Source organism: Natator depressus, chromosome 1 (assembly GCF_965152275.1).
Source record: "Natator depressus isolate rNatDep1 chromosome 1, rNatDep2.hap1, whole genome shotgun sequence".
Classification (NCBI taxonomy): Eukaryota; Metazoa; Chordata; order Testudines; family Cheloniidae; genus Natator; species Natator depressus.
Genome location: NC_134234.1, coordinates 306,853,666 through 306,997,844, shown reverse-complemented (window position 1 = coordinate 306,997,844; position 144,179 = coordinate 306,853,666). Strand labels below are relative to the sequence as shown.

General features: G+C 43.3%; 1 protein-coding gene across 2 annotated transcripts; it reads right to left on the bottom strand.

The window, feature by feature from the left end:
• Positions 1-74,560: 74,560 nt before the first annotated feature.
• Positions 74,561-124,493, bottom strand: LOC141987137 (ADP-ribosylation factor-like protein 8B). Of its 2 annotated transcripts, XM_074952201.1 has the most exons (7): positions 124,167-124,493; positions 116,275-116,355; positions 90,219-90,292; positions 82,487-82,580; positions 79,959-80,026; positions 77,531-77,601; positions 74,561-76,488 (listed from the first exon to the last, which is right to left on the bottom strand). In XM_074952201.1, exons 1-7 carry the CDS (start codon positions 124,287-124,289, stop codon positions 76,439-76,441), a joined length of 561 nt encoding a protein of 186 aa, XP_074808302.1. In that variant the 5' UTR covers positions 124,290-124,493; the 3' UTR covers positions 74,561-76,438. The 2 variants fall into 2 exon arrangements, with proteins under 2 accessions (XP_074808302.1, XP_074808311.1); XM_074952210.1 differs by lacking the exon at positions 77,531-77,601.
• Positions 124,494-144,179: the final 19,686 nt, after the last annotated feature.

Here is a 144,179-nt window from a genome sequence, read left to right as displayed (position 1 = left end):
TGCTGTTGTGGCAGGACCGGGGAACTCTTCTACTACCCCAGTTCCACTCAGCACTCCTCTTTAGGAGAAGCAGGCAAGCCTTCTTAACTTTCCTTGTGGGTCCTGATTGGCTATTGCCTCCTTCCTGGCCCTTCTAGTTGCTGGAGAATCAAGTTTTGTTGGTTCTTCCAGTACAAGAACCTGAGTAGCCTCTCTAGGTTATGTTTGGAGGTCTAAACTCACTGTCCCTCTTCCCCAGGTGACACTTTTCCTTTAGGCAGGATATCAATATCTCCAACAGGGGACAGAGAAGGTCTGATACAACCTGTCACACACTGGTTCAGTTATTGGTATCTAAACACTTTATCCAGTATAGCCCAACTTAAATGTAAGGACAGTCTTGCCTATACTAAATCTATTCTAATTCAAAGTAGTGAGGTCCAGGGGATAGTGCACTGGATTAGTAGTCAGGAAATCTTGGTTCTGTTCCCAGCTCTGCCGCTGATTTGTTGTGTGACTTTGGAGAAGTTGCTCCATGTCTCCTCTTTCCCTCACCCTTTTTCTGTCTTTTCTAGGGGAAATCAAGTGTTATTTCCAAGGTTATGCCAAAACTCATGGAATTCAGCTACCCAATAATTGGCAATCGACAAGAAGGGAGGAGTCACTGGAATAGATCTGTCCTTGGGCAATCTCCTTCAACTGGAGAAAACATCAAGCTGCCAAAGCCCCTCTTTAATTTTCAACAACCCCTTGACTGTTCCATCTGTTGTACCTAAACAAAACAATTTCATATACTAAAAGCAATCAAACTAAATATCTCTTTTTGTTTTGAGATGGAGCCTCCACAGTCACAAATTCCTACATGGGGAATAAACCGCTCTCTAATATTTTGTAAGTTAGAACAGAGCTCTAGCTTCTGCTGCAAGAAGTTATGATAAATGCAATCAAGAAATAGAGTGCAATAATTGGTCATGCATCCTGCTGAAGAGCACCACTGGTATAATAAAGAAAAGGGAAAGGAGGCATAACCTAATGTATCCTCTGTTTTCCTTTTGCTACTCACATCTATTATTATGAAGAATCAGCAGTGTGAAAGGTAAACATGTTGAGATAAAACCCCTATGGATTAACTGTTTTTGCTTTCTTGTGTCCCTTTCAGTGCCAGCCTTCCCCAAAGCTATCCCAAGGTTGGTCATCTCTGACTAAGTGCCTCTTCTCTGCATAGCCAGTAGTTTCACAATTAATTCCCTTTTTCTCTATTTTCTTCTTCCATGACTGAACACTAATAAGTAATATTGTCAAAACGTTTAATTAGCAGTATTTCTCAAAATAGAAGAATTAGGATCAATCCAGAAATAAAGGCATCTTTGTTTTAAAAGTACTACAAAGTAATAATAGTTTTTCCAAACATTAGCCTCTTTAGTTAAGTTCCTAGCTAAACGGTCCAAGAAACATTAATGAATTATAAATAAATAAAAACAATGAGTAATTTAATGTAGTGCAATATAAGAAGTGCTTGCATTCTGGCTCAGCCAGTTTTGGAAAACAGCAATCTTCAAGGTTATTATTTCAATGGGTTTGTGACCATTAATGATGGGGTGTCCACCCCACACAGGAACTGAAGGGGTTAAGGTAGCTAGGTGGGCCAATAAACTGCCCAGACTGCACCTGGAGGAACAGCCAGGGTGCAGGGATTAATTCGATGATGCTCAGCTGGACAGGAACAGGAGGAGCCTGTATATAACTCAAGAGCTGAAATCAGCTGGGGGCTATAAGGCAGTAGTCTGCAGTCACTTTCTGGGAGAAGGAAGGTGTGTTTAGAGCTATAGAGGCAAGTACCATACTTGGAAGAGGAAGTTTGGGCTGGCAAACCGAGAGAATAGGGAGAGCTGGAAAGGCTCATGGGGAAAACAATAAGGTATATAGGATAATGTAGACCTTGACTACTGAAGATAGGCCCCTGAGCTGGAATCTGGTGTAAAGGGTGGGCCTGTGTTCCGCTACCAGACACTGAGAAAGTAGCACAGACCAAGCTGAGGGGAGTGTGGACTGACTGACACAGTTTGCCTGAAAAGACTTTGATAGTCTGGAAATGGAGAACCATAGTGACCTGGCTGGAGGGCCAAGCCATGAAGAGGAAGCTGCAGCTTCTGAAGAAATAGATCCTGCAAGGGGAGAGTGGAATGATGGATGGAGACACCACCAGAGGAGGGTATTGCACCAGGAAGGAGGTAATCCCCAGACTAGCCCTGATGAGGCACCCTGTGATACTGTTAAGCATATCTATGTTGCTGCATTTTCCAAACTTCAAAGACTCAAGTTTATTCATCCTTGGCTCTCAGAAAGACAGGTTATAATATTGTAAAATAAATTACAGACAACTTATTTCACGGAGAACACTTCCTGTCCAGCATCAACCTACAATGCAAGAAGCATTCTTAATGGGGCTGGGTGGGAAATGGTTTTCCCATCCTGTGAAATTTGTCCAGATGCCCAATCCTGATGAAACTGACACTTTTGATTTTTCTCCTGTTGGGAGAAAGGTAGAACCCAGATGCACAAAATTACTTCAGTGGTCTACTCCCATTTTAGGCACCTAAGTCTAAAATTTAGGCACCACCTTGATCCTCAAAACCCCTGATCAGTTGCTGCCTATGTCTGGAGATGCCTAAAATCCCTTAAAAGCCTACATTTTCACTGTAAAAGTCCCCTGAGTGTGCACAATGCCTCAGTCTAGGCAGCTATCTCACACTTAAGCCCCAGAAAGAAAAGGAGTACTTGTAGCACCTTCAAGACTAACAAATTTGTGCCACAAGTACTCCTTTTCTTTTTGCGAATACAGACTAACACGGCTGCTACTCTGAAACCTGCCATTAAGCCCCAGAGGTATCCTCAAACCAGGTGAAGTTAGTTAATTCCCCATCTATCTCACTGGCTGTACATGATCTGATAGGTGTTCTTTGAGAACACTTAACTCCATACAAAACAACCAGAGGGAGAAGAGAAGAGGAGGGTAGCAGTGACACACAACTTTTAGCCCAGCGGTTAGCGAATTTACCCAGGATGTAGGAGATTTCAATTCCCCTATCTGAATGTGTAATAAATGAAGTAGGGGGAGGGTAGCTCCCTTTGATGGATACCCAGCCAGCCAGTTAACTGTAAAATCCCTCTTGGTAGTTGTTCTCTACTTGCTTTACCTGTAAAGGGTTAAAAGTCTCCCAGTAAAGAAAAGGAAGTGGGCACTTGACCAAAAGAGCCAATGGGAAGGTAGAACTTTTTAAAATTGGGAAATAAACTTTCCCTTTGTCTGTTCTCCGGAGAAGGAGACATGGTGCAGCAATGCTATGTAAGGCTTGAACCAGGTATGAAAATTAATTTCTTCTAGGTATGGAAGATGATTTGGATAGGGAATGTTTAGTTAGATACAATCAGATTTATTTTGGCTTGTGGATCTCCTCTGTGCTAACCCCTTTAAGCTGAACCCCCAAGAAAGCTAGTTTGGGTGCTTAATTTTTGGAATTGATCTTTTAAAATCTAGCAAAAGCCTAAGTTCCAGATGTATTTTTTTTCTTTGTTTTTAATAAAATTTACCTTTTTTAGGAACAGGATTGGATTTTTGGTGTCCTAAGAGGTTTGTGCGTATGCTGTTTGATTAGCTAGTGGCAACAGCTAATTCCCTTTATTTTCTTTCTCAGCTCTTTCCCAGAGTGGGTGGTGAAAGGGCTTGAGGGTACCCCACAGGGAAGAATTCCCAAATGTTCCTTCCTGGTTCCAAGGGTTGGTTTTTTGGGTTGTTTTGCATTTGGGTGGTGCCAGTGTTTACCAAGCCAAGGTCAGAGAAAAGCTGTAACCTTGGGAGTTTAATACAAGCCTGGAGTGGCAAGTATTAATTTTGAGAATCCTTGCGGGCCCTCACCTTCTGCACTCGGAGTGACAGAGTGGGGGATCAGCCTTGAGAGCCTGAGAAGAAGGGATTTGAACAGGGATCTCCAACCTCTCAGGTGAGGAGTGCTCTAGCCATTGGACTATTCAAAATATGCATTGGGGCAAGAGAGATTCTATGGTCATTTTTACCTTTTCTGCTTTTCAGCATATTCACATTTATGCACTTATAAAATACTGCGATTCACCTGAAAATGGGACTACGTTGTTTAGGGTGGAAAGTGTTCTCATAGTATCAAAGAGAACTTTTTACGATTCTGTGAATGTTTGTTTTAATTTTTTCATTTTTTTTTTTAAAACAACAAAACAACAACTCGGCAGATTGCTATATGCTAAAACGATTGGCACTCTAAGGAGTTTAAAGTAGCAGGTTGAGCAAAACATTTTTAGATCATTTATTAGAAGCGTACATTAAAAATGTATTTTGTTAGTGCATCAAACCAGCATTTAGCCCAGCTCTTCCAAAAATTATAAAAACAGTCTGGACTGACTCTTTTCTTGGACTCTTTTCTGCTGCATAATCAGACCTTGAGACTTGGCCAAACTCCACACACAGTCTTCAGTGACTGATCGTATTAAGGTCCAATATTTCTTACCCATTACAAATATTGCTATTCAATTGCATTGCAGGATGAGATCCAAAAATATAAATCAGAATATATTGTATGATAAATATTAAAATATTTCTGGATCCAGTCCTGCAATCTTTACTCATTTAAAACTCACCAAAGTAATAGATACAAATTCTGTTCTCATTTACATTAGAGTACATCAGGAGTACGTTTCTGGAAGTGAATGGGCCTGATTTGCCCAGGTTGGTGAGGGAAGGATTCAACATAGAGGAAAGTAGGTAGTGGTACTGATGGAATTTTCCATCGAGTGCAGGTAGTTTTAGTTCATGGCAAGGATGTCATAGGAAGGGATGAACAGATTCAGCAGTTAGCATTGCCACTTTTCCCATTCCCTGGCCAAAGCTGGACTTCCTTGGAAAGGTGCTGTGGCTTCTTATCCTGGCAAACATTTTGGCTCATGGACCCTTGAAAATTTACATTGGCTGAAACTGGTGAAAACTAGCTCCAGTGGAATTATTCCAGACAGATACCAATGTAACAGAACAGAGGGCCCAATTCCCTTTTCACATGCGCCACTTTAAATGAAGAGTCTGTGGAAATACACTGATGTAATGTCTGTTAGCAAGGTCGGAATTAGCCCCTCTGCTGCCAGAAGTGCTTGATAAACTTTAGCCACTGGAAAGTGGGAGGAAAGTGTTAGTATCACAGGGTACTACAGCTTTCTGAGAACTGTTAGAGGTTAAGTGGAGTAACCTGTTGATTGAGGGAAAATCTGAGAGGCTCCAAAGTAGATGCCAAAGCCATCTTGTCCAAAGGTGATCTCAAAATTGTAGGCCTGTGCAAGCTTTGTGTTCAGTCCATATTACTCATAGCATACGGTAATGTTTTATTCCCAGCAAATTTGTAACTTTGTTTACTGAAATAAGTTTCTAAAATAACTTCACCATTTTCAAATGCGCTTTTCTGCTGTTCATTATTTTCCCCCTGGGTACAAGCAGTGACTGTCTCATTATGCACATGAAGGGTATATAAGTCAAAACAGGGGCAAAATCAGCATAAACAAGTTCTCCCTCTTCAGTGCCTAACGTTGATGCTTATTCTGTAAACACTGAAAATTGGCAGCTTCTAAGAAGTATGATGCATAAAGTAAGCTGCCTATAAAAGAGACTCTCATTACAGGGTTTTCTTTGTTTGCAATGGTGGCTCCACAAAAGTACAAGAAATAAACTTGCCATGGCAACCACAACACCACCAGATAGAGCACGTATATTACCTCAGTCAGATACTTATCACATCATTGTTATGCGGAGATTTTCATAGGCTCTCCTCTAACCTCAAATACCCCTTGGCTCACCATTTTCACCCAGTAGGTTTTGATCTGGGGATGTCTATCAGAACAATTCCTCTCTCCTGAGAGCAGGTCTCAGTTGCTCCAAAACAGGAGTATTCTGCTTCCTCATCAGAGGATACAAACTCCTGCCCATAGTGACCAGGTGACTTGCTTCCTATCACTCTCCACCAATGTTACAAGTGGGTCCCACAAGGATGCAGCAATCTTTCCAATGGTCCCACTGAACTCTAATTAAAAATGCAAAAGCCCTCTTATTTGCCCACAATCTGCTCTCAAAAGTGTATGACAAGATTGTAGAGTCCCAGAGGAAGAGCCTTCCTCTTGTCAGTTTATCTAAACTCCCATGGGAAGGAATCTTAGACAGTCTGGGATTTTACAGTCTTTTAAAGCCATACATTGTGGAGAAACCACAGTGCATCCTTAAATCTACATAAGAAACAATGTTCTTAAAAAGTTGCTGGTTACCAGTAACATCAATCTGATGCCTGGGAGGCTAAGTAGAGCCATTCTCCGTACATGAGCAAACCACCTGTCATACCTTCCAAAGGGTGGCGGTGGGGGCACCTCCTTGACCAAAGATATTCCATCCTTTCTACTCTTTTGCAGCATGCTGGGCACCTAAAAATGTCAATTTTTTTAATTGAAATATTTTGACTAGGATTATACATAAGAAGTGGTGGACTCTCCACTTGAAACTGGATGTCTCTATGGAAGATATGCTTTAGTCAAACACATTTATGAGCACAATGCAGGGGTTAGTGAGTGAAATTCCAGTGGCACATGTTATACAAAAGGTTAGACCAGATCTAATAATCTCTTGTGGCCTTAAAATCTACTAATTTATGAATGAACATCCAAGTACCAATTAGCTGATCCATCCAGCCTCTATATTTCAGTTTGTGAGGTTGCTTTGTTTACAAGGAGAAGTCTTGTGCCCCTCCCCTTAATATTTTGTTTGGTAATACATCCATTCCCATTCTAATCAAGATTACCCAAAATGGGATTTCCCCCTGTCTCCAGCTGCTACTGGCAGACTTCCCACAGGTGTAGAGCAGTGACAACATCATCACCTCATGCTCAAACAACTCCATTGGTTTCCCATTCATTTCAGGGTCCATTTTAGAATTCCCTTCCATAGACCTCCTTCAGCTGACCTTGCAGATTTGATTCCTCTTTTACCCTCTCCACTCACTCAAATGCTTCAGTCTTTCATGCAACCTTACCAGTTTTACAAGGAAAGCCTTCTACAGCTAGAACAACCTTCCTGCAACTCTCTACATCACCTCACCTCAAATTCTTAGCCAAAACAATACTTTCCTATATTCCTTAAATGTTCACTCTTCAAATTATTTTTCACTGTTATTACACTCAACTCAAGTGCCTTAGGATGCAATTCACATCCAAGGTTATACGTAATATAAAATTGCACTGTATTATCCTGAACACTTCCAGTGCTTTCCTTAGTGCAACAACCAGGATGAACAGAGGAAATTTAATACAACATTGTTGTGCTGCAGATAGACAAAAAGGTTAGTGACAGTGAGTCAGCAGGGGCCTAAATTTTGCAGTCTGTCTAGGGCAAGACTGGAAAAGCTGAGCTAGCTGTGAGCACAACCATTAGCAGTAGGGCTGCCACCACATTACCTGTCCTCCCAGACACAGAAAGTAAGTGTATACTTCCTACTTCCAGGGCAGTGATCAAAAGAGTCTTTGTAGAAAATGAAAACCTTCATGATCTGGAGAGGCAATTTAACTGGGAACAATCAAAGGGAATGAAAAGCACAAAAAATTTACTCTGAGAGGTGGAAATAGAGCTATCTAGGCAATGACCCCCTTTCATGCAGGGAAACTGCTGTATAAAAAGTTTATTAGAAATATTCAAAGAAATATATACACACACACTACACTAAACACAAACTATGTTAAAAGAACCTTATTAAGGTTGCCAAGTCATGCACTCAGATTGCTTGTGAAACCTTAATTCATCCCATTGTGCTTATGCATTGTGATAGGGTCTTTAATTACGTGATCACATACTTTTTTAAAAATTATTACAAAGGACCCCAGCCTGATTTACTGCATAGGATAGGTTTGCTCTGGGGATCAATCAGGGCTGTGTAGTCAAGGAGGCTGTTTGTAGGACCCTGCCTCATTTGTTGCAGAAGTTGGAAGGCGTGTAGTGAATAAGGCCGTGGATTGCAGTGTGGGGAAAGGACAGTCTTGCGCAATTGAATGTGGTCCTGGAAAATAGGGTTCTATCCTTTCTTCTGCTTCAGAATTCCTATGTGATTCTGGACAAATCAATGAAACCAAACTTTTCACACTAATTGTGTGTTTCTCATTTTCTGGTGCCAACTTGAGACCCTGGGTTCTGATATGAAGAAGTGCTAAGCACTCACAGCTGCAACTGAAGTTAGTGGGAGCTGTGGTTTGAAGATATAACAAGCTATATAATGCTAAGTACTCTTAAAAAAAAAATCAGTCCCTCGGTGTCTCAAATTGAGTGCCCAAATTTAGTGGATACTATTGACCTTACTAAGACTGTGCCTCAGCTCCCCATCTGTAAAATGGGAATAATAACATCCCTCTGAGGTGAGGGGTGGTATGTAGATTAGTATCTGAGTGCTTCACAAACATTATAGTGATGAGAACCATAGAAAAGACTATGAAGAAAACGAGAAGTCTTTTTTTTTCTGAGACAGGGTTTCTATAGTGTGCAATAGTTAAGGGAAGAAGCCACAAATTGTTCAATGAGGATAAAACAGATTATTGAATAGCTGCTCGCTATGTGAGCACCGTCCATCCTGTGCACAAATAAGGCAGGGCTGCTGTGGAAAAAATAGAATGTAACCATATAATAAAAGACTAGATCATAATATATATGCACAATGAAGCCAAGTTAAGGTTGCACAAGGTATCCTTAATTCTGACATTTCCTAACTTTTGAGTGCTTGATTTTTCAACCTTAAGGTTCTTTTAACATAGTTTGTGTTTGTGTTTTTTGCTAACAGATTCCATCCTGTTACATGATACTGAGACCCACATGGTTCATAAGCAGGTTTGAACCCTTTAGATCCATTGCACAGACCTCTGCTACTTCCTCTAACGAAGTAACTGATAGCAGTAGTAGGTTGTCATCCTCTATGAGAGCCGGGAATAGACCCACATTTTGCCAATGGGTTTCAAATATTTGCTGACAGCAGAGGAATGGTGAGGATCAAGAACCATGGTTCCATTCCAGGCTCTGTAGAGGGAGTTTGCTGTAGTGGGCACAGACCATTCTGCCGGTACCTCCCAAGCATGACCTCTTCTGTCCAGTACCTTACAACCTGTCCCCATCCCGGTCCTGTTTCTACCCCACCCAGCTCCTCATCCTAGTCGGATTCTCAGTCTCCAGACTCTCCACTCCTCTGACTCCTCATTCCAGTCCTAGTCTCCTTGTTCAACCAATCAAAATGAGCCCTTGGGGCTCCCTCTCCAAAGCCCAGTCTCACCACCACCACTACCAGTCCCAGTCCTCTTGCCCAGCTAGTCCCAGTACTTCCCCACCCAATTCCTTGCCCTCAGTCTCCTTGCACCCCAGCACCTTGACACATCTGTCTCCTCTCTCCCCTCCACCCCCATCATCCCCCCCACCCTGGTTTCCAGTCTATTTGTCCAGCTAGTCACAGTTTCCCCACTCTGCCAGCTCCTCGTCCAATTTCTGTTTCTACCCCCCAAAAAACTGGCTGTCAGATCCTCAAAACTCATGGTGATTGGGGGAAGTCCCGGACAACTGGAAAAAGGCTAATGGAGTGCCCATCTTTAAAAAAGGGAAGAAGGATCCTGGGAACTACAGGCCAGTCAGCCTCACCTCAGTCCCTGGAAAAATCATGGAGCAGGTCCTCAAGAAATCAATTCTGAAGCACTTAGAGGAGAGGAAAGAGATCAGGAACAGTCAGCATGGATTCACCAAGGACAAGTCATGCCTGACTAACCTAATTGCCTTCTATGATGAGATAACTGGCTCTGTGGATGAGGGGAAAGCTGTGGACGTGTTGTTCCTTGACTTTAGCAAAGCTTTTGACACGGTCTCCCACACTATTCTTGCCAGCAAGTTAAAGAAGTATGGGCTGGATGAATGGACTATAAGGTGGATAGAAAGTTGGCTAGATTGTCGGGCTCAATGGGTAGTGATCAACGGCTTCATGTTTAGTTGGCAGCCGGTATCAAGTGGAGTGCCCCAAGGGTCGGTCCGGGGGCCGGTTTTGTTCAATATCTTCATAAATGATCTGGAGGATGGTGTGGATTGCACCCTCAGCAAGTTTTCAGATGACACTAAACTGGGAGGAGAGGTAATACGCTGGAGGGTAGGGATAGGATACAGAGGGCCCTAGACAAATTAGAGGATTGGGCCAAAAGAAATCTGATGAGGTTCAACAAGGACAAGTGCAGAGTCCTGCACTTAGGACGGAAGAATCCCATGCACCGCTACAGACTAGGGATCGAATGGCTCGGCAGCAGTTCTGCAGAAAAGGACCTAGGGGTTACAATGGATGAGAAGCTGGATATGAGTCAACAGTGTGCCCTTGTTGCCAAGAAGGCCAATGGCATTTTGGGATGTATATGTAGGGGTATTGCCAGCAGATCGAGGACATAATCATTCCCCTCTATTCGACATTGGTGAGGCCTCATCTGGAGTACTATGTCCAGTTTTGGGCCCCACACTACAAGAAGGATGTGGAAAAACTGGAAAGAGTCCAGTGGAGGGCAACAAAAAGGATTAGGGGACTGGAACACGTGACTTATGAGGAGAGGCTGAGGGAACTGGGGATGTTTAGTCTTCAGAAGAGAAGAATGAGGGGGGATTTGATAGCTTTCAACTACCTGAAAGGGGGTTCCAAAGAGGATGGATCTAGACTGTTCTCAGTGGTAGCAGATGACAGAACAAGGAGTAATGGTCTCAAGTTGCAGTGGGGGAGGTTTAGGCTGGATAGTAGGAAAAACTTTTTCACTATGAGGGTGGTGAAACACTGGAATGTGTTACCTAGGGAGGTGGTGGAATCTCCCTCCTTAGAAGTTTTTAAGGTCAGGCTTGACAAAGCCCTGGCTGGGATGATTTAGTTGCGGATTGGTCCTGCTTTGAGCAGGGGGTTGGACTAGATGACCTCCTGACGTCCCTTCCAACCCTGATGTTCTATGATTCTATGATTCTTCCCCCATTTCCCTCACTGGATCCCAGTCTCATCCCTCCCCTCCCATAACTCAGTCACAGTCTCTCTTCCTACCATCCCCTCCGATTACAGTCTGATCAGACTCCTTGTCCCAATCTACTCCTTTCCCCTGGTCTGGTTTTTATCCTCTTTGTATTCAGTTAAGGGGGCTTCCCCCTGTGTACTCCCTGGGTGCCAGCAAGGGAGGCATTAATAGAACACAAGAGACAAGTTGCTGGCCCTCAGTTCCGGTGTGTGGCCTGGCCTGGCCCAGAACAGACAGTAGCAGTAATTACAGCAAAAGCCTGACTCCACCTCATAGCCCTGGACTGGAGCACATTCAATTATTCTGTGGGAATGGTTCATTATACACACACAATTCATTCAGTATAATGCACAAACTAACAATTTACAAACATCAAGTTCCAGAAAGGGTAAACACAACATTTCTTCTTGGGGAGGGGGGGGGATTCATTTTTTTTATTTGAGGTTTGAAGGAGTTGATGTTTGAGTTTTGAATTCCCAGTGCTATCATGTTAGGTGAGCTGCCCTTCCTAGTTAGAGTGACCAGACAGCAAGGGTGAAAAATCGGGCCGGGGGAGGGATAATAGGCGCGTATATAAGACACAGCCCCAAATATCGGGACTGTCCCTACAAAATCGGAACATCTGGTTACCCTATTCCTATTACATGCATTTTAGGGTAAAAAGATTCTAAGCACACACAGGTATTGTCCAAACACTTTAGAAATAGGGTGATCAAACATCCCATTTTGGCTGGGACAGTCCCCTTTTTAAAGCCCTGATGATCAGCTGGCAAGAGCAAACAGGACAAATGTCCAGTTTTGCCAAAAAAGTGGGGTGTGCCCCCCAAGAGTGGCGTGGAGGGAATGTTCAGAGGGGCGAGTGGTGATGGCAGGTGCTGGGGCTAGCCCAATCAGCGCCAGGTGACTCGGGGGACCCCGTGCGGGAGGCAGGGGGGCTCAGGCAAGCGACAATGCTAGGCAGCTTCGGCCAGCCCTGCACAGTGTCTCATTTTCCCCATTTATAAGGTTTTTATTGTGTAGTTGGTAAAGTCTCAATAATTATATTGGTGGTGACTGAATGGTTATTACGTGATTTTAATCACCGAGCGGGCAATCAATCACTGTTCCCCTGGAGCTATTATTGTGCATAGTGGTTTTTTAGTGCTCATTTTTCTTAATTTTCTTTTTTTGAGGAAGAGAAATGGATTGGATTGAGTTTTTCCACTAGTGATATAAACTGATTCCCCCCCTTCCCCCCAGTTTTATGTTTTGCTTTAGGGTTAAATTCTCAATTGCTCTACTCTGTTGTGAAAGACCACTAGATCAGCAAGACTTCCAATATGAGTAAGGTGAATAGGACTTGACCATAGTTTTGTATGTGTTTTGATATAAGCTTGTTTTTTCATGAGCAGTTTTTTTACCCCTGACTGTTTTGTGTGGGACAGAGCATCAGCGCTAGGTTTGCTGTGGAAGGGAGGGCTGGAAATAGCTTCAAATTTCATATTCAAACTAGTGTCCATTGCCCATTAGGCCCTCATCCCGTTTAGCAAGGGGGCTGTGTCCCAAGAGAAGAGACAGACTTTGTGGGCCCCCATGGAGCGCCGACTGCCCAAGAAGGCAGGAGGGAAGACTATGAACATCCCTGCTTTCCCTCCACACTGTGAAGATAGGCAGGGGTGCAGAAAAGAGAGAACGTCTCCCAACAACTTGCCCACACAGCACTTTTAGGCCCTGAACCTGGCCTTACTGCTGCACTTCCAGGTCCGTCTTTCCTTTCAGCCTGCCAAATAGCCTTAGGAGGGGACAAGCTGTTTCTCCTGCAACCTGCCTGCTAGCAAGAGGAGGAGACAACCCATTTCTCCTGACACTACCTGCAACCTGCTTTCCTTGCAGCCAGCCTACACCGGATTCTGGACTTTGCATCCAGAGACCAGACCTGCTTGCATCTGAACCCATCGGCTTCAATCTTTAAAGACTGCAGAACCATTTCAGAAGGGAGTGGACGGTTTAGTCCCCATCCGGCAATCACCAAGGAAGACCTGCTTACCGGTGTCAGGCTCCAGACTGATCAGCCAGAAAAGGAACCTGAGTCAGTACCCTGTATTATAGGTAAGCAGTTAGGGTTAATGTTGCATTATTAAGGCACACTGTATCTGCACAAGGACTTTCATCTGCCTGGATCATTAAGACCTGCACTGCCAGTTCCAGTTATAATAAAGTGTGTTTCTAACAGCATCTCCTTACAATCCTGCAACGTGTCTCCATGGGCACCATCTGGGTACTCAGGATGTGGGGGACAGGCAGAACTGAAGGGGGAGACACTTTTGGTTAGGAATATTGGGGAGTATGTAGTCACGTGACCTAGTGTGCTTTGTCAGCATAGCTTTTAGTAATAGAAAAGGATTGTTTATATCTCCATCATTTTAAACTTTTAATATTTTTGTTTTTTATTTAACCAAATGTTTCTATAAAGTTCATGGTTATCGTTTTTACACTGTTTGTTTGTGTGAGTCTGAATTATTTTTGAGTTCATGTATGGTAGCCATGGCCTTAGTGGAGTTAACCCTTTGTCTCACTGAAGGCACTGCCAAGTAGCTTTATCCTTTAGCAGACCAGGAGGAGCGGGGCACCTACCAGCAGCACTGCGAAAGGAACACAGGCAACAGACACTTGGTAACCATCCAAAGACTGTGAGGTGTCCCTCTCCTACTGGCACATCATACAGGTACTAAGCCAGCACTGAAAGGCAGGTTACACCCAATTACTCATGTGCATGTAATGGTACCATGAGTAGAAAGATTAGAAGACTGAACTTCACTGGGCAAGCATATGCAGACCCTTTTGAAGCAGTTCTCGGTGTGAAATCATAGGCCTGATTCTGCTCTCAGTCACACTGATACAACTCAGGAGTACCTCCATAGAAGTCAATGAAGTTATCCTGGTGTAAGTCTGGTGTAAACAAGAGAACAGTCTGGCCCAACTAGCTCTCTCTAGTGCAGTTACCTGTGTAGAAGTTGATTTTGTTGCCACATACTTTCTAAAGCCCTAGTCCTGCAAAGACTTACACATGTGCTTAACTTTAAGCCTCAGTTCAATGGGCCCAGTCAGAAACTTGAAATTTTGTATTTGCATAAGCCTTTCCAGGATCAGGGACTAAGATTTTCAGTCCATGAGGTCATTCAGATTTATGTGACTCACCATTGCAGTATTGCATGGCTTGCAATACACAGCCAAGCCATGTGGTCTGTACTGATCACTACTATAGTTAAGTATTTCAGATATTCACTTTTGTTTGTGTGTAGTGTGTGCATTAGCAACCTGGTATGGAAAAAAATCCATTAAACTCAAATGATCTGCTACATATGACTGAATCAGAATAGAGCTCTGTAGGTCTACGATGCAACAATCTATTAACTGGGCGATTGCTACATATTTAGGCATGATGTTTGCATTAATTAAATCTATTCAAACTCACCATAAGGTCTTTTTTTAAAAAAAGCTTCATTATCCAGCCATTTTCATGCATTTCATCCATCAGAATTCCTAGTGTGGCAAGGAAGCAAGTAATCATATGCCATCTGCAACTCCACAGAACATGTGACAATACTAGAAAAGCTATTCTAAATGTCATAAAATACTCTTTATATATTTGATGGCTCACACCTAGTATGAAGATATGAGCTACTGAATTCTGTTTACGTAAGTGAATCCCCTCTTTGTCATCGTTTAAATGGCATGCAATTAAGTCAGTTCTTTATAAGAAACCAAATCTGCCTTGAGACTGAAATAGATCAAAGGTCAATTTGGATTAGGCATCTTACTGACATATTTTAATTTCCTCTCACCATAGAGAATACTTTGACAGAGAGGCCACTGAAAAGGCCTAGTAAAGATTTTGTAGATCTTTGAAGTATTAAAGTCAGTGTGGGCATGAACCAAGATTCAGTCTTTGTCAGTACTACTCTTCCTTTGTATATGATATTTGCTTTAAAACCTACCTACAGCAAAAGTTAGTTATTGTGGTTCATTTCTCATGGCTACTAGAATAGAAAAAATTATAAAGAAGGGATAAATGTGCAGAAAAACATTATGTATGCTTTTCTTTCTGAATTAACAAAACATTCCTTTGTTGAGGCTATCGCATATACCAGGGGTGGGCAAACTTTTTGGCCCGAGGGCCACATCTGGGCATGGAAATTGTATGGTGGGCCATGAATGAAATTGGGGGTTGGGGTGCAGGAGGGGGTGAGGGCTCCAGCTGGGGATGCGGGTTCTTGGGTGGGGCCAGAAATGAGAAGTTCATGGTGCAGGAGGGGGCTCTGGGCTGGGGCAGGAGGTTGAGGTGTGGGTGGAGGTGAGAGCTCTGGCTGGGGATGAGGGGTGAGGGGTGCAGGAGGGTGCTTCGGGATGGGACCAAGGATTTGGAGGGTGGGGGGGATCCGGGCAGCGGTGCAGGATCCGGGCAGCGCTTACCTCAAGTAGTTCCCAGAAGCAGCAGCGTGTCCCCCTTCTGGCTCCTCCTACACAGAGGTGCAGCCAGGCAACTCTGCGTGCTGCCCTGTCTGCAGGCACTGCCCCCGCAGCTCCAACTGGCTGCTGTTCCCGGCCAATGAAAGCTGCAGGGGCGGTGCTTGGGGTGGTGACAGTGTGTGGAGCCCCTTGGCTCCAGGAGCCAGAATGGGGACATGCCACTGCTTTCGGGAGCTGCGCGGACTGGGGCAAGCCCCCGATTCTGTTCCCCAGCTGGAGAGCCAGAGTGAAGCAAGCCCTGGACCCCGCTCCCCAACGGGAGCTCGAGGGCTGGATTAAAACGTCTGGAGGGCCGGATGCGGGCCCCTGACCATAGTTTGCCCACCCGTAACATACTGTGCTGGCATATAGTTTTTCATTTATACCTTTCTCAGCTGTAACTTCAGAGTTCTTCCTGTAACTTCTCATGGATTCTTGGCACTCAGCTGTCCTAATTCTCCTAGAGAGAGGCAGGGAGGCTCAGAAAGAAATAGCATGAGAGAAAATGCAGCAACTTAACCTGTAGAAAATTATTGCTTTTCAATGCAAATCTGAATCGGTTCAAACTGTCGTCATGATTAATATTTTCATCCTTCTCCTCTTGTTCTCCTAAAGTTTCCCTCTTCTCCTGTTGTCTTAGAACCAGCATTCATTTTTCTTAATATGGCCTCAGATCTAGGTTTATTTTTACCCTTTTTACTATCTCTACATTTCACCTTTGTTTTTTCCAGTCATTCTCTCTCCTCTCTTTTTCTTTTCTTACATCTCCTCTCACCTCACCCTCCTGCTCTCTGATCCCCTCTCATCTACTTTTATGATTTATCTTTTCTATCTTACTCTCCACAATATCTTCTCAGGACTTTCAGTCCCTTTGTTTCCCACCACCATCCATCATTTAGATTTAAAAAAGTACAAAACAAGTGAATAAACGCAGACATACTCGAGACTAGAAATGAGCCAGAACAAGAACCCTTTATGTAAAAGACCCCCTCTGACAAATTTTGATGATAGAGATAAAATAATATGAAATCTGGAAGCCCAGATCCTGACTTTTAGTTTTGAAAAATTAAACACAGTGTTTCTATCATTGTAGCTAAGGCTCAAAACTAAAGTATTTTTCTGAAGCTGTTCTTCAAACAAGTTTTGGTGATTTGGTTAAACTGAACCACAGATCCAACCAAGGAGGTTTTGAAAAACCAAAACAAATATCAGGCCAGCCTCTCACACAGTGCAAGAATGTATTGCAATCTGAATTTACTAATGAAAAATTTCCTAATACTACTTTTTAATAATGACTGGTTATAATATTTATATCAAGATGTATCACAGTTTTGGATATAGCTGCAGTGCTTAATTTGTATTGAAAGAGGTGCTGGGGCTCAAGCAAGTAGGAGCTAGGGGTCGAGCAATTTTTTTACATTCATGATTGCTACAGCAAGTCCAGCGGTGCCGGGGCTATGAACTACCAAGCCTAGAGGTGCTGGGGCTCAGCCCTGGCAATCCCTGACACAAATTAAGCACTTTTAGGGTGTACTTTTTTAATGTACTACTCTTCTTTTTCTTAAACATCTGAATATTTAAAACAAGAAATTTAGTAGTTTGCCAATTTCTCCTCAGTCTTTAAATCCATCAGTTATTTCGCCATAATGAAAAATGTGCAAGCATACTACAGTAAATCTAAAATTCCTTATTTATATTTATTTTAAAAAAATACCTAGTTTTGTAATCTACATCTGCTTGGTACCCAAAATGTGTGACATGGGAAATCAGTTCTTGAAAACATTAATTTTGAAAAAGCCCTGCTGCTAGATAGAAATGTTTCATTAGAATTCAGCACAACTTCCAATCACCACAGCATACGAGAGAGAGAAAAACCCAAGAATAGCATAGGGAAGAAAGGGGGACAATAAAAAAACCAAACTTCTATCAGCGTGCTGTGCACTTTGTACTATTGATTTTCACATTGTCTCTATGGAATCCTCTTCCTGACACATCCTAAGTCACGCAAACAGCATGTGGTATGTTCTACAGCTGGATTGTCTATGGCACCCTTATGTGACAACTTTGCACATCTGGCAGACAGTTATGGAGCCTACTTGCTTGCTAGTTAGCTGGAAGACAGGTTTTAACTTGAAGGGATAATCTACAGATGTTTTAGCGTGAAGAGGGGTGTGGTACGCTTGCCATGAGCATGTTACTCTTGCTGCCTCCCACATCAATTTCATTCCCCAAAGTGGGGTAGATGTAAAGATTTACCTGAAAAATCTGACATGTTTAGCACTAGCTAATGAGGGTCCTTCTGACTGGAACCTCCTGGTCCTTCTGCCAGTTTCCTCCAACTGGATCATAGATGGAGGAAAAGGCAGGAAGTGAAATGTTTTTGCCAGAAGTCCAGCCAAAACCAGTTTCTTAGATCTCACAGTATTAAAGGGTTTTTCCTGACACTAGAACAAAAAATCCTTGGACTATTTCCATGATGAAATAACTCCCCCTTGTTCAAGGAAGATATTCTGTTTTATGAAATCATCATGTAACCATTACAACCCCCACATCATGCATCAACAGAACATTTTGAACACAGAAACATTCAATGCTGCGGCATAAGTCTGCATAACTACTATTGAATTGGGAATCTGGGATAATTTGGAAGAGCCAGAACCAGCAGAAGATGATGATATTGCCTCTGATTCCTTTTTAAATCATCATAGAGATTAGAGGATGAATATTCGGTCTTTAGTCCGTGCCCTTCCAATGCAGAATGGTCCCCCATAGTGTATTTTTTTATGCTTTTACCAACTTAATTATGAATTACTTCAATGATGAAGCCTCTGCCATTGTCTTTGCCATGCTCTTAGGCCTCACGATTAGGAAACATATCCAGACAAGTTTTCCCTTGCTCCATTTCATCCCCCATGCTCTTAGTTTCTAACAAAGTGGCTGTTCATGTGCATTTCCTACCAATATAGTCACTTAAACCCTTGGAAAATCCCAAGTTAATGACTAGGGAGAGCCAGAAGTTAAGAATTTTGTTTCACAAAGTCCCTGCTTGGCCTGATTCACAGCAAAGACTTAAACATGGGTCTCCTGCATCCTAACTCACGAGGCTATAGACTAGGTATCTTGCGCTCTCCCATTGGAGCAGTTCCATTTTGTATAAAAAAATTAAATATTCATCAGGCCAGAGAGAGACTGACTTCCCTAGGATATGAGAAACCCAGGTTCGAGTGTCTACTCTGCCTGATTCAGATTAGGTGAGTGCCTCATCACGTGAGTTAATGGCTATTCTGGGCCCTCTCACAACACCATCCTGGGATCTGAGTAACCTTTCCAATAAAAGTTTTGTCAAACCTGATACATTTCTGTGACCCAGTGACCTCTTGGTGCCCAGGGGCAGAAGGCACAGGGGTGCATAAGGGTTACAGGGAACTCCTGGGTCTGGCATCTATGTACTAGTTTACCAAAGTGTGTCGTGTAAGGACTCTACTGAGAATTTGTGTCACACAAGTCCTCATAATCATTGCAAAACATACGTACGGATAATACATAAGGAGTTACGTGTATGTATGCTGAAAATTATGTTCTTAAGGTCTGTGACTCGGGGCTCGCCACCAGAAGGTAAACATGTTTATTTTAGGCAGGAGACTTTTTTTTCTTTGTCTGCTAATCAAGTGATAGCAAAGTCTCCAGGGGAGATTCTCGGTAGGAAAAAACAAGCAGCATGGTTGCCCTTTTTGCAAGTGAAGACAATGGATCATGCGAATGATATGTGGGGGTGGAGAGGTACACCCAGTTATCCCTCACTGTGGGACAAGCTGGCTTGTCTTATGAATGATGGATTACAGCCAGCCTGGCTGTTTGACTCTGGAGAGGAATTTATGAGACTGAAATGTCTCATTAGTTAAGGTTAGGCTCGAGACAGCAAGTTACGATATTATTTTGTATGCAACCTTTTGTTTCCATTGATTCTACTTGCTGCTTCTCAAATCTCTGTTCTTCGTTAAATAAACTTCTTGTTTTTACTAAAACATATATAGAATCATAGAACCATTGGGTTAGAAGGGACTGCAAGGGTCATCTAGTCTAACCCCTGCCAAGATGTAAAATTTGTTGCGTCTAAACCATCCAAGACGGATAACTACCAAGCCTCTTTTTGAAAACCTCTAGTGAAGGAGCTAAGTGCTGTGTGTTGGACCGGGTGGTGAATAAGATAGTGTGTACAATTCCTTTCGGAGTAGTCGATCTGTGAATTCTGTGAGTGTCCTGTGGAAAATGGGCTGGACGCTCCAGGGTGATGCTCAGATGTTAGTGTGCCTGTCATTAACTGAAACCGAGGGAGCGGAGCCTGCAGAGTCCTGGAAGGCAGTGCTTGTGTTGCCAGAGGCTGGTGGTGGTGGGGAACTGGCCCATGGCAGGCACAGACAAGGCTTCCTCGTGCTAAGGGCAGGCAGCAGTGAGGTGCCCCACAACCCTGGGTGCCCCACAATCTTGGGTGCCTCAGGAAGCATCAGATTCCACTTTAATGCAGACTCCTTGAATCTATTTTCTGGTGGAAAAACATTTCACTGAAAAATTCCCAACCCACTCTAGTAAGAACATCATGAACATCCAGACCAAACTCAATTCATGTGCCTTAGCACCCAGACTTCATAGTGCCCAAAATGTACATGTCTGAAACACACTTTTCAGTTCCAGCATAGTCGCTAACAATCAACACATCCAGATTCTTCTGAAATCACAACAGTCTCCCCATTCACTCTGACCTCAGATTGTTAGTTAAGATATTTAATAAAACACTACAGATTTTTAATCTGTGAGGTAGGAATTAGGGTTGTTTTTTATGGTGCAATGGGACATAGAGGTTTGACCAAGGGTATGGAACTCTAGTGGAACATATTGAGAGGAGTACAGGATTCTGTTGGGAGACATACTGCTTAGCCACCACTGCACCAGGCCAGGTTGCAACAGACTCACTAAGAGACCAAACCAGTGGCATTCAACCTGTGGTCCGTGGACCCCTGGGGTTCTGCAGGCTATGTCTAAGGTTTCCGAAGGGATCTGCACCTGCATTAAAAAATTTAGTGGTTTGCAAAGGGAAAAAAAAGGTTGAAGACAACTGGACTACACTGTTAAATGCCTGAGACTGTGGGAGTCATGCTACTCTTGGGGACAGAAGTCATTAACAGTGGAGAAGCACAGGTAAAGCTCTGGGAGGGGCAAGCTGGAAGATCCAGGAGGAATCAGGGCTACCCAGTTTCAAATATCAGGATGTCTGTGTACAGCTGGGGAGCAGAGACTAACTGGGAAGGTGATCTTAGGAAGTGGGCTCAGCTCTACCCTCAGCCAGCCTCTCTTCCCCTATACAGCTCCCGCAGGCAGCCTCCACTTCCCAGCTGTATTCCCCAGCAGATCTAGCTGAAGCTGCTGGCTGGAGTAGCTGAGCTGAGGAGAAAGTCCACGTAGAGGGTTGGAGAAAGAACCTTGAGCTGGTGAAAGCTACTCCGAACAGAAGGCTCAGTGGGGTCTGCAAGAAGGGGACAGAGACAGTTATGGGATCTCAGGAGCAGCTTGTAGCTGCAGGGAGGAAAAGCCAATGTATATGGCTCTCTACAAGAGCGGGCTAGTACTACAAGCTGCAGCAGGCACTTGCCTGCAGCTCTTACTAGGTCTCTTGCCCTTCACACAGAAACCAGGACACAGGGCTGCATTTTAGTTCTGGATATGTGGAACAGACAGGTCATGGTTTCTTAGAATTTTCCACTCCAGATTTATCAGCTAGTTATTTGTGCACAATACCTTATTTGGCTAATATTGTGGCTCTATATCAAAGCTTGCTATGGCACCTGGAAGCCTTTGGAGCTTAAAGAAAGGAAAATAGTTATTCTAGCATTTGACAGTTTCTGGATAAATAATAATTCATGAGTAGCTAAACTTGTCAGCCTTTAGACTGGAGATGTAAAAGTATCTGCTACCCTAAATGGAGTATTAAAAACAAATTTTGTGACAATGGATTTCAGTTTTGTGTCTCAACATTTAATAGCTGGAATTATCACCCACACAGCTTTCCTGATGGAAATCAAATGAAGCTCTGCTCCAATAAATAATATTTACTCCTGATATTTTTACTACTCAGCTGTTCCCCATGAAAATGCCAAGGGAGTCCCAGATCAAAGTCCCTTGGTCCTGGAGCCAGCAGACAACTAAAGACAGAAAAATTATTAACAAGGATGGAAAAAGGGAGTCAAGTAGGCTGAAAATTAACCACTCCCTGTCTTCTTAAGTTGCACCTTCCCATCAGTGGTCTTTTCTCCAGGGTGACAAATGGCTTAGCATCTTATTTTCCAAATTATTTTATTGTCATTATGCTGTAAGCGTTCTCAGTGCTGTACAAAATCCACTTAAAGAAGGTCATTGTTCTTAAGCACATTCAATCTAACTCTGGCAAATACTATTAAATGAGATGATAGTTCCAGTACAACAGGGCTTTACAGGAGGAAAAAAAAGTAAGGACAGTGTAACAAGGTGTATATGGCTTTCTTCAGAGACCCATTTTTCAGGCATGGGCCCCAGTCCAGTGCTGTCCAAAACAAAGGCATACTGGGGGATGTAGTCTAGCTGGACATGTGGGACAGTAGTGCAGGGAATATATAATCAGGTAATTGCAGGACTACATAAACTCTTTTATGCTCAGTTTGAGAGTGACCAAGAACAAGCCAAGATCTGAAGTAGGGGTGTGTTGTCAAAGAACTATAGATGTAGACTGAGCCCTGCCTGACCTATAGATTCTCTTAAAGGGCCAATGTAACACCCCCACCCTGTTGCAGAGGTTTATTTTTATTGCTTTCCCGAGCTCACCCTATTTTGGTTTTTTTGATGTGCGAGGCCCCAGAGCGGTGATACTCAAACTGAGGCTTACAAGCCACAAGAGGCTCTTTAATGTGTCTCCTGCGGCTCTTTGCAGCACATGTTATTAAAACACCATGTGATTTAATTATTAACCAGTCAGGATGCTTTTACTATGTTATTATCCAATTAAGTTGTCAACTTGCACTAAGTTATTAACTTATTTGCTGTGAGAATTACGTTAAAATGATATAGTACTCTAGTAAATGAAACAATGAATTCACACTACTGTGGCTCTTTTGGGTAATGTTGATCGCTAATTTGGCTCCTGAATGGCTGAGGTCTGAGTATCACTGTCCCACAGTGAATACAGTTCTTCAGCTGAGGCCCCAAATAGAGTGGGATTATTACCTTTGTTGTTTTACACATAGTACTGTTATCTGCTATATAACCCAACAGGCCATTTGCTTTTTTCTGGAACAGCACCACATTGATGACTCATTCAATTTATCATCTGTTATAAACAGCGAGGTCTTTCCCTGCTGTGCCACTACCTCACGACTTATCCCCTATTCTGTATCTGTTGATCAGCTCTGATGGCACTCCCATGTGTGATTTCCGCCCCCCCGGGATACTGCTAACTATTTGTCCATTGCAATTTGGAGAAATGGATGATCTTCGTGTCTTGAGAGGTGGAAGAAAATAATTATCTCAGTTCATCTTGGCTCTCTGAATACGGTGCCTTTTCCAGAGTGTTTTCTGGTCTCATTTTGTTCCTCTGCCTTATCTGAAACTGGAACACTTGAGTGGGATGATTGTGTATACATTAACCCGCTCATTAAAGTCTCCATCAAGTGCTCACTGAAGTCAACAGCAGCCCATCCACTGATTTTAATGGGTATTGGATCAAGCCAGACACTGTCAGCATAAAAAGCCTGGGGAAGGGGGAGATGGAGAAAAGGGACCCTTTTTCATGTATGCCTCCTAGCACATAAGCTGCCAAAAAAAATGGTGAAGAATAGCACTTAGAGGCTAAAGTTTCAGCACAGGAAATTAAATGCTCACCTCTAATTATTGCTAGCAGGAGTTGTGCATCTAATCCATCACACATGCCACTGATGTACCCCTACAGTATTCTATGTCTTCAATAGGTTTTGTTTTTAATTCTAGATTTTTCAAAAATGTTGTCTGTATATTTTTCCCCTTCCCAAAGTGGTTGCACTCAGGTCCCACTCTAAAAATGTAATATGAAATGAATGAGGTAAGTAATGCTGCTGAAAAGGTTCTAAGGCTGACTGGATGGATTTACTGTCATATTTGTGTCTAAGACAATAACTCCAGACTTAGGCTACATACACCAAGTGTATCTATTTCTTTCATTTTAAAACATTATTTCTTATTCATATTACAGTTGTACCTAGACACCGCAGATGAAATCAGAACCCCTTGTGCTAGGCACTGTACAATCCTTGCCCCCCCCCCGAACAGACAAGCTAGACTAAGGGTGGGAGATAAAACAGAAATGTAAAACAACTTGCCCAAAATCACACAAAGTCAGTGGCAAACCAGAGACTAGAATCCACGTTGCCAAACTCCCACTCCAGCATCCTATCCACTAAACCGGGGGTGGGCAAACTACAGTCCTCCAGACATTTTACTCTGGCCCTTGAGCTCCCACCGGGGAGCAGAGTCCGGGGCTTGCCCACTCCAGCCAGGGGAGCGGGTCAGGGGTTTGCCCTGCTCCACGCAGCTCCTGGAAACAGCAGCATATCCCTTCTCTGGCTTCTATGCATAGGGACAGCCAGGAGGCTCCGCACACTGCCCCCACCCCAAGGGCTGCCCCTGCAGCTCCCATGGGCAGGAACCGTGGCCAATGGGAGCTGCAGGGGTGGCACCTGCAGCCAGGGCAGTGCACAGAACTGCCTGGCCGCGCCTCCACATAGGAGCCAGAGGGGGAACATGCTACTGCTTCTGGGTGCTGCTTGAAGTAAGCGCAGTCCGGAGCACCTCTGACCCCCTTCCATGCCCCAACCCCCTGCCCCAGCCCTGATCCCCCTCCTGCCTTCTGAACCCCTCAGTCCCAGCCCGGAGCATTCTACTGCACCCGCAATCCCTCATCCCAGCTAGCGCCCACACCCTCAGACAGAGCCCTCACCCCCGCCCCCCACGCCCCAAGCCCTAATTTCATAAGCATTCATGGCCCGCCATACAATTTCCATACCCAGATGTGGCCCTTGGGCTAAAATATTTGCCCACCTCTGCACTAAACTATGTTGCTTCTCACCTTTGTTTCAAAATTCTCATTTACTTTTAAAAGTAATTTCCTTTGTTAAACACATTATATACCAAGTACAAGCAGTACACTCTCTAGTGCCTTTACACACACCTCCCTCTAGTGTTAAAAGGGAGCAACTGACAGCCCTGTAGATAATACTACAAGTATAATATTAAAATGTTAGAGTCCCATCAGTTACTTCCCTATCTGAACTATTTCAGGTCCTGAGGAGAAAAAAGCCTGCCCAAGTTAGAAGATTCAGCAATATAATATATTCATTAAACATTGCTAGGGATTTGTGCTATGTATCTATGTATTAATGTTGAACCCCACTTTAAATAATCAATAGCTAACACAGCACTGCTGACATGAAGAGATTCCTACTATAGAATATTTTAATGTCTGGATATCTACTAAGGATGTAGCTGCAAGACAAAATCTCCGATCATCATAATGTTGTGAGCCAAATTTTAGATGACAAATTTTGTAAATATCTTGTCTCTACCTATGACCAATTAGGTTATTGAGTTGTGTTAAATCTTGATTTCAGTTAAAGGCTGAAATTGTCCAGGGTGAGTAAGAAGTGTCAAGTATGTCACTGGAACTGTAAACATGATATGTAAAATTGTAAAAGAAAGCACACAACAGAGTCAAACAAATTATGTCAACGGAGTTTGTTTGAGCTAAAAGAATGGTGGTTTAGGAGCTTTCAAGGCTTCTGATGAGTTTGCAAAGTTGTTATAGTAACAAGACCAGACTCTTCTTCATATGAAACAACATGTCCACATTTGAGCCACTGAATATTTGATTTGATTGGACACAGCTGTCATTCCTTTTGGCCATTTCTACTTAGGAAATGAGGTAATTTACTAGCACTGCAGGAGCTATCACCATTGCTACCCTGATGAACATCATTGCACACTGGGAACTTATTGCCTGTTGGGTCTTTTTGGTTAATCCCAAAAATGTTCTAACCCAACTAGTTAAAAAATATAAATTAAACCACCATCTCCACAGGTGCATGCTAAGCAACTCCTGAAATGTGACCCTAATGTTCCTGCTATTCTCCATTCTGTTTCAATTTCCACCCTACATTATTCATCCTACCTCTTTTCTGTTTATTTTTTCAGCTTCTCCTAATTCTCCATGGTTTTACAGCTCACATAGCCATTTGCCCCTGTGCAAAGTGAGTGGAACTGCTACCATTCTGCCTGACTAGGTTCCCCCCACCCACTTTACATAGGTTAGGTGACTACACCAGGTCCACGTCAGTAGAGATTAAGGTCCACTATGTCTTGCACTTTACTGCAGCAAGTTTAATGAGCTAAACACAATGCTTAAGTTGCTCAATTTCAGTGAAAGTTTGCCAGGATCCAGGGTAGCTAATAAGGCCAAGACCATGCAGCTCACTGTGCACAGGTTGCATCGCTGAGGGCTTAAGAAATCAGTTATGCTAATCCACAAGTACAGGGTTGAACCCATGCAGTGAAGCTTGAAAGGGGAGGGCATTACTTTAAGTGACTTGCCCAAAGTCACACAGAAAAATATGGGGCAGAGCCAGGAATTCAATCTAGGTCTCCTGAGTCCCAGTCCAGTGCCTTAACCATACAATTCCTCATCCTCCCTATGGACTTTCCCTTAAAGATTTCCTAAAGACTTCATGGGCTTTGGATCCACAATTGGCATCTCCAGCAGTCCTTGCTCTGATGAATTGGGAAATTCTCTTGACTACTACAGCTCTAGAAAGGAATCAATATTTTAATGGGAATATGAAACGGGACCGGCTATCTCAGACAAATGGTAATTATCAGGGCATGGAGCTGGTCAGCTGTTTGAATCCTTCCCATATCAATAGCAAATGAAAGCTGTTATCACTCAGATTTATACTGTTCCTCAAGTTGGGTAGTACCTTACTCTATGAGTAATCCTTTTAAAATCAATGAGATTACTCAGAGAAAGGTGCTTCTCAGCATGACCAAAGGTTTCAAAATCTAGTCCTAAATGTCCTGCAGTCAAGTAAGAGAGTGTTACTGTTCTGCATGGGAATTAGTACCATGGAAAGGAAAATTCCCTTGCTGGTAATCCCTCTTCAGTGTAAGACGGCCTGATTTGCAGAAGTTAAGTGGTTAAATAGCAAACTTAGACCCCAGTGGCAGTCAGCCCATGTTGTTTTGTGTTTTGACGGGGAGCTAGAGGGTTGATTTTTGGAGGAGATTGTTGGGGCTTTGTGGGGAGGGGTTGTTTTGTGTGGACTTTTTTAAAATAAACATGACTTCACTAAAAAGAAATGTAAAAAGGAAGGAAGGTAGACGAGCTTTCCACAACACTGCTCAGTGCTTTGGTTAGGAAAGTGAACAGAATATAGATAATGTCTTTCCTGTTCATCCAAAATGAGGGGAAGAAAAAGCTGCACTTCTGTGCATAAATGATTACCACTCAGGTTTCATTGCAAACCTCCTTTTCCAGTTAACCATGAAAGTTTTGGCCTTCACTGCCACTACAGGATGTTCTTTGAATTACTAATTTGTGTCCTCTGTGAAATATAGTAATCACTGCAACTGAACACGAGTACATTTAGTGAGATATTTCTTTTCTTTTATTACTTCCAGGAGAAGGCTATCAGTCCACAGAAGTTGAGAAGCTAGCTTTGGGTGTGTGTTTATCGAATTTGTTCAGCTACGTATGCAGTGGAATTTAGTTTAAATTATTAGTATGCTAAAAGTAAGTGAAGCTTGTGGGTAACGGGATGTAAAAGTAGGTCAATATATAAAGAAATTCTCTCCATGACAGTTTTATGACTTAAAGCAATAGCACATCCTTGACTGCTTGTGTTCTGAATTCTAATACACAATTTATCAGGTTAATATGGGAGATTAATATGTGAGCTTTCAGCATCCAGATGCAGCAAGTTCTCCCATTGAAACCCATCCGTGGTGACTAGGACACAATTTAAATATTTTGAGAAAGATAATACAGTTGGAATTAAAGTTAGAGAAGTCACTCAGCTGTCTAATTCCTCCTTTCCTGGCAAGGCAATTACTCGCACCTTTGTCATTTAACAGAAAGATAACATCAATACAATATAATACTGAATGTTCTGAAATGACTATTTTAATCATTTGCAAAGACTGTCAAAAACACACCTGTTGGGCAATTGATAATAAGTCTACATACAGATGCTGGAAGAAGAAAACACAGTATTCACAGTTGTCATCCCTATTAGGGCCCTGATTCAGGAAGGTACTTAAGCATGTGCTGACTTCAGTGGGACTACAAACATGTTTAAAGTAATGCATGTGCTTATGTACCATACAGCACTGGGGACCTGAACTGCTTGAATTACTCACTGAATAATATTAATTATGAATTCATCTCCCATTATCTCTTTGCAAACTCATCCTGTTTTCAGCCTCTGTGTTTGTTATTTGTAAGCGTTTACTGAACGGTTTGGATTTTCAGCCTATTGAACTGTTCATTTTAACTATGTATTGTGCCTAGGGTTCCCAACCCTCCCAGACTGGCCAGGAGTCTCCTGGAATCGGGACTGATCTCCTGGTGGCTACTCCAACCAATCTGGGAGATTTTAATAGGCCACTAAAAGTCCAGTCAGCGGCACAGCGGGGCTGGCAAGCTCCTTACCTGCCGTGGCTTCACGCAGCTTCTGAAAGCGACTGGCATGTCCCTCTGGCTCCTAGGTGCAGGGGCAGCCAGGGGGTCCCTGCATGCTGCCACCTCCCTGAGCGCTGACTCCACAACTCCCATTGGCCAGGCACCATGGCCAATGGGAGCTTCAGGGACAATGCCTGCAGGCAGGGGCAGTGCACAGAGCCCCCTGGCCATCTCTGAGCCTAGGAGTAGACATGCCAGTCGCTTCTGGGATCCGCCTGAGGTAAGCACCGCCCGGCCAGAGCACGCACCCCTCACCCTCACCCACACCCCAGCTCCCTGCCCCAGCCTCTCCCAAACCCAAACTCTCTCCCAGAGCCTGCACCCCTCACCCCTTCCCACACCCAACCCGCTGGCCTAGCCCTGAGATCCCACCCACAACCAAACTCCCTCCCAGAGCCCACACCCTGCACCCCTCCTGCACCGCAACCAGCTGCCCCAGGCTCAGCCCAAAGCCCCCTCCCACACTCCGAACCCTCTGGCCCCACCCCCCAGCCCAGAGCCCATACCCCTTCCCGCACCCCAACCCTTTGCCCCAGTCAGGTGAAAGTGAGTGAGGGGTGGGGGAGAGCAAGTGTGGAAGGAGGGGGGATGGTGTGAGTAGGGGCAAGGCCTCAGAGAAGGGGTGGGAGCAGGGGTGTTTGGGTTTATGCAATTAGAGAGTTGGCAACCCTAATTGTGCCACTCAAGTCTCCTGGTGTTGTGTCTGTGTAATGCCGACAGACCCCCTGGTCTTGGTGTCACTAGATGGGACAGAACACCACACCCAGAAGGTGTGTGGGTTACATCTGCTCCCCAGCTATGACACAAACTTTTTGATGAATGGGAGGCTTCCAATCCAAGATTTTTATGGATGAATAATCATTTGTGGAAAAGTATAACAAAACCTTTGGGATTCACAGAGATTTGGATACAATAACCAGTGGTCACTGGAACATTTTTGAATAATGAATAACATGACTCCACAAACAGCAACATAAGGTCACAGACAAAACACTGGGGAAGTACTTGCTGCCTCGGCTTGCTGCATGGGCGGAAAGACATGTTTCCTGATGTGTCTAATGAGCTCTACTGTGCCTAGCTAACTCAGCAGTTTCTAGTCTCCTCTAGACAATGGATACTGTGTATGGAAATATTGTTAGTAGCTACTGAATATCTACCTGCAAAGCCCTCACTTAAAAGGTTCTCTCCTGAAGCAGAACAAAATTAAGGACTTGGGAAAGAAATGTAATGTTATTTAAGATATTTTCTTACAGTCCATTTGACATCCTCTCCTATAACTTCAGTGACCTCTTATGATCATGTGTTATCTGTATTCTGGTAGCATCTCAGGGTATGTCTTCACAAAACCTAGACACCTGCAGCTGGCCCACGCTCACCAGCTAAGGTTCATGGGTTTGTTTTTCCCTTCCCTCCCTCAATTCAGAATTTTTACAGTTTTGAATGTAAAAACTAAAGTCACTGGACATGCAGCAAAATAATTCTTTAAAGTGCAGTCAAAAAAATAAAATTAACAAAATGGCAATCTTACAGATTAAGCAGAATGAGTTTCAGTTCTGATATCAATTAGTGTAGAAAATCTTTTTTAACTCCATTTAAGTTCTAGCTAATAAAAAGTATAAAGTTCTTGGGTCAAATGCTGGGCTCTCATTTACACCAGTGGAAAATCCAGAATAACTCAGAATAATGCTGGTGAAACAGAGCAGAAACGGGCCTCATATTTTGAGGAATTTTGTTTCAAAAAACATATTTCCAATTCTTGCCATAATTACATTCCTGGAGATATGGAATATGTTGCCTTATGAGAAGGTATGGTGTATAAAATGGAAAAAATAGAGATTAAGCATGTTTCTAAGAAGATCACCTTGGATAGGTTTAACTGAAACCTGCCATCCAATTCTCAGCAGCTGCTAGCAGCATCTCTGTTTCCACACTAAGTGATAGACCCTGTCTCTTTGTTCCATCATCACACAAAGAGAACATTGTGACCTACATAATATGCATAATTACTTGTGAAACAAGGTATCAAGGTCATCATTTAGTAGGATTCAAACAAAATTATTTGGATTCTGAAAACATTAATATGGCATTTTATGGCTACCGAGACCCCATCACAGTTATATTAAGTGGGATATTTAAAAATTAGAAGGGATATAAACTCTCATGCTACAGGGCATGAGCCAAATACTGACTAATTGCAGCTATGGGCAGTTTACTCCATTGTGTTCACTACAGGGTTTCCTGCACAGTCCTCTGAGGTACCCAGCACTGGTAACTGTCAGAGTCAAGATACTGTTATGAGCTGTGTTAACCCTTGTTGTTGGCTGAGCTAAAACCTCATTGAAACTGATGTGTGAATGCACCCTTCACTTAAGATAGTTGTAAACGAAAGTTCAGGGGCCACTCCTAAAACAAGGCCTAATAGATTCTGCCCAGAAACTAGCACCGTGTGGGTGGAGAGTTCCACTGGGTATTGTTCTGACCAAGTTGGGGCGGAGGGAGGGGTTGTGTCTATGGAGGTATACAAAAGACAAGCTGGGGCACAGACAAGAAACGGAGACTGTGGAGAGCTAGACAGCCAAGCAGCAGCCTGGAAGCATGATGTGATTCGGGGAGAAGCCTAGAGAAAGTTTCAGGGTCAGGGGTGGTGGCTAAGAGAAGCCTGAGCCTCTAACCTAAAACTGCTGCTTTGTTTTTGGTTCTTCCTGTGTTCGGAGAAGCCAGACTTTGTATATGCCTTGTGAACAAGCCAGCCTGCACCAAAACAGTGACAGGCTTCATCAACAATTTCTACATCTCCAGGGCCCTAAATTCTAACTAGTCACTTGGGCTGAAAAAGGGGCAACAATCCTGATTTAGATGAACCACCAGTCTCAGCTGAACCATCATGTGATATTTCTATAGGTCTATATTTATGTATAGTGATCACAAATTTTTTTTTTAAAAGTCTGCATTTACCCGTTACCACTCTGGTATGTGAGAAACAGCACCACTACCCTTTGCAGAGTATAATTAAATACTAAATAACTAGTATCTCAGCTGCTGTAGTGTGGTAATTGCTGGCAAAGGCTGACTTCTTTTAAAAAATGAAATTAACGGTGATTATCACATAATGTCAATGTACCAAGAGAAGAAATCCATGCCAAACAAGAAACAAAGTAAATGAATTTAAAGGAATGGTGCTATAGGAGAGTATATTAATGTTATGTACCTAGTCCATAATGTGACAGGCTATGTTTCATTCTAAGTAGGAAAGTAAATACAAAATATGAGCAGCTCGTGAACAAAGAAAACAGAGTTCTAACTGGTTATAGCTGTGTGGACATTTTGTTTTCCCTGTGACAATCTCTGGGGCAGCAGGATACAGTAGATTCCCTGCACAGCACTTTGCACAAGACACTTTAACAGTTGCCACACACCAGTTCTGGATGGAGTCTGTCCAAGGGCCAAATCTTTGATGGTTGTCTTATTCAACAAGTAACCCACCTGCTTTCAAAGGTTTAGCTCCAAATGTGCCTTTGGTTGAAGACAACAAATACCTGCAAGGGGAGTCCCTTTGCAACATATAAGCAAACTAATGTATAATATCCACATCACGTGACAGCATACCCAAACTGAGAAATAAATGGAAAGATTGGATGAATGGAAAATAAGGGGCAGGTCTCAAATAACCCACTCAATACTGCCACTTCACTTTGGCCCTTTAAAATCTGCAGTTGCCTCCACACTCTTTCTTCCATTGCTGCCAATACATGCTCTTGTTTGGTGGAGGGGGGGGTCAGGGGGAGGTGAGGTGGCAAAGTTGAGAGACAGCAGGGAAGTAGGATAGCTAAACAAAGAGCAAGGGAGAGGGGCCAAAAGGGGAAGGGTAGGAGAGGGAGTGGAGACAGAGAGGACATGGGGAAAAGGTAGATTTAATTCCAGTCCTGATGCACTATGTGAAGGTGGAAGGAAGACGTTGGGATGAGAATTACAGAAAAAGGGAAAGCTGCAAAGACAGAGTTGGGGGAATAGAGACTAAAGAGTGAACATTTATCTGGTGACCATAAGCAGTTCATGAACAAACTAACGAAGAGGTGGAACAGAGGGGAAAAGGGCAGAAAGAAGTAGAGAAGAGAAATCTCACTGGACAAGGAGAGGGCAGCCAGGAGCAGAGCCTGAGTATTCAGCTAAACAAACAACCGCCGTTCTTGGCTTTGGAGGGAAATGATGTTGCTTGCAGGGTAGGCAAGCAGAGGAGGTAAAAAACCCAAAGCCGTTCCTTGTTTGGTTGCTTTTACCCAACAGAAAGATGAGAAGCCAGTTGTCTGAGAGTATGTTTCTAGTATCTAGATGAGTAGAGTGGAATGGTGTATTTCTATCTTCAGTTAACACACATCTATTTTTACACTTGGAGAAATAACATTTGCTGAAATTATTTGCATTCCAGAACAGAAGAAGCATCTTTTAGCAAAGGATAAAAGATGAAAACCAGTCAGAAGAGGGGCTTCAACACAGTAAGAGCAGAAAGAGAGACAGACTAAGGGAGCATTTTCTAAAATAGCAGCAAGAAAATCCTGAATACTACTGAAAAAACAGATATGCATTTTCTCTTGGGTAAGACAGCTAAAGGAAAGTAAGACAATAAAAGGGAATAAGAGAAGAAAACTAGCACAATAGGAAAGAAAATAAAAAAAGCTAGCACAAGTGAAGGGGGACATTTTTTTCCAATAGGACAAAGAACCATGCAGAGCATTAGTTCTTGAAATCCTGGTGGACTTAGTTTCTCTCACTAAGGAATGCAAGAGCAGGATCAGAACATATAAGAAATCACCATAAAAATGCATTGAACTGTTATGCGGTAGGATTGGAAAAACAAAAACAAAAAACTCTTGAGACACAAAGGCCAAAAAAAAAAAATTGGCTTTTCCTCTAAATTGTCCATTGACTAAAGCATTATCTGGTGAACAGTCAGTCTGTGAGCTCTAAATGTTTCTTACATGAAGGCTTATGCACCGTGTGCTGAATCAATATTAATTAATTAATAAACAAATTAAAATTTAGCAATTATTCCAATTTAAAAAAATACAGCATCAACTAATCTGTATAGTTAGGAAAAAGTATCAATTATATGGTGGTTCTAGATAAACAAGATGTGTCAGTGATGTGCTTTTGGAAAGTGTAGAAGAGGATCAACGTATACTTTAGTGTAAGGAATTCTTGCATTTGAACTGGCGCACGGTCGCTTGCCGCAGGAACATCCTTTGCCTGCAATTTTTCGGTTGAAGATACTCATGGTTGAGGAGAGATGAATTTCTTAATACAGCTCATTATAAAAAATTCTATTGCATCTATAATGTGCTTGGGTTTTGCAGCTGCATAAAAGGATGGAGGCTAAAAGTCGCTCTTACCTATTAATCAAAATGGAAATTTAGGGAGCATTGTCCTCACTAAAGAGCTCTTGGGAATGAGCAGCTGACCCCAGAGGCATATGAACAGATCACTACTGCTGTCTCTAGTGTGCCACATGCTCTTCAGGGTAAAAGCTATCTTAAAAGCTTTAAAATAAGCAATGATTTTGAAAAAAAATCTTTGCATTTGGCATTTATTTGAGTTCTAAACTTGGAGGGGGAACAGATCAGCCATTTTGAAAATATTTGCCATGACCTGAAAATTAGGGATCAGTAAACCATTTTGAATAAAATGAGAACTAGCCTGAGTCTTCCTCTAAACATGGACCCGTACCCAGCTCTGTTGAAGAGCTGAATTGAACTCCATAGAAACAGTTCCATTTTTCTAACATTTTCCCCTATGCCTTTGCATTATTGTTTTTGGATGGACACAGAAATGGAACATTCATCACAATGCCATAGGACAGGCCATTTTCATAGGGCCAAATCTTGCTGTCCTTTTTCAGAATGTACTCAGAGACCATGTCTACATTACAAACTTTGGTTGATGCCAGTTACATTGGCATACAGTGACCCAAGTAAGTGTATAGATCATACACATGCATACTTGGCTGCTTGTGTCAGTGCTGCATGTACTCGCCACGAGTGCTTGTGTCAATGCAAAGTGGAATGCACCATGGGTAGGTATCCCAGTGTGCCACATGCCACCATCCAGCTGGGTGGGGTGTAAAGGACTCACGCACCGATTTCTGGGAGCTAGGGGTCAAATTTCCAACACACAACATTCTAAATTACATAATGCCAACCATATCCCATAATTTTTTACACCTTTTTCTTTTAAAATCCCGCAAACCCACACTGCAGTTTTTGGTGTCCACCATCTCTGATAGAAGCATGGAGCCCGTAGAGCTCTGCATTATTCTCATGAATGCTACAAATACAGGACGCATGAGTATGTGGTATTTACAGACCCGCAGGAAGAACTTCAACAGCAGGGCACATGATGATTTCTTCAAGGACAGATTGCTGATGGACAAATAATTCAAGATTATTGTTGGCATTCATGGAGCAACTGCAGATCGTGAAGCACTGGGCCCAAGAAATGAGCAGTGACTGGTGGAATTGCATCGTAATGTAGGTTTGAGATGATGACTAGTGGCTTCAGAATGTTAGGATATGAAAAGCCACATTCCTGTGTGCTGTGTGGTGCTGAGTGCACCACAGCCCTCCGGTGCAGGGACACCAGAATGAGAACTGCACTGACAGTGGAAAAGTGAGTGGTGATTGCACTCTGAAAGCTAGCAATGCTGGACTGGTAATGGTCAATGGGAAATCATTTTGGAGTTGGAAAAATCCATAGAGGGGGCCATTGTTGTGAAAGTGTGTAGGGCCATTAATTGTCTCTTGCTACACAGGACTGTGATTGTCAGCAATGTACAGGAGATAGTGGATGGATCTGCTGCAGTTCAGGAACTCCATTGCAAAGGGGTATGCCTACCCCTATTTTGGCACGAGCCCACCTTCCCACAGAGTACTTCAATAGAAAGGGCTATTTTCTATTGTTAAACACCAAGGATGCTTCACCAATATCAGCATGGGCTAGTCAGATAGGTGAAGGAAGCTCACATCTTTAAGAACATCTTTAAAAACACAGGACTGTTCAGAAAGGTGCAAGCGGGGGCATTCTTTCCCAGCCAGCAGATTACCATTGGCAATACTGAAGTGCCGATAGTGATTCTGGTGGATTAAACCTACCCCTTGCTCATGAAGCCATACACTGGCCACCTCGACAGCACCAAGGAAAGATTCAACTACCAGCTCAGTAGGTGCAAAATGAGAGTTGAATGTGCTTTTGGTAGATTAAAGGGAAGTGCTTACTCACAAGATTGGCTCTCAATGAGAAAAATACCCCAATGGCTATAGCTGGATGTTGTGTCCTGCCTAATATCTGTGAGACAAAGGTGGAAAAGTTGCCACTGGGGTGGAGGTGGACGGCTGTCGGCTGAGTCTGAACAGCCAGACACAAGGGCCATTAGAGGAGCTCAATGTGAAGCTATACATTTGAGGCAGGCTTTCAAAAAGCATTTTAGAGTCCGCCACAATTGTGTTCTGTGTTGGACTGTTCTCTCGCCCTGTAACTTTGGGTGCCGATAGGAATTGAATAATACTGGCTGTACATTTATAAATATTACACTGTGTGCTTTACTGAACCTATGATTTATGCGGTGCTTGCTGCACATGTATAAATAGTACACTGTGTACTGTACTGGCCCGATGAATTATGCAGTGCCTGCTGTACATTTACACGTGTGACTGGTTGTTTTCTTGAACCTGTGAGTTCTGTGGTGCTGTACCCTTGCAAGTACTCAGTGCTTTGGATGCCACTGAGTACTCTGCAAGCTGTTTGTGAACTAAAATATTTTATTTTCAAAAAATAGAAATTTGAGTGGCAAAAATGTGCAAATAGAAAACCCTAATACAATACAAATGTCTAACAAGGTAACAGAATAGAACTTTAAAGTGGGAAAGGCAGGAAATATCTGTCCATTTCAGTGCAGAAATGTAGTGCATTTTGCCTACACATACACTAACCGTGGCTCTCACAGGTCAGTGTATGTGAAGATGTGGTTGTCCTTACTATCCCCTGGTGTGCAGTGGTAAGACGGGGGTACGGATGTGGCCCATGAGGCCCCAGAATGTTGTTGGAGGTAGGGAGCTGCTTCCATGGAGTTCTCCAAGAACTGCACAGGGTGGCGAGTCCAGGATTGTTGGACCTATAGATCTACCAGAGTCTGCAGCATTTGTGTTTGCTTCCTGAGAAGCCCCATTATGTCCTAATGCATCTCCCTCTCCTTTTCCTGCTGGGATTCCTGGGCCTTTCTCCATTTTCTCCTGTTGTCTCTGTCCATCTCCATGTTGTCTTTAAAAAAAAATCCAGCAGGCTATTTGTTCACAGTGTAATGCAACAGTGGCTTGCATGATCTTGCTGAACATGTCCTCTTCTTTCTCCTCAGGCTCAGGTATTCCACAGGTGTAGAGGGGGCATCCCTAAGGCTGCAAGATCAGCAGCTACAGATAAGACAGATAGATGTATCACTGGATTTACAGTCACCATGAAAAGGGAAAGATAAGTTTCAAAACTGTCTTCCCTTTTTCCCCATACAAACTTTTAATAAGACTTGCTTATTGATATTTTGGCTTTGTAGTACTTCTGCACAGCACCACTCTCCAGTCCCAGCCATGGTGACTACAGCCCACCTGTAATTTGGATGAAACAATAAAATTGTGATCTCTATTTCCATGGTTATGAGTATCAGGCAACGGCACTGAGTATTGGCACTGCTTTTCACAGGCGGTGGCGATTTTAACTGATCTCTCACTCCTGAGGGTAACAAAGGCACAGAGAGCTCAGCTGCTGGGGGTGGTGGTGTCCTGAAGCTGCTTGGGCCCATATGCCAGTAGGCAGTTTACTGTAATGGAGCCCAGCAATCACATTGTGCAGTGGTGTGGGAAAGTGTCCTACTGCAGAGAAAGAAATAAGGCTGCCATCCATAGAAGCCTACAGGAGAGCATTGCAGAGTATCTCCATGGAAGTTTTATCAAGATCTCTCAAGATGATACAAGGGACATCCCTACATACACAAACAAACAGTTCTGCATAGCCTTAATGCTGTAAAGGGTTAAGAAGCTAAGATAACCTCGCTGGCACCTGACCAAAATGACCAATGAGGAGACAAGATACTTTCAAAGCTGGAGGGGAGAGAAACAAAGGTTCTCTCTGTCTGTGTGATGCTTTTGCCGGGACCAGAGCAGGAATGCAGATCAGAACTCCTGTAAAAAGTCAGTAAGCAATCTAGTTAGATATGCGTTAGACTCTGTTTTGTTTAAATGGCTGATAAAATAAGTTATGCTGAATGGAATGTATATTCCTGTTTTTGTATCTTTTTGTAACTTAAGGTTTTGCCTAGAGGGATTCTCTATGTTTTGAATCTGATTACCCTGTAAGGTATTTACCATCCTGATTTTACAGAGGTGATTCTTTTACTTTTTCTTCAATTAAAATTCTTTTAAGAACCTGATTGCTTTTTCATTGTTCTTAAGATCCAAGGGTTTGGGTCTGTGTTCACCTATGCAAATTGGTGAGGATTTTTATCAAGCCTTCCCCAGGAAAGGGGGTGTAGTGCTTGGGGGGATTTTTTTGGGGGGGGGGAGACATTTCCAAGTGGGCACTTCCCCTGTTCTTTGTATAACACTTTGGTGGTGGCAGCGTTTAACCTAAGCTGGTAAGAATAAGCTTAGGAGGTCTTTCATGCAGGTCCCCACATCTGTACCCTAGAGTTCAGAGTGGGGAAGGAACCTTGACAGGACATGATAACAGTTTTCAGGTACATAAAAGGTTGTTACAAGGAGGAGGGAGAAAAACTGTTCTCCTTAACCTCTGAGGATAGGACAAGAAGCAGTGGGCTTAAGTTGCAGCAAGGTGGTTTAGATTGGACATTAGGAAAACTTCCTAACTGTCAGAGTGGTTAAGCACTGGAATAAATTGCCTAGGGAGGTTATAGAATCTCCATCATTGGGGATTTTTAAGAGCAGGTTGGACAAACACCTGTCAGGGATGGTCTAGATAATACTTAGTCCCCTGTACTCAAGGCAGGACTGAACTAGATGACCTCTTGAGGTCCCTTCCAGTTCTTTGATTCTCAAACAAGTAAAACGATGAAAAGTTGATGTCTTTGCCTTGTTATCTTGGGGATGGGCTGAGCACCATCTTTACATTTGAACATTGTAAGGGAAAATGGATGCATACACGCTTACCCAAGGTCCCTCCTCTTTCATCTGTGCTCAGCTGGTGAGACTGGCTAGACAGCGATGAAATCTCAAACAGATCCTGGTTTGTAGCATAGCTGGACTCCCCCCTCCCCACCAACATCTATCCCACCTCTCCTCCTCACTGTTCATGTTAGGGGTCTCTGTCTTAGGCTCCTCCAAGGTATCCCCAGTGTCTGTGGGTGCTAGTAGGGTCTCCACACAGTATGACATGCAGCTCTTTATAAAAGCAGCAGGTCTGTGGTTCAGTACTAGATTGACTGCTGGCCTCCCTGGCCTTGTGGTATGCCTGTCACAGCTCCTTGGCTTTCATGCGGCACAGCTGCTGATCTCTGTCAAAACCCTGCATCCCCTGGGCAATCTTTTCTTAAATCTCCATGTTTCCGTGGCTGGTCCATAGCTGTGCCTGTACAGCCTCTTCTCCCCACGGGCCCAGGAGATCCAAACCTCCTGCTGGTCCAGGCAGACACACGTCTATCACATGGATAAAGTACAGAGAAAGGCAACAAAAATGCTTAGGGTTCTGGAACAATTTCCATATGGAGTAGAGATTAAAAAGACCAGGGCTGTTCATCTTAGAAAAGAGACAACTAAGGGGGGGGGCGGGATAGATAGAGGTCTATAAAGCGATGAATGATGTGGAGAAAGTTAATAAGGAACTGTTATTTACCCCTTCACATACCATAAGAACCAGAGGTTGCCCAATGAAATTAATAGGCAGCAGGCTTTAAACAAACAAAAGGAAGTACTTTTTCATAAAGCACACAGTCAACCTGTGGAACTTACCGCCAAGGGAGGTTGTGAAGGCCAAAAGTATAACTGAGTTCAAAAAAGTATTAGATAAGTTCATGGAGGATACATCCATAAATGGCTGTTAGCCTCAGTAGTCAGGGACACTATTCCCCTACCCTAGTGTCCCTAAACCTCTGACTGGACAACAGGGGATCACAGAATCATAGAATATCAGGGTTGGAAGGGACCTTAGGAGGTCATCTAGTCCAACCCCCTGCTCAAAGCAGGACCAATCCCCAACTAATGGATGGATCAGTCGATACATTGCTCTGTTCTGTTAATTTTCATTGAAGCATTTGGCTCCAGCCACTGTAGGAAGACAGGATAATGGACTAGATAGACCATTGGTCTCACCCAGTATGGCTGTTCTTATGGGCATGGTTAGTTAGGCAGCTGCACACAGCAATGGAGATCTGCTAGGTGTGCTTGGCAAGCTGCGCAAATCAGGGAAATTTCAAAGTTGTATTAAGTCAACGTTCAGTTTTAAACTTTTGAAAGAACAGCCATAATGTTTTGTTCAGAGTTACACACATTTCAGAGTTACAAACCTCCATTCCCAAGATGTTCATAACTCTGAGGTTCTACTGTATTTACTACTAACAGTCTCAGATGGGCCACATATTATAGGCAACCTCATCATACAATCCCCTCCATAAACCTATCAAGCTCAGACTTGAAGCCAGTTAGGTTTTTTGCCCCCATTGCTCCCCTTGGAAGGCTGTTCTAGAACTTCACTCCTCTGATGGTTAGAAACATTCATCTAATTTCAAGCCTAAACGTGTTGATTGCCAATTTATATCCATTTGTTCTTGTGTCAACATTGTGTTTAACTTAAATAACTCCTTCCCCTCCCTCGTATTTATTTCTGTGATGTATTTACAGAGAGCAATCCTATCTCCCCTCAGCCTTTGTTTGGTTAAGATAAACAAGCCAAGCTCTTTGAGTCTTCTCTCATAAGGTAGGTTTTCCATTTCTCTGATCATCCTAGTAGCCCTTATCTGCATCGGCGAACGGGGGAAGTCCCGGATGACTGGAAAAAGGCTAATGTAGTGCCAATCTTTAAAAAAGGGAAGAAGGAGGATCCTGGGAACTACAGGCCAGTCAGCCTCACCTCAGTCCCTGGAAAAATCATGGAGCAGGTCCTCAAAGAATCAATCCTGAAGCACTTACATGAGAGGAAAGTGATCAGGAACAGTCAGCATGGATTCACCAAGGGAAGGTCATGCCTGACTAATCTAATCGCCTTTTATGATGAGATTACTGGTTCTGTGGATGAAGGGAAAGCAGTGGATGTATTGTTTCTTGACTTTAGCAAAGCTTTTGACACGGTCTCCCACAGTATTCTTGTCAGCAAGTTAAGGAAGTATGGGCTAGATGAATGCACTATAAGGTGGGTAGAAAGCTGGCTAGATTGTCGGGCTCAACGGGTAGTGATCAATGGCTCCATGTCTAGTTGGGAGCCGGTGTCAAGTGGAGTGCCCCAGGGGTCGGTCTTGGGGCCGGTTTTGTTCAATATCTTCATAAATGATCTGGAGGATGGTGTGGATTGCACTCTCAGCAAATTTGCGGATGATACTAAACTGGGAGGAGTGGTAGATACGCTGGAGGGGAGGGATAGGATACAGAAGGACCTAGACAAATTGGAGGATTGGGCCAAAAGAAATCGGATGAGGTTCAATAAGGATAAGTGCAGGGTCCTGCACTTAGGATGGAAGAATCCAATGCACCGCTACAGACTAGGGACCGAATGGCTAGGCAGCAGTTCTGCGGAAAAGGACCTAGGGGTGACAGTGGACGAGAAGCTGGATATGAGTCAACAGTGTGCCCTTGTTGCCAAGAAGGCCAATGGCATTTTGGGATGTATAAGTAGGGGCATAGCGAGCAGATCGAGGGACGTGATCATTCCCCTCTATTCGACACTGGTGAGGCCTCATCTGGAGTACTGTGTCCAGTTTTGGGCCCCACACTACAAGAAGGATGTGGATAAATTGGAGAGAGTCCAGCGAAGGGCAACAAAAATGATTAGGGGTCTAGAGCACATGACTTATGAGGAGAGGCTGAGGGAGCTGGGATTGTTTAGTCTGCAGAAGAGAAGAATGAGGGGGGATTTGATAGCTGCTTTCAACTACCTGAAAGGGGGTTCCAAAGAGGATGGCTCTAGACTGTTCTCAATGGTAGCAGATGACAGAACGAGGAGTAATGGTCTCAAGTTGCAATGGGGGAGGTTTAGATTGGATATTAGGAAAAACTTTTTCACTAAGAGGGTGGTGAAACACTGGAATGCGTTACCTAGGGAGGTGGTAGAATCTCCTTCCTTAGAGGTTTTTAAGGTCAGGCTTGACAAAGCCCTGGCTGGGATGATTTAACTGGGAATTGGTCCTGCTTCGAGCAGGGGGTTGGACTAGATGACCTTCTGGGGTCCCTTCCAACCCTGATATTCTATGATTCTATGATTCTATGATCTGTTCCAGTTTGAATTCATCTTTCCCAAACATGGAAGACCAATTGCACACAGTATTCCAGATGAGGCCTCACCAGTGCTTTGTATAATGGTAATAACACTTCCCTGTCTCAACTGGAAATACCTTGCCTGATGCATCCTAGGACTGCATTCGCCTTTTTCACAGTTGCATCAGATTGGTGGTTCATAGCCATCCTGTGACTGACCAATAGACCCAGGTCTTTCTCCTCCTCTGTCACTTCCAACTGATAAGTCCACAGTTTGTAGCAAAAATTCTTATTGTTAGTCCCTAAATGCATGACCTTGTACTTTACACTATTGAATTTCATCCCATTTCTATTATTCCAGTTTTCAAGGTCATCCAGATCTTCTTGTGTGATATTCCAGTGATACTCCATTCCATGTGATACTCCATATTGGCAATACCTACCAACTTTGTGTCCTCCACAAATTTTATTAGTGCACACCCACTTTTTGTGCCAAAGTCATTAATAATAATGTTAAATAAGATTGGCCTCAAGACCAATACCTGAAGAACTCCATTAGTAACCTCCCTCCAGCCTGACAGCTCACCTTTCAGTATGACTCATAGTCTCCCCTTTAAAAGTTTCTTATCACCTTTCAATTCTCATATTAATTCCCATCTTTTCCAATTTAACTAATAATCTATATGGATCTGCATCAAATGTCTTGCTGAAATCCAGGTAGATTAGATCTACTGCATTTCCTTTGTCTAAAAAAATCCATTATCTTCTCAAAAAGCAAAAACAATGAGGAATCCTTGTGGCACCTTAGAGACTAACAAATTTATTTGGGCATAAGCTTTTGTGGGCTAAAACCTACTTCATCAGATGCATGGAGTGGAAAATACAGTAGGCAGGTATAAATACACAGCACATGAAAAGATGGGAGTTGCCTTACCAAGTGGGGGGGGTCAATGCTAACGAGCCAATTCAATTAAGGTGGAAATGGCCTATTCTCAACAATTGGCAAGAAGGGGTGAATACCAAGAGAGGGGAAATCACTTTTGTAGTGCTAATGAGGCCAATGCAATCAAGGTGGCCCATTTCAAACAGTTGACAAGAAGGTGCTTCTTCTTGCTAGCTTTTCTCTTAACATCCATTCTCCAACCCACTAGCTTTTCTCTTAATGTCCAGTCTCCTACGCACTGCTGTTCCTTTCTCCATTGATGTATCCTCTCTTACTTGATTTTCCTCCTGCTCAATGTTAGAATCAGGAGTGGAGGTTACATGAGCATCTCCCAACTGTGTCCCCTGAGTTCCTAGTTTAAAGTTCTTTTAATCAGGTGTGCCAACATCCATTCCAGAAGCCTATTTCCCCTCCCTTACTGAGGTGGAGTCCATCCCATAAGAACAGTCCTCTGTCCATGAATGTCTCACAGTGGTCAAACATCCCAAAGCCCTCCGTACAGCACCACAGCCTGAGCCATCTGTTGATCATCATAATCTTGTCTTGCTTCTTTCTCTTCTTCTAGGGACAGGTAGAATCCCACTGAAGTTCACCTGAGCCTCTATTTCTTTAAGCATCTTCCCCAGCCTGACATAGTCTCCTTTCATGTGTTCCAGTGAGAGTCTAGCTATATCATTTGTTCCCACATGAAGGACAATCAGTGGATTCTTTCCTACTCCCATCAGGATTCTCTTCAGCCTCAGGTCCACATCCTGTATCTTTGCTTCCAGCAGACAGCACACCCTTCTGTTCTCTGGATCAGCTCTGGTGACAGGCCTGTCAGTTCTTCTTAGCAGGGTATCCCAGTCACCTAGTTCTGCCTCTTCCTGGTGTTGGTGTGATTCTCCAGCCTTCCTCCTGTTGTTTCTGTTTGCAAGTCTTATCTTTTGTTTTCTCTTGCATTCTTCTGCGAGTCAACCTATATCCTCCCGGGAATCCGAAATCTGGTCATCTTCCCCTCTTCTTATAGGACTAGCCGTTCTTCTCTCCTTCCTTGCCCTTCTACCATCAGTTACTGCCTTCTGTGCCGCTTGTTCATTTTCCAACTCAGCACATCCGTTCCTGAGCTCTATTTCTCCTTCACTAGCTGGTCTTTTCCTCTGCTTGGTTCTCATAGTCACAGGCTTCCACTGGACACTTTCCTCACCTAGCCATCTCCCCTCAGAGTTCTTCAGTCCAGATTGCACCTGCAAGTCTTGACTTTTCCTTTCAGCCTCCTCTTGCCTTCCCTCCATCATCTGCTTAAATTCTCTTTGAAAATTCAACCATAGCATCTCAAAACTTTGGATTTTCTCTTGCAGCATCTCTACCTGGCAACACTGCTTACAGACCAAGCTCTTTCCAGGTACCCACTCCAGGTTAATGTACATGCCACAGCTTCCCCATCCAGTCATCTTCATTGTCTCTTCCATTCCTTGGGTCATTACCACTGCTGCCTCTATCTGTCATAGCCTACCTATCTAAACTTCTGTCAAGGAAAAAACCAAACAAAAAAACCAAACACCACACACACACACCTCCCCCAAACTCCTCCAGCAGAACTTGCACTCAAACTCCCCTGTTTTCAGCTCTGTTTGCTGGCTCCTGTGCCAATGGCTGCCTTTATAGGCCCCCTAATCAGGGTTCTGCTTCTGTCACTGCATACTACTAGCCTCTGCAAACTGGGAGGGCAGGGAGCGGGGGAAAGGTGGGGAGTTCCATTGTTGTAGGTAATCCACCTCTCTGAGAGGCAGCAGCTAGGTTGATGAAAGAATTATTTTATTGACCTAGCCACATCTACAGCAAGGGTTAGGTCAACCTAGCTGCACCTACAGTGATGGTTAGGTCCACTTAACTGTCTCTCAGCATGCAATTTTTTTCACAGCCCTGAGCAAAGTAGTTAGGTCGAACTAAGCTTTAGGTGTAGACCAGGCCTACATAAATGAAAATGAAACTACCCAGCAGCAACAATGTCATCTTGTTACATCCTTCATTTTCCTTTCATTTGCCATCTCTCCCTCCACCACTTATGCTGGTTTTGCTCATCATTATATCTAAAATCAGAATGTAGTTTCCTTCAGGCAGGGTGGGCCCCAATCCTACAAGTGTCCCAGTACAGAGATCCATTGAAATCACAAGGCTCAGAGCAACTGCAGAGGTCTGCCCATAAGAGGCTAGTTACAGGATCAGGGTATTGGTATATAAACCACCTAGCATACTTTGTGCACTGCATAGGGGATGACCACTAGTTGATTTTCACATGCCTCATTGTACAATTGCCATACTTTAATGGGATTGGTTTGGTTCCAGGTGCCTTTCACTGTAAGAAATATTGATTGGAAAACAAAATGTACATATGAAGGATAACAGGTGAATAATATCAGTATAATTCACATAGCACCAATTAACATAAATGCAGCATCCACAGTGCACTGGGTTTCACTTTGCTGCAGACAGGGACACCTCTGGAAATGTATTGCTGATTTATATCTAGGTAATTCTGCTCCTTAATTACCAATATAAGCTACAATCAGACACATATGAAAGCACCTCTAGGGTCCAAATGGGTTCCTGGTGGCCAGATGAAGGTTAAAATTCCTGTTGGCAAATTGCCTCAATTTAATACGGTTAGAAGATGCTTTTATGGTTTTAAAACCCTTTTTATGATATGTAAGTAATTGCATCAATTTGGCAACCATCTACTTAATTTTAAAGAGATTTAAGAGAATGCCTAGAGTTGAAAACAATCTTTCTCAATGCTACAGTAAATTGACTCATTTTAAGTGCTATTCTGTTATGAAAAGGGGAAATTGAAACAGCTTTTGTCACTGCTAAACTGAGTCACTTGAACTGTTATTTACGTGTAGTGTAAAGTTTTATTTACTGTCAAAAGACTGTTCATGCAATTGCATTTACATTGTAAATCCTAGACTTTATTTAGAGTTAAACAGTTAATTTGTTGCTTTTTATTATGCACTCCTAGTTGGCAACAGAGTGATCAGAAATAGACAGGTTAAAAAAAATAGTTTCCATCACAAGTAGTGCTCATTTCCATCATTAGTTTCCAATAACAGAATACCTTTTGAAAGGTGAAAGAGCCCCTTACTGAGCATTTATCAACTCCTCTCTCAAAGACCAGCTTTATTCAGCATTTTGTAGCCACTGCCAACAGAGAATCCTTTTATCTGCTGCTTTTGACAGGTTTTTGTTATTGATTGAACTGCCACAGTAATGGTAGATTTAACCGTTAACCCCAGATGAGCAGCAAAATATCCACCACTCATTAATGACTTGCATCTAACCATTTAAAAAATCCACAGTATTGACATCACTATATTTTACATCTTCACACACAAATGTAATGCCTGTCAAAACCAATTTGACAGCCTTGCTTAGCATGAAATCCTGTCTCAGACTAAGAGATGTATGCTGTGGCTGGCTCTGCCATATTTCTCTATGCTGCCCTTCCAGCCTGCCTCCTCACTGACTCAGATGGTGGGTAGAGAATTCAGTCTACCTGCACCTTCAGCCTTTGACCTCTTACTAAGATTATCAGCACAGGGAGTCAATTAATGCCAGTCATGGTTGTGATGGGTGTACGAGAGATGGACATCTGTTTGCTGGCAAGTTAGTTTCACATTGTCCCAGTTTCAGTGACCCTGGGCTGGATTTGAACTGTTACTGCAAAAGGTAAAGATCTAATATAATGGTTATTTGACATTCAAAAAAATAGCATATGTACAGAAACTTAAAGCAATATGACTTCGTTCAATAAGGGGGTTGCACTTAATATGGATAGCTAAATACTTGTACTCTTCACAGATTCATGGCTATTCCTTACTTTCCTGCTATGAAATTCTAGAGAACGAGGGGAAGAGGGGCTTAACTGTTATAAGGCTGGTATAGCTCATCCTATATCCATGTTCCACAGCACGTTCTGTCTCTCACTCTCAAAATGTGTCTGCAGAGTGCTCAGCTGCCTTTGTATCGAACGTGCTAAGAATTTCATGTAGTTTATACCTGCTCCACTTCTTTATCTTTTTTGCTTGTTGGCCCACTGGGCCCAGACATTTCTTGTGAATCAAACATGACTAGGCTCCTGTGTAGGACACCCTTGCTGTTTCGTTGAATTTCTTATCACGAGCACATCATTTCCCTCATACTGAAGGTATATGTTGTGGAGCATATTTTCAAGAATCTATGCCCTAATCTTCTTCAAGCTGCCGTGTTTGTTTGTTTTATTTTTATTTTTTTTAGGAGACTCTTCCTTGGTCTTTGCACCTCTCGCAGTAGCATGGCCAAATGCTATTGCTTCCTTCTAATCTCGAGAACTAAAGCTCTTTTCCTGAAATGCATGCCATATGTTTGCTGTAGGTGCATTCTGATATAGAAGGGTATACTTGTGCTTGATTTTTACAAAATAACAATTTGCTTCATTGTCAAATGGAAACAGGTTTAGGAGTCTTGCAGGGGGTCACACAGACTCAAGGCTAACAGATTTATTTGGGCATAAGCTTTCATGGGTAAAAAAACCCCACTTCTTCAGAGGCATCCAAAGAAGTGGGGTTTTTTACCCATGAAAGCTTATGCCCAAATAAATCTGTTAGTCTTGAAGGTGCCACCAGACTCCTCCTTGTTTTTGTGGATACAGATTAACATGGCTACCCCTCTGACACAGACTCAAGGTATTTTCTTCTACTCAATTTTTACTCACAACACAAAGAATTTCTCCAAGACTATGCTATTTTACAGGCCAAGAGAACCTTCCTCTTAGTATCTGCTGAAGCCGACAAATCCAACCCTGAAGAACTATCCATGCTGGTAAACCAATTAATCAATCATAAGTGTCTACAGCCCATAAGAAAACCTCATACCATGTAAAGAGAACTATCATCCTATTTCATTGAAATGGTCATGCATATTTGGGAAGGCTTTTCACACAGCATGGACCACGTCCCCCTGTGCCAGCAAGCAAACAGCCTTTCTATGTTTCCAGGGTTCAGCAAATGCACTCCTCAAGAAGTATTGGCCATCCTAATGGAGTCTTGGCCAAAGACCTGTGCGAATGACCCAGGCTTTTCCTTGTTGGTGAAAGAGTCATAAGCAGAGCTGACCAGAGGGAGGATGATTCCGTTTCATAAAACTATTGAGGTTTTGACATTTGTTTTTGGTCTTCACTGGAACAAAAGCAAAACCTCTCAAACTTTTTTGCAAAAATGGAATGGTCTCAAAATGTCCAATTTTGGACCAAAAATGAGCTCTTCAATTTGGGGTGTGCACATGATTTTCTATGAAATGTGTTGGCTTTGACAAAACAGCGTATTTCAGCACAATTTAATTTAACCAAAAACGTTCCAACCAGCTCTGCTCGTGAGCAATTGGTGTTACTCATGACCAAAATAATCAACAGCTCGTTCAGGAAAGGAATCGTCCCTTCCTCTTTCAAACATGCAATAGTACGGCTGACACTGAAGAAACGCTCCCTGGGTAATCATTTTTAGCAACTATCAACCAGTATTAAACCTTCCATTCCTGAGCAAGCATATAGAGAAGCTAAACAAAAGCCAGCTAGAAGCTCATTTAATATTTTAGACCTAGCACAATCTGGATGCAGGCCAGGACATAAAACAGTTTTAGTGGCACTGATGGATGATCTCCAGCTATCAGTGGATGAAGGGAAGACATCAATTCTCATCCTCCTGTGCCTCCTGCAGAATTCAACACTATCAACCCTGAGATACTGCTGTCCTGCTTGAGAGATAACAGCATTTGATCAGGTAATCAGAGACTGTATCATAATGCATACACCAAGGTGGCAGATTAAGATTGTGCAGGCACTGGCAGTTGGAGGTTTAGGGACAGCTAGAGCATGGGGTTGCATCCCTGACCATCTTGGCTAATAGTCACTGATGGACCTATCCTCCATGAACTTATCTATTTCTTTTTTGGAACCTGTTATACATTTGGCCTTCACAACCACCTTGGCAACAAGTTCCACAAGTTGACTGTGTGCTGTGTGAAGAAGTACTTCCTTATGTTTGTTTAAAACCTGCTGCCTATTAATTTCATTGGGTATCCCCTGGTTCTTGTGTTTTGGGAACGGGTTAATAACAACACTTCACTATTCACTTTCTCCACACCATTCATAATTTTATAGACCTATATCATACCCCCCCTTAGTTGTCTCCTTTCTAAACTGAACAGTCCCAGTCTTTTTAATCTTTCCTCTTATGGAAGCTGTTCCATACCCTTATCATTTTTGTTGCTTTTTTCTGTGCTTTTTCCAGTTCTAATATATCTTTTTTGAGATGGGGCAACCAGAACTACATTATACTTAGTTTTCAAGGTGTGGGCGTACCATGGATTTATGTAGTGATGTAGTGATATAATATTTTCTGTTTTATTATCTATTCCTTTCCTAATAGCTCCTAGCATTGTGTTCGCTTTTTTGACTGCTGCTGCACATTGAGTGGATGTTTTCAGAAAACTATCCACAATGACTCCAAGATCACTTTCTTGAGTGGTAACAGCTAATTTAGAACCCATCATTTTGTACACATGGGAATATGTTTTCCAATGTACACTACTTTGCACTTATCAACATTAAATATCATCTGCTACTTTGTTGCCCAGTCAACCAGTCTTGTGAAATCCCTTTTAATTCTTCACACTTGGCTTTGGATTTAACTGTCTTGAGTAACTGTATTGCCTGCAAATTTTGCCACCTCACCTTTTACCCCTTTTTCCAGATCATTATGAATATGTTTTACAGCACAGTCCCAGTACAGATCCTTGGGGAACCCCACTATTTAACTCTCTCCATTGTGAAAGCTAAACATTTATTCCTACCCATTGTTTCCTATCTTCTAGTCAGTTACTGATCCATGAGCGGAGCGGACCTTTCTTCTTATCCCATGACTCCTTACTTTGTTTAAGAGCCTCTGGTGAGGGTTCTTATTAGAGGCTTTCTGAAAGTCCAACTCCACTTTAAATCAACTGGATGACCCTTGTCCACATGCTTGCTGACACACTCAAAGAATTCTTGTAGATTGGTGAAGCATGATTTCCCTTTACAAAAGCCATGTTGACTTTTTCCCAACATCATATGTTCATATACATGTCTGATAATTCTGTTCTTTGCTATTATTTCAATCAATTTGCCTGCTACTGAAGTGAGGCTTCCCAGCCTGTAATTGCCAGGATCTCCTCTGGACCCTTTTTTAAAAAATAGGCTTTACATTATCTACCCTCCAGTCATCTAGTACAGAGGTTGATTTAATGATACATTACATATTACATTTAGTAGCTCTGAAATTCCATATTTGAGTTTCTTCAGAACTCTTGGGTGAATACCATCTGCTCGTGGTGACTTCTTACTGTTAAATTTATCAATTTGTTCCAAAACCTCCCCTATTGATATTTCAGTCTGGGACCATTCCTCAGATTTATCACCTAAAAAGAATAGCTCAGGCTCCCACATATCCTCTGCAGTGAAGACTGATGCAAAGAATTTATTTAGCTTCTCTGCAATGGACTTAACTTCCTTAAGTGCTCCTTTAGCAACTTGATCATCCAGTGGCCCCAGTGATTGTTTGGCAGGCTTCCTGCTTCTGGTGCACTTAAAAAATTGTTTGCTATTAATTTTTGTGTGTTCAGTCAATTGCTCTTCAAATTCTTTTTTGGCCTGCATAATTTTACTTTTATACTTGATTTGCCAGAATTTATGTTCCTTTCTATTTTTCTCGGTAGGATTTGACTTCTGATTTTTAAAAGATGTCTTTTTCTCTCTAACCCCCTTATTTACTCTGTTGTGTGTGGCATTATTTGGTCCTTTTACATTTTTTTCTGATTTTAGGTATACATTTAGTTTGAGCCTCTACTGTCAAGTTTTTATGAAGTTTCCATGCAGCATGCAGGCATTTCATACTGTTCCTTTTAATCTCTATTTTAACTAGCCTCCTCATTTTCATCTAGTGACCTTTTTGGAAGTTAAATGCTAACGTGGTTGGTTTCTTTGGTATTTTCCCCCCTAAAATGATGTTAAATTTAGTTACACTCTGGTCACTATTACCAAGTGGTTCAGCTGTATTCACTTCTAGGACCAGGTCCTGTGTGTCACTTAGGACTAAATCAAGAATTGCCTCTCTCCTTGTGGGTTCCAAGACTAGGTGCTCTAAGAAACAGTCATTAATGGTGTCTAGAAATTTTATCTCTGTATGATATCTTGAGGTGACATGTTCCCAGTCAGTGTGGGGATAGTTTAAATCCCCCTCTAATCTCCCTAAGCATTTCACAATCATGGTCATCATCCTGGTCAGCAGTATATTCCTACTGCTATACTCTTATTATTCAAGCAAGGAATTTCTATCCATAGAGATTCTATGGTACTGTTTGATTCATGTAAGATCTTTACTATATTTGACTACATTTTCTTTCACATATAATGCCACTCCCTCTCCAGCATGACATAAACTGCCATTTCTATATTGTAATGGGGATCTACAAACCCCATACTGAGCAGAGGCAGAAGTGGGAGGTGAGCATCTTCTGCATACTGGCAAGCAGTTTGACCACACCCCCATGCAGCTGCCACAACTGCCAATCACGGAGGCTGGCACCCAGAGCTGCAACCAATAGGGGAAACAAGGCCTGCTATAAAAAGAGAGCTCAGAGAAGGTAGGAGGCAGAAAGGCCTGGGACAGTGAAGGGGTACCACTGCTACACCAGGCTGCCTCTAGAAACACAGCCAAAGAGACAGAAACAGACTTCTAGGCCTAACTAGAGGCCGGGGCCAAGAACTGTCCTGATCAGGGCCTAACCAAAGAAAGCCAGTCAGGATCAGTAGAGACCTCTCAAAAGACCATATCAAGGACAGGTGACATATATTTTGTACCCTTGTATTATTGTGTCCCATTGATTAGCATCATTGCACCAAGTTTCTGTCATGCCTATTATATCAATATCCTAATTTAGTATTAGGCACTCCAGTTCACCCATCTTAATATTTAGTCTTCTAGCATTTGTACATAAGCGCTTGTACATTTTGTCAATATTCGGTTGCTTGCCTTCATGCGTCTTATTTAAATGGGACTCTCTTATGTGTGACACAGTAACTCCTACCTGTACTTTTCCAACTTCTTCCCGATCCTCTTTACTGGGATAAAGAGTCCCCACTTTAATAAATTCATCCCTAAGGGATGTTTCCACCTGAACAGTGTGCTCCTATGTACCTGTCAGCTTTCCCCCAGCCCTTAACTTAAAAAAACCTCTACAAATGTTTTTATTTTACGTGCTAGCAGTCTGGTTCTGTTTTGGTGTAGGTGGAACCCATCCTTCCTGTATAGCCTCCTCCTTTCCCAAAAGGGTTCCTAGTTCCTAATAAACCTAAAACCCTTCATCCTATACCATTGTCTCATCCATGCCTTGAGACTCTGCAGTACTGCCTGTCTTTCAGAGACTGGAAGCATTTCAGAGAATGCTGCCATGGAGGTCCTGGACTTTAATCTCATATCTAGCAGCCTAAATTTGGCCTCCAGGACCTCTCTTCTACCTTTTCCTATGTCACTGGTATCTACCTGTACTATAGCCACCAGCTCATCCCCGGCACTGCACATAAGTCTGTCCAGATGTCTCATAAGATCTGCAACCTTCACACCCAGCAGGCAATTTACCATGTGTTTCTCAGGTCATCACAAACCCAACTATCTATATTTCTAATAATCGAATCCCCCATTACTATTACCTGGCTCTTGCTAGTAACTTCCCAGAAGGTGTATGCTCAGTGTGATAGGATACCATGACAGCATCTGCGTCTCTAAAAGCTACTAGCTGCTTGCACTATAAGAACACATATGCCACCTGCCTACAAAGCAGGTAATCGTATATTCAGCATCCAGTGCAATAAATCCCTGTAACAGAATACACTCCTGTGTTCACACCCCATACACTATTGTAATAATCTTTGTACAAGGTATGCCTGTTAAGGTATGATATGAAAACTCATGATTTGCTAGTCAGTTTTGTCCTGATAAAATGTGTGTGGCAACACTGCATGTGAAGTTATAAGAGTCCCCTGTGCAATGTTAAGAGTACATGTTCAAAATTCATATAGCACCAAGCTGGTCAAACAGGCCTGTGTTGAACAAAGGAGTGTATGTTTGCCTTAATTTGCATATAAGCAATAAACAGTCATCAAGCAGGAAGGGAAAACAGAAAGGAAGTTCAAACAGGTGAGAAAAACAGGAGGAAATATCCTTATGTACAGACTCAGTCTCCTAGTTCCTAGCTGGAAATGGTTTTCAACAGAGGAACTGAAACTATAAAAAGAAGGGGCAAATACTCCGAGACCCTTCTCTCTCTCTCACTGCCCAGTACATTCTCTGCACCTGATAAGACAAAGGGAAACAGCTATTGGGGGGGGCAGAGGAGGTCCTGACCTGAAGAGTTTGGTCAGTGACCTTGCTGGAAGCATGTGGTAAGAAATTTTGCTTGGATCTAATATAGTTTGTTAAGTTAGGCACTACTAAGTATTTTATCCTTATTTTTCTTGTAACCATTTCTGGTTTTTTATGTTTTATTACTTGTACTCCCTTAATCTTTTTGTAGTTAATAAACTTATTTTACTGTATTATCTAATCCAGTGTGTTTAAATTGAAGTGTCTTGGGAACTATTTACAATAATAAGATGGCACATTATTCCCTTAAAGGAATAATGGACTTAAAATATTTATAGAGTCAGGAGAAGGCTGAGTAATACAGGATATACGTTTCTGGGGTGGTGTTGGAGTCACCCTGCAGTATAACCAAAGCTGGTGAGAGCCAGGATGTAGCTGGCAGGCTGCAGTTACACCCAGACACTCAGGGTGCGGCCTGCATGCTGGGAGGCTGTTTGTGAGCAGCCCAGGTGGAGCTACATCAGCAAGGCATTGTAAGGCACCCAAGGTTGCAGTACATGAGTGACACAGACTGCCACTGGTCTGAATTGTACCCTAGTATGTCACCCACGCCCCCACTCTGCTGCTAGACTTCTCTTGGGGGGAGGGGGGGTTATTGGCTTAAGTTCAGAGTATGTTTGTTGGGTGTAACTGCCTCTAATGTATCCTGTGTAAACTCCCTTGCAAAACTCCCATTTGCTACTCCTGTTCACTAGCTTTTGTTTGTCAGTTTGTGGTTGTATGCTTGCTTGTGGCTTTACTGGGCAGAAGGGATACAGCAACAACAAGGGTCGAGTTCTATATCTAGGGGTTTTCAACAATACAACACAAAACTGGATCTAGCCCCCACCCAGTGACCTGGGATAATTACATACCAGCCCTCTAAGAGGCAATACTTTCCCTCTCACAAGCACAGAGTCTGAGTGTAGCAAAAACTTTTAATAAAAGGAGGGAATTCACTCAGCATTAATTTAGGAAAACACCGCAACTAGGGTTCATAAACCAAACCATGAGCCAAAGACCCACCCCCAAGTAAGCTGGGCAGTTTCCTTTTCCCCTCAGGGTCTTAAGTCCAGCAAGACAAAAGTCCCTTTAACGTGCCTGTCCCTTCTCTGTACCCCACTCACAGTTGCTGTCGTTGGCCAGTGCAGCCCCAGAGTTCAGAGGTTCATCCGCAGAGTTCACCTCCCACCCTGTGTGGAAGGCAGGGGGTGGGGATAAGGAAGCACCTTACATGCTGCACTGCTTGGGCACTCACTCATTGCCCCAATGGCCGATTGCTACACTTCCACAGGGCTCTGCTCTGGCCCTCTCCACCAACTTCTCTGCCAGCTGCCCTGCTGGCCGCTTCTCTCCACCAGCCTCCCTGCTGGCTGCTTGCTGAACCTCTCCGCCAGCTGCCCGGGCCACTTGCTAAGATGTCTTCAGGGCCCACCCCCCACAAACACACTTAACACCACTCTCAGTGATTTCAGCTGTTAGCGGGGGAGCCTTACTGCCAGTACACACTGGGCAGTCTCTTGCAATAGAGACACTGTCCTACAGTAGGTCTAATACTTTGACCTAGGTATCAGTGATTTCAGTTCTGTAGCATGTAACAAAATTCTCATTGAGTCTAAATTAGCTCTTTTATTATACTACAGAGAAAGGAAAGTTCAAATGTTGTCTGGTTCTCTTAAACAGGACCCACCAAGTACCTATTCCCACCCTCTCTTAACTCAATGGGCTTTGGAATCCATGTCCCCTGCCTAGCGAGTGCCATTCAGTTGAGGGTGAGTCCCTCAATTGGAGTATGCCAGGTACAGTTCTGCTGCCCTCGGTTCACACAACAAGGATAACAACCCTTTATTACTTCTGCCCCAATAACAAGGAGACTGGGGATCCAACACCAGCCACAGGTGATCATTTGGGCAAGCAATCCCATCATGCTGAGCACCTAGGCAGGGTGGGTGTGTCCATGCAAACAAGATCAGCTCCTGACGTCTTTTTCCACAGCTCACGACTAGATGACAAGGGAGAGCTCATTCAGCCTCTGCTTACACTTGCTTGAAGATTATAGCGTGGTCTGTTCTGGGGGCTGTGGTGCTAGGCTAGCTGAGAGCTAACTGATGGGGCTCTTCATGGGGAAGGAAAGATTATGTCAATATAGATCAACAACAAAAGATTTGGCACATATAGTGTTGGACAAGTTGATTTTTAATATCCAGTGTAGATAATATGGTCCTTTCAAATAACAAACAGGAGCAAATGGGGGTAGGGTGTCATAATAAAAAAAAATGCTATGTGTTAATAGTGCCACATTGTACAACAGATGAGCATATTTGCAGAATGATTTAAAACACCTAACTTTTAGATGTCTACTCACACAGTGGAATCCACAAACCCTGAGTTAGGTGCCCTATACAATGCATGGGAAGAATGCCTGCAAATGTGTGATGCTTCCTGGGGGTACCCAGCATTGGGATGCACCTCACTACCGTCTGCCCGTTGAGTGAGGAAGCCTTGTCTGTGCCTGCCATGGGTCAGCTCCCTGACACCACCAGCCACAGGCAGCACAAGCACTGACCTCTCAAGCTAGGCAGGCTTTGCTGTCCCTCTGGAGATTAGGGATATGCACACTCCAACCTCCAAGCATTCACCTGCAGTGCCCAGCCCCATAGCCCAAACTCTGACCTGTGCTTCAACAAATTGTTAAGCTGAGGTTCAAGAAGAAGGGGAGCATAAGAGTTATGCAGGATATTGCCCGATCACCCCCTCCTTTCCCTTCATTATGCAAATGAAATCAATGAGACTACACACATGCATAAAGTTAGGCACATGCTTAAGTCTTTGGAACATCAGAGTCTGCACCTGACTGGGTGTCCGTGGCAGGGCAGCGGCAGGAGAGTGCGTAGGAAATCCCTGGCAGTTGAGGAGATAGTCCAGCCCTGCCCTGCCTACAGCTTGCTGCTCTTCCCCCTTTGCCCCTTCCTGACCGCTGGGGGCTCCCTGTGTGCTCTCCCCACTGCTGCCCAAAGCCAGACACCTGGCCAGCCACAGTCTCATTTATTTTGAACCTTCCAGAGCCTGCAGGAGTGAAAGTCTCTGAGCAGGGGAGGGGGAGCAGAAGCTTTGGTTCACTCCATGTCATGTTACCATGCCATGTGTTCTTCCAGGGATGGAGCCAGTCAGTCCTGCCACTGTCCCTCAGTGAGTCACTTTCTGCTGCAACAGGTGGGAGCTGGAGGTGGGGGACGGACAGGGTGCAAAGACTGTTAGGTAACTCCATGGAGAAGGGAATACAGTAACACAAGTTTGGGAACCACTGTTCTAGGAAATCACTTCTGCTCTAGAGTTATTTACTGGGACAAATGGTCACATGTATGATACTTACCTGCCATCCGCAGCCTCCAATCTACTGTAGCTTTTTGTTTTCTACACACTGCCTCAGATAGTGAGGAACCCATCCCTTTTAGTGGAGGATGGTGGTTTCTTGTGGTGATGGTTTTTGTTTGTCATTGTTGCTATTGTTTTCCACTCCTGTACTGTGCTCTGTAAGCAGAACTCCACAGTTAGTGGAAGATGCAGTCTGCATGACCTGGAACTTTGAGAGCTTCCCTAATGAAAGGGGAATCATTTGACTTGGCTTTTAGGAGTTGTGCTGCTAAGGAAATTCAGAGAATCCTCACTGGTACAGCAGTCACTTCCTGATGATCACTGTGACTAGGCAGAGAAAACCAGCTGGGGCTAACTGATAGGTGCACAGGTGGATAATTAGCTGAAGTCACTCTAAAATTGCTAAAAACTGACTTTGCTGCATTCTCCAGAAAACTGGCCAGGTACTGGCCCTCAGGTTAAGGAATGTAGTAAAGTGTTCTCAGGCTTTAGGGGGATTGCAAAAGCGTACTTGAGAGCCTGTCAAGTTCTTTGCCTTTTATTGGTTAATAAAAGACCTGTCTGTGTGCATCTTACTGCCGGCTTGCCCAAGTCAGCAACCTTCGTAATATTCCTGTGGAAGTGAGAGGCTGCTCCACTGCTGACTAGCAGCCAGAAGTCTTGGAGCCATCAGTGGTGGACTGAGCAACCTCTATGGCCACGCAGGGGGCCTGGGTCCACTCCAAAACCCGGAGAGCTGTGGCGAATGGGATTCAAAGGGCAGGTGTGGGAGAGGGTTGGAATGAATGTAAATATCACGTACAGCTGGTGCAAAGTCCAATCCCTCCCGTCCACACATGCACATTTTTAAAAAAATTGAAAAACACACAGGAAAGACTGGCTAAGTTTTAGCAATATTTCACCACACTCTTCTCCATCCAGCTCCTTCTCTCCAGTTTTTTTTAACTATCTATAGAGCTGATGGACATGTTTTTCCCCTTAAAAATAATATGAAATTTCAAAATTCAAAACATCAAATGCTTTGCTTTCAGAAATGGCCTCACTTTTTGACTTGCTGTTATATCGTGGAGACGCCATGAAACATCAGCCTGACAGACTTTCAATAGCTGGGACCAATCTATATTTTCAAAGCTAGCCTTGTGAACAAAATGACTAAAACTTGATTTTAAATACAAGCTAAGATTGACTTGGATGTCTGTAAAGTCCCCAAATGAGAAGGATGAGAGGCTGCAAACATGGGCTTCATAGACCCCCAAATGCCATCTGAACGGATGGTTACTGCTTTTGGTCACAATTGGCTTGGGAGAGATTGGAACTGGTTACTTAGAAATGGAAGACTGTTTTGTTACCAGTCACTTGACTCAGGATGTTATTTAATACTTTAATATTTTTGGAAGAGTAATTTCACCCTTTTCATATTTTGGAGTTGGAAAAGGTTTGGTTAACTTTTTATTTTTGCCTGACTCTTCTCTCCCTGATTTCTGTTGCAGCAGACAATGGAAGAAATGAAAAGTTCACAGTAACAATACTAATATGCAATGCATGTTTGCTGAACTGGAGGTCAAGTCACGACAGAGCTCGGAATAGAATCCAGTCCTATCCATTAACCCTCACTGCCTTCAGCTTGTAAGATTTCCTGCCATTTTACTAAACCAAAGAGGTCTGGATGAATTCAGAAGCAATGAAACTTGTTCTGCTTAACTGAACCTCCAAACCTTTTCAGATTCCCCCTTCACTACTAAAGACTCCTTCACACACCAAGATAACACCACCATATTTTGAAAAATAAAAATAAATCAAAATGTCAGAAGTAGTTATGGCACTAATAGAAAAACCAGCCTTTGGTCATATTCTGCTCTCTGGATACAGACATTTAGGAGAATTTTGTCCTTGTTAATTAGTTGGAGCAAACAGAAAACATATTCTTTTATTCTCCAGATGGAATCTCTCCAGTTCTGTAATGTGCCTCAATTATTGGCAGTCTGTTCTGAAATGGAAAATAGACAATCTCATTATCTGCCCTCCAACAGCTAAGAACTGATCATACTTTGGCACAAATTATCAAAGACATGGTTGGTGAAATCCAACCAATTTGAAGTCAATGGGAGTTTTGCCATTGACTTAAGCGGAGCCAGGATTTCACCCCATCAACCTAGAATTTCAGTAGTATTTAAAGAGCTTAATTTCTCTCAGTAAAGAGAAATCTGTTACCTCATTCCAAAAATTAAATGTTTGGACAAGGCAGTAACATTTGAGGCAAAGTTCCCTGTAATGGGTATAGAGGTTTTTTAGAGATGTACAGGACTTTTGGGGTATCACACAATGCACCATTAGCTTGTGGAACTCATTGCCACAGGACTTCATTGTGTTCAAGAGCTTAGCAGCATTAAAAGAAGGATTGGACATTTATATGGATAATATGATTAAAAAGAGAAAGCATTTTGGAAGGTTATAAACCTTCAGGGGTCAGAGCACAAATCTGTCTCTAACGAACAGTGATGAAAAAGGAACTGTCCTTGGGTAGGTTATTCCATAATTGCCTATTGCTGGTTTTCATTGCACCTTCCTCTAAAACAATGTTTCTCAACTGGTGGGTCATGACCTCTGGGGGACTCATGAAGGGCAATCAAAGGGATCACAAGACACTGAAAAATTGATTACAATCTGAAGCAAACAAAATCTCCCTACCCCATACATCCTTACCCTTCAAGGTCAATTATTCTCAGTTAAGCTCTCAAAACACAAAAACAAATAAATGACATAGGCTTATCATTGTTATTGCTGAGACATTTTTTGCTCTTTTATAGAAACGAGGTTGAACATTTTTTCCTTCCAACCTGAAAAGACTGAGAAACATTGCTCTAACACATCTGGTACTGGGCATTGTGACTTACAAACAACAGGATTAGCTGGGTCATGGTTCTGATCCAGTATGGCAATTCCTATGTATCTGAGATAACACTTTGTCTCTTTTTCAGAATAACTACACTTAACATGGGGGGGGGGGGAGGGGGAATAGGAGGCCACTAGCATAGCTCCCTGTCCTCTGTTTCTCTAAGAAAAGGGCCTCTCCTCAGGAGAGGAATTTTAAAGGGAGAGACTAGTGTAAGGCTTCTGTGACTGGATGACTTTAAAATAGCTGGCTGAGTACAAATTATCTGTATTATTTTTATTCATTACTTGTATTACAGCAGCATCTATGTATTCCAGCCAGGGACTGGACTCCACCAAGTCCTGTGCCAAGTCCTGTACAGCCAAATAACAAAGACAGTCTCTGCCCTACTGATCTTACAGTCTTGGTGCCAGACAGGACACTACAGGGGGTCAAAACAGACAAATGGGGAGAAGGTGAGTGGGAGGCTGAGGTGAGAAAATTAACAGTTTAGCAGAAAAATGAAGCCTTTTCTCAGCTCTTGCCTAACCAAATAAAATTGAAAGGACTATCTCTCAGTCATTGAATATCACAAATCTTAGTTTTCAGAGTAACAGCTGTGTTAGTCTGTATTCGCAAAAAGAAAAGGAGTACTTGTGGCACCTTAGAGACTAACCAATTTATTTGAGCATAAGCTTTCATGAGCTACAGCTCACTTACAAATCTTAGTGGAAACCTTTTGCATGCTCTTAGTAAAGTAACAGCCTTTTGTCAAACAATGGGAGGTGATAGTGCTGAAGTTTGGAATTGGAGAGAGAGATTCCGTTGCTCTGAGAACAATTGACTTTGTTTGTAGTGTGACAGTGTTGCCCTAACATTTGGTTTGGTTTTTATCAGTGCCCAGACAGACTTCACAGAATGGATATCAGAGAGATGATGCAGATGCTTCAGCCCTAAGAGCTGATTTTATTTGGGAGCTGAATGATGTGATGTTAAATGTCCTTAGTAAGGACAAATAATTCACAAGGAATGTAGTTAAAGTTACACTTAATTTCAATAGGAGTTAGAAGCCTAAATATCTTTGAGGATCTGGGCCTAAGTTCTAACTTTAGCTATCAAAACTAATCTAACGCCCCCAAAAGAATTGTGAGTAGAAAATAAGTCCTTTTACCTTCATTATATTGATCACATCATTCATTATTAAGCAGGGAAGAGGACTGCCACTATCTGAACACAGGGAATTCACCTGGTCCTTAGTGTCTCTCAAATTATAATCACAGAAGAATTTAAGGGGTGGTGGTTTCTGACACTTACATCTGAGTGGGAGCATTCTGAGGAAGTTTAATGGCAGAAGCTGGTCTGTGCTATATCCACTGAATGACAATGGACTAAGTTTAACCTCCAAAAAATTACCAGAGTAATATAAAGTCCAGCAAGTCCTACAAAAGTAAGAAGAAAAGGAGTATTTGTGGCACCTTAGAGACTAACAAATTTATTTGAGCATAAGCTTTCGTGAGCTACAGCTCACTTCATCGGATGCGTTCAGTGGAAAATACTGAATCTCCTGCTGGTAATATCTCACCTTAAGTGATCACTCTCGTTACAGTGTGTATGGTAACACCCATTGTTTCATGTTCTCTATGTATATAAATCTCCCCACTGTATTTTCCACTGAATGCATCTGATGAAGTGAGCTGTAGCTCACGAAAGCTTATGCTCAAATAAATTTGTTAGTCTCTAAGGTGCCACAAGTACTCCTTTTCTTTTTGCGAATACAGACTAACATGGCTGCTACTCTGAAACCTACAAACGTAAGGAATCCCAGTGCTTATCGAAGATTTATGTTGTTTTAAATAAATTTATTTTGTTGCAATATCTTAAATTTGACTCAGGGTCTTTCAGCACAAAGGCAATGGCAAATCCCAGTATTAATCACAAGGAGGAGAAAGATGAAGGTAAATCAGTTGGTGGCATATAGAACAAGTGAATGATTCTGGCCAACCAGTTCATCTTTATTGCACTCAGCCTTTCTATCCTGGAAACATATCGATATAGCATCTGTCCTCAACTCCGATTTCACAATCCAGAGCAGGCTGCAGTTTGTTTTACATAACTAGTACAGTTTGGCTGTGAAGTATAATATAAATATCTTAGTTTATCTTTCTCCCTCTAAGGATCATAAGGCACATAACACATCACTCACCAGAGCTTGTATAGTATATTTAACAGGAGGACCATTGGTTTCTGCACATTAAATCATTCTTTAAAAAAATCCAATTTCTGCTACAAATTTGAAATAAAACTAACAGAGGCAAGAAAACCAGCAGCCTATTTGCTTACAAAACAAATTTCATTTAATTAGAGCAAGAGAATTTTCTTTGGCTGGTTGTAAATGACCCGAAAGCTAGAGCAAATGAGGACACCTCCGCCTTTGTAGCCCAAAGCAATTTAGAAGGTTCTGACTCAGCAATATCCAGTTCACCAGTTTAATAAACACTGCAAGGTCCAAACCTCTCCAGTTGCCAGCAAAACCCAGTGTCTCCAATTGAGTCAAGCAGAGCTCTCTTGTCTATCAGTTACAATGTTTGCATACATCAAAAGGAGCATTTCTTGTTGGCAAGTCAAGTGGATAATATCAAGTACAGTAACTCCTCACTTAAAGTCATCCCGGTTAATGTTGTTTCGTTATGTTGCTGATCGATTAGAGAACATGCTCATTTAAAATTGCACAATGATCCCTTATAACATCTTTTGGCAGCTGCCTGCTTTGTCCACTGCTTGCAGGAAGAGCAGCCCGTTGGAGCTAGCTGGTGGGGGCTTGGAACCAGGGTGGACTGGCAGCCCCCATATCAGCTCCCCGCTCCCCTAAGTTCCCTGTGCAGCAGCCGCCCAGCAGGCTATCAGTTGCCAGCAGTTCAGCTGTCCCTCCCCCCACTGCCGTGTGCTACTCCTGCCCTCTGCCTTGGAGCTGCTCTCCAGAGCCTCTTGCTTGCTGGGGAGGGGGGCTAATGTCAGGGTGTCCCCCTGCTCCTGCACCCCGCTTACCCCAATTCCATAGCACAGGGGGGACACACGACAGGGCTCGGGGCTCGGGACGGAGGGAGCTTCCTGGCAGCAGTCTCAGCTTGCTGATTACCTTAACAAGGCAGTGTACTTAAGAGTGGTATCAGTGCACTTAAAGGGGAAATGTGCATCTCTCTCTCACACACAGGGTGTGTGTCTCTGTCTCAGTCGGCCATGCTGTCTCCCCTCCTTCCATTCGTGCTGCCTTGTAGAGTGTGCAGGACCAGCTCTAGGCACCAGCAAAGCAAGCACGAGCTTGGGGCGGCACAATGCCAGGGGCGGCGTCCCGGCCACTCTTTTTTTTTTGCTTGGGCAATTACGCTCTAGGAGTTAGGGGGGCAAATTTTTTGCTTGGGGTGGCAAAAAACCTAGAGCCGGCCCTGAGAGTGTGAGGCACATTAACAACAATGAGTTAAGCCTTGAGGGCTCAGCCAATTGCTAGTTCATCATTTAGCAGTAAGACATTCCCTGGGAAATATCCCACTCTCTGACTCTCCCACCTCAACCAAGCTTCACAATCATCATCGCTGTGTACAGTATTAAATTGTTTGTTTAAAACTTATACTGTGTGTGTGTGTGTGTGTGGTCTTTTGCCTGGCAAAAAAAAATTTTCCCTGGAACCTAGCCCCCCCTATTTACATTAATTCTTATGAGGAAACTGGATTCACTTAACATCATTTTGCTTAAAGTCGCATTTTTCAGGAACATAACTACACCGATAAGTGAGGAGTTACTGTATATGACATTGCCTGATAGAAACCAAACATTTGTAAAAATGGTTTGATCTTGGTTGACGAAACCTATATAAATACCCTTTCAAAACCAGATGGTAACATGGTTACACTACATGAACAAAAAAGGCACATGCAATTCAAACTCATGTTTTGGTTTTCTATCTTAGAGCTTTATCTTGAAAACTTTAATGGGACTGCTTACGAGTAAGGTCTACAGGATCAAGCCCTTTTTAAAAAATCATCTGGCCCCATGCAAATAATAATTAATAATACCTAGCACTTGCATAGCACTTTTTATCTGTAGATCTCAAAGCACTTTACGAAGGGGGTCAATATCATGTACCCCTATTTTACAGATGGGGAAACTGAGGCACAGATAAGTGCAGTGATTTGTCCCAGGTCTTTCAGGAGTAGCAAATTGAACCCAGGTATCCTGAGTCCCACTCTAATGCCCTACCCATTAGGCATTAGTACTTCCCTAATGGATATTATTTCCATTCTTAGGAAAAATCATACAGCAGGCTTGGATAGTCAGATGCTTAAGGCCTCTTGGCTGTGGATTACTAGGCATTTTCAGGACTGCTCAGCTTTTATCAAAGCAATGTGTGTACTGGGCTGTGGAATGGCTTGTAGGTTCTTATCCTAGACAGGACAAAATATTCATACTGAACCTACTCAGACTGAACTTGAATGTCCACTTGAGCAGTGAGATGAAAGTTTGCACAGTGGTGGGTTTCACAAACCCTGTTGAACGTTCTTCCTTCATCTGATTGGATAGCCTCTTGCATTTTCCTCAGTTAGGGTCCCTCGTTCCCCCCCACCATCACCCTTTGTGCCCAAACAAACCCTGGGGCCCCTACTAACTGTTGTTTTCTTCAGAGATGCCTGATGTCTCCCTCTCACTTCCCTACGGGTCTTTGGAGTGGGTTGCCAGTTGCTGATGGCCCATTATGCTCAGGAAGCACCAGACACTGTTCAAGTGTTGTCAAATCTAGTAGTAGTATTTCAGGTCTCGGGGTGGGGGGGGGGATGGGTAAGCCTCAGCTTCCATAGTCAAAGGATTGTGTGATCATCTCAGTCTTTTCTTTTCTTTCTTTTCTAAAGTAAGCTTCTAGCTCTCTTGGTTGAAGAGAGAGGCTTAAAAATGTGACTCCCAAAGGTTCCAATGAAAAGAACCCCAAGGTACTACTTTTAAAGCTCTCCTGATTTTTAAGCCAATCTCCGGATCTTTGGTGATAATGGCGGATGACTCATGATGTTTGAATGCTTGGGTTGGCAATACTATGGTTCCCTCAGTACCAATGGTCTTGGGGGGAACTGGTGAGCAGGAAGTGACCTGATCCCAGCCCTCTCGGGGCAGCAGGACAGAGAAGCACTGTGCTGCACTGTGTGTTGCTTCTGGTCCCTGACTGGATGACTCTAAAAGCCAAATAGCTTTCAGAAATAAGTATGTGTGACATGTCCTGTAGGAGTATAGGACCATATTAGACGTGGGTGAACTATAGTTTTAAACTGAGTTTGGATCTTAGCATGAATGATAGGCCCAAAGCATGTGATCAAAAAAAACGAATTCATGAGAAAGAAGGATTGTTTGTGTTAAAACATGTAGTGAGCCTGGAAACACCAGTGATATCTTATTTAAGGTTTGGACTGACCAATAGAAATAAAGAAAACATGGCTAACTGGGCATCAGGTGCAGTAAATAATTTGGTTAGAAATGCTTAGTCCAGTAGTGAGGCAAAAATATGGCAAAGTGAGATAAGGAGAAAAACCATGAAGAGAGCAGAGTGCAGCCCTAAACTTCTTCAGCTGACTTTAGCTAAGATCCAATAACCAGCAATGACATTGTTTGTATGTTATTGTGTCTGAAAAACAAAAGGCTTTCTAGGGATTCTTTGTCAAAGCTTTTCCTTGCCCCTCTAGACTCATGCCATGATGGGAAGGTGTCTTCCAGGCCTGAGCCAGCGGTGAGTATTTGGCCAATGCTTCTAGCTCTAGTGTTGCTAGGATATAGAATATTGGGGTGTATACGCATATGTTGATATTTTGGATATAATCAATACCAAGTGGCCTTTGAACTAATAAAGGAATACTTGTTTGGAAACTAAGTCATCGTAAACCTTAATAAACTCATTAAGAAAATAATTTCCAATATGTCCTCTTTCCTTAGTTATGCTTGTGTTCTTGCTGTCACAAATGTTAGTAAAAGCCAACAAAAGGGGTCACAAAAACCTGCTGAAACGAAGTCTCAGCATCTGTTTCAATAACATTTTGCAAATCCTTTCCCAGTATTTCCCCATGTCTCCTCTGCATAGTTTTCTGTAGGATGCATACTAATGTCACAAAGCCTTCCTTGAATATGTGTCAATGGAGGCAAAAAGATCTTTATCAGGTATAATTCTTCTAAAATTAAAAGCAGAAATCCATATTTGCTGGATGCTATTTATTACTTCCCAGCATCCAAACAAATGCTAAAGCTTTATGCTACAAATAAGAAGACAGGGGCCCTTGTTCCAAAGAGTTTACAATCTTATTTCAGACATGTTGGGATGAAGAAAGTATCAAGATAGCAGGAAGGGATTGTGGGAGGATGGACAGAAGATACTGCAAAGAGATCGCATGGTTACTCAACAAAGCTTGGAGTGTAATATGGTAGAACAGAAAATTTTGTTTTCCTTTGTTTTTGTTTAAATAAATGTCTTTACTGAGTCATTTCTTATAAGCATTGTTGTAGAAGTGGGTCTTTAAAGATACCAAACCCTGGGGCCTGATCTAGCCCAAAATCTTTATTGCATTATGTATGGCAATTCTTTAAACCTCCTCAAGAAAAGTCTTCCACTGTAATACTCTAAGTACAACTCCCTAAATATAATTAAAACTAAGCAAAATAAATATCAATACACTGCTTTGTGCAGTAAGAAAATTACTCCTGCTGAGCACTAATCTTTAATCCATTGTATAAAGAAATCGATTTGTTAATTTACAGTTTCAGTGAAACTGATATTCCAGAAAAAGCCTTATGCTCAGTCTTTCATTAGATCTGGTTTCTGACTCTTTGTTTCTTTGTACTTTGAGTCTTTCTTTTACAGTAGCCTTAATTGGAAATCCTTTTCTAAAAGTTCCAGTATTATTTTATTAGTGCTTCCCTCTTTTATGGTAAATTTAAGATGAACTGAACTGCAGCTTTTAAACTTTATTTTTGATCCAGTTAGGCCAGTGTAACAATTCCGGATTTATGAAAACCCATCTATGAAAACCCAATAATATACATCAGTAAGAAAAGCCTTAGGCAAACAAAGCTCTTTTGAAGTATATTTCCCCAGGAAGAAAGGACTCCTAATTCTCAGAATTCTTTATCTTTTCCCTGAATTTTCAGGGATGTGTGACCCCACTTGGGATATATTTTCTGATGATTACACACACACACACACACACACACACTCAGGCAAAAAAGGGCATGACGATTCTGCTGCATTTTTTGCTGGAAAAAATTATTACAAGGAGCAGTGTAACAGCAAATAAAGTGTAAATGGGGGTTAGATTAACTCTTGGATTTCTTTAGAGATGTCTTGATGGTGCAGGAAAAGGCAAAAGCATGTTGCAATTTATTTTGCCATTAGTGTGCCAACAGGTCCTCAAAAGAATGGATCTGGTTCCAGTACCAGATACTCTGCTGTCTACTGTTGGTTAAGTGCTGCTTTCTTGCAACATTAAGAAAACTATTCTGCCTGCATTTATGAGCCAGTCATCTCTAATTTTTGCATAATTGATACAAGTGAGGCATGCAGTGTGGCTTTATCCAGGGTGTGAAAAATGGCTGTATATTACGTGTGACTTGGAGACCTTTCCAGTTACATGGGAAAGAGGAGCACGAGGGATAGAGCACATCATGGAAAGTTTGAGGAACTGGTTAAAAGGATTGGAACAGGTCACATAATTTCACTCTTCCATAATGTGAGCACACTGAAGATGGGCATGTTAACTTTTGTCTATTTGATCACAGGGTCATTTTAAACAGTAGATAGACTAATGGCAACTGCACAGGTGTGTTAGAGGGTGACATTATACACTGGTATTTGCTTGTAGGAAACACAAGGAAGACTCACAAATTGTAGATTAATAATTTCACCTTCTCCATATTAACTGAAAAGTATCATTCCATGCCCAAATATGGATGTTTGCGTAAATGGTGGCTCCATTTATTCTTTCCTGTATTCAGAGAACTAAAGAACTAAACCCCATAGTCCAAGCTCCTGATTTCTGAGGCTTCAGAAACCCAAATACTCTGGGCCATAAACACTAAGGAAGCCTCGGCATATAGGGGAAAATCAAATGCTTTCTTATTATTTGTGTTCTCATAGAGCCCTGTATATGGGCAAGGACCCCATTGTGCTAGACACTATACAAACACAGAATAAAAAGACAATACCTGCTCCAAACAGCTTACAAGCTAAGACAAGCTACCGCAGATGGATACATAAAGATGGAAGAGTACAAAGAAACACTGAGATCATACTGGTCAGCATGATAGGCTACGGTCTTAGCATATATTGTCAAGTGTGCTAACATCGTCTAGCCACTGTTGAGTTTTCTGTAGGTATCACAGCAAAGGAAAATTTTAAGGATGGATTTTAAGTAGAATAATGAGTTAGTTTTTCATGTGTTTACAGGGAGCTTTCCCCAAGTGTGAGGGGCAACATGGGAGAAAGCTTGAAAATTTAACAAGAGGACAATGGAGGCTGACATCCTGGGCAGATCAGATATGGGAGTCAACCTTTCTATACTGAATGAACGATGAAACGTAGGGTGGGGATAGGTTGTGAAAGGCTTTGAAAGTGATGATAGAGAAGAGGGAGCCAGTGAAGGGACTCGGAGAGATGGGCGACATAGTCAAAGAAATAGGTATGGGTATGAGCAGGGCAAGACTGCATTTGTGAAGACCAGAAAAAAAACACCGCAGTAATTGAGATGCAAGGTGATGATGCTGCACAAGAGCTTCAGCTGTATAAATGGCTAGAAAAGACTATCTTAGAGAGAGAGAATCTGCAAGACTTAGATGTAGCCTGGATGTGAAGACCTCGAGGGAATTCCAAGTCAAAGATGACCTCCAGTTAATAGGCCTGAGTGACAGATGGGATGATGAAGTTCGCCATTGTGGTTGAGAAAGAAGTACAATAATGATTATTAGTAATAAAATAAAACAATAAAAGGGTTTTTAAAAAAAAGGGGGGGGAGCTACGGGGGCCCATTGTCTACATATTACGTTGGTGTCTGACCTCTGCTGCAAAAAAAAATCTTAGCAGGATGTTAGCCTCTGTTAGTAATTATTAACCCTTTTAATCCTTCACTTTCTGTATATTTTATTCATTTACATATTAACTATTCTTTAGAATCTTTAGGAGATTAACAAAGAATATGTTGAATTCTAAGGCCCATAAATTACCCTATTCAGGAATTCTATGTGCTAGACGGTACTAATAATCCTGGATGCCTGTATGTCCATAGAAGTACAGATAGTCTGGGAAACCATATATATATCCAGACAATACCATGCTGGTGGTTCTTTTCATGATCTCAGATCCAGCCGTATGTCAGGGAAAAGAGAGGAATAGCCTACACCTGCTCTTCAGCTGTGTATATATGCCAGATATCTTCTGTTGGGGAATCAAGAGGCAAGAATAATTATGGGGTAAGAAAGACGCACTGAAATACATTACACACTTGTTAGTCCTCTCAGTTGTAAATAATCATGCCTTCACACAAATAAGGTAAACTGAGAATCAGACCATATTTTCTTTCTTTGAAAACCCTATATAATGATACTGGTATTGGAACGTAGTTGGGGAATGAATATGCTATGTCCCTCCAGGTACAATGAAGAAGAGACACAGAGCCAGTTCTTTATCATATTATCACATAAAGGGGGTAATGTATCTATACCTTCTGTATTCTGCATAGTGCTGTATTAATCTCTGATAATCTTTGATTAAATAATTCCAATTGAGCCTGTTATTTGACCGTTGTGAGTTGTCATTAACTCAGACATGGAACAAGGCAGACAGGACATTTATCCCCCAAACCAAGAAAGGAAGCTGGTCTCCCATTCATTCATTCTTCATCACTGAGGCAGCCCTGCACTGGGGTATCTGTGTACAGTGTAATGCATCTTTCCCAATCCTTAAAGGTAGTTTGGTGGGGATGGGCAAAGCCATTTCCTGTTTTGGCCAAGCCATTTCCCCATTCCTTAGGTGGAACTGCAGCATCTTGGGGCCTGTCTGTAAATGCTGTGTAAGACATGTTCTACACCCACTTTTCTGCTCGGACGTGGCTCCCAGTCTGTCTCTTGATTGTAGTAGCTTGTTGTATGGCACAACCTAGGAAACACTTCACAGCTGAAGAGCAGGTGTAGGCTATTCCTCTCTTTTCCCTGACATACGGCTGGATCTGAGATCATGTAAAGAACCACTAGCATGGTATTGTCTGAATGCTCCTTGGCTTTGGAACTCATTCCCATCTTTGAGGTGGCAGAGTCTGGATTCGTTAGCCTTCCTCACACACTGCACACCACAACCTTTGTTCACAAGTATTTGGGAGGGGACAGAGGAGTGGTTTTTGTGGTGGCGTTTGAAGGTTAAAGGAGTGAGATTTTGTTTTGAGATGGAGTATGGTGAAGGCAACAACATGTCAGTAGTGTAGGGGCAATTTAGTTGAGCTGACTATTGGATTTTGTGGCCTTGTGCATACTATGGTAAATGCACCCAGAGAATGTTGATGGTGCTTATTTTCATGGATTGGCAATAAATTAAAATAAATACTTATAGTAGCAAATAATTTATGTAGCATTGTAAATCTACATTAATTTTTACGGAGAAGACATGCTGGGTTCTTCTGCACATGGGACCGTATTTCCAAAAAGGTGGCCTCAAGCCTACCCTTACACAGCTTATCTAAACAGCTAGTCAGGTACTCAACTATCTATTCACATGTTATTACCGTATTTGTACTCAGTCACAGTAACTGCACATGCAGTTAAGGGTGCACTTTTGTATGTGGACCCAAGCCTCTAACTTTGGCCCATAGTATTGAAAATAAATGTAAAGGATAAATTATCAAAACCCCGCTTGCTGAAATTGTACACTATGCCAGCTGAACATTAATCTGTATCTCTGTTTATTCGTGACCTTAAAAACAAATTAACAAACTCATGTCTCATATCTTATTCTTGCTAAGTGGTGTTTAGTTTATCAGTTTGTTCTTAAGAGTTAAGTCTTAGTATAACCCACACACCTCCTGGGTGTGGTGTTCTATCCCATCTAGTGGCACCAAGACCACTTAGAGAGAGATTAGTAAGTCTACTACAGACTTAACTAAAGTCTATGTGGGTTTTAGCTCATGCAGCAGAGGCTCATGCACTAAGCTTCAAAGATTCCACGTTCGATCCCACCTGCCGATGACCAGAGTCTATGTTACAAGTGTTATTAATCTCTCTCTAAATGATCTTAGTGCCACTAGATGGGACAGAGCACCACATCCAGGAGGTGTGGGGTTACATTAGTATTGCAAGCCAGTACATTTACAGGTATACATTTGACATATACCCATTCATTTGCCTAGTTAATCCATGACTGAGAAGGCAATTGAGCATCAAAGGGCCAAATTACCCCCCTTTTATCCACAAGAAAGTCCTCCATACACCAGAGGAATTCCATCATAATCACAGCACCATCTCCTCCCACAATTTCTGTGTGTCTAGGGTCCATGTGGGGTGGGGTGGGGAGTGGAAGGAGAGTAGGTGCATCGAGAGGATGTATGATACTCCCCGCCCACCTCCAGCCCTAGAGATGTTACCCAGAATGAAAGTACAGTCCCAGAGGGCTGCTACTGCTGTCAGGATGAGTCCCTTTTAGAATGACTTCACTGGGGTGGCACTATCAGGAAGCTAGGGGAGGAGGAAAGGCAGGGGGCAGAGGAACAGGACCACTGCACCCCTGGTCCCACTTTCTTGGGATTGGCACCAGCCCTTTTTCCAAAAGGGGACAAACTGTACGAGGAAGATGCTTAATTAGGGATTGAGTCTCCTGACTTTTAACATAGGAGGGAGCGACCTGACCCTACGGATGGAGTATCGTTTGTGCTTGGACTACCATCCAATGCTAGTCCCTTGACCCAACAGAGCTCTGACAGGCAGTCAGCACAAATCCAGTGAAGTGCTGTCAATATTGTCAAAAGGAGATTCCCACAATTCCCTTCCTTTAACCAAGGACAATAGCCTGCATACCAGAACTGCATGTGTCTGCACAGAGAATGGAGGAAGAATTGAAGAAGTTTATTAACATGTTTTCCACTTAAACAAAAACACTCTCCACTTCATCTGCATGTAACAATAACCAAGGAATGAGATGACACAGCTTGGCCAACACACTTATTATAAGTGCACTTCACTGTAAACGTTTATACTTTGCTCCTGAAAAGTATACTGAGGGTATTGCTAGCATCACATAGCGCTCAGCTTGTGGAACTGGAAGGGAGATGAGTTATGTTCTTCTGGGGCCATATTTGGAAGCTACCTACCATTTGGTGCAATCTGGTCCATTCCAGTGGCCAACAAAACTTTTCCAAATGTGTTTGTATGAGCCCCAGGAATCAACTGTCTCGGCTAGGGCTGCTTAAGCAGTATTGAAAGGGTGAACTCCCCTCAGAGACAGGGAAATCACTTCACTCTCGTCAGTTCACTGGTGGAATTTCAGTTTCACTGGTGGACCCTCACCAGCTCACTCCAGCACATCACAGCAAAAGCCTCATTTGGAACGTGGAATCGTCCAGAGCAGAAGTTCTCCGACACTGGCCTGAGAGCCTCTGGTGTCCACAGAAATATGGCTGGTCACCCAGACTTGGCTCTCTTTCTCATTAATGCATTTATGCATCTCATCAATGCATTTCTCATTGCATTGAAAGACATGCCTGTATGCTGAAAACTCTCCTAATATTACTGTACAATATAACAGGTTTCAGAGTAACAGCCGTGTTAGTCTGTATTCGTAAAAAGAAAAAAGAAAAGGAGTACTTGTGGCACCTTAGAGACTAACCAGTTTATTTGAGCATGAGCTTTCGTGAGCTACAGCTCACTTCATCGGATGCATAGCATATCGTGGAAACTGCAGAAGACATTATATACACACAGAGACCATGAAACAAAACTTCCTCCCACCCCACTGTCCTGCTGCTAACAGCTTATCTAAAGTGACCATGAAGTAGGGCCATTTCCAGCACAAATCCAGGTTTTCTCACCCTTCCCCCCCCCCCCCCCCACACACATACAAACTCACTCTCCTGCTGGTAATAGCCCATCCATCTTTGAAACCTCTCTTTATAATGCGCATGATAATCAAGGTGGGTCATTTCCAGCACTAATCCAGGTTTTCTCACCCCGGGGTCTCTGTGTGTATATAATGTCTTCTGCAGTTTCCACGATATGCTATGCATCCGACGAAGTGAGCTGTAGCTCAAATAAACTGGTTAGTCTCTAAGGTGCCACAAGTACTCCTTTTCTTTTTTCTTTGTACAATATAAGAAATTGCTGTAGTTATCACTGGCATGCTATGTGATTGCAAATGAGAGAAGAGGTGAAAAAGTTTGAAAACCTATGAACCAGGGAAACATCATTTCCGCATTGCAGCTAAAATAAGCCTTATTTGCTGCTGTTTATTGGATAACTGCCCCCTGGCATCACTGGAAAGACTTATACCTTACTATATTGTTTTGGGAGTTAGTTAATTTATTTGGCCACTTACACATGAACCCATTACTTGTCCTACAGGCTTGCTATGAAGACCACTAAGAGCTGGTTAGGACACGCTCTACTAGAGCATATAACAAAGCTATTCCGTTTACTATTTTGCCTAGGTGACTGAAGTACCAGCATTTTACAAAATGACTTGTTCAGAAACAAATTATTTCTGAGTCACTGTTCTCTGCTGCAATTGTGCAGGGTTGTTTCATGTGCCTGGTAACTTGACTTTCCTTTGATTTTTTTCCCCCATACCATTTAACGACAATTTTATGTTCTAAGTTTACAGAATTTCTTTATACAATACATACAAACAAAATGTGCCTAAGTCACTTTTGTGCTCCCTGCATGCTGGGCTGTTCAGGGCCCTGCCCAGCCCCCGGTATAAGTTAGAGCAGCTTGGAGGCTACTCAAACTCAGTAAGCTTTTCATTGAGAGTCTCTTGTGAGCTCAAGGAAGCAGCAAGTAGCCACAGAGCTCTGCATTGCAGCCTGCCCCTGAAAGACACTAATATGGCTCTCACACCAGGGGCTGGGGCTGCGGGTTTGTATAGCACTAACACCAGCTCGGTGCTGGTTGGGGTGGGTACTCTCAGGAAGCTGTTTGAAACCCCTTTTAAGTCTTTTATTCTGCACCCTTATGTCTTATTATCTAGTCTCTGTGATCTTGTATGTTTGTGTATAGCCTCAGAAACAGGATGATGCCAATTTCTACAGTCAGATGCACCCTATCTTCCTAGCCCTGCTATTGTATGTGACAATAAAAGCCCATCTACAATTAAGCCCACTTTGAAAAGTTATCCTTAAGGAAGAAAAATGGACAGGATATTTTGAATGGGGACAGCAAGGCCAGTGTCTGCACTGTGCTGGCTGGGGCTCAGAAACGGGTTCATGCAGTAGGGGGGAAGGGAAAGAATTCAGTAGATGCTGTATAATGAGACATTCTTAATCATCAAGTCCCTCATTCACACCCCCTGCTCTCTGGGATTCATTCAGCTGGCTCCAAACATGAGCCTGTTCCCTCTGAAGAGCCTTGACTCCAGCTTGCGAAGGAGGATGCGTGCTGCACATAATAAGCATCCTACTTAGTTTCTCTGAGTAAAGAAATGAGAACCAACCACAAGTAGGGGGAAGGTGGAAAGTAAGCGCTGCCTCTCCTTACCCGTTACTTACATAGATCGGCAGCTGCTGCTGCCACCAGGTGTCAAGCAAGCAAAGAATCCAGTGGGGCAACCACACCCAAGACTCCTGCAGTGAAGTGGTTGAAATGTCCCCAAACTATGAGTGGAACAGCAGGGATGGATACACACCCCTGGAACTCCCCATGCAGAAGCAGTAGCATAGTACGTTCTCAGGGAGCTATCCCCTCGTGACAAGCAGCACAGTCCTGGTAGTGATGGAGACCTTTGGCGTGGATGCGGCTCGCTTCGTGGCATGCACAACATGATTCTGGGATGTGCTGAGGTTCTGCCTCCAGCAGCAGCAGTAGCCCCGCCCCTTAAAAAGACAAAAACTGAGCATGGCTGGTAATCACTGTTCAAGATTTATTAGTTTTGTCACTAGTGCTGGTTTTCAAAATACCAAAGGCAATTAGACTACTAGACTACAGTTACTTGTCCAAGTTTGGAATCAAGGTTGTTTATAAGAAAACAAAAATACCCCAGCCCAAGACACTTGCATTTTTGTTTTTCCTGTTCAAAGTTGTAAAGTGGCCACATTATTTTCTTTTAACTGCTAGACAAAATGGTTTCCAGACTGTGACTTTGCATGCAAATACCAGCATGCTGCAAACATTTACAAACAAGCTATATGCCCCTGAAAATAGGGGGTTTGACAGAAGAGCCAATCTTGATTGCAGTGGCACTGGTAGACAGTAAAATAAGATTCCATCAGCTTTGTTTAGCATGGTACTGGGAATGACTCACTAAAGCTACATCCAAAAAGCATCTTCAAACTGAAGCTGCATCAAAATTATTACCATTTATATCATTTGTACATATAATGTTTAAGTAGTGCTCAAACATATAACAACTTTATGCTGACTGCTGTAGCCATCTCTCCACGTGCTATCTTCAGACCAGTAAACCCAATAGCTTTTCTCCATGCTGCACCTGCAAACATCTAAAGGAAAGATGTAGCCCTTGGTCAGCTCTCTTGGTTACCTCTGAAGGTCTACTCACTATTTGCGCCTTAAAGTTCCATTAATAGAATCATATTGATCTGTGTACATATGCAACAGGTTCCATAAGAATGCATTTCAGGGCAGGGGGATATCACTAATGTATGGGATTGAAGAATAATAAGGTACATACAGTAATATAAAAAGAATTAACTGCTTCTTTAGCCTGTTGGCAAAGGAGCAAATCCTAATCCCAGTACAGAGCCCAAGTAACTAGGCTGTGTGCTGGAGAGTTCTGGAGGGGCCAGGGAGGGAAAGAATATTCCACTTATAGGCCACACAACAGCACCAGAACCACTTGGAGTGCTACTGCAGCCTCAGGGAGGAAATGGCCAATAGATCGCAGGGTGTGAAGGGTAGAATGGCTAGTCAGCCTGTGCAGTCATAGATCCATGCACTCTGGCCTACTCCTCTATATGTTGGTGCTGATGGGCAGCTGTTGTAGGGATTTAATACATCTACCTCCCTGCATGAAGCCAGGCATCCTGTTCCACCCACGTGGTGGGACATCACATCACTTTCACTGCAGTCACACACTCAATGTCAGCTACTAGAGTGTGGAGTGGGATTTGCCACAACGTGGAGAAAGTGATTTTTTTTTTTTTTACATAAAACAGACAAATGAATATGAGTCATTTATGCTTATGATGAGACTATGGTACCCGATTATAAATGTGCAAATTCTTAAACAGCTCTTTTCCACATCTGGCCATTTAAACAACATTTTGATTGATATGTTCTTTTTTTTAAAAAAAGGAAGATTTGAATATTCAAGAACTAACTCAGTATTGGCAACTGAAAATAGATATTAATAGCAACATAACCATAAATACTGTGCGCATATGTTTATCATCTCTGCAATACGCCTTACAATAAGACACACCAGTTTCTATTGTGCAGTTTATTCAGCTTCATATTTAAAAAAATTACTGAACAGTTGACAATTCACATGCATAAACTCAAAACATTCCAGCTCAAAAAAGTATTGATTTTTTTCAGTTTTATATTAAGGCTTTTAGGACAGACAGACAGACATACAGACCTTCTGGATGTCTGTATGTTTGTTTTTTAAAGGCCATAATTGACTGAAATTTTACATTTGTTAACAAATCTAGTGAAAGTGAGTCCTGGTAGTATTTAGTTTCATTCCTTATCTTTTCAATAGTGTATAGCAGGTGGGGACCAGTGAGATTTGGAAAGAAAAGTTATCTTCAGCAAAAGTTTTCTTCAACAATGCCTTGATTTGGAGTGCTGAATAAGCCACTGTAATGTTATGTCTGCAAGGACAGATAAAAAACAAATAATCTATGAAGGGACATGAGAATGCTAGAAGGTCATTACAATAAAAAAAACAGAAGCCTCACATTTGACTTTATATCCATTTCAAAAGAGTGGGGAGAGAAGAAAATTGTCATCAAGCTTTTGGGGTGTTGTTGGGGTATGTTTCAAGGCCAAGACCTTCACAGGTAGCTTACAGTCTTGGGCACTTCACACGTGACCCATCCCCAGCTGTGATATGCTCAAGATGAGAGTTCCCACAGTTTCCCCTATTTGTTTATCAGGTTCCATGGGAGGAGGGGAGGAGGGGCAGGGAGTACTGGGTTAGGGCATGGTAATGATTTCTATTGCTCTGCCGAGGACAAGGGATTACTTCTCCTTGCCCTGCTCTTCTCCAGCTTTGTGTAGGATAGAAGAGTCAAGCAGATCCTTAGCGGATGTAAATCGATATAATTCCATTGGGTTCATGGGGCTCCACTGATTTACACCAGCTAAGGGTCTGGCACTATTTTGCTAAAGAATGGAAAAACATCCAATATTTAAATAAGTGTTCTGGGAAATAGTGAACTCCTTAGCACTTAGTTGGGATGTATTTGAACTCAAGGACGTTCCAGTACAGAGGACTTAAAGCTTAAAAGTCTGCAGCAGCCCCTAGGGGTAACATCTACTTGACGGCTGCCTACAAGACCAGTATCCATCAGAAGTTTATTAGATAACATACTGGTATCTTTCTATCCAGGAAATAACAGTCTGCAAGTACCACAAGTTGTATAATATATTTAGTTTATGTTTAAGATGCATCTTCAAGGCTTCAGTTAAACTAATTTAATGATCTTCTGCAGAACTAAATGTCTGTCTGACTAGTCTATTTGCTTCCTAAAATTTCTAGACTGTTTTGAAGGGTTGCTTTAATAGCAGGCTTGGGTCAAAACATCTCCAGCTATAAAGCTGCCTAAGGGAGTTGGATGCTCACTCCCCATTAAAATCTCAATCATAATGTAAGTAGTGCACAGAAAGTATTGTCAAAAATAACATGCTTACCTATGTTATCCTTTTCTTTACAGGAAATAGAATAGCAGCAGATTTCTCGGTCTTGAATAGCTGAAAGGTTTCTATAGAAAGGAAATTCCATTAAGTAGTTTTATTACTCCACAAAACCAAACCCAAGCATTTTCCACACAATCCACTAAGTTACGTTTGCAAATTTGTATTCAAAGGGCCAAACTCTAACCTCTGACATGCAACTTTAAAACTCCACTATTGCTTACAATAAGTGCATTTTTTAAAGTGTTAAATGTTTTAAGGGCTTCAAAGCCTTTCTGATTAAGCCAGGTTTAATAGAGAAAGATAGAAAAGAGTAGGCATCCATATGTCTGAGACAATATTTCTTAGTAGTAACTAGGAAACAGTGCCTTATCTTAAAAGGTAAACTTTCACCCTTTTGTATCAGAAACCAACGTTTTTATGAATTTACAACATTTTGCAACAATAGTATTCAAAGGAGCTCAACAGCAATCTTTGGGAGGTTCACAACACCATGCGAAGTTTACTAGGTTAAGAACTAAGGTATCTAAGATTCCTGTATAAATGTGGATGCTGCCTGTGGTGGGGAAAAAAAATCTGTATTTTAAATAATATTTTTAGTCTCTTTTAGGTACTTATATGGCCCCCACTATTTAGTGTCTGAGCAGTCTATAATGTATTTATCCTCACAACACCCCTGTGAAGTAGGGAACTGCCATTATCCCCATTTTACAGATGTGAAACTAAGGCACAAAGAGGTTAAGTGACTTGTCCAAGGTCTCACAGGAAGTCTTTGGTAGAGCAGTGAATTGAACTCTGATCCCCCGAGTCCCATCTTAGTGCCCTAACCACTGGACCATCCTTCCTCTCTGAATTCTTTTTCAAAAGGGATTGCATCCCACAAATGAAAAATGTGGTTTGATGCACAAACTTACTTAAGCAAAATTACTGCTGTATTGGCAGGGCCCTACCAAATTCAGGGTCCATTTTGGTCAATTTCATGGTCATTGGATTTTAAAATTAGTCATTTTCATGGTTTCAGATGTTTACATCTGAAATTTCACAGTGTTGTAACCATGGGGATTCCGACCCAAAAAGGGCTTGCGGGACTGCCACCCTCACTTCTCTGCTGCCCGTTGGGCTCAGAAGGCAGCAGCCATGGAGCTTCCTGCAGCTAGGGTAGGTTTCTGGAGATGGGTCTGATCTCCCCCATGTTCTGGGAGTGTCCCAGACAGGGGCTCCTAGCTGCTAGTCCTGGTGGGGCTGGGGAGGGACGGGACTTCCTCTTTCCTTGCATGGCTGCTCTGGGGTGGGGATCAGACCCAGGGGCGAGCTGGAGCCGCGTGAATCGGTTGTTAAATTTTGAAGCCGGTTTAGAACCGGTTGTTAAAGGGGTGGGCAAACTCCGGCCCGCGGGCCACATCCGCACCGCGGGACTGTCCTGTCCAGCCCACCTGAGCTCTCGGCTGGGGAGGCTCCCCTGAGAATCCCTTTTTAATTTTTACTCACCCAGCGGCGCTCCAGGTCTTCGGCGGCACTTCGGTGGCGGGTCCTTCACTTGCTCCTGGCTTTCAGCAATGGGTCCTTCAGTGCCGCCGAAGACCCGGAGCGACTGAAGGGCCTGCTGCCGAAGTGCCACCGAAGACCCAGAGTGACTGAAGGAACCGGTTCTTCAGCTTTTGGCAGCTCATCACTGATCAGACCCACCTTGCTGCGGATTTTCCTGCAGCTGTGGGAGGTACCCAGAGGTGGGTCTGATCTCCCACTGGAAGCAGTCCCTGCAAAGGAAGAGAAAGTCCTGTCCCTCCCCAGCCCCGTTGGGACTAGCAGCTGGAGTCCGGTGCATGCTAGGTGTCCTGAGCCCTGCTCCCTTCCCCTTCCTTCCAATAGCTAGATTTCACTGGGGAGATCTGATTTCATGGTCCATGACCCATTTTTCATGGCCAGGAATTTGTTTAGGTCTCTATGTATTAGATTTCTTTGTACAAAAGTAGATTTCCCTTACCCACTGTAATAATTTAAGCAAGTTTCAGTAATCAAAAACTATGTGCTTTGGTTGTATGCCAAAAATATTGAGTTGCTTAAGTTTACAGACAATAGTTTCAAATGACTCTCTTCTAACAACAGTCAAGCATAAAACTGCCATTACAATGCATCCTGGATAGCGTAAGAAGGAACATTACTCTTTACATTAGTTGCATCTTCAGTGATGGGGAAAAAAAAGATATCTGAAACAACTTTATACAACTGAAACTATCAGAAGGAAAGATTCAATAGTGGTTTCCTCAGTCATCAACCATTGCTATTTTAGATGCCAGTGCAGCTAAAAGTGGAGCATCTGAGAATGTAAAATAGAATCTGTCACTGTAGCACGCTTCCAATGATTTTGCCTTGACACAATAGTGTTTCAGAATGCCCCAACTATTTAGATAGGCCAGCTACTTACAATTTCTCAATTAGCTGTTTTTCATCCAGTGCACCGGGAAGGTCTCTTTTATTTCCAAGGACTAGCACCTGTGAAATAATTCACATTCAAATTAATGTAAATTTCATGTAATTTTTTAAAATTTTATTAACTATTTACTATGATAATTTCATTCTATTACCTTTAACACCTAAATATTTAAGACATGATGGCCTACATTCTCAAAAGTGACTAGTGATATTTGTGTTCCAGATGGAACACACCTTAAAAGGGCCCGATTTTCACAAAGGGTTGAGCACTCACAGGCTGAAAATTACAACCCTTTAAGGTGCTTCAAGTTAGACACACAAAAAGCAGCCAGTGCCATATTCCCTCCCCCTCCCCGTATCCCTTCCATGCAGAAGCAGTCATAGGAGCCTCCATTTAGAACTAGGTAAGAGATGTAAGAAAAAATAAAATAAAATAGATGCTTGTGCTCACAGAACTGCATAAAGAACACAAAGTGCACCATGTATAACTTAACACTGGATAAATATCCTGTATATTTTAATGGAAGACAAAATAAGAGATGGAGGGGTTTTAAAATCATGGTCACATTACTGTTTTAATGTATGTCACAACTGCAAGTAAAAGTCCAGATTAAAATGAAATAACACATTAAAATTCATTCATTGTCATCCTTGGTTTAATAACACTATCTTACTATTATGCCAAGGAATAACTGCAGTAAATAAAGAATAGTTCAATACTAGTTACTTGCAACAAACTAATAAGTAAAAACGTCATACTATTGCAACCTGAAAATTTAGGTGGACCCACAGACTGTGATATAACAGCACAAAAAAGGAAAGGAACTTCATTATGCACTGCTAAAAATCTCAGATCCCTTTCAATCTTCTCATGCTCAGTAGGTAAGGGGCACAACAATATGGGGAAATCTGATGAAAAACTGAAATAGGAGCTCCCTACTTTTTTGTCCCTGTCCTTTGTAAATCCTGGCTGCAGTTCTATTTTCTCTTCCCTAGTTGACTGGTCCAATAATATGCAGTGAGGTTACAGAGGGGGGTCTCAAATCTTTCTGTTGCAATAGTGGGTGGGATCAGAAATTTTGCCTGGATTCATTCTGCAAATCTCATCTTATTGCAATGATTTGGATGTCAGTTTACTGTCTACCTGTCTACTCCTTCTCATCCAGCTCTCTTTTAGCTAGCATTTTCCTACGTCAATGACTGGACAGAACTGGAAGTAGCTGTCCACAGAAAATACGCAGGGGCCAAGCAATAGTCCTACGTTCCTAATACTCTTTGTCCTGGGTCAGAGAACAATCTATTTTCCTTCCCAAAACAACATCTCTGTGGATGGGCCCCATGTCCTCTTTTGCTGATATCAGTATCCAGGCAGAAGAATGATATAAGGCTGAGGATAACCTATTCTAAAATTGAAAATTATCTTTAACAAAACATTCAGTTCCACCTCCTCAGTTACTTAATGGTGCTTCAAGCTCACATTAATCTTTGCCAAAAGTCAAGATCCTGCTTGAGGACAGATTAATTTTTGCATTCCTTTTTCTATTTACATTTTTTACTTTGCAGCCAACATCTTCCTTGACCTGTAGAAGCAGCAGACTACTTCATGCTTGAGTTCTGTTAACCAGCCTCTACAAAGACAAGTCTCATACATCTTAAGATATTGCTACTAATATCTCTGGGTCACCAGTTCAAATCTGGCCCACACTGGTACTGACTGAAAAGTATTACCAACTGATAATACCCTATGTGCAATTAATTTGATAGGCTCAATCCACCCCCAAATTTTTATTGACCCTCACACCAGAAGATGTACAAACACACACTGTAGCAGTGATACCATGTGATAATAACCAGAGCTCTGTGGAAAACTGTCACAAATTCTCACAAAAACAGAACTGGATTTTATGTTTTGTGGGAAATTCTGCGATTTTGAGGTTTTTTCCATTCTGAAAAGGAATAAAGTCACAACATTTCTAAATGTATTGGAAAATAAAAGTCTGACAAAAAATAGTTCAGGTCGACCAAAGCATTTCATTCAGATTTTGACCTTTTTTAAAAAAATTAATTTAATATAAAAAAATAATTTTGAAACAAAATCAAAATAGTTCATTCTGAAAATGTCAAAACACTACATTTCAACATTATTAAAAAGCTTCACTTCTGTTTTTTCTGAACAAAATTCTATTGAAATGGATGTGTTTTATGCAACATTTCAATTTTGACAAAAATGGCATTTTTCATCAAAAAAACACTTCAGTGAAAAAAATGTCCAACCAGTTCTAGTGTCGTGTAGCCAACCTGCATCACATTTGGGCTGGGATTTTCAAAGGCTTCAGGGAATGGGAGTTCACTGGGAGTCGGGTGCCCTTAGGTTTCTTTGAAAATCCCAGACTCAAGCTCTAAAGTCTAAATTCACATGTGAACAATTAAGTAAGTAAATAAATCCATTTATTCATGTCTGAATATCAATGACACCATAGCAGACCAATTACACAAATACAAAAACTCAAAAACACTTACTGGAATTCCATGCAACTGTGGCTTGTCTATTAAGCTGTGTAGTTCATTTTTCGAAGCTTCTACTTTTTCTAAGTCTGCTGCATCCACCATGTAACTAAAATGGGAAAATTGTCACTTGTACTTTTATCCATTACACATAGAAAACATTATTAAAAATATCTGAAATATGTCCAATGTACCCACTCCTCCCCCACTGAGCAGATGATTTTTAAAATATCAATTTTTCCTATTTCATTGGGAATAAAGAAAAAAAAGAAAATTAAATACAGGTTGTGGGAAGACAGAAATTTCTGGAAAATGTAATTGATTGCAATACAAAGGATGCTGGATGTGCAAAATATACCATATACGTGTGCCACGTCCTTTTACTGAATGACTTGTCAGATCCAAACATAGTTTAAAAAAAGATTTTTTTGGAGTAACCTTCTCAGTTGGCAGGAGATGGGCAGTATTACACTCCAAGCATAAGGAACCACCACCTACTAAATTATATCGGGCAAACGGATGTGAAGCATGTGCATCCGGCAAATACGTATGTGAGAGTCAAAATCTCCAGGAATAATTGAAGTGTAGGGAATAATCTTGCACAAGCGAGGGGACTGACTGGATAACTTAATAGATGATCTTCATCTAGGGCCTGATTTTTGGGCCTGGTCTTTTCACGAACATCAATGGGATTTGGATCAAGTTCCTAAATTCTACAAGTGTATATCCTTCTAATGCTCCAATGTTATTTCCAATAGACCATTTGAGAGAAATTTTCTCCCAACCTCCAAAATCTGGCCATCGGTTTAACTCACTGCATATGACCAAGAATGACTGGGTTAAGAAAATGATCCCACTTTTACACAAAAGATAGTGTTAGTGACCAAGTAGATTTTTCTTGTTGAATTTTAGTACAATTATGGATCTGATTTTGTCACAGAAAAATTAGGCAACGTTCACGGAACAATTATGGTAAAAATGTACAAAATCAGAGTATGGTCATGGCAACAAAAATTGCCTAACAATTTAACAAAGTATTACAGTGTAATGTTAACGCAATAATTTTCATTTCCTTGTCAAAGTAAACTATTCTGAAATTATATATGCATTGTGTGCAATCAGTTTTCAAACAAAAATAATGAAAAGCTATATTACTAAAAAGAATCAGTTATTTTTAAGTCCCTTGTACAAACTGTTGCAATTTTGGTATAAGAAGTTATTTTTTATGTGGTGTCTATTGACACCAAGCACATTTTTAATAGGATAAGGAGCATTTGGCATCAACATCGTTGACTGGTAATGCTAAGTATCGCAGGGCAACTGCTGACAGAGCTGGGAATCTGGCCATCATACTTCTTTAGAACTGGAGAACATCCTCTTTCCTCAATTCCTGAACTGCTCCACAGTAAGCCCAATCTTCTAAGTGCAGCAATTTTGTCTTCAAACAATGGTATATTTTTAAATTCTGTGCTTTCACAAACCTCAAGGTGTTTTGCTTGATCTGGCTCAAATACACGGCATGCACGAAGAAAGTGGCAGCAGATGGGTGACAGTGGGAGGTTGAGTCAGTGTCCATGTATGACACCTTTTTTGTTTGTTTGTTTGAGCTTTCCAAGAGTGCTGGTTTTGCTGCTGGGTGTTGGCAAGATTCAGAGCAGCTCTCTACCCACAATGCAGGGTCACACACTTAATTTTTGACTTCATAAGTATGAACTGTTAGCTCTTCATAAGCTGTAAGCATGTTCATGATTTGGGGTGCAAACTCTTTTAGAGCCTGCAGTTCTTCAATAAATGCTGCGGATTGGCAAGGATAACGATCTCTTGAAAACCTGAACTACTGCTATAACCATTCTCCTCTGTAAAAAATATGAAACATAATCCTCAGTTTGTCCAATGTGATAAAGGGCTGCATTGAACCAGCTGTTCCATATGGTTATTATGGGGGTTGGTAAGATGGAAGGACTTTGTGCTATTTCCATTAGAAACATGCAGAACTGGGCTTTTCTGGCAGGGCAGGCAGTGAAAGCATGTTTCACAGCCACAACTAATTCATTTACTTTCAAAAGTATCTTCCTCCTCAGATTGCCCAGAAGGTTAAGCAAATGTGCCATGCATGTAAGATATACAGCATTTAAAAACAAAGGTTTCAAACCTCAATCCCAAGCTTTTCCCATGTAGGTGGCATTATCGGTCACAAACTCAGTGATGGAATCAAACGGTATTGTGGATTTTTCAACAATTTCCCAAATTGCTTTGCTGACTGTTTTTAAATCAACTACTTCCAAAACTTTACAGTGTAACAAAAAAACATCCAGCTTGCGTTCACCTGCATTATCACTACTTGTGGGAATGGGACGGCAAGAATGTTAAGCACGCACCTTTCTTCAGCATTGGTAGTTTCATCTGCAACAATGCTAATTCATTCACAGGACTGCAACTTTTCTTTTAAATTCTTCAAAATGCCAGTCAAACATTTTGGGGAGGTAAAACTTTCTAAGTTGATCTGCACTTGGTATAACACCTACCTTGCTCTCTAAAAACCTTCTCACAGTTTTGGATTGTTGAGGGTATTCAGGGGCATATTTGCAGCAGAGAAGACTTCTGTTAACCTGAACACTACATTTCTCCTGTAAAGCTGCTCTTCGGTCTTGGTATTAAACAGCTTTCTGCTTTTTTTTTAAAATTTCTATCTTCATCCATTTGTAATACCTCTCATTTGCGCTTATGAGTTGCACTTCCAATATACTTATCACAGGTTTCAGAGTAACAGCTGTGTTAGTCTGTATTCGCAAAAAGAAAATGAGTACTTGTGGCACCTTAGAGACTAACCAATTTATCTGAGCATAAGCTTTCGTGAGCTACAGCTCACTTCATCGGATGCATACTGTGGAAAGTACAGAAGATCTTTTTATACACACAAACCATGAAAAAATGGATGTTTACCACTACAAAAGGTTTCCTCTCCCCCACCTCGCACTCCTGCTGGTAATAGCTTATCTAAAGTGATCACTCTCCTTACAATGTGTATGATAATCAAGGTGGGCCATTTCCAGCACAAATCCAGGGTTTAACAAGAACGTCTTGGGGGGGGGGGGAGGGAGGGAGGGTAGGAAAAAACAAGGGGAAATAGGTTACCTTGCATAATGACTTAGCCACTCCCAGTCTCTATTCAAGCCTAAGTTAATTGTATCCAATTTGCAAATGAATTCCAATTCAACAGTCTCTTGCTGGAGTCTGGTTTTGAAGTTTTTCTGTTGTAATATCGCAACTTTCATGTCTGTAATCGCGTGACCAGAGAGATTGAAGTGTTCTCCGACTGGTTTATGAATGTTATAATTCTTGACATCTGATTTGTGTCCATTTATTCTTTTACGTAGAGACTGTCCAGTCTGACCAACGTACATGGCAGAGGGGCATTGCTGGCACATAATGGCATATATCACATTGGTGGATGTGCAGGTGAACGAGCCTCTGATAGTGTGGCTGATGTGATTAGGCCCTGTGATGGTGTCCCCTGAATAGATATGTGGGCACAGTTGGCAACGGGCTTTGTTGCAAGGATAGGTTCCTGGGTTAGTGGTTCTGTTGTGTGGTATGTGGTTGCTGGTGAGTATTCGCTTCAGGTTGGGGAGCTGTCTGTAGGCAAGGACTGGCCTGTCTCCCAAGATTTGTGAGAGTGTTGGGTCATCCTTCAGGATAGGTTGTAGATCCTTAATAATGCGTTGGAGGGGTTTTAGTTGGGGGCTGAGGGTGACGGCTAGTGGCGTTCTGTTATTTTCTTTGTTAGGCCTGTCCTGTAGTAGGTGACTTCTGGGAACTCTTCTGGCTCTATCAATCTGTTTCTTCACTTCCGCAGGTGGGTATTGTAGTTGTAAGAATGCTTGATAGAGATCTTGTAGGTGTTTGTCTCTGTCTGAGGGGTTGGAGCAAATGCGGTTGTATCGCAGAGCTTGGCAGTAGACAATGGGTCGTGTGGTGTGGTCAGGGTGAAAGCTGGAGGCATGTAGGTAGGCATAGAGGTCAGTAGGTTTCCGGTATTGGGTGGTGTTTAAGTGACTATTGCTTATTTGCACCATAGTGTTCAGGAAGTGGATCTCTTGTGTGGACTGGACCAGGCTGAGGTTGATGGTGGGATGGAAATTGTTGAAATCGTGGTGGAATTCCTCAAGTGCTTCTTTTCCATGGATTCAGATGATGATGATGTCATCAGTGTAGCGCAAGTAGAGTAGGGGCGTTAGGGGACGAGAGCTGAGGAAGCGTTGTTCTAAGTCAGCCATACAAATGTTGGCATACTGTGGGGCCATGCAGGTACCCATAGCAGTGCCGCTGATTTGAAGGTATACATTGTCCCCAAATGTAAAATAGTTATGGGTAAGGACAAAGTCACAAAGTTCAGCCACCAGGTTTGCCGTGACATTATCGGGGATACTGTTCCTGACGGCTTGTAGTCCATCTTTGTGTGGAATGTTCGTGTAGAGGGCTTCTACATCCATAGTGGCCAGGATGGTGTTATCAGGAAGATCACCGATGGACTGTAGTTTCCTCAGGAAGTAAGTGGTGTCTCGAAGGTAGCTGGGAGTGCTGGTAGCGTAGGGCCTGAGGAGGGAGTCTACATAGCCAGACAATCCTGCTGTCAGGGTGCCAATGCCTGAGATGATGGGGCGCCCAGGATTTCCAGGTTTATGGATCTTGGGTAGTAGATAGAATATCCCAGGTTGGAGTTCCAGGGGTGTGTCTGTGAGGATTTGATCTTGTGCTTTTTCAGTTTCTTGAGCAAATGCTGTAGTTTCTTTTGGTAACTCTCTACAAGCCATTACCCTCTGATCCCACTGAAAGTGGTGCTGGAGAGCTGCCGAGCAGCCTCTTGTTCATATTCTGACCTATTCATGATGACAACAGCACCTCCTTTGTCAGCCTTTTTGATTATGTCAGAGTTGTTTCTAAGGCTGTGGATGGCATTGTGTTCTGCACGACTGAGGTTGTGGGGCAAGTGATGCTGCTTTTCCACAATTTCAGCCCGTGCACGTCGGCGTAAGCACTCTATGTAGAAGTCCAGTCTGCTATCTCGACCTTCAGGAGGAGTCCACCTAGAATCCTTCTTTTTGTAGTGTTGGTAGGGAGGTCTCTGTGGATTAGTATGTTGTTCAGAGGTGTGCTGGAAATATTCCTTGAGTCGGAGATGTCGAAAATAGGATTCTAGGTCACCACAGAACTGTATCATGTTCGTGGGGGGGGGGGGGGGGGGAGGGGCAGAAGGAGAGGCCCCGAGATAGGACAGCTGCTTCTGCTGGGCTAAGAGTATAGTTGGATAGGTTAACAATATTGCTGGGTGGGTTGAGGGAACCATTGCTGTAGCCCCTTGTGGCATGTAGTAGTTTAGAAAGTTTAGTGTCCTTTTTCTTTTGTAGAGAAGCAAAGTGTGTGTTGTTAATTGGGGACAATGTATACCTTCAAATCAGCGGCACTGCTATGGGTACCCGCATGGCCCCACAGTATGCCAACATTTGTATGACTGACTTAGAACAACGCTTCCTCAGCTCTCGTCCCCTAACGCCCCTACTCTACTTGCGCTACACTGATGACATCTTCATCATCTGGACCCATGGAAAAGAAGCACTTGAGGAATTCCACCACGATTTCAACAATTTCCATCCCACCATCAACCTCAGCCTGGTCCAGTCCACACAAGAGATCCACTTCCTGAACACTATGGTGCAAATAAGCAATAGTCACTTAAACACCACCCAATACCGGAAACCTACTGACCTCTATGCCTACCTACATGCCTCCAGCTTTCACCCTGACCACACCACACGACCCATTGTCTACTGCCAAGCTCTGCGATACAACCGCATTTGCTCCAACCCCTCAGACAGAGACAAACACCTACAAGATCTCTATCAAGCATTCTTACAACTACAATACCCACCTGCGGAAGTGAAGAAACAGATTGATAGAGCCAGAAGAGTTCCCAGAAGTCACCTACTACAGGATAGGCCTAACAAAGAAAATAACAGAACGCCACTAGCCGTCACCCTCAGCCCCCAACTAAAACCCCTCCAATGCATTATTAAGGATCTACAACCTATCCTGAAGGATGACCCAACACTCTCACAAATCTTGGGAGACAGGCCAGTCCTTGCCTACAGACAGCCCCCCAACCTGAAGCGAATACTCACCAGCAACCACATACCACACAACAGAACCACTAACCCAGGAACCTATCCTTGCAACAAAGCCCGTTGCCAACTGTGCCCACATATCTATTCAGGGGACACCATCACAGGGCCTAATCACAGCAGCCACACTATCAGAGGCTCGTTCACCTGCACATCCACCAATGTGATATATGCCATCATGTGCCAGCAATGCCCCTCTGCCATGTACATTGGTCAAAGTGGACATTCTCCACGTAAAAGAATAAATGGACACAAATCAGATGTCAAGAATTATAACATTCATAAACCAGTCGGAGAACACTTCAATCTCTCTGGTCACGCGATTACAGACATGAAAGTTGTGATATTACAACAGAAAAACTTCAAAACCAGACTCCAGCGAGACACTGTTGAATTGGAATTCATTTGCAAATTGGATACAATTAACTTAGGCTTGAATAGAGACTGGGAGTGGCTAAGTCATTATGCAAGGTAACCTATTTCCCCTTGTTTTTTCCTACCTTCCCCCCCCCCAAGACGTTCTTGTTAAACCCTGGATTTGTGCTGGAAATGGCCCACCTTGATTATCATACACACTGTAAGGAGAGTGATCACTTTAGATAAGCTATTACCAGCAGGAGTGCGGGGTGGGGGAGAGGAAACCTTTTGTAGTGGTAAACATCCATTTTTTCATGGTTTGTGTGTATAAAAAGATCTTCTGTACTTTCCACAGTATGCATCCGATGAAGTGAGCTGTAGCTCACGAAAGCTTATGCTCAAATAAATTGGTTAGTCTCTAAGGTGCCACAAGTACTCCTTTTCTTTATACTTATCACAGCCAGCCTCTCTCATAAAATCAACAGGTACACTGCATGACATACAAAATAACTTTCCTCCACTTTCACGGAATGTACTGCTCTGGTTACTGCTTAGCGCTTAATTTTGCTACTTTGCTAATTTTTTTTTGTTTGCTGTTGTTCTCCTAGTCTAATTTCAAATTAACCGCTATAACCCCTTCTTTTACAAGATGCATGACTCTTACTTTTGAAATTCAATGAAGGCCACATGATGAAACATTCTTAGTTACTGTTGCTGGAAGACTGCATTCACCACCACTCACTTTGTTTACAAACAAATGTTAGTAAGTTTATTTTGGTTTTTTTTCCATATACTTCTAGCTCTTACAAGTAAAAAAATTAAACAGTTTTACAGGGATGGAATGGTGCATTTTAAGGCATTCTCGCAGCGTCAAACTGAAACAAATGGCAAAATTCACCGATTCTATGACAGTAGTGACCTCTGTAATATAATCGTATCCACAAGTATGGTTAATTCTTCTTTTTTGGGGCCAGAGACTAAATGTTGAAAAAAGCTACTCCATGTTTTAAAGCTTTTTTTGTTTTAAGGTTTAAAGCAATGTCTACCAAGTTAAATTCAACATATAACCATGATGGAAAGCAGGCAGTCACACAAAAGAGGTAAATGATTGAGAAATATCTGTAGGTGGCGGGGACTGAAAGTGGAAGTTGGCAATATTACAAAAAATATTTAAATCATTGATATGTAAAGAGATACATGAAGAAGCTTACACAACTGCATTGACTCCTCTGCAATAGCGCTCCCACATGCTTCGAAACCTTGGCTGTCCCCCAATGTCCCATACCTGGAGGGGAAAAAAGGCTTCCGATGTTATTCTGAATATACCGTTAGCATGAACAGAGATTTAGAAATTAGAACAGAAGTCTTAAGTTAAATTTTAATGTCTATAAAGATGAAGTTGTTCAATCACATTAACAACGTTATGTGTGAGGGTAAGGAGACTGGAAGAAAGGATGCATTAGCCCTCCAATGTCATGAAGGACAGACAGTAAAAAGCTGGGTGGGGAGGAGAATGAGCCAGTGTAATGATGGACTAATCTGGCTACCTCTATTATCTCAATAGCTTTCACATTTGATCGCTGACGAGGCTTTTAAAGATATGAGGTCAAGACAATCAGAAGAAGAAAGAAAATGATAGTCAACTGCAAAGTTGGAGAACCACTCAGTGATAAGACATATGACTAATCAGTTCACCACATGAAAAGAAAAGCTCAAATATACATACATTCTACTTAAAAGAGTTTAATAGGTTGAAAATAATCACTCAGGCCACAATCCTGCAAACACTTATGCACATGCTTAACTGTAAGCATGTGAGTAGCCCCACTGACTTCAATGGAAGCAAAGGCTACTGGAGTTCTTTGAGATGTTTTTTCATTATGGGTGCTCCATGTCAGGTGTGTGCGCCCATGAACCTCTGATCATAGATTTTGGTAGCATTGTCTGAGTGGTCCATCCCCTGTACAGTCTCATGTCCCAGTCTGAGGGTATAGCAGGGACAGCAGACCCGATGACACTTGAATCCCTTCTCCAAGATGAAATCCTGCCAGAAGCAAGGACTCTGAAGCAGATGGGAAGGAAGGTGGGTAGTGGAGCATCCATAGGGACAAAACAGCTCAAAGAACTCCAGTTACTGTACAAGTAAGTAACCTCTCCTTCTTCTTTGAGTAGTTGTCCCTATGGGTACTCCACTTCAGGTGATTCTCAAGCAGTGTCCAAACTATGGGGACAGGTGCTGAGGAGTTCAATCTAGTACAGATTGAAGAACAGCCATTTGAAAGACTGCATCTGCCCTGGAAGCATACACAATAGTGTAGTGCTGCAAAAAGATGTGAATGGATGCCAAGGTGGCAGCTTTATCATAGTCTGCGATGGGAGTGTTCTTAAACAGGGCGACAGAGGTGGGCTGCACCCTGGTGAATGGGCAGCCATCCTAGAAGGGGCATCACACGCCAGAGATTTTTTAGCATAACATTATGCAAACTGAGATCCATTTTGATAGCCTTTGGGTGGAAACAGGGGTTGCCTTCATTGTGTCCATGAAAGAGACAAAAAGCTTAAGAGAGGCCTTAAAGGGCATATTTCTTTGTAGGTATATCATGAGAGCTCCAAAGCGTGAAGACTAACTTCTTCCCTAGAGTTGTGAGGTTTAGAGTAGAAGACTTACAATTGAATGTCTTGGTTAATATGGAAGCCAGAGGAGATCTTTGCCAGGAAATGAGGATGAGGGCATAGTCACTTTGTCCTGGTAAAATACCACATAGGATGGATCCTCCACAAGGGCTCCTAATCCACTACTCTCTTATGAGCAAGGAGGTTTTGAAAGAGAAATAGAGGAGTGAATGTCTTTATGGGTTTTAGCATGGTCTCCTTAAGACACTGAGAATGAGATTAAGGTCCCAAGGCACCATAGGGTCTCTGATGTGTGGGAAGAAGTTGGTGAAGCCCTTAATGAACCTAGACATCATGGGATACACAAACACTGAAACCTCATCAACAGATAGGTGAAAAGCTATAATAGCTGCTAGGTGGACTTTGATGGAGCTGAGCGACAAACCTGAGGTTTTTAAACTCAGCAGGTAGTCAAATATGTGACTGAGACGTGACTTGGAAGGAGACAATGCCTGCTGGTTTGTCCAGGAGTGGAACTGCTTCCATTTTTGCATGTAAGTCTCTCTCATGGACAGTTTCCTACTAGTCAACAGTACGTTCCATACTTTGAAAGATCAATCCATTTCTATGCCCAAGAACCTCCAGGAGACAGGCCTCAAGATGTAGTATGGGGAGACTGTGGTGGCTCAGTCTCCCTGATCCCGGAGTCATTAGGTCTGCTGTCAGAAGTCCGAGAAGAGGTGGCCATAATGACAGATGAATCAGGTCTGAGAACCGTATCTACCTTGCCCAAGCTGGTGCTACAAAGATGATCTCAAATTTCTTGTTTTATCTTGTTCAAGACTTGAAGAAGCAACAGTGTGGGGGGACAAGCATAGAGCAAAATTTGTGGCAAAGAGATGAGGAAAGCATCTCCACTAGAGCAGTGGTCCACTCCCCCTCCCCCGAATCATGGTTGGGAGCCGGGGCTGGGGCCACATCCAGGAGTGGAACCAAGGCTGGGGCCAGGAACCAAGGCCGTGGATAGGTGGTACTCCCTTCCTGCCCCCCATGGGGGCTGACCTGGGTCCCACCACATACTCTTAATATTTCTATACACCCCTAGGGAGTGTGCCCCACAGGTTGGGGACCACTGTATTAGGGAACCGTGGCTGTGTCCTCCCCTTGAGCAAAATTTGTGGCACTTTGCAAAGAGGTCTATCTCCAGGAATCCCCCAGGCGAAGAATATTTCCTATTGGATTGGATTGTTTGGCTCCAATTCGTGATCCTAGCAAAATGTGTTTGTTATAGTTCTGCAGACCTGATCGACATCTCAGCAGTATACCTACTTGGTGATTTATGCACCAGTTCCACAATTTTATTGCCTGGTGGTTTATGTAATACATGGCCACTCTGTTGTCTGTCATGATCCTGACTAACCTGCCCTCCATTATGTGTAATAAGTGGCTGCATGAACAATGAACTGATGTGTATAGCAGATTCCTGAAAAGTCCATCTGTCCTGAGCCATAGGGTCCTGGAGGTGAGTCCCTCAGCCTAACAGGGAGATATCTGTGGTTATAATCCTTATTGGGGTAGGATGCGAGAGTGGGACAAACTCTGTAAGGACTCTTGCACCCACTCGGACAAGTTGTATTTGTTCAGTATGTAGACAGTCCTGAACCAGGCTGGAAGACATCAGGAATGCAGTCTGGCATGAGGTGTTACGAATGTACAGGTTGCCATACAACCCAGTAATTGCAGCCAGGTACTCGCTATGGCTTGGGGGCTCAGCTGGAGCCTGGAGATCAGGTTGGACACAGTGATGAACCTGTCCATAGGTAAGCAAGCCCTGGCAATCATGGAATCCACAGTGGCCCGATGAACTCAATGCACTGAATGGGTATCAGAGTGGATTTCTCCATACTAAGCCTCAGCACCAGTGAGTAGAAAAGGGCATAGGTCTTGTTGGTTGTGGACTGAACCTCAAGGAATGACCAACCATTGAAGAGTCACTCATCTGGACTGGGGAAGACCATTATACCCAATTGTAGTTAGGCTGCCACTACTGAAAAGACCTTCATAAAGACTCTTTTGGGCAAGTTGAGAAGCAAAAAGGAAGCACTCACCACTGACAGTGCTCATTGCCAATAAACTGCAAGAAGGGTTTGTGAGTTGGATGCACCACTATGTGAAAATATGAATCCTAAAGGTGGAGGGCCACAAACCAGTCCCATGGATCAAACAATGGTATTATTGTTGGTAGGGTTACTGTCCTGAACCTCTGCTTTTGGATGAATGTGCTCAAAGCTCTGAGATCCAGGATTGGTCTCCATCCTCCTCTATTTGAGTACCAGAAGGTATCTGGAGTAGATTATTTTCCCAATGAAGGAAGGGGAACTGGTTTGATAACCCCCAGGAGCAGATGGGACTCTTTTTTCTACCTTATGTGGGGTAGAAAAAGGGTAATTTTAAAATTTTTGGATGACAAGTAATTTTATTTTAAAAATTAGTAAAGATATTTTAGTCCTGAGAAACAAGAAATGCTAGGTCAGCTTTTATTGTTTCTCTTAAAGCCAACTCAGTGGGGTGACTCCCACTACTTAGTCACAGGAGTTCTTTTACATACCTTAGAGAACACAGTGATCAAGACTAAGCAAAATAATCACAATTATTAATCATGGCTATTATTATTATTAAAGAAAGGAAAATAAAACATTAAACAAAATAGCAGAAATGACAGAATACAAGCAATAAACTGGTGACTACAGTTACAATCTCTTATGTATGTCTGTGGACAGCTTTAACACCATTGACTTCCTGAGGAAACTACAATCCATCGTGATCTTCCTGAAAACACCATTCTAGCCACTATGGATGCAGAAGCCCTCTACACCAACATTACACACAAAGATGAACTACAAGCCGTCAGGAACAGTATCCCCGATAATGTCACGGCAAACCTGGTGGCTGAACTTTGTCACTTTGTCCTCACCCATAACTATTTCACATTTGGGGACAATGTATACCTTCAAATCAGCGGCACTGCTATGGGTACCTGCATGGCCCCACAATATGCCAACATTTTTATGGCTGACTTAGAACAACGCTTCCTCAGCTCTTGTCCCCTAATGCCCCTCCTCTACTTGCGCTACACTGATGACATCTTCATCATCTGGACCCATGGAAAAAAAGCCCTTGAGGAATTCCACCATGATTTCAATTTCCATCCCACCATCAACCTCAGCCTGGACCAGTCCACACAAGAGATCCACTTCCTGAACACTATGGTGCAAATAAGCAATAGTCACCTAAACACCACCCAATACCGGAAACCTACTGACCGCTATACTTACCTACATGCCTCCAGCTTTCATCCAGACCACACCACACGATCCATTGTCTACAGCCAAGCTCTACGATACAACCGCATTTGCTCCAACCCCTCAGACAGAGGCAAACACCTACAAGATCTCTATCAAGCATTCTTATAACTACAACGACCACCTGCTGAAGTGAAGAAACAGATTGACAGAGCCAGAAGAGTACCCAGAAGTTACTTACTACAGGACAGGCCCAACAAAGAAAATAACAGAATGCCACTAGCCATCACCTTCAGCCCCCAACTAAAACCTCTCCAACGCATCATCAAGGATCTCACCCACCCACTCCTGCGAAAAACCTCTCACCTATGTCCGAGCTATTGAAGTATTCAAATCGTGGTTTAAAGACTTCAAGGAGCAGAGAATCCTCCAGCAAGTGACCCGTGCCCCATGCTACAGAGGAAGGCGAAAAACCTCCAGGGCCTCTTCTAATCTGCCCTGGAAGAAAATTCCTTCCCGACCCAAATATGGCCATCAGCTAAACCCTGAGCGTATGGGCAAGATTCACCAGCCAGATACCCAGGAAAGAATTTTCTGTAGTAACTCAGATCCCACCCCATCTAACATCCCATCACAGGCCATTGGGCCTATTTACCATGAATATTTAAAGATCAATTAATTACCAAAATCATGTTATCCCATCATACCATCTCCTCCATAAACTTATCAAGTTTAATCTTAAAGCCAGATGGATCTTTTGTCCCCACTGCTTCCTTTGGAAGGCTATTCCAAAACTTCACTCCTCTGATGGTTAGAAACCTTCGTCTAATTTCAAGTCTAAACTTCCCAATGACCAGTTTATATCCATTTGTTCTTGTGTCCACATTGGTAATGAGCTTAAATAACTCCTCTCCCTCTCTGGTATTTAACCCTCTGATATATTTATAGAGAGCAATCATATCTCCCCTCAACCTTCTTTTAGTTAGGCTAAACAAGCCAAGCTCCTTGAGTCTCCTTTCATAAGACAAGTTTTCCATTCCTCGGATCATCCTAGTAGCCCTTCTCTGTACCTGTTCCAGTTTGAATTCATCCTTCTTAAACATGGGAGACCAGAACTGCACACAGTATTCCAGGTGAGGTCTCACCAGTGCCTTGTATAACGGTACTAAAACCTCCTTATCCCTACTGGAAATACCTCGCCTGATGCATCCCAAGACCGCATTAGCTTTTTTCTCCCTGTTAACCAATTCCTTATCCACCTTTCAATTTTCATATTGATCCCCATCTTTTCCAATTTAACTAATAATTCCCTATGTGGCACGGTATCAAATGCCTTACTGAAATCTAGGTAAATTAGATCCACTGCATTTCCTTTGTCTAAAAAAATCTGTTACTTTCTCAAAGAAGGAGATCAGGTGGTTTGGCACGATCTACCTTTTGTAAAACCATGTTGTATTTTACCCCATTTACCATTGACCTCAATGTCCTTAACTACTTTCTCCTTCAAAATTTTTTTTAAGACCTTGCATACTACAGATGTCTAACTAACAGGCCTGTAGTTATCCGGATCACTTTTTTTTCCTTTCTTACAAATAGGAACTATGTTAGCAATTCTCCAATCATACGGTACAAACCCTGAGTTTACAGATTCATTAAAAATTCTTGCTAATGGGTCTGCAATTTCATGTGCCAATTCCTTTAATATTCTTGGATGAAGATTATCTGGGCTCCCCGATTTAGTCCCATTAAACTGTTCGAGTTTCGCTTCTTCCTCAGATATGGTAATATCTACCTCCATATCCTCATTCCCATTTGTCATGCTACCATTATCCCTAAGATACTCTTAAGCCTTATTAAAGACTGAGATAAAGTATTTGTTTAGATATTGGGCCATGCCTAGATTATCCTTGACCTCCGCTACATCCTCAGTGTTTAGCGGTCCCACTTATTCTTTCTTTGTTTTCTTCTTATTTATATGGCTATAGAACCTTTTACTATTGGTTTTAATTCCCTTTGCAAGGTCCAACTCTACTTGACTTTTTGCCTGTCTCACTTTATCCCTACATGTTCTGACCTCAATAAGGTAGCTTTCCTTGCTGATCCCTCCCATCTTCCACTCCCTGTATGCTTTCTGCTTTTTCTTAATCACCTCTCTGAGATGCTTGCTCATCCAGCTTGGTCTACAACTCCTGCCTATGAATTTTTTCCCCTTTCTTGGGATGCAGGCTTCCGATAGCTTCTGCAGCTTTGATTTAAAGTAATCCCAGGCCTCCTCTGCCTTTAGATCCGTAAGTTCTTCAGTCCAATCCACTTCCCTAACTAATTTCCTTAATTTTTGAAAGTCAGCCCTTTTGAAATCAAAAACCCTAGTTGCAGACTTATTTTTGTTAATCCTTCCGTTCAGTTTGAACTGAATTAGCTCATGATCACTTGAACCAAGATTGTCCCCTACAACCATTTCTTCTATGAGGTCCTCACTACTCACCAAAACCAAATCTAAAATGGCATTCCCTCTAGTCGGTTCAGCAACTACTTGCTGAAGGAATCCATCAGCTATCACATCTAGGAAAATCTGAGCCCTATTATTATTACTAGCACTCGTCCTCTAGTCTATATCTGAGAAGTTAAAGTCTCCCATGATCACGGAGTTTCCATTAGTATTTACTTCATTAAAAACACTAAAGAGGGCTCTATCCATATCCAAATTAGATCCCGGCGGTCTATAGCACACCCCAAGCACTATCCCAGGGGAGGCTCCAGTAGTTTTCTTCCTCAATGTAATTTTTGCCCAGACGGACTCTGTCTTATCCATTCAATCGCTGTAGCTTGGAGTAAAAATGAGAATCTGAGATACAAAGATATCAGTTCCACCCTATCCAGTGATACAGTATACCTGATCTATGCAATATTTCTTCAGATATATGAACATTAGTCTAATCAGCAGAATCATCCTGAAACACTGGAAAGACAAGTTATCTCCAACTGAGTATGAATCAGTTTTCTCAATAAATCTGTTGGCAGTCCATTGGAGAATGGCATACAGGATGCAAAATGGTACGAATGTATTTGATAGGATTTGGAAAACATTTAATCTATAACTGGAGACACTGACGTTATCGCTAATAGGGAAAGAAAACAGACAAAATTGATTAACTAGGAAAATGGGTAGTGTATGAACTGCAATCTGTACTCCTTTACCTATCCAAATAAAAATGATTAGGTAACTATTGTTCATACTAGTACCATCATTGAATACAATGTAGTCATGTGAAACAATATTTCACATGACTACATTTCCACCAGGCAATACATCAGAGAACACTACGTTCTTTGAAATAATTCCTGGCCCTTTGAAGAACCCTGCCGTCAATTTTCTGTAGGTGGATGAAGTCCTAACTCTATGACATTTTTCCAGTTAGGTAACAAGATAAGCAATATTGTGTTACTTCTGAGAGAAACAAGAGTAATTTTCCCAGACACACAATTTATGCACTATATTTTTAAAATTTAATCATGATACTCTTCTCTAATGATCAAATGGAAACATATTTAGGGCCTGAGTCTCAAAAACAGCTGAGCATACAAAGCTCCTGAAAAAAAGGCCAAGAGTACATTAACAGAAAGCGGTATTACTCAGTGGCAATGCAGATCTTAGTACATCATCATGGACATGTATGGTGGCCAGAAAAAGGGCATGCTGCCAGAATTTTCAAAAACTGGACTTTTCAGAGGGGACAAAAGGAAACTCTATTCCCATTAAACAAAATTGACATTAATGGTGCCTCAACCCACACTGATTTTGGGTGACAGTGCATACCCACTTCTGCCATGGCTCATGAAACTGCTCCTAGATTATACAAACCCAGTGAGATGCTGATTCAGTTAATAAAATAAAAATTTCAGAAGCGCCAAAAGTTCGTTTAAAAAAAAGAAATCTGCAGAACCATTTCAAAATTTCATTTCATTTAGAAGTGTTGATTTGGACATTCAAAACATTTCATTTCAACTCGAACAAAAATTTGTTGCATTTTCATTTCAGGGGGGGAAAAAAAAACCCACCCATCAGTTTCGGTTCAAAAGGAACCTATCCATCCTCCATCTCTTCTCCTGCTCCTCCCCCACAAATTTGGCCACCAAACCAAAAAATGTGTTATTCGCTCAGCTTTATTTGGGAGACTGAAAGCAGGACAGGAAGGGCTGTTGGCCTACAGAGATGGGTCAGTAATTAATGTAGTGATTATCAATTTGTCTGCTGAGTTTTGAATAACGTATATTAAAGCAAAGATGAGGTCTTTATTATTAAACAACAGTGAAAAGGCAGCAGGACTCACAGCACTATATACTCCATGGGAACGAGAAGTTGTTGCAGCAGTAGTTAAGCAGTCAGAGAAGGAGGGCTGGCAATGACAGCTTGAGCTCTCCTGGACAGTTCGAGCTCTCCTGGACAGTTCACAACTAGAGCCCTGTGCTGATACCAATTTATATCCGCAGATGTGGATATAAATTGGTATCCGTGGAACTGCAGGGCTCTCCCAGGAACCACAGCGGTGAAAGGAGCAGAACATGGAGCCAGCGCCCCAAGCCAGCAGCTCTTCTGGCACGGCTGTACCACCTCTAGCCCCGGCCCTGCCCCTGCCCTTCTATGCAGCTGTCTGCATCTCCTGTCTGGGGGCACGTGCACCGCTTGAACACAAGAGCTGACCAGGGACAGCTGCCAGTGAGCCTGGTGCCTGTCCCAGTGGGCTGTGCTGGAGGCACTGCTGGCACGGGCTGCTGGCTCCTGGGAGTGGCAGCCCCACATTCTGCTCCTTTCACCGCTGTGGTTCCTGGGAAAGACTTGCGGTTCTGCAGATACCGATTTCTATCCAAGGATATCTGCATTCATGGGTATAAATTTCTATCCATGCAGGGCTCTATTCACAACTTTTTCCACATGCCCACAGTTGCTCCCCCCATTCAGGTGTGGGGTCTACCGAGTAGTTCTCCCGCTCCTGCTTCTGGGGCTGAACTCAGGATTTACTCACTCTGTCCCTCCCACCCATACCCTAGTTCAGCAGGGCAAAGAGGCCCAAGACAGTTGAGATTGAACCTCCACCCAATCCTTCTCTGAAATTCATCTGTTGTGTTCCTCCCCCTCCAACAGTTCAATTCTCAGTCTTTAGTCCAGTGGTTCTCTATCAGGGGTACACATACCTCTGGGGGCAGGTACACAGAGGTCTTTCAGGGGGTACATCAACTCATCTAGATATTCGCCTAGTTTTACAACAAGCTATATAAAAAGCACTAGTGAAGCCAGAACAAACTAAAATTTCATAAAATGACTTGTTTATACTGCTCTATATACTATACGCTCAAATGTAAGTACAATATTTATATTCTAATTGATTTTATAATTATACGGTAAAAATGAGAAAGCAAACAATTTTTCAGTAATAGTGTGCTGTGACACTTTTGTATTTTTATGTCTGATTTTGTAAGCAAGTAGTTTTTAAGTGAGGTGACACTTGGGGGTACGCAAAACTCCTGCAAGGGATACAGTAGTCTGGAAAGGTTGAGAGCCACTGTGCCCCCAGTGGCTATTAGTCTATTCTGTGCCCCAGTTTCATCAATTACATTCTCTCCCTAAATCCCATATTTCTCTGTCCCATAACCCCAAGACCAAACACTACATTCTGATGGCCCAAGCCCTAGCTGTTCATCCACAAAATTCCTCATTATATAGGATAGGAATCGGGGGGGGGGGAGACTTCTGGTCACCCTATCTCTCCTTCTCAAATTCCTCCTTTGCTTTGTTCCCCTCTATTCCATCCACCCACTTCTACCTAGTCCAGTACTGACTACCCCTGAGCTGAAAAATCATGACAGAACAACAAACAAAAACAAAAAAAAATCATGAGATTACAAAACTCACAATTTTTGAGCTATACTCCCATTGCCTTTTTGGTCTGTTTTCTGAACTCATGGGGGTGCGGGAGGGGGGAGATGTGCGCGCACACTTCACATTTGGGAGGACCTACTCCCTTTTACTCCTAGTTGATAGGTGGGACACTTCAACACCTTTCCCTGATCCCCTCCCCATGCACTGTTCTGTGGTTCTTCATCCGTGCCCTGCTCCCTATAGGCCCCTCCATCCAATGGGCATTATTCCGTCTCATGCTCTCCACTTCCGTTGGGCACAGACCCAGCCTTGCGCCTCCCCCATCACCAGATGTTGGCCTTGTCCCAGCACCTTCTCTCCCCTCAATCCCTGGCACACACTGCTCAGTTCCTCCTCCCAAATCACTATCCCTGCCCAGATCCCTCTCCACTCCCCATTATGGCCGCTGCCTGGCCCATTCTGTGCTGAAGCTTAGTTGCAGCAAAGGAACTGGATCCCCACAGGATGTAAAGATGGGAAGCACACACACCTAGGATCACTTCCTTCTCTCACCCCTCTCTTCCAACCAGGGCCAGATTATGACACGCTGAGGCCCTAAGCTATGGTCCTGCTTTGAGCAGGGGACTGGACTAGAGGACCTTCTGAGGTCTCTTCCAACCCTAATATTCTATGATTCTGTGATTTTAAGTATAAGAAGTCCCATACCATTAAAAAAAAAAAGGAATTTATTATTTTCACAGAAAGGACATTGAATATATAAAACATGAAAGCTTTATATTTGCATCTATACAAAGGCTAAATTGTAAAAATAGAATAATCTTCATTTTCAGCAGCCCTCTCTGTAACGATGACATGACAGAAATCAATTTTAGACAAATTCTTTGAACTAATTGCATAAGTAAATCATACAATATACACAAATACTAAATAAAAAATACAGTAAATAATACAGTTTACTAGAAGAGTTCAGGAATTTTTTCTTCTCTGCTGGGGCATTTAAATTGTGGAATTCATTGTCTGAATACGCAATGAGACTCTTAGAGGATATAAGATGGCAAGAAGAGGCAATAAAGGATATGGGATGCGGATAACCCATAAGCTTAAAGCTCAACTATTAGTTATATTGATATGAATTACACCCAGGTAATAAGCAAGCCATCAGAAAATTGTATGCAGGTTGTATTTTTCCAATAATTTGATTTGTTTTGTTTTTATAGAAGGTTATGCTGAATTATCTAAGATTGGTACTAAAATTAGTAGCAGAAAGTTTTTATTGTAACAAGTAAAAAATTTAATGTTATATTATAAACATTGAGATTTATATATCTATACAACAAAAATAATATTTTTATTAATATATATATTATATATGCTGAAAACCTGTGTTATTTTACCAGGATATTTCTGTGAAAGTTAGTGCTATTTTGTCTATGTACTCACAGGAAAACAAGAGAGGATATATAATTTTTTTACACCATGAATAAGGAAAATTATTATTCTTTTCACATGAATAAATGAAAAAATGTTTGATTAATTTTGCTAGGGAAACACAAAGTTTCTTCAGGCTATATATAAAATATATTTACAAACGTTTATTCCAATTTAATTTTTGCTACAAAACAATGAATTGTTGGAATTTTTCTTTTGCCATACTTAAAAATACAATCTATTATGCATAGGATATGTGATTTATAGAATCATAGGACTGGAAGGGACCTTGAGAGGTCATTTAGTCCAGTCCCCTGCCTCATGGGAGGACTAAATATTAGCTAGACCATTCCTGACAGGTGTTTGTCTAACCTGTTCTTAAAAATCTCCAGTGATGCAGATTCCACAACCTCCCTTGGCAATTTATTCCAGTGCTTAACCACCCTGAAAGTTAGGATTTTTTTCCTAATGTCCAATCTAAACCTCCCTTGCTACAATTTAAACCCATTGCTTCTTTTCCTATCCTTAGGGGTTAAGAAAACCCATTCTTCTCCCTCCTTCTTGTAACAACTTTTTACATAAATGAAAACTTATGTAATCGTCCCCGCCCTCTTCCCCCCCCCCGAGTCTTCTCTTTTCCAGACTAAACAAACCCAATGTTTTCAATCTTCCCTCATAGGTCATGTTTTCTAGACCTTTATCATTTTTGTCCCTCTTCTCTGGGCTTTCTCCAATTTGTCCACATCCTTCCTGAAACGTGGTACCCAGAACTGGACACCATACTCCAGTCTATATAAGTCTATTATATAAGTCTATATAAGAATTTTTACATAATATATTATAGGTAGTATGCGCTCTTGTGCACTCCAAACCTGGCGAGCAGAAAATCTCAGTCTTTTTTCTAGGCAGACCCCTCTCTTCACATTCGTTTCTCTATACTCTGTCTCCCCAGGACCACTAATTAATCTTGAGTAAACACCTCAGACATACAGAGTGACAAGAAGCTATATGCACGAAAGAGACAAAGAATGTACTAGAAAAAAGACTGGTAATCTCTAGACAGGCAATGAGAAAAACTAGCCTATATTCTAGCAAATATAATGATTATTATAGGCTTTAATAGCCTATAAATCATACATGCACATAGTTTGAAATAACTTGCTCACCAAGTACTCAGAATATTTTGATATATATGATATCTTTCTTCATTTCTCTCAAAACCCTCTATCCTTTCGTCAGCACTCTCGGATATTTACTGTGAAGTTCCCGAAACTGACGGAGGGAAGCCAACACAAATTTATCCTCAAGATCCACTCGACCCAAGTCCATAAGATGATCACCTGCAAACTCAATCATGTGAAGCATGGATAGCTCATGAAGCAGAAAGCGGCATGCACACTAAAATACACAATTGTACGTATGTACTGATCAAAAGAAGAAAGAACACACTAACATACGAGCACGAGCTTGGCAGGATTGCTTCACAACACTGCCATCTCTGCCCTCACATTCTTCCCGATTTTATCGGCAGTGAGATTATCTATTTATTTAACTAAGGTATGACGGTACGGTCAGAATTTTACCAGTAGCAGCTCGCCAACAAAACACTGCCTTAGGAGACCGATAGCAGACTTACTCATAGAAACACTAATTTTACAAGTGCAATTTTTGTTTTTTTCTCAGCCCCAGCCTCCCACCTGTCAATAATGAACAATTAGTGAAGGGTTCGGGTATTTGTGTAGTGTATATTTGTCATATTTGAATGAAAATGTCTATATTTAGAGAGCATCTTCTTTTTCCCATATCTCCTTTATTCATCAACCGATTTTGATAAAATTTGAAATGGAGTCAGTTTTTTCTTTATTAGAGGTTCCTCATATTGTGAGGCCCTAAGCAGTAGCTTAGTTATCTTATACCTTAATCTGGCACTGGTTCCCTGAGCTGCCTTCCCCTGGGGCTTCCATGCACTGCATAGGCAGCAGCTCAACTGAGGGAGCAGATTCCACAGCAAGTGGAGGGGCAGCCTCTCTGCCGGCAACAGCTAGAACTGCAGCTCAACCTGCCAGTGCCTGCCTCTGGTGGTTCCAGCCAGAACTGCAGCATCAGTTACAGCTCAGACAAAAATGTTAGAGTTCCCAGGATCTTCCAATGAGATTACAATAGACCAGTACCCACGCTGCAAAGTTGCTGGACTCACCAAAATACCACAAGAGCTGGCAACACAGCTGCCACCCCACCATCCTAGCTACACATCTCCTCTCCAATTCCCTCTAATCCACTTCTGTGGGTCTCCCTCAATCTCCCTCTATCCCCCTCCCCCAAACATCTCCCCACTCTGGGCCCCCTCACCTCAATACCTCTGCCTGCCACCCCCAGGCTCCTCTATTCCCCCACATCTTTCCATGTTCCCACCAACCTCAGAGTTCACTCACTCACTCCAGTACCCTTCCCTGTGGTTACTTTCCACTTAGGCACTCAGGTTTTCTTGACTTCTCATATACTCAACAGAATCAATTTCCCTCTCAGGCCCAAACAGTCCTGCATCAATTCCCTGTCCTCTTGCCTAAATCTTCTTTTTGGGTTCCTTGACCCAGTACATTCAGAGTCCCAGTAATGTCACTGTGTGTGTCCAGAAGTAGGTCTTCCTTACTCGATTTGTTCCCTGGCCCTCTGTTTCGTAACGCTTTCATCACTGGGACTCTCATTTCCTTTCCCCACCACTGTTCAGAGAAGTCCATAGCACTGCCATGGCAATTTCAGTGAAAGATGAAATGACCACAATTAACCACAGAAATATAACAATTTCAGTTCAGTTTTCAATTCCAATGCCCTTTCTCGTTGGCCTAGAACTTTTAAGGACCTAAAATTAAAATTAGCACATAATTATAGGGGTAATTGGGGGTGCTAGATTGTTATCAGAAAGTGATCCTCAAAGGTGGGAAAAAACATCTTTGAAGGGGACAGCTGGTGGTGAGTGTAACAGGACTAAAATGTTAATGCAAGCAAACAGGAGCTTCAGAAAAACACCCCCACCCAGTTTGCAGAACACACCTGCAAGGGAGAGAGGGGAAAGACTGATAAATTCGTACTAGAATTATTCATACAGGCGACAGTACAGAATCAGCTCTCTGAAGGGAAATGCTGTGCAAGTTTCTGTGGGGATGGAAGGAACTTTGCCTTGATTACAAAAGTCAAACACTCGTTTTATGAAAGGTTCTAGGGCATAATTGCGGAAAATTGAGCAAAAATAATGTTCAGATTCATTAGTATCTCCACTAGATTTCTAAAAAATTAATATTTGAAAATAGACAAGAAAGATAGTTCACTTATTCCCCCAAACCTAATAGTCTGACACTTTTCTAGCACAATATCCTGTGAGAGAAATAGCATATATGCGAACAGATACTTTTTATAAACTTTAGTTGTTTTTATTTCTTGAGAGGTTTTAAGTAGCTTCTTTATCAACATGATACTTTCAAAGATAAGCTGTTTGATTTCTGACCCAGGTCATAAATATCAAGATTACTAAATTGTATTGTTTGCAAGAACAATATCTGGTCATAATATGTTCAAATTTGTTTTTAATTTTGTTGATGGATGAATGTTGAATGGCTGGTTGTTGCTAGGATCTTTCCAGTTATTTTTATAAAATTTTGGGTCAGATTTATTGTAAACTGCTGACCATGAATAAAGAAACCCTAATCTTCAGTATCTTATTTTTACTTTTTCTATTTTTGTCTTTGTTTTTATTAGTTGGGAGACATCCCAGCCTTTTTATTCTCTAGTTTTTAGGGTTGAAAGGTAGGGTTGTTTATGCATGGGTGTATGAGCGCCTGTAAAAAGCCACCTAGGGAAGGCACCATGAAGAAAGTTCCCTAGATTTAAGCGGCCCTAAAACAATCTCAAAAGATATTCACTAAAGCATGCTCGGCATTCTGCTTTTGAGTGTCCTAAGAAACTTGAAGCTCTCAGCTGTCAACTGCTAAACAAGAGTTTTGTTAGTGTTCTTTTAGGTCTGGGCTGTATTATCTCTGTTTAGGGGTAGGGCAGGAAAGGGTTAGCCACTACACAGCAACTGAAATCTAAGGAAGAAGCTCTAAGATAGTGGTTTAGACTTAAAGTAATAATTTCATTTCACTATCAAAATATTTAGCCATCTTCAAGTTATAGAATCAACCAATTTTGGTAAACTTCTTATAACTGGTATATAGCCAAATGGACTGCCACCTCCTTGAATTCCTTCTTAGAATTTAGACTTCTTGTATTAATCTTATAACTAACTAATTTGATTATTTAATTCCAATCCAGTATTGAAGCTAACTTGTTGAGTAAACCGCGATTTGTTTTTTATTTGAAAGTTGTATTGCTTTAGTCTTAGTATTATTGAATATTATTAACAGTATCTTAGCTTTGGGGATGTTTTTGCGATTTTATTAAAACAATTAATCAAAAATAAAATGTATAAATAGAACACTCAGCCACATTACTTTCAATGAGCAAACAAGGGTATAGAACCTTTGAGGACCTTGGTGGACATCAGCTGGTCAACCTAAAAGCCTGAGCAGCTCCCCCTAATTAGCCTTTGTTTCTCACAATGCCTGGGAATACTTCATGTATCAAACAGAAAAAGTGAACTGTGATTGCTAAATAAGGTGCAATGGCCTGGCACATGCAATGCGAGTATTTTAGCTACAGTGACTGATATGAAGAATCTTTCAAAAAATTTCCTATCCGTATATTTTTTATAATGCAGTTTCTATTCAAAAGTAAAATATTTTTTCTCTGTTCTTGTCCTCCATTTTCAGTCCAGACACATGACCTGCCACAGCAACCGCTGGGCATGTTCATCTGGGCACTTCCACGTTAACTGGGGATGGCGAGATCATGTAGCCGAAGGCTGAGTGTTACCAAGGGTGATGCTGTCTGTGGGGCAGTAGAACCAGGTGGGACAAACAGGGGCTTGGCAGTTGCTACTTGTGCTGTAGACATGAAGAAGGGGTGGAGGGGGAAGGGGAAGGTAAGGAGAACGGTTTAAGCTGAGGGAAGTAATGGCTGGAAGTGCTGCATGACAGGTAGTGACATTGATGTGAAGTTATGGCTAGCCTTTAATTTATCCTAATGGTAGCATCCATAAAACCCCTGAAAATAACAAATACACAAGTCAGGGATGGGGGGATGACAAAGTCAGTCTCCATGGTACACATTTAGAATAAAAAGCAGTATACCTGTTGTACACACGTGATGGTCCCTCAACCACTATTTCCTCTTCCCAGTTCAGTTGCTATTTCCTCTGCTGTCTCTGGATCCTAGGTCCCCCAAAATAGTTTCTGGTAGTGTTTTTAGGCACCCCCCAGTTGGCTCTCTCTCTCTCCTCTGATTCACGGAGCTAGTGTTTTCTTTCTGATCCTCTTTGTCCCTTACCATTGCAATGAAATGAACCTTATAGCACTTTGGGCTGGTTGGAGGGATGAGTTCTGAGGATCTGGTCCAATTCTCCATAGACCAGACATATTTTCCAGGCTTATTACTATTGTCACAGGCCTTGTCATAGAGGAGCTTAAGCTCCTCTATCTTTTCTGAGTACTGCTTGCTGCTGTAGGTAATGCTAGTCTTGGCTAGCTGCTCAGACAGTCCCACACCAAAGTTACTAAGTTTATCTGGCCTTCAATCTCATTTGCACAAACTGCCACCAGTTCTCACATGTTTGCCGCAGACCACTAATAAGAAGACCTGCTCTGAGTCTGTCAAGGTTCCTCCCCCACTCTGAACTCTAGGGTACAGATGTGGGGACCTGCATGAAAAACCTCCTAAGCTTATCTTTACCAGCTTAGGTCAAAACTTCCCCAAGGTACAAAATATTCCACCCTTTTGTCCTTGGATTGGCCGCTACCACCACCAAACAAATACTGGTTACTGGGGAAGAGCTGTTTGGACACGTCTTTCCCCCCAAAATACTTCCCAAAATCTTGCACCCCACTTCCTGGACAAGGTTTGGTAAAAAGCCTCACCAATTTGCCTAGGTGACTACAGACCCAGACCCTTGGATCTTAAGAACGATGAACAATCCTCCCAACACTTGCACCTCCCCCTTTCCAGGGAAATGTTGGATAAAAAGCCTCACCAATTTGCATACGTGACCACAGACCCAAACCCTTGGATCTGAGAACAATGAAAAAGCATTCCGTTTTCTTACAAAAAGACTTTTAATAGAAATAGAAGTAAATAGAAATAAAAAAAAAAACCCTCTAAAATCAGGATGGTAAATACCTTACAGGGTAATTAGATTCAAAACATAGAGAACCCCTCTAGGCAAAACCTTAAGTTACAAAAAAGATACACAGACAGAAATAGTTATTCTATTCAGCACAATTCCTTTCTCAGCCATTTAAAGAAATCATAATCTAATACGTACCTAGCTAGATTACTTACTAAAAGTTCTAAGGCTTCATTCCTGGTCTATCCCCGGCAAAAGACAAAATATAGACAGACACACATACCCTTTGTTCCTCTCCCTCCTCCCAGCTTTTGAAAGTATCTTGTCTCCTCATTGGTCATTTTGGTCAGGTGCCAGCGAGGTTACCTTTAGCTTCTTAACCCTTTACAGGTGAGAGGAGATTTCCTCTGGCCAGGAGGGATTTTAAAGGGGTTTACCCTTCCCTTTATATTTATGACAGAGTCATGCTACTGATAGAAGCAGAATGAAGTCTAGTATAATGTTGCTGAAAAAGTTGGTATCTGAGAAAATAGCATACAACAGAACAGCATGACAAGTGCTTGTTTGTCAAGGTAAATGGCTCATCCAGTCTCTATCCCAACTCTGGGAAAGCTATGAAATTTAGGAGAACTGGCCAGCAGAAATATTCTTCTGGCCAGCAGAAATATTCTTCTTGGGCTGCTCCCAATATCTACGTGAGCATTCCCACAGCATTTCCCAGTATAGAATAGGATCATTCCCTTCTTTATAACTTGGGGAAGTTTGTTCTATAACTCGCCCAACATTTACCCTTCTTTCTAAAATATGAAGGAAAAAAACAGGCATTTTATTCCAAAAATATAGTATTTTGTATTTCTGAAATATTTTGAAATAGCACATATTCCCTTATGATTATGGCAGAATGTGGTTGTTGCTCAAAACTTTAAATAAGGAAGACTGTTCCCCATTTTGGGGAGTAAATCGATTAAGATTTGTCATATCTTCAGAGGGAACTTTTTTGTTTCAAAGAGATTTGGCTAGTTTGGATTATATTCTGCAATTGTGTTCATGTAATATACATTGTATCATATACTCCCAAAAAAGCCACCCCTATGTTGAAAGAATGTTATTTAGGTTGCAAACTGAAACACTTGGTATTTAGGAAATACCAGATTCCCCTTGCCCCTCGTTCATCCATCCGCTGCACTAACAAAGACAGGGATCGTACAGAAAAAAATAGTTTGTGGTCATGTAATTTAAAGGCTGTATTATAAAGTTTATGCACAAGATGGCAGATTTAAGGTTTCACAGGCAACTGCAAAGCTCACTTTCCTAACTTTGAGAGCTGCTGTGTTTTCGTGTGGACCCAGCCTTAGAATGTTCATGTTTATTTATTTGGCATGCTGTCAAAATTTTCCCCACAAGTGCAAACCACAGCAGAAAGATTGTGATATTTAAGTTTATATCTCAGCCAAAATTGAACAGAATTTCAAGGACCATTAAAAAAAAAAAAAAGAACACTTCTATAGCTTGAGAGCTTTCATTCTGCCTAATTTCAAAGGCCTTCTGCAAACAACTGAGATGTTAGATCTTCTCAAAAAAAGTTGGCAAGAATCTTTTATAATGCAATTGTTTAGGTAACCTCAATATACTGGGACCTAACAGCTCGCCCTATGATTATTCTACAAGCTAATAACATTAAAAATTGAATGCAAAATATTAAAACATTGAAATGCAATGTTTAAGGTCTTATTTCCTATTTGTATAACTTTAATACTTAGGAGTCCTAGTCATTGACCAGGAACCCATTGTACTTGGTGCTGTACAAGCACAGAACTTGTCTACATGGGAAAGTTTTGACAGTTATACTGATACAGCTATACCAGTATAGCCCCTCACGTGGACACTCTTATTCTAGTAGAAGAGTGGCTTTTTTGGTTTAGATGAAACCCACCAAACTAAACCAAAAAAAAAAGGTACTCATACCAGAATAAGCCCTGGTCTACACTAGGACTTTAGGTCAAATTTAGCAGCGTTAAATCGATGTAAACCTGCACCCATCCACACGATGAAGCCCTTTATTTCGACTTAAAGGGCTCTTAAAATCGATGTCCTTACTCCACCCCTGACAAGTGGATTAGCGCTTAAATCGGCCTTGCCGGGTCGAATTTGGGGTACTGTGGACACAATTCGATGGTATTGGCCTTCGGGAGCTATCCCAGAGTGCTCCATTGTGACTGCTCTGGACAGCACTCTCAACTCAGATGCACTGGCCAGGTAGACAGGAAAAGAACCGCGAACTTTTGAATCTCATTTCCTGTTTGGCCAGCGTGGCAAGCTGCAGGTGACCATGCAGAGCTCATCAGCAGAGGTGACCATGATGAAGTCCCAGAATTGCAAAAGAGCTCCAGCATGGACTGAACGGGAGGTACGGGATCTGATCGCTGTATGGGGAGAGGATTCCGTGTTACCAGAACTCCGTTCCAGTTTTCAAAATGCCAAAACCTTTGTCAAAATCTCCCAGGGCATGAAGGACAGAGGCCATAACAGGAACCTGAAGCAGTGCCGCGTGAAACTTAAGGAGCTGAGGCAAGCCTAGCAGAAAACCAGAGAGGCTAACGGCCGCTCCGGGTCAGAGCCCCAGACATGCCGCTTCTATGATGTGCTGCATGCCATTTTAGGGGGTTCAGCCACCACTACCCCAGCCGTGTTGTTTGACTCCTTCAATGGAGATGGAGGCAACACGGAAGCAGGTTTTGGGGATGAAGAAGAAGAAGAAGATGATGATGAGGTTGTAGATAGCTCACAGCAAGCAAGCGGAGAAACTGGTTTTCCCGACAGCCAGGAACTGTTTCTCACCCTGGACCTGGAGCCAGTACCCCCCGAACCCACCCAAGGCTGCCTCCTGGACCCGGCAGGAGGAGAAGGGACCTACAGTGAGTGTACCTTTTAAAATACTATACATGGTTTAAAAGCAAGCATGTGAAACGATTAATTTGCCCTGGCATTTGCGGCTCTCCTGGATGTACTCCCAAAGCCTTTGCAGAAGGTTTCTGGGGAGGGCAGCCTTATTGCGTCCTTCATGGTAGGACACATTACCACTCCAGGCCAGTAACACGGACTCGGGAATCATTGTACAACAAAGCATTGCAGTGTATGTTTGCTGGCGTTCAAACAACATCCGTTCTTTATCTCTCTGTGTTATCCTCAGGAGAGCGAGATATCATTCATGGTCACCTGGTTGAAATAGGGTGCTTTTCTTCAGGGGACACTCAGAGGTGCCCGTTCCTGCTGGGCTGTTTGCCTGTGGCTGAACAGAAATGTTCCCCGCTGTTAGCCACAGGGAGGGGGGAGGCAAAATGCGACCTAGTAATGAAAGCACATGTGCTATGTATGTAATGTTAACAGCAAGGTTTACCCTGAAAGAATGTAGCCACTGTTTTATAAAATGTGTCTTTTTAAATACCGCTGTCCCTTTTTTTTTCTCCACCAGCTGCATGTGTTTCAATGATCACAGGATCTTCTCCTTCCCAGAGGCTAGTGAAGATTAGAAAGAAAAAAAAAAAAAAAAACCACACTCATGATGAACTGTTCTCTGAGCTCATGCTGTCCTCCCACACTGACAGAGCACAGACGAATGCGTGGAGGCAAATAATGTCAGAGTACAGGAAAGCACAAAATGACCGGGAGGAGAGGTGGCGGGCTGAAGAGAGGGCTGAAGCTCAAATGTGGCGGCAGCGTAATGAGAGGAGGCAGGATTCAATGCTGAGGCTGCTGGAGGATCAAACCAGTATGCTCCAGTGTATGGTTGAGCTGCAGCAAAGGCAGCTGGAGCACAGACTGCCACTACAGCCCCTGTGTAACCAACTGCCCTCCTCCCCAAGTTCCATAGCCTCCACACCCAGACGCCCAAGAACGCGGTGGGGGGACCTCTGGCCAACCAGCCACTCCACCACAGAGGATTGCCCAAAAAACAGAAGGCTGGCATTCAATAAATTTTAAAGTTGTAAACTTTTAAAGTGCTGTGGGGCATTTTCCTTCCCTCCTCCACCACCCCTCCTGGACTATCTTGATAGTCATCCCCCTATTTGTGTGATGAATGAATAAAGAATGCATGAATGTGAAGCAACAATGACTTTATTGCCTCTGACAGCGGTGATCGAAGGGAGGAGGGGAGGGTGGTTAGCTTACAGGGAAGTAGAGTGAACCAAGGGGCGGGGGGTTTCATCAAGGAGAAACAAACAGAACTTTCACATCGTAGCCTGGCCAGTCATGAAACTGGTTTTCAAAGCTTCTCTGATGCATACCGCGCTCTCCTGTGCTCTTCTAACCGCCCTGGTGTCTGGCTGCGCATAACCAGCAGCCAGGCAATTTGCCTCAACCTCCCACCCCGCCATAAACGTCTTCCCCTTACTCTCACAGATATTGTGGAGCACACAGCAAGCAGTAATAACAGTGGGAATATTGGTTTCGCTGAGGTCTAAGCGAGTCAGTAAACTGCACCAGCGCACCTTTAAACGTCCAAATGCACATTCTACCACCATTCTGCACTTGCTCAGCCTGTAGTTGAACAGCTCCTGACTACTGTCCAGGCTGCCTGTGTACGGCTTCATGAGCCATGGCATTAAGGGGTAGGCTGGGTCCCCAAGGATAACTATAGGCATTTCAACATCCTCAACAGTTATATTCTGGTCTGGGAATAAAGTCCCTTCCTGCAGCTTTTGAAACAGACCAGAGTTCCTGAAGATGCGAGCGTCATGTACCTTTCCCGGCCATCCCACGTTGATGTTGGTGAAACATCCCTTGTGATCCACCAGAGCTTGCAGCACTATTGAAAAGTACCCCTTGCGGTTTATGTACTCGCTGGCTTGGTGCTCCGGTGCCAAGATAGGGATATGGGTTCCGTCTTTGGCCCCACCACAGTTAGGGAATCCCATTGCAGCAAAGCCATCCACTATGACCTGCACATTTCCCAGCGTCACTACCCTTGATATCAGTAGATCTTTGATTGCGTGGGCTACCTGCATCACAGCAGCCCCCACAGTAGATTTGCCCACTCCAAATTGATTCCCAACTGACCGGTAGCTGTCTGGCGTTGCAAGCTTCCACAGAGCTATCGCCACTCGCTTCTCAACTGTGAGGGCTGCTCTCATCTTGGTATTCATGCGCTTCAGGGCAGGGGAAAGCAAGTCTCAAAGTTCCATGGAAGTGCCCTTACGCATGCGAAAGTTTCGCAGCCACTGGGATGATTCCCAGACCTGCAACACTATGCGGTCCCGCCACTCTGTGCTTGTTTCCCGAGCCCAGAATCGGCGTTCCACAGCATGAACCTGCCCCATTAGCACCATGATGCATGCATTGGCAGGCCCCATGCTTTCAGAGAAATCTGTGTCCATGTCCTGATCGCTCATGTGACCGCGCTGACGTCGCCTCGTCGCCCGGCATCGCTCTGCCAGGTTCTGGTGCTGCATATACTGCTGGATAATGCCTGTGGTGTTTAATGTGCTCCTAATTGCCAAAGTGAGCTGAGCGGCCTCCATGCTTGCCTTGGTATGGCGTCCGCACAGAAAAGAGGCACGGAACGATTGTCTGCCGTTGCTCTGACGGAGGGAGGGGCGACTGACGACATGGCTTACAGCGTTGGCTTACAGGGAATTAAAATCAACAAAGGGGGTGGCTTTACATCAATGAATATTTCAGGCAGGACTTCACGGAGGGTTCCAATAAGAAATGGTGCATCTAAGTCATTGTTCTTATTGGAACAAGCAGGTTGGTCTGGCCTCTGATTGATACATGGCTAGATTTACCTCGCTGCACCTTCTCTGTGAGTGACTGCAGTGTGACCTAGAGGAATGAGTCCCCTAGACGGGGGCGGGGGGGAAGCAAATGAGTACAAAACAAATCTGGTCTATTTCTTGTTTTGATCCACTCCATCTATCTTTTACATCTTTGGCTGGCAGCAGATGGTGCAGAAGGACTGCAAGCCATCCACATCTCATGGCTGCTCGGCAGAAGATGGTACAATAGGACTGCTAGCAATCCGTATTGCCTGCCTGCTCACCATAAGATGGTTCAATAGGACTGACTGCAGGACTAAAGAGAATGACCTGGTCAAGTCACTTCTAATGTAGTCCCTGCACCCATGTCTGCCCCGGCGCTCCTGGCCGATGTGGCCAGGAGCACCTCGGACATGACCATGACGGCTACCAGTCCTATTGTACCGTCTGCTGCCACAAGGCAAGGGGTTGCTGCTGCTGTGTAGCAATGCAGTACCACGTCTGCCAGCACCCAGGAGACATACGGTGACGGTTACCTGAGCGGGCTCCATGCTTGCCGTGATATGGCGTCTGCACAGGTAACTCAAGAAAAAAGGCGCGAAACGATTGTCTGCTGCTGCTTTCACGGAGGGAGGGAGGGAGGGAACGGGGGCCTGACGATATGTACCCAGAACCACCCACAACAATGATTTAGCCCCATCAGGCATTGGGATCTCAACCCAGAATTCCAATGGGCAGCGGAGACTGCGGGAACTGTGGGATAGCTACCCACAGTGCAACACTCCGGAAGTCGACGCTTGCCTTGGTACTGTGGAAGCACTCCGCTGAGTTAATGCACTTAATGCACTTAGAGCATTTTCTGTGGGGACACACACACTTAAATATATAAAACCGATTTCTAAAAAACCGACTTCTATAAATTCGACCTAATTTCGTAGTGTAGACGTACCCTAAGAGTGTACAGACAGGTTTTGGCAGTTTAACAACTGTTTAAATTAATATCTTAGACTATTAAAAAAACAAGCAAACAAAAACCCTCTCAAACTTTCCTAAGTAGGCAAGGCTTTCAACCAGGTGCAGGAATCCCACAAATCCAGAGGGAAAAGAGACAATTTCCAAGAAATGGAGGAGAAAGGATGAAGGAGAACAGAGAAGACAGGTCCAGGAAAAAAGGAGAAGTAGCAGGTAACTGTTTACATATGAGACAGCACAGTAATTTCAATATATTGAATACTGCTCTAATTTAGATCAGTTGGAGCCAAAAGAAATTCCTTCAGCCCATCCTATAATTTTTGAACTTCTTCCATTTGAAGAAGTATGGAGGGAAGGCTTTGGCATGGCAGGGACTTCCCAGTGACAAACAAAATAAGAATGTATTTATTGGAAAAAAGATGACATGTTTTGACCTGAAACATCTAAAAAAGAACACTGTCATCTTAGACACTTGTCTGCTTTTCACCTGCACTGATGTTTTAACTGTAAGATTACTATATTTGAAAAAGATTGGAGAAAAAAAATCATAATTTTCAGTTTAATTTGTGCATTGGACAGCTCTTCATATAGTCAGATTCACTACATCCTTGTATTGTCAAGTAAATTTTTCCTGTTTTTCACATAGCAAGAGAGCACAGAGAAGATGATTAGTTCAAACATATAAGAGTCATTGAAAAGTCACAAGAATTGAAAGAGATGCAGTGGCAGGTGTAGAAAATAGTTTTAACTTTCTTTTTTAAATAGACTGAGTTAAGTTTGCTTGATTACTTTAATAACGTGTTCTTCACTATGTAGGACTGTTTTCATAAAAGTGAGCATATTTCTGTTGGTTTCTTGAAATAACTGACCAGAGTACATATTCAAAAGAAGTCTCAATACAGATTATTAAAAAGAATAGTCCATCCTATTATATCACACGACAAAAATGACAGCTGTCATCAATTATTCTAACTGCAGCCATTTTCACCATGCTCACTAAATATTACACACACACACACACACACACACACACTCACTCCATGCTAAAATATTTGGTTTTAATAGTTATTTCCTCTTTTGTATAATTCAAATAAGAACACTTACCTTTATGGTGACATTTCCTTTTGTTATTTTTCTCATATTGAAGCCTACTGTAGGAATCATATCTTCTGTGAACTGCCCTGACTAACCAAAAAAAAAAAGTTATAATTAATATAACTAATTAAGAATACATTCATCATTTGTAATCTAAATAATCTTTCATTTTCACAACATAAATTGAGAATTATGTAAATTATTTAAAATAATATGAACCAATGCTTTGATTAACACACTGTCCTGCCATTGTGAGAAAATGGACTCATGCCTGGCCTCTTGTTCCTAGATTGATTATCCTGAGTACTCAAAGAAATTCTCAACACACTTCATCTGGTTCCTTTAGCTAAACTGGGGGCAGCATTGTTGGATTACTATGAGGCCTTGACAACACTAAAGGATATTTCTCCTAAAGTTCCTCACCAGTGCCTACCATAGGTTCAGCTCCACCAAAGGTAACAATGGTGAAAGTGGGTGGTGCTGCAGGGAATAACTGATATTTTGAGTAGCTTGGTGTTGGAAGCACCACCTCCCCTCAGGTTCTTATTCCTGCAATAAGTGGAGCTGAGTGAGTGATAATTTGGGAAATTTTAGGAAAATACTCTCTCATACACAAGGTTAAGGGAAGTCCTGTCCAGTGCCTCACAGTTGAAATGACCATTGCTACAATAAAGAAACTTAGGTTTTTTTTAAAAGCGCACTTTACCATAGTACCAAAGCACTAAAATAGACCATGAGACAGGAGGAGGTCAAAAATGAGAATCTAAGTAAAGGACTCATTATGCCCTCTCCACCCATCACCTCCAAAAATGTACCTTTAATAAATATAGTCGGCATTTTCTCCCACTAACAATGTTACACTGGAGCTATTTTCTATGCCATTTGACAACTGACTGATTCCCAATGTTATCATTGGTCACACCAGACTTGCTACATCTTTCCCCTTCATTAACTGGGGTTGAGAGGATAAGATTCCATCGCTCTATCCTTTATCTACCAACTATGGTAAACCAGTGTTAATCTAGGGCTTAAAAAGTCACAAAACTTTCAATAAAGATCTGTTACTCTCACTTGATGATTTTTTTTAATGTTCTCTATCTTTCAGATTAAAACAACTCCTATTAGTTAGTTCCTTGGTTTGTTCAGGGTATATTGTTCCCAGGACACCAAACTTCTCTATAGGCAGTCTTATGGATAAATTTTCTCCCGTGCTTTGCCCCCATCCTTTGTTTCTGTATGTTCCCTCTCTCGTTCTTTGCTTCATTCACTTTCTATAAATGCCTCCACATGCAAAAATCATCACTAAACACAATTGTACCTGTGCTCCTATATAAAACCACCTGCCTAGCAGCAACAGAAGCAGAAATTTGGAATGCCAATAAAATCAGACAAAGCCTAGTTAGTTTCAATCTTCTGGTAAAGACGTTGGTCTAATTTGTTCAATATTATATGCTGAATAATTATTTTATGCTGAACTGACTTTCAAAGCGAGAAACCAGAAGAAATGTGATTATTCTTCAAATAGTGGAATCTTGGGGAAAAAACTAGAAAGTTATGCCAGGAATCCATTAAAAGCCATGAATTTGGTTAATCCTAAGAAAGGAAGTCTTCCATTTTTATTAGCAAAGTATACATCAGACATATTAAAAAGGAAGACATACGTAATAAAATAAAAGCCGTAACTGCCCTGGTTTGGAGATACAATGTATATACTGGGGTCCACAAACAGTTAATGTCTCCTACTTAGATATCTGGTTTTATCTTTCTGAGATATTTCTATTATGGTAGAAAGGAAACAGTTACAAGCTAGACATTATTTTTATAGTTCTCTTCTCCATATACAATCTTGGACTTTCTAGCTGAAAGACTGGGAGGGGTGGGGGTGGGACGGAGGAGAATTACTAATTGTTGCCCAATTAGCATATAAAGAAAAGGAGTACTTGTGGCACCTTAGAGACTAACAAATATATTTGAGCATAAGCTTTCATGAGCTACAGTTTAGTTTCTTATCAAGGAATCTGTTGTGATAAGATTACTTGTTTCAAGCACTATAAGGAGCCTTGAAGTGAAAAGAATAAGTCTGATAAAACAAGATACGTATCTTGTTTTTGTAAATATTCAGGGGTGTGCAGTCAGACATCCTTATTCTATCATATTTCAATAAAACAAATGACAATCTGAAGGAGACAAAAGACTTGATGCTTGAAGGTTTTGAAATGAATTTTTCATAGCTTCCAAAGCCAGAAGTGACTATTGTGATCATCTAGTCTGAGTGCCTGTGTTATACATGCTTACAAATTTATAAGTGCTTTGGCACTGGCTTTATAAATGCTTTGGCATACTGAATTAAATACCTCCAAATACTGAGTTAACTATAAAAAGAAAAGGAGTACTTGTGGCACCTTCGAGACTAACAAATTTATTTGAGCATAAGCTTTCGTGAGCTCTAGCTCACAAAAGCTTATGCTCAAATAAATTTGTTAGTCTCGAAGGTGCCACAAGTACTCCTTTTCTTTTTGCGAATACAGACTAACACAGCTGCTACTCTGAAACCCGAGTTAACTACATGGACTATTTTCATTAACAGTCACTCTTACCATTAACAATGGCCCAGATTCTGCTCTGTTATACAGAATCCCAAATAACTCCTTTACATACAGTGGAATTTGTCTGGATTTACACTGGTAGAACAGGGCAAAATCTTGTCCAAGCTCTTCAGGGCAAGGACTGTCTCACAATATGTTTGTACATGGCTTAGCACAGTGGGACCCTGACAAGGATCTCTGAAGCTACTGCAATGCAAACAAATCCTATCCCTGTGTTTTATGGTCCACCACAGTTTGAGTTTAATACACTCAGTCCTTTGTCATGATGGTTTCTCTTTTCCCACTCAACCTGTCCCCTCCCCCTGCCCACACACTTCCAATCCCCTCAGGTCTATTGTATTCAAGAATAATCCACTGTGAACCACTTATCATGGACTGTTTACTTCAGAACTGGTTCCCAAACAACCCTTCTCTATCATGATACCTTATCTCCAACTTGAAGGACACAATACATGTTCTTTTCCATAGCTGCAATCTGTGCCCTTCCCCAAATCAGAAAACATGGTTAAAAGTGATTCATCTCATAACATTCTTCTTAGACTGCATCTGTGCTGGCAGAAATTAGACATGTAATTTTTCAGTACTGCATCTCCACTGCTTATAATAATGGCAGAAACTGTAGCATACACAGTACCACTACATTGTCCAGCCCATTTTGTACCACCATATTGTCTAGCCCATTCTGAGTAGAATTACATAACATGACAACAAGAAGTTGAGGGTCCTGTCTGTGCTCCGCTTCCAACATCGCTACCACTGGTTGAGCTGTGACGTGATGACTTATAGCCACAGAGTTTGCTAATGTAAATGCAGCCCAAGACCAAAAGGTGTTATTTCTTAGCTAACTTGTTCTCCTCTAACCTACAGCAGAAGGTTTAGAGTTTGTGCCAGTCCCAGTGTACCTGCACAGAGCACCATAAACACACTGCTAGTGGGAAGCGAACTCCTCATAAATCATTAAGCGCTAACACCCGCACTTATTACTACACTGGTGCTGTTGTCTTATTGTAAGACTATTTCCATTTTTGCAATGGTTGCAAGCGGCAAGATGATTTATTGTTTGCCAAGCAAGAACTCCCCAGGGCACAGCAAGCCCTTGCGAGCAGAACGAGACTAGATTAACAGCAGCACCGCTGAGGCCCATATCATCAGATCACCTGAATGCCAGATATGTTAGCAAACTGCCTTTTACAATCTGAACTGCAGACGTCCTTTTCTGTTTGCTGATTGATGGTCTTCCCCACAACATACCCTCCCAGTGGTCCCACTCTCCAATACCTGCATGCTTCTCTTCATCCTTTCATCTTTTTCCTCTTCTATACTGCTTCCTTCCTCCTCTGATCTCACCCCCACTGCCATTTCCCTTCATCGCACCTTGGTCCCCATATTATAAAGTAAAACAAGAAACAAATGTGGACTGAAGTTGTGTGCTTATCACCACCCCAATCACTTGCTTATATGTTGTATCCCTTCCTCACATGCTTCCTCTGTTTTCTGTCTTCTTAGACTGCCATCTTTTCAGGGTAGGGACTGACTCATCAAGTGTCTATATGGATGATACCGCAACATAAGTTAGTAGTAACTGTCAAGGCTGATTCCCCACTCTGGCACTTTGAGTGCAGAAGGTGGGGGCCCACAAGGATTCTAAATATTAATACTGACCACTCCACGCTGGTATTGATCTCCCAAGGTTCCAGCTTTTCTCTGACCTTGGATGGGTAGATGTTGCCACCACCCAAGTGCAGAACCCCTTTGAGAACCTAGGAAGGCGCACTTAGGAATTCCTTCCTGTGGGGGTACCCTCAAGCCCTTTCACCTACCCTCTAGGGAAGAGCTGAGAAAGAAAACAAAGGAAATCAGCTGTTGCCAACAGCTAATTAAACACCATATGCACAAACCTCTTAGGACATACAAAAAAAGCCAAACCTGTTCTTAAAAAAAGGTAAATTTTATTAAAAACAAAAAGCAAGAAAATATATCTGGAACTTAGGCTATTGCTAGTATTAAAAAGAGCAAATATAATAATTAAGCATCAAGAATGGTTTTCTTAAGGTCCAGCTTAAAGATTACAAGCAAAACAAAAGCATTTGGGGTTAGCACAGAGGAGTCCACGAGCCAATAAAAAAATAAAAGAAATAACTCTAATCGCGTCTTCCTAGACATTCCCATATCTGGGGTTCAGATAAGTAGTTCTAGATATGATCTGATGATTTTCCATACCTGGCTTAAAGCTTCTTATAGCATTGCTGCTATGTGTCTCCTCTCTCCGGAGAAAAGGGCAGACAGACAAAGGGAAAGTTTTTTCCCCAATTTTAAAAAGTTCTAGCCCTCCCATTGGCTCTTTTGGTCAGGTGCCCACTCACTTTCCTTTACCTATGCATGCAGTCAGACTTTTTAACCATTTACAGATAAAGCAAGTAGAGAACAGCTACCAAGAGGGATTCTATAGCTAACTGGCTGGCTGCGTGTCCACAAAAGGGAGGTACCCCCCTCCCATTTATCACAGTAACAATGACAGGCAAAATGGAGACAATGGGATCCATTAGGAAGCCCAAAGGAAAGATTAACGTTGAGTAATAGATAAATAGACAGATAGATAGTTTAGCTGATAAGTACATATTGACAGGTAGGGGTGGTCGACATTTTCCATCAGAAAATGCTGATTTGATGGAATCAAAGTGTTCCATATGAATGTGTCAAGTCCATTGAAACTTTCGAAAGAAATCAGGCAGAAAGGAGCTGACCAGCCAGGTTGCCAAAGTGCCCTCAAAGCTGCACAGCAGCCTATTAAGCACTGCGCAGAGCGCCTGCGGCGGGGAGAGATGCCTTTCCCCGCCAGCCCCAACCCAGCACAGCCCCGGACCTGCCGTGGCCAGGGGAAGAGGCGTCCCTTCCCTAGCCTGGACCTGCCACAGCCAGGGGAAAGGAGCCTATCCCGCAGCCCCAGCACAGGTGGCGCTGCAGGGAGAGAGAACAGGGAGGAGTCCTCTCTCCCAACTGTAGCCCTGAGGCAGCCTGCACCCCAAACTCCTCATTCCTGGGCCCACCCCAGAGCTTGCACCCCCAGCTGGAGCCCTCACTCCCCAACCCTCCGCCCCAGCCCTGAACCCGCCATCCTTGGCTCCACCCCAGAGTCCTCACCCCCCCTACCACACTCCCCCCCTACCACACTCCGAACCCCTCAGCCCCACCCCCGCCATATGAATTTTGTTATGTGCACCAATATGGAGGTGATGTGTCACACATCACCTTCGTACTGGTGCACATAACAAAATTCATTCTGCACACATGTGGGAAAAATTAAGAGGGAACACTGGTCAGCTCCTCAGATCGCTACCTGCTGGCCAGCTTGCTTATTACCTAGCTCCTTGGCTGCCATGACATAGTAGTAAAAATCTTTCAATCTTTATATTCCATTACAATCAACAAGACTTTTATGTAATGTTATAAAGTCAAAACTAAATGTTTGGACACAGTCAAAATAAAATGTCATTTGGATTCTTCCAAAATGAACTTACAGAATTTTGCTCCAATGAACATTTTGAAAAATTATTGTTACATTCCTATTCTACATGGAATACCTATTTTGTAGGAAATTCCAAAAATCTATGTTCCAAACAGCTCTAATATTCAATGTGTATCTTTTTGGCATCAGGGAAGCAAATCTTTAGGAAGGACTTGGATGTGAAGAGTGGTGGCTTGACAAACTGGTATGGAGTGGGCATTCTAAGCACAGGGACAGAATGGAAAAGGGCATGTAAGTGGAAATGAGAAGAGGAGATGAACAGGACATTAAGGGCAGCATCATGTGAGGAGGACACAATAATACTGCAGATCAGACACACAAGCTGATGTAAACCTATTGAAAGTAAGGTGAAAAAAGTTTAAAACTTGATGTGATGGATGAGTGGGAGTCACTGAAGGGATTCAGTGAAGGTGGTGATAAAGTCCCAGTGACAGACTAGAACATTATTTTATCAGGTGAATTCTGGCTAGATAGGCGGTGTTGCTGTGATGATTTATATAAAACAAACACTATTTTATTGTAGAAAAAGTGACTTTGTATAATGTACAAATATCCTCTGCCTGGGGGATTCAGAGTGAGATAGATGAACCTGATAATCAAAAAGCTATTTTCTCATCTCTAACCTACTTTAAACTCACATCTGTTGTTGGTGTGATATTAAAGCAGTTGCAAAATGGTCACTGTCCCAGGGTTCTTCCCATCCCCCACTCGCTTCAGAGATCTTATGACAGGATGAGGACTTCACCACAGGCAATAACCCTCTCTCTTGAGGGCATGGGGAGGTGAGCAGGAGGGAAGAGCAGTGCCAGGCATTCAGCTACAAGGCACTAGAAATCCTAACAAATTTTCTAGCTACCATCTGCTTTCCAGCCTCAAATACAAGCCATGTTCCCCCCATATACTACTACAGGGGTTCTCAACCTTTTTCCGTCTGGGGCCCCCTCACCCAACAGGCTATAAAAACTTCACGGCCCAGCTGTGCCACAACTGTTTTTCTGCATATAAAGGCTAGGGCCAGCATTAGAGAGTAGCAAGGAGGGCAACTGCCTGGGGCCCCACACTACAGGGGAAACCGCAAAGCTAAGTTGCTCAGACTTCAGCTTCAGCCTGGGGCAGTGGGACTTGGGGGCCCCGAGCTGCAATACCCTGTGGCAGGGCTTTGGCTTTCTGTCCTGGGCCCTAGCAAGTCTAATGCCAGCCATGCTTGGCAGACCACCTGAAACCTGCTTGCGGGCCCCCCCGTTCCCCCCAGGGGAACGCAGACCCCAAACCACTGTACTACTACACACCGTCCCAAGGGCTCACTCCCAAGGGGGGAAACCAACCACAGGCAAGGTTCATCCAGCAGGCAGAGCTGGGGGCCTGCTGCATCCAAACCCAGGGACAGACCGCCTCCATTTCCCCTAAAGAGAGACAATCCCAGACACGGCCCTCTGGCAGCAGATAGGGTCCCCCTGCCCCCTTAAAGAGAGACACACACACCCAACCCCAGTGACAGGGTACCAGACACGGCCTCCCCCCGCCTCCTTAAAGAGACACACCACCCCCACCCGAGACACCGCCCCCCACCCATCCAGACACAGAGCTCCCCCGCCTGCCCTGCAGACACTCTCCCATCTCATTAAAGGCACAGCCACAAGACAGAGCCCCCCCCCCCCCCGCCTCATTAGAGCCAGCCCCCCCCACCCCGCCGGAGGGCCAGCGCCATGGCCCCCTTCTCCCGGGGACCGACAACCACGCCGCGGGGAGGCCGTGGTCGGGCGCCGTACCGCCAGCACGGTGAGCAGGGTGGTCTTGCCCGAGTACTGCAGCCCCACCAAGGTGAGCTCCATCTCCTCCTTCCAGAACAGCGAGCGCAGCCACTCCAGCAGCCGGGCCACCAGCGCCAGCATCCCGGCCAGCGCCCCCGTCCCGCCTCCCAACTCCGGCGGCACCGCGGGCTCGGCGGCTCCGGTCGCTGCGGCGGCTGCGCTGGGGACAGCACCGGAGTCGGAGCAGCTGAGCGGGCACACGCACGTGATCCCAGCCACCGCCCTTCTCCCCAGGCTGCCGCTGGCTGAGTCGCCGCAGACTGGGAGGGGCTCGGGACGGCGCGACCGGGCGGGTCTCAGCGGCACGTGGGCTGCGGGAAAGGGGGGGGGGATGAGCCGGGGGTGATAGGCTGGGTCTCTGCGGGGGTGTCATTGAGCGGCGGTGGGGGGGTCACGTGAGGGGCGGGGAATCACATGAGGGCTGGCAGGGTGGGTCCTGGGGGAAGGGGGTCATTGAGCGGTGGGGATTACATGAGGGGGTCAGAGGGCGGGTGTTACTGAGGGGGTCATATGAGGGGTGATAGGGTAGGCCCCTTCAAGGTAGGGTTGCCAAGTTTGGCTGGCCCTATTCCTGGAGGTTTCATCACATGACATAATCATTAATTAAAAATTAGTCTTTGACTCCTGGAGACTCCAGAACAATCCTGAAGGGTTGGCAACCCTACTTCAAGGGGAAAAGAAAAGGAGTACTTGTGGCACCTTAGAGACTAACCAATTTATTTGAGCATAAGCTTTCGTATGCAGCCGATGAAGTGAGCTGTAGCTCACGAAAGCTCATGCTCAAATAAATTGGTTAGTCTCTAAGGTGCCACAAGTATTCCTTTTCTTTTTGCGAATACAGACTGACAGGGCTGTTACTCTGAAACCTACTTCAAGGGGTTTATTACTGAAGGGCGGGTGGCGGGATGGAGGTGTGGTCACATAAGGAGCGAAAGAGTGGATCCTTATGGGGTGGGCCCTGACAAAGAGGTGGGGATCATGTGGGGGGCCATAGGGTGGGTCCTCACAAGGGGGCCACCAAGGGGTAGGGGAATCGTGAGGGTTGACAAGGTGGGTCTTCATGGAGGGTCACTGCGGGGCAAGGCACTGGCTCTGTATACGGGTGTTGTGCAGCAGAAGCAAATTAGTTCTTGGGGTCTTATGGCACTAGCCTATTTCTTGGGAGAATCAAGGGTCAGTTCCCCACTCTGCCATTGATTTCCTGTGTGACCTTAGGCAAGTCACTTAGCCCCTCTGTGCCTCAGCTTCCCATCTGTTCAATGGGGATTTTAGACCTGCCTTGCCTCACAAAATAGTGGGAGAATCAATACATTAACATTGTAAAGCACTCCGATATTACAGTGATAGGGGCCAGAGAAGTACCTAAGATAGACAAGACTGGTACAGTGTGGGGGAGGAGGATGTGATGTGACAGGTGATGGCCTGAGGCCATTGTCTTTAGGTTTGGGCGGAGGTGAAAGTAAGCCAGTATGCCCCAGTACAAGAGCCGGTGCGCCGTACTGGGGTGGACCGGCTTCCCCAGGCACAATTTAAAGGGCCTACGGCTCCGAGCAGCAGTTGGAGCCCCCGGCCCTTTAAATTGCTGCCAGAGCCTTGGGGTAGCGGCGGCGGGGCTGGAAGGCGATTTAAAGGGCCCGGGGCAGTAGCGGCAGCCGAGCCCTGGACCCTTTAAATCATCCCCGGAGCCCCGCTGCCACTTTCCCAGCACTCCTGCAGGCTCCGGGGACGATTTAAAGGGTCCAGGGCGGTAGTGGCGGCCGGAGCCCCGTCCCCGGAGCCCTGCTGCCAGAGCCCTGGGAAAGCGGCGGCGGGGCTCCGGGGACGATTTAAAGGTCCCAGGGCTCCGGCCGCCGCTACCGCCCTGGGCCCTTTAAACTGCTGCCAGAGCCCCCGGCTGCTGCTGTTACCCCGGGGAGGTGGAAGGAGGCACTTGCGGGTACAGGGTGGGCCGGGGCTGCCTCTGACCTCCCCCAGCCCCACCCCTTCTGCCCGAGGCCCCGCCCCTTCCAGGGGCCAGAGCCGGCCCCAGCCCAGCCCCATACTGGTAAGTCCCTAGACTTACTTTCACCCCTGGGTTTGGGGGTCAGTCTACAGTTGGAATACCTCTCCCCTCTGTCAATCTCCTATAGCCAGCTGAATGCCTTTTCCCATACTACCCCTTACGTAGAGAACAGTTGTTCAATTCTGGTCACAAGGCCCTATCCTCTCATTCAGATTCTTTTTTGAGACTCATGTTTTGGTGATACCCATTTGAAGTGACATGCTAGCCTGTGGTTAACTAGATGTTTTTGCCTACAGAGTGGATTTTCACTATCCCAAGGAACTTCCTTTTGTTTGCAACTGATAAGGAAGCACGCTAATACTCACCATGCTATTTTGACTCATAGTATTGCACAAAACCTTATATTTCTCTTATATATATACAAGACATATCGCACACTGAATCTGGGTGCATATGTTAACCTGAAATTATTTGTTAATGTTGCGGAAGTTATAATTAAACTTCTGCTTTATACAGAGGGAGATTACTGAGTTGTGTGTCATTTCCTCGCTTGTTAGAAGCAGAAGAAAATTCCTTTTGAAATACATCTGTTGCTGACAGTAGAAACGTTGTGTGGCATTATGATATGGTTGAAATGTCCCATAATTTGGAATTTCCTTGCTTTTTAGGGTTTGGGGATATGTCACAAATTCTTAATTATGTTTATTACCATAATGCATAGGGGACGACAACAAAAAACAAGGTGGACAATGCCTGGAACAATGGGAAACAAAGTAGTAGACAGGATTCAGATTAGCAGCCGTGTTAGTCTGTATTCGCAAAAAGAAAAGGAGGACTTGTGGCACCTTAGAGACTAACCAATTTATTTGAGCATAAGCTTTCGTGAGCTACAGCTCACTTCATTGGATGCATTCAATGGAAAATACAGTGGGGAGATTTATATACATAGAGAACATGAAACAATAGCTGTTACCATACACACTGTAACGAGAGTGATCACTTAAGGTGAGCTATTACCAGCAGGAGAGCGGGGGGGGGGTAAGGGGGGCGGAGGAATCTTTTGTAGTGATAATCAAGTTGGGCCATTTCCAGCAGTTGACAAGAACGTCTGAGGAACAGTGGAGGGTGGGTGGTTGGGTGGGTGGGCGGGTGGGAATAAACAAGGGGAAATAGTTTTACTTTGTGTAATGACCCATCCACTCCCAGTCTCTATTCAAGCCTAAGTTAATTGTATCCAATTTGCAAAATTAATTCCAATTCAGCAGTCTCTCGTTGGAGTCTGTTTTTGAAGTTTTTTTTTTGTTGAAGAATTGCAACTTTTAGGTCTGTAATTGAGTGACCAAAGAGATTGAAGTATTCTCCAACTGATTTGTGAATGTTATAATTCTTGACGTCTGATTTGTGTCCATTTACTCTTTTACGTAGAGACTGTCCAGTCTGACCAATGTACATGGCAGAGGGGCATTGCTGGCACATGATGGCATAGATCACATTGGTAGATGTGCAGGTGAACGAGCCTCTGATAGCGTGGCTGATGTGATTAGGCCCTATGATGATGTCCCCTGAATAGATATGTGGACACAGTTGGCAACAGGCTTTGTTGCAAGGATAGGTTCCTGTGTTAGTGGTTCTGTTGTGTGGTGTGTGGTTGCTGGTGAGTATTTGCTTCAGGTTGGGGAGCTGTCTGTAAGCAAGGACTGGCCTGTCTCCCAAGATCTGTGAGAGTGTTGGGTCATCGTTCAGGATAGGTTGTAGATCCTTGATGATGCTTTGGAGAGGTTTTAGTTGGGGGCTGAAGGTAATGGCTAGAGTCGTTCTGTTATTTTCTTCGTTGGGCATGTCCTGTAGTAGGTGACTTCTGGGTACTCTTCTGGCTCTGTCAATCTGTTACTTCACTTCAGCAGGTGGGTATTGTACTTGTAAGAATGCTTGATAGAGATCTTGTAGGTGTTTGTCTCTGTCTGAGGGGTTGGAGCAAATGCGGCTGTATTGTAGAGCTTGGCTGTAGACAATGGATCGTGTGGTGTGGTCTGGATGAAAGCTGGAGGCACGTAGGTAGGAATAGTGGTCAGTAGGTTTCTGATATAGGGTGGTGTTTATGTGACCATCGCTTATTAGCACCATAGTGTCCAGGAAGTGGATTTCTTGTGTGGACTGGTCCAGGCTGAGGTTGATGGTGGGATGGAAATTGTTGAAATCATGGTGGAATTCCTCAAGGGCTTCTTTTCCATGAGTCCAGATGATGAAGATGTCATCAATGTAGCACAAGTAGAGTAGGGACATTAGGAGACAAGAGCTGAGGAAGCGTTGTTCTAAGTCAGCCATAAAAATGTTGGCATACTGTGGGACCATGCGGGTACCCATAGCAGTGCCGCTGATTTGAAGGTATACATTGTCCCCAAATGTGAAATAGTTATGGATGAGGACAAAGTGACAAAGTTCAGCCACCAGGTTTGCCATGACATTATCGGGGATACCGTTCCTGACGGCTTGTAGTCCATCTTCGTGTGGAATGTTGGTGTAGAGGGCTTCTACATCCGTAGTGGCCAGGATGGTGTTTTCAGGAAGATCACCAATGGATTGTAACATTCAAAAACCAGTCGGAGAACACTTCAATCTCTTTGGTCACTTGCTTACAGACCTAAAAGTTGCAATTCTTCAACAAGAAAACTTCAAAAACAGACTCCAACGAGAGACTGCTGAATTGGAATTAATTTGCAAACTGGATACAATTAACTTAGGCTTGAATAGAGACTGGGAGAGTATGGGTCATTACACAAAGTAAAACTATTTCCCCTTGTTTATTCCCCCCACCCACCCGCGACTGTTCCTCAGACATTCTTGTCAACTGCTGGAAATGGCCCACCTTGATTATCACTACAAAAGGTTCCCCCCGCCCCCCGCTCTCCTGCTGGTAATAGCTCACCTTAAGTGATCACTCTCGTTACAGTGTGTATGGTAACAACCATTGTTTCATGTTCTCTATGTATATAAATCTCCCCACTGTATTTTCCATTGAATGCATCCGATGAAGTGAGCTGTAGCTCACGAAAGCTTATGCTCAAATAAATTGGTTAGTCTCTAAGGTGCCACAAGTACTCCTTTTCTTTTTGAAAGTAGTAGACAGTCTTTACCCTGCAGAGCTTAATATCTAAACAGACAAAATAGGGAAAGAGGATATAGCATGCAAGCAGAGTGAACAGCATAATGGCCTGCAAATGTCATGTTGTAATTGTTCCATGAGTTTTCTTTAAAAAAACAATGTTAAAGATGGAATTTAGTTAGGGGGTAACTAAGCTAAATGGAGAGAGGACATTTAAGGGAGGTGGATGAGGGTATGAAAGGCAAGTATGATGTGAAGCTGTGGTGAGGAGATGGAGAGCAGTGCCACGAGGTGGGGGGAGGGAAACAAACAGCCAGTCACATATGGCAGAAAATGTCCTGTCAAAATTGGAGAAAAACTCTGATGGGATCAGTTTTAAATAATCGCTGCTAATCCCTTTTCAACAAAGTTTTGTTGATAGAATTTTTATTATGAAATGTAATCGCCTGACCTTTCTTGCTGTAAAAAGCCAAATTCTTTAGTTTTTAGTTTGCAGGCAGTCATACAAAGTATTGCATGTAATACTGGGAGAATATACCTCTCTGTAGCTGCAACTCAGAAGAACACTGTTCTTGTGGTTTGAGGTACTGGACTGGAATCAGAAGATCTGCATTCAATATCTGGTGTGACTTTGGGAAGGTCAATCTCTCTGTGACTTAGCTGCCTATCAGTAAAATTATACTTCCTTTCTCCTACCCTTTGCCCATCTTGTCTATTTAGATTTTAAGCTGTCCTGGGCAGGGATTTATGTGCCTGTACAGCACCTACCACAGTTGGGTCCTCTAAGCACTCTTAAGATTTAGCTGGCTTATTATTTTTAATATACTCTGTTGTAATAATTGGCCCTACAGATTTAACCTAATTGTGAGTTCAACTGTTAAGATCACACTTGGTGAACAAGAAGAGTATGGAACCAGAGATCAGTGAACGAAAATTGGTGTGTTGGAAACTAGGCCTAATTAGTGGACAAGATAATGAGAGAACAGACTAGTCTACCCATCATTGCACTTTTGGGGTCCTCAGAAAGAGATTTGGGGAAGCTGGCTACTGTGACGCTCGCTGCAAGATGAGAGGAGGGGAAGGAGCAAGTTTCATCATTATGGCTGCCACCTTCACCATTTCCTGTGACCTAGGGCCTTCTTCATCCTAATGCTGATAGATGTCCGGGCCAGAGAAAGAGGGACCCAGGCACCACCAGCTCTGGCTAAATCCCAAACACCACCTGCACTTCATCTCCCTTTCCACCATGTGTTCTTTCCTTCTCCACCTTTATTTCTTTTCTTTCCTACCTCTCTCTTTTTTCCATCTGTTTAGTAAGTCTGGCTTGGCCAGGCAAGACTGCATATTTTGCAACACTGCTGTAAGCCTATGACCAGAAAGAGGAAGCTAAAAGCAGTGCCCTAAGCAGTCCAATACTCATGTCAAGGTTGCTAGGTCTCAGAGTGGCTGATAAGACCATGGGCTTGTTTCTCTTCCCTACCGGGGAGATCAACACTGCTGTAATCGATGCAGCGAGTGTTGATTTATCGGGTCTAGTGAAGACCAGCTAAATCAATGGCAGAGCGCTCTCCGGTCGACTCCGGTACTCCAGCTCCCCAAGAAGAGTAAGGTAAGTCAACTGGAGAGTGTCTCCCATCGACACAGTGCAGTGAAGGGGTAAGTTGACCTAAGCTATGTCAACTCCAGCTATGTTATTCATGTAGCTGGAGTAGTGTAACTTTTAGGGCATGTCTACACTACAAAGTTAAGTCAATTTTATGTAAGTTGACATTAAGCCTCCGATTTAAGCAAGTCGATCTTGCGTGTCTCCACTGTGCATATTGTATCAGCGGAGTGCATCCTCACTAGCAGGACTTGCATCAACGCACAGAGCACTACACAGTACTTGTAGCCAAGGGAAATTTTGGGTTGGGCTTGCAATGCCTCATGGGACCAAAACATTTGTACAGGTGGTTATGGGAACATGGCGTTAGCCTTCCATGATGCATTTACCTCCCTCCCTCCATGAAATCAATGGCAAAGAAACTAAGCTCTTTTTGCACTTTTTTTCCTAAGCCTGGGTTACCCACACAGACACCATAGCATGGCAAGCATGGACCCCGCTCAGCTGTACACTGTTGTTGTGAGCATTACAAACACCTCACACCTTATCCTGTAGTATTTACTCAGGCAAAGCAGGAGCCACCACGCAGAACAATGTGATCCCACACAACAGCCCTGCTGGAAACCATGGACTGGAGCAATTCGCAGATGCTGGTGACAGACATGCATCACCTTGACATGGTGGAGCACCGCTTCTGGGCCTGGGAAACAAGCAGTGACTGGTGAGATTGCATAGTTATGGAGCTATGGGATGATGAGCAGTGGCTGCAGAACTTTCGAATGCATAAGGCCACTTTCATGGAACTGTGTGAAGAGTTTTCCCCAGTCCTGAAATGCAGCAATAGTAAAATGAGAGCTGCTCTGACAGTTGAGAAGCCAGTGGCGATAGCTCTGTGGAAGTTTGCAATGCCAGACTGCTACTGGTCAGTGGGGAATCAATTCAGAGTGGTAAATTTACTGTGAGATTTGCTGTGATCCAAGTTGCCAGGGCAAACTATAGACTTCTGCTAAGAAGGGTATTGACTCTGGGGAACATGCAGGACATAGTGAATGGTTTTGCTGCTATGGGGTTCCCTAACTGCGGTGGGGCTATAGACAGATATCTTGGCACCAGACCACCTTGCCAAAGAGTACATAAATCAAAAGGGGTACTTCTTAATCATGTTGCAAGCGCTGGTGAATCACAGGGGCCATTTCACCGACATCAACGTGGTATGGTCGGGAAAGGTGCATGACACACGTATCTTTAGGAACTCCAGTCTGTTCAGAAAGCTGAAAGCAGGGACTTTTTTCCAGACTGCAAAAAAAAACATTGGTGATGTTGAAATGCCAATCATGATCCGGGGAGACCCAGCCTACACCTTGCTCCTATGGTTCATGAAGCCATACACAGGCAGCCTGGACAGCAGTAAGGAGCGGTTCAACCATAGACTGAGCAAGTACAGATTGGTGGTGGAATGTGCCTTTGGACATTTAAAAGGCCGCTGGCGTTGTTTGCTTCCTAAGTTCAACATCAGTGAATGCAATCTCCCCATTGTTGTCGCTACCTGCTGTGTGCTCCATAATATCTGTGAAACAAAGGGAAAAAAGTTTCCTGCAGGGTGCGGGGTTGAGACAGACCACTTGGCAGCCAATTCTGAGCAGCCAGAGCAATTAGAAGAGCACATTGAGGGGCTCTGTGTCTCCGTGAGGCTTTGAAAACTAGTTTCAGCAATGACCTACAGTAATGTTACGCTTATGTGTGCTGATCAGATTTTATCAACAACAGTTCTAGCTCATTTCAACTAACTTCCTCTCTCTCACCACCCCCCTTAAAAAGGGACAGCTAGTACCATAGATAATACAATTTAAAAGACAGTCAGATTGGTGAAGGGGGACCTTCTTTTTAAAAACTCTGTACAGGAAAAAAGAACAAGTGACGTTAAAATGAAAGCCTGACTTAATACCTTACATTTCAAATGCTTTAACTATTTTTCATTTTTTTTGTATCTTTAATAAAGGATTAAAGAGATGTTTAATGGTGTACTTGCCATGGTACTAAGCAGGCTGAGGTCTCTGTACAACAAACCCCAAACCTTGTTAAAAACTGTTTAATGTTGGACAGTTTCAGGGTCATGTTAACATCTTTAACTCTTTGGGCCCTTTATTCCAGCTAAAAAAATACAACATGCCATTCCAGAGACATAGTTGGAAATATAAAAATGTTTAAGAGGAATGTATATGTACCCTTTGAATAAGATAATTTTTGAACAATAATGATGATGACATAAAATGTATATGTGGTAAGTGAGATTGGACCTGCACCAAAACCCCATATCCAACCACTACTAAACTTCAAGGATAGCAGGGAGTTCAGAATCCCCATCTTTGTAACACCCTCACTTCAGGGGGGGAGAAGCGGATTGTAATCTGAATCCAAATTTGCAACAAAGCCCGATGCCAACTCTGTCCACATATTTATTCAAGTGACACCATCACAGGACCTAATCACATTAGCCACGCCATCAGGGGTTCATTCACCTGCACATCTACCAATGTGTTTTATGCCATCATGTGCCAGCAATGCCCCTCTGCCATGTACATTGGCCAAACTGGACCAGTCTCTACGCAAAAGAATAAATGGACACAAATCTGACATCAGGAATCATAACATTCAAAAACCAATAGAAGAACGCTTCAACCTCTCTGGCCACTCAGTAAAAGATTTAAGGGTGGCAATTTTGCAACAGAAAAGCTTCAAAAACAGACTCCAACGAGAAACTGCTGAGCTTGAATTAATATGCAAACTAGATACCATTAACTTGGGTTTGAATAGAGACTGGGAGTGGCTGGGTCATTACACATATTGAATTTATTTCCCTAAGTTAAGTATCCTCACACCTTCTTGTCAACTGTCTAAATGGGCCATCTTGATTATCACTACAAAAGTTTTTTTCTCCTGCTGATAATAGCTCATCTTAATTAATTAGCTTCTTACAGTTTGTATGGCAACTTCCACCTTCTCTGTATCTATATATATATATATATATATATCTTCTTACTATCTGTTCCATTCTATGCATGCGATGAAGTGGGCTGTAGCCCACGAAAGCTTATGCTCTAATAAATTTGTTAGTCTCCAAGGTGCCACAAGTACTCCTGTTCTTTTTGTGGATACAGACTAACACGGCTGCTACTCTGAAACCTGGTATTGCATAGACTTTTTATCCTGTACTATATTATTATTGGCTCATAGCAATAAACCTGACAGACATTGGTTATTTGATCTCTTGAGTATATTTCATAATGAACCTAAGTGCGGTCAAGCAACTGACTACACAATTTATCAACACCCTGTAACATACTGTTAGTGTTTATATGCATCATTGGTGCCCTCTGCTGGATGGAACGTCAGAAACTCTTTAGTGTTTTTCTTTTTAATAAATTTGTCTCCTGCTCTAGTGGCTAGAGGACGGAAAAGGATATAAGAGCAGATATGACATGCTAAAGCAGATTATCTTTTAATTCAAGAAGTCTGTTTTGGAAGCTTAAGTTTTATGGGTTTTGTGCATTATGAATGCAGCTTCATTCACTGAGACTATGCTTGGGATAGAGGGTGCTTCAACCTAATTAGGCCTGTGCCCCTCCTAACTGGTCAAGCCTTGCAGTGAGGTACTAGGTCCTTTGTTAGTGATATTAACAGTGTCCTCCTTATAAAATTACAGGATGCCACCAGCCTTCCATTAAGTGAGAGATTATTAGTCCCCTGTTCAATAAACCATCTCTTGACACTTAACAGCCTTCCCAACTATCTCCCCATCTCTAACTGTCCTTAGCCTGAGGGAACAGTGAATGTAGTGAGGCTATTAATACTGTTAATGAATTGTATTTTGTTTGTCACTGCTGCACTTAGGGCACGGTCAAACAAACATTGTATTATCATAGCACTAGGATCCTTAGTCATGGACCAGGGCGCCACTGTGCTAGGTAGTGTACAAACACAGAAAAAAGACAGTTCTTTTCCCAAAGACCTTACAATTTAAGACAAGAGACAACAGATGGATACAGATAGACAGAGGAGTAAAAGAGAATGGTGACATTATTGGTCAGCGTGATAGGCAGTAATCTCAGCACACCAGCAGCCTAACCATTGTGAAGTTTTTTCACAGGCATCTTGGCAAAGAAGAGTTTTATGGAGGGATTTGGAAGGAGAATAATGCATTTGTTTTGAGGAGACTTATAAGGAGTTTCTCCTAGCTGTGAAGAGCACCAGGGGAGAAAGCACGAAGGTGCTTGTATGGAAATTTAAACAAGTGAACAATGGAGGCTGGTATCATGAACCAGTTGAGGTAGTCACTGACGTCTCAATGGTGAGAGATAATGTGTGGGATGGGTTTAGGCAGTGAAAGACCTTGAAAATGTAAGATGAGGTTATGTTTAATGTGATAGAGAAGGGGGAACTAATGGAAAAATGCAAAGAGAGCAGTGATACGGTCAAAACAACAGGCTAGGGAAATGATCTTTGCAATCAGAATGGATATGAATGGGGCAAGATTGCATTTGCAAGGCTAGAAAAAAGAATGTTGCCGTAGTCAAGATGCGAGATGAGAACCTGGATAAGAGCTTTAGGTGTGTAGATGAATAGAATAAAGCTGTATCTTAGGGCATGGTTACACTTGCAGATGTAGAGCACTTTGAGTTAAACCTGCCTTCGGTGAGCGCAGTAGGGAAAGCTCTGCAGTCTGTCCACAGGCGTGGCCACATTTGCAGCACTTGCAGTGGCATTGGGAGCGGTGCATTATGGGCAGCTATCCCACAGAGCATCTCTTCCCATTCTGGCTCTGTGGCTTGTGGGAAGGAGGCAAGGAGTGCGGGGCATTCTGGGTCCTGTCCCAACGCTCACATCGGTTCGCATCCCAGCAATCCCTGTGCTTCCGTCCACATTTGGCGCCATCTTTCAATGTTTTTTGTACTGCATGCTCTGTCTTCCCTTTTGGTCTGCAGGAATGGAGCCCAAACTGCTGAGGAGGATGCTGATGAGTCTCGCCAGCCTGTCACATTTGGCAGTCAAGTTATTCCTTATGATCCAAAGTGACAGTGAGGGCTCCGAAGATGATATCGACTCGAGTAACGCATATGACACGAGTTTGCCTGTGGCATTCACAGACATGCTCACCACTGTGGAATGCCACTTTTGGGCTCAGGAAACAAGCACTGAGTGGTGGGATCACATCATCATGCAAGTCTGGGATGACGAGCAGTGGCTGCAGAACTTTCGGATGAGAAAAGCCACTTTCATGGGAATTTGTGATGAGCTCGCCCCCACCCTGCAGTGCAAGGACATGAGATTGAGAGCTGACCTGACCGTAGAGAAGCGGGTGGCTATTGCGATCTGGAAGCTGGCAATTCCAGACAGCTACCGATCGGTCACTAACCAGTTTGGAGTGGGAAAGTCGACCGTTGGAATCATGTTGATGCAAGTTTGCGGGGCCATTAATCGCATCCTGCTGAGAAGAACCATGACTCTGGGTAACGTGCATGACATTGTGGATGGCTTTGCACAAATGGGTTTCCCTAACTGTGGAGGGGCGATAGATGGCACGCATATTCCAATTCTGGCACCAGCCCACCCAGCCTCCGAATACGTTAATCGGAAGGGGTATTTTTCGATGGTTCTCCAGGTGCTTGTAGATCACCGTGGGCATTTCATTGACATTAACGCAGGCTGGCCCGGAAAGGTGCATGACTCACGCATCTTTTGGAACGCTGGCCTGTTCAGGAAGCTGCAAGCCAGGACTTTTTTCCCAGACCAGAAGATCGCCATAGGGGAAGTTGAAATGCTCACTGTGATCTTTGGAGACCCCACTTACCCTTTAATGCTATGGCTCATGAAACCCTACACAGGGAGCCTTGACAGCAGCAAGGAGCGGTTCAACAGCAGTCTGAGCCAGTGCAGAATGATTGTGGAGTATTCTTTTGGCCGTTTAAAGGGCCGCTGGTGCTCTCTGTATGGGTAGCTGGACCTGGCCGATGACAGCATCCCCACCGTTATATCCCTGTGTTGTACCCTCCATCACATTTAGTGAAGGGAAGGGTGAACAATTCACGCAGGCTTGGAACTCGGAGGTTCAACACCTACAGGCTGAATTTGAACAGTCAGAGATCAGGCTATTAGAGGGGCCCAACGTGGGGCTGCAAGGATTAAGGATGCCTTGAGGGAGCAATTTGAGGCTGAAAGCCACCAGTAATGTCTGGTGGCCTACACAGGAGTGAAGTGCAGTGATTCCAATGTTAGTAGGAATCTGTGTTTGCTACGCTGACTTGCAGTGCCTGTTTCTTTCCTGGGCTAAGGTATCTCTTATTTTATGCAATAATAAAGAATGTTTTCAAAGCCAAAAAATCCATTTATTGAAAAGAAAATTCATTTATTGAAAAGAAACACAACTGCTTGGGAAACAGAAAGGGCAAGGGGGTGGGGTGGGGAACGGTACAATCACAGATATGCGTTTGTCCTGTTATCATACTTAGCTGTCCTGTCTGGAATGCTGTGAAGCCACAGGTGTTGGAGGCAGCTGGTGACAGTAAGAACCCAGAAGTTGGGGAAAGTGGGTTGGAGGTGACATGGGGGCACAAGGGAAAGAGTTTTGGGACAAGGGCTGCCGGGGGAGCGGGGCGGGTGTGGTAGTGCTCCGCTTGCATGGCTACGAGTGCCTGGATAGAGTCCGCTTGGCGCACCATTATGCTTATCAGCCGATCCGTGCTTTGCTTCCGGAGCACCGCGCTTTTGTGCCGGCACTCCTCATTCTGTTGGTGGATCCTCCTTTCACTGTCCCGCCACTCCTGCACTTTTTGATTTTCATTACTTGAATGCTGCATTACTTCATGTCTTCCTTGCTTCTACGTGGCCTCTTTCTGATTCTTTGGAGTCTTTCGGCCGGTGATAACACGGATGGCTGAGATCTCAAGGTTGCATCTGTAAAGGCAAAATGCAACCCTTAACAGAGGCAGCATTGTTTACACCAGACAGAGCAATGATTTCCCTGTACTTAAAGACAAGCACAGTCTACACAATAGCATAATTTGCCCCTCCCAAAGCGAGTGCACATAACCCACAGGAGCCCCAAAATGGTGAGTAAGCACAGGGTCAAGCTGGGCTTCTGTGCCTTGGGGAGAGCCAACAGCTGCAGGGGCCCCTGTACTGAACACTGTCCCCACATTTTCCACAGGAGTTCATCCTGGAAGATATCTCGCTGCTGAGGGTAACCTGGGAAGCAAGGGAGGGTCTTCTACTGCAATGCAATTTCTACCTTGGCCCATATGCAGCTTGCCTGTGTGCAGCAATGATTCCCCCGCCCCTCGTGGCACAGTGGCATGGACAAATTAGCCTTACTGAGACAAGGACCACAATGGCTCTCCCAAGAAACCTGCGCAAGCGCATTGCCCAAGTTCTGGAAGAGACCTTTGAAGAGATCACTGAGGCTAGTTACCGCAATGTGAGAGAGCACATCAACACCCTATTCCGCATCTAGGCATGCATGCAGCCCTAACCCTCCTCGCCCCAAGAGCCCGCACCGAATAACTTTCTTCCCAAAATAAAAGCCGCTCACGGAACCTCCTCTGGTGTTTTGTCCTTCCTCAAGCACCAGCTGCTGCAACTGGCTACCTTCCTCCTGGCTTGAGAACAGCTCCTGGCTGCATGCATCTAGGGATTCTGGGGTGTCTTTCTCCGCCTCAGCACCCTCGCTCCTGCTTTGCTCCTCCTGCTCCTCCTCCTCCTCCCACCTTGTTGAACTGGGCTCTGAAGTGTCCATGGTGGTACTCGGAGTGGAGGTGGGGTCGCCCCCAAGTATCACGTCCAGCTCTTTGTAGAAATGGCAGGTTGCAGGGGCAGCACCAGAGCGGCTGTTTGCCTCATGGGCTTTGTGGTAGGCATTCCACAGATCCTTCACTTTAACCCTGCATTGCAGTGCGTCCTGGTCATGGCCCCTTTCCATCATATCCCTTGATATCTGCCCAAAGGTATTGTAATTCCTACAGCTGGAGCGCAGATGAGACTGGACAGCTTCCTCCCCCCAAACACTGATGAGGTCCAGCACCTTGCCATTGCTTCATACTGGGGATCGCTTGGCGCGTGGAGGCAAGGTCACCTGGAAAGATTCGCTGAGAGCACTCCACGCCTGGCTGAGCAAACAGGAAGTGGATTTTCAAAATTCCTAGAGAATTTAAAGGGTGGGTCTGATGGTTGGTCACCTGAGGGCAGGGCAGTAGAGTTCAAAGTGATGACCAGACTGGCTAGCACAGGCATTGTGGGACACTTCTGGAGGCTGATCAGAGCGCACTAACAGACCGGGGCATCCACACTGGCGCTGCGGTGCCTCAGTAGGGGCGCACAAAACGTTATTCCACTCGCCGAGGTGGAGTACCAGGAGCGCTCTAGCCACGGAGTCAGAGCGCTCTACGTGCCTTGCCAATGTGGACGGGTAGTGAGCCGGTGTGCCCAGGGCTCCTTTAATGCAGTCTAACTCGCAAGTGTAGCCAAGCCCTTCAAGATGTTATGCAGCAACAGTCTTCAAGACTTAAATATAGCCTGGATGTGAGGATGTAGAGAGAGGTCTGTGTTGCAGTTGATGCCCGGTTATTGGCTTGAGTTACAAACAGGGTGGTGGTGTTATTCACAGTGATTGAGAAAGGAGGTGGCTGGGGAAGGCTAGAGTGGAAAGATTAAGAACTCTGTTGAGCTTGAGCTGACAGACATCCACAAAGAGATGTCAGAGAGATCAGCTGAGATTTTATAAATTGAAAATAAATGATACAATATGTGATTATGTACATACTAATTGGTGACTGTATGCATATAGCTACACATTGTGCTACAGCTTTAAAAAAATGAATGTAAAAATAGAACTGAATCATGAATTAAGTATATGCTGTCTATATAAATGAGTCATCCACACTGATTTGCATATGGTATGTATGTGCCTAATTTATCAATCAGTAAATACTATGTAAATATTTGTAAACTGAGGTGTATGGATAAATTGAAAATTGACATCCAATTATGACATGAAGAGCTAGAAGCAATATGAAATGACAGATAAAGAGTTAGATAAAGCCCGGGGCAGGTTTTGCTGGAAACGGATTGGGGTAATGGAGGGGCTACCGTACCCAGTGGTACTGGGGACAGACTGGGACCCCTTCCCAAAAGGGAAAGGAGGCAGTGGGAGGAGACCCCAAAGAGGGGAGGGAAGCCCCCTACACTAGTGGACCCCAATGAGGGGGAAGACCAAGGTCCTCAGGAAAAACCAGAAGAAAACTTTAGACAACAGAGTCCGAAAGGGGAAGACAAAGGAATAGAGGGGGAGGGGCCCAAGGAGTGCCCCAAAATAGAGCCTCCAGGAAAACAAACCTGGACCTCACTGGACAGGGTAGGAGAACCCGAGGCCCTGAGTGTCCTGGGGTGGTCAGGAATGATCCTGATCCCCTGCCAGAGGGAAAGGGCGGGGGCAGCCAGGAGGACAGACCTGGGGTTGTGACTGGTGTGAAGCAGCAGAGTTAGGGGCTGTCCACCCCCTAGCAAGTGTGAGTTCTCCTGCAGGTGGGGGATGAACAAACCCTGCAAGGACAACCCCAGGGATCACCCACTGGGAGGTGAGAGACTCGCCTGGAATAACACCCCCCTGGTAGAGGAAGAAGAGGATGTGCAAGGAGAAACCTAGCGCTCACCCATGTCCCAGTCTTATTGGAAAATCCGGGAGATGGGCAGGCACAAGCCCGCCTACTTCTAAAGGCCCCTCCCCCAGCCTAGCGGGAGGGACCACTGGACCCAGGGACCAAGTAAATGTGGGGGACAACTAATGAAAAACAGGGGTCAGAGTGAAGATCATAGGTTCAAAATGAGGATACCGGATGGGGACACCGAGCAGAGAACCCCGGACAGCTCCCACTGCTCCTCAAAGCTGTCGAGGGAGCCAGCGGACGCTGCCCAGTGGAACTCTGCCCGGATGCGTGAAACTAGGGAGGAACGGAAATAGACCCCACAGTCGCAGAGCACCTCCTCGTCCAACATCCTACTCCTGGTATTATAGATGGAAACTTTGGCCAGGGCCAGGAGAAGGTTGACGAGGAGGTCTCGTGATTTCGTGGGGCCACGGATAGGGTGTGCAAAGAGGAACAAGTGCGGGGAGAAGTGCATCCAGAACCTCAACAAGAGGTTCTGGAAGAGCCAGAACAGGGGCTGCAACCTGGCGCATTTAAGATAGGAATGCGCCAGGTTCTCCCTCAAGCTGCAAAAGGGGCAGGCCTCGGGTGTAGGGGTGAACCGCGCCAGGTGCACGCCCATGCTCACGGCTCCATGAAGGAGCCGCCAACCGATGTCCCCGGCGGGCTGTGGGACCAAGGTGGAGTAAAGGCTGGCCCACCGGGGCGCCTCACCCTCTTTAGGTGGAAGATAGTCCTGCCATTTGGTGTCAGGGCGGGGCCCGAGGGAGAGGAAGTGCAGTGTGTGGAGCACGAGTGTGTACAGATGGTTTCTGGGCGTGGTTCGAAACCAGACCAGCTGCAGGGTATGCAGCCGACTCGGAGTGTGGGAGCAGGGAGGCCGGGGAGGCTTGCGGAACAGGGGCCGAAGAAAAATATCCAGAGGGTGAGGGGTGGGCGGGGAGGGCCCTCTCGCAGGGCTTGCCACAGGAAAACAAGAGAATCGGGTGACAAGGCGGCCTCCACCTCCTGGAGTACGCGCCTAGGGGTCAGAAGGGTGGAAAGCCCCATGTGTCGACCAAGCACGCAGGGCACCACCCAGTCCCCCCTGTCGTAGTCCAGGAGGTGTCCGACTCCGGTGGTTCCCACGTCCCGGTGCTGAGTAAGAGGGCTTAATCAGCCCCCTGCCACTCAAGCCCCAATCAAGGGGAATGGATTGGGGCTGGTTGAAGAGCCCTGTCCCTGCATAGCAATGTGAAACAGCTGCCAGCCTAATCAGCCCGGGGCTATAAAGGCTGGCAGGAAGGAAGCAGGAGGGGAAAGGAAAAGCCAGGCACAGAGAGGGAGGTAGGGCCCCCTAGTCTGCTGGTGGCAGAGGAGAAACCTGTACATAGACTGGATGGTGGTGGTGAGAAACAGCTGTAAATAAAGGGCACTGGTGTTTGCATCAACCTGAGGTGTCCCTGACTGATTTGCGAGGGAAGCAGGGGCAGAAACCAGAGGGGCCCAGCTTATGTCTCACAACAAGAGCCTGTCTTCAAACGCATGGTCAGCTTCCCTGGGACAAGTCTGCCCATCCACAAGGGGAGTCTTCTAGTTGACAGGCTGTCTCCTATTCCTGGCTAAAACTTGGCTTTTCTCACGTAAGTCAAAGCAGAGGTCTGCACTCCTTCCTGGTCAGCACTCAACTGACCTAAGTAAGTCCTCTCTTTCTAACACTCCTTGCTGCACCTAACACCTACTGCTGGTGTAGTGGGACAGAGTTGATTGGTACCACAGGCCCTCAGCAACCCCCTCCTGGCCATTGTGAGGGTTTTATACCCCAATACAACTATATGTTGGCCTGGTTATTGGGTGTTTTCTGAATAACTATATTGGTTTAACTCAACAGGATTGGATCTGGAAAACGGGCAAGCTGGCAAAGAATGGCTCAAGATAAGCCATCTCTCAATGAGCACTGAAAAGTTGTTAAGGGACAGAACCAGAGCTATTAGCTTTGATGTTTTTTGCCTCTGTCTCCAGCCAGTCTTGACCAGCACAAGAAAAAGGCCTCTGAACACAAGAACAAAAGCATTATGGTAGGATTAAAAGGGACCCTCCCTCAAGAGAGGGAATAATTGTTCAGGGGACCCAGATAGACACCAGAACCCACTGCAGTGTCTGAAGAAGCTAGGCCTGCCTGGGGTCTCCATCAAAGGATGGTAGGGCTTTAGGTAAGGAAGACATAGGTATAGACTGTTTATTGTTTTAAAATCCTTTTTCTGTATAAATTTTTCATATTCCTAAAATAAATACTTTTGTTTTAAAAGGCTGTCAGATCACTAGTGTATGCCACCAGTCACAGGCTTATGAAGGGAAGAACTGCAACTGCCTGAACTCAGTCAAGCCTACAGACTGAGAATGGTGGTTACACAGGGCATTATAGTCCAGGGCCACCAGTCTAAGAGGGAGAGACATGCAACATTCTGCCCCAGAATATGTAAAGGCATGAGGCCAACCACCTTAAGGGTGCACTCAGAGAGAGCAGAAAGGGGACAAAGGTGTATCAAGCCCTATAATCGCATCATGGAGCTACACTGAATTAAATCAGCTCAGGATCTGGCTTCAAGATCCCCACTCCTGAATCTCTTTTAGAACAGCACACTCTTTTAGAACAGTGGTGTACTCTTTGACCTTGCACCACTGAAAAGGGGACAGGTCAAAGAGTACATTGGGATCAAGAAGAAGATGAAAGAGCTCATGATAGGTCAGATTCTGACATCCTTATTGCTACCAAGTAGTTACACTGGTTTCAGTGGGGCTACTCATGGAGTAAGATAGTATTAGATAGAGTATTTGAATCTAGTCCTTTGTGAGTCAAAACTTGGGATGCTCCAGGCAATCCTCTTGTATAAGCTGGCTTCTCTACAGATTCCCACCAGAAAGACTGTTGATGTTTGGTGAGCTCCCTATCCCAATAGTGAAGATTATATCAAACTTGTCAAGTGTATGAATATTTAAAGGAAAGTCTGTTGCCTAAATCTTTGTGGTTGTTTTGGTTTTTTATTTTTTTAAGAAAAATATTGTCATCACAAGGGTCAGTACTACCGGACAACATTTTTAAACTCAGCTAAGTGACTTGGTAGCCTATGCCTAAATCCTATAGACTTTCAATGAAATCAAGGCTTCTAAGTGCCTATGTTGCTTTTGAAATTTTTCCCACTGTGTTTTAATTAAGTTTAAACTCTACCCTGAAAAGTGAACCTCTAAACATGATATCAGGAGATTCCATGGTCACTATGTGTCTCATTTAGATAAACAGACTCAGAGACAGCTGATGGAAACCTAGCTGTGCGCTGTGCTCCCTTTAGTTTTGCCTCCTTCTGGCTGCAAAACTAAAACTAACAGGAAAGTGAGACTTTGCACTGGGGAGGGGGGAAGAGTACAGAGCCCCCTGAACCACAGATTGCTTGCCCGTCAACTCCTATACTTCACCGATTTGAGAAGAGTAAGGAGGGTTGACAGGAGAGCATATGTCATCGACATCGCGTAGCGCGCACCCCATGGTAAGTAGATCTAAGCTACATTGACTTGAGTTATGCTATTCATG

Coding starts and splice junctions, on each gene's coding strand:
- LOC141987137 (XM_074952210.1), bottom strand. CDS start 124,289: ATGCTGGCGCTGGTGGCCCGGCTGCTGGAGTGGCTGCGCTCGCTGTTC. Junction 116,356..124,166: donor CCCTGCTCACCGTGCTGGCG/GTACGGCGCCCG, acceptor TTTTTTGGTTAG/TCAGGGCAGTTCACAGAAGA. Junction 76,489..79,958: donor AAACAGCTAATTGAGAAATT/GTAAGTAGCTGG, acceptor CTGTCCTTGCAG/ACATAACATTACAGTGGCTT.